General features: G+C 43.4%; 3 protein-coding genes across 4 annotated transcripts; 2 read left to right on the forward strand and 1 right to left on the reverse strand.

Annotated features, from left to right (window-relative positions):
• Positions 1–8,264: 8,264 nt before the first annotated feature.
• ears2 (glutamyl-tRNA synthetase 2, mitochondrial) lies at positions 8,265–23,099 on the forward strand. Its single transcript, XM_079553545.1, has 10 exons — positions 8,265–8,549; positions 10,983–11,138; positions 11,719–11,908; positions 12,002–12,152; positions 15,851–16,172; positions 17,952–18,060; positions 18,147–18,300; positions 19,661–19,791; positions 20,375–20,507; positions 22,933–23,099. The coding sequence occupies exons 1-10, from the start codon at positions 8,438–8,440 to the stop codon at positions 23,032–23,034; spliced, it is 1,560 nt and encodes a 519-aa protein (XP_079409671.1). The 5' UTR covers positions 8,265–8,437; the 3' UTR covers positions 23,035–23,099.
• Positions 23,100–26,242: 3,143 nt separating this feature from the next.
• LOC306961364 (ADP-ribosylation factor-binding protein GGA2-like) lies at positions 26,243–61,171 on the forward strand. Of its 2 annotated transcripts, none has more exons than XM_079554073.1 (15): positions 26,243–26,361; positions 35,441–35,525; positions 36,689–36,764; positions 40,210–40,308; positions 42,235–42,358; positions 47,985–48,085; positions 48,144–48,224; positions 50,998–51,135; positions 53,440–53,668; positions 54,811–54,986; positions 55,073–55,161; positions 57,701–57,798; positions 58,282–58,451; positions 60,407–60,517; positions 61,035–61,171. In XM_079554073.1, the coding sequence occupies exons 1-15, from the start codon at positions 26,316–26,318 to the stop codon at positions 61,143–61,145; spliced, it is 1,734 nt and encodes a 577-aa protein (XP_079410199.1). In that variant the 5' UTR covers positions 26,243–26,315; the 3' UTR covers positions 61,146–61,171. The 2 variants fall into 2 exon arrangements, with proteins under 2 accessions (XP_079410199.1, XP_079410200.1); XM_079554074.1 differs by having other exon boundaries at positions 61,039–61,171.
• A 5,454-nt stretch (positions 61,172–66,625) lies between these two features.
• LOC306961006 (3',5'-cyclic-AMP phosphodiesterase 4C-like) lies at positions 66,626–116,289 on the reverse strand (the record flags this gene model as incomplete). Its single annotated transcript, XM_079553615.1, has 17 exons — positions 116,152–116,289; positions 112,778–113,454; positions 111,100–111,258; positions 99,925–100,052; positions 82,325–82,504; positions 81,863–81,902; positions 80,296–80,366; positions 80,052–80,208; positions 73,732–73,825; positions 73,503–73,660; positions 73,226–73,324; positions 72,429–72,593; positions 72,259–72,358; positions 70,484–70,638; positions 69,270–69,392; positions 68,685–68,867; positions 66,626–67,261 (listed from the first exon to the last, which is right to left on the reverse strand). Coding segments are annotated over exons 2-17 (2,490 nt in total), but the record flags the coding sequence as incomplete, so codon positions are not given.
• Positions 116,290–133,625: the final 17,336 nt, after the last annotated feature.

Below are 133,625 nucleotides of genomic sequence, written 5' to 3' on the forward strand. Positions count from 1 at the left end.
TGTGAGTGTCAGAGGGGCAGTGACTCTGACATGTGAGTGTCAGAGGGGCAGTGACTCTGACATGTGAGTGTCAGAGAGTCAGTGACTCTGACATGTGAGTGTCTGAGAGTCAGTGACTCCGACATGTGAGTGTCAGAGGGGCAGTGACTCTGACATGTGAGTGTCAGAGGGGCAGTGACTCCGACATGTGAGTGTCTGAGAGTCAGTGACTCTGACATGTGAGTGTCCGAGAGTCAGTGACTCTGACATGTGAGTGTCAGAGGGGCAGTGACTCTGACATGTGAGTGTCAGAGGGGCAGTGACTCCGACATGTGAGTGTCAGAGGGGCAGTGACTCTGACATGTGAGTGTCAGAGGGCAGTGACTCCGACATGTGAGTGTCTGAGAGTCAGTGACTCTGACATTTGAGTGTCAGAGAGTCAGTGACTCTGACATGTGAGTGTCAGAGGGGCAGTGACTCCGACATGTGAGTGTCAGAGAGTCAGTGACTCTGACATGTGAGTGTCAGAGGGGCAGTGACTCTGACATGTGAGTGTCAGAGGGGCAGTGACTCCGACATGTGAGTGTCTGAGAGTCAGTGACTCTGACATGTGAGTGTCCGAGAGTCAGTGACTCTGACATGTGAGTGTCAGAGGGGCAGTGACTCCGACATGTGAGTGTCAGAGGGGCAGTGACTCTGACATGTGAGTGTCAGAGGGGCAGTGACTCCGACATGTGAGTGTCAGAGAGTCAGTGACTCTGACATGTGAGTGTCTGAGGGGCAACAACTCGGACATTTGAGTGTCTGAGAGTCAGTGACTCCGACATGTGAGTGTCTGAGAGTCAGTGACTCCGACGTGTGAGTGTCTGAGAGTCAGTGACTCCGACGTGTGAGTGTCTGAGAGTCAGTGACTCCGACGTGTGAGTGTCTGAGAGTCAGTGACTCCGACATGTGAGTGTCAGAGAGTCAGTGACTTCGATATGTGAGTGTCAGAGACTCTGACATGTGAGTGTCAGAGGGGCAGTGACTCCGACATGTGAGTGTCTGAGGGGCAGTGACTCTGACATGTGAGTGTCAGAGGGGCAGTGAAACTGACATGTGAGTGTCAGAGGGGCAGTGACTCTGACATGTGAGTGTCTGAGAGTCAGTGACTCCGACATGTGAGTGTCAGAGGGGCAGTGACTCTGACATGTGAGTGTCAGAGGGGCAGTGACTCCGACATGTGAGTGTCTGAGAGTCAGTGACTCTGACATGTGAGTGTCTGAGAGTCAGTGACTCTGACATGTGAGTGTCAGAGGGGCAGTGACTCCGACATGTGAGTGTCAGAGGGGCAGTGACTCTGACATGTGAGTGTCAGAGGGCAGTGACTCCGACATGTGAGTGTCTGAGAGTCAGTGACTCTGACATGTGAGTGTCAGAGAGTCAGTGACTCTGACATGTGAGTGTCAGAGGGGCAGTGACTCCGACATGTGAGTGTCAGAGAGTCAGTGACTCTGACATGTGAGTGTCAGAGGGGCAGTGACTCTGACATGTGAGTGTCAGAGGGGCAGTGACTCTGACATGTGAGTGTCAGAGGGGCAGTGACTCCGACATGTGAGTGTCTGAGAGTCAGTGACTCTGACATGTGAGTGTCCGAGAGTCAGTGACTCTGACATGTGAGTGTCAGAGGGGCAGTGACTCCGACATGTGAGTGTCAGAGGGGCAGTGACTCTGACATGTGAGTGTCAGAGGGGCAGTGACTCCGACATGTGAGTGTCAGAGAGTCAGTGACTCTGACATGTGAGTGTCAGAGGGGCAGTGACTCTGACATGTGAGTGTCAGAGGGGCAGTGACTCTGACATGTGAGTGTCAGAGGAGCAGTGACTCTGACATGTGAGTGTCAGAGAGTCAGTGACTCTGACATGTGAGTGTCAGAGGGGCAGTGACTCCGACATGAGAGTCAGTGACTCCGACATGTGAGTGTCTGAGAGTCAGTGACTCCGACGTGTGAGTGTCTGAGAGTCAGTGACTCCGACATGTGAGTGTCAGAGGGGCAGTGACTCTGACATGTGAGTGTCTGAGAGTCAGTGACTCTGACATGTGAGTGTCAGAGGGGCAGTGACTCCGACATGAGAGTCAGTGACTCCGACATGTGAGTGTCTGAGAGTCAGTGACTCCGACGTGTGAGTGTCTGAGAGTCAGTGACTCCGACATGTGAGTGTCAGAGAGTCAGTGACTTTGATATGTGAGTGTCAGAGACTCTGACATGTGAGTGTCAGAGAGTCAGTGACTCTGACATGTGAGTGTCAGAGGGGCAGTGACTCCGACATGTGAGTGTCAGAGGGGCAGTGACTCTGACATGTGAGTGTCAGAGGGCAGTGACTCCGACATGTGAGTGTCTGAGAGTCAGTGACTCTGACATGTGAGTGTCAGAGAGTCAGTGACTCTGACATGTGAGTGTCAGAGGGGCAGTGACTCCGATATGTGAGTGTCAGAGAGTCAGTGACTCTGACATGTGAGTGTCAGAGGGGCAGTGACTCTGACATGTGAGTGTCAGAGGGGCAGTGACTCTGACATGTGAGTGTCAGAGGGGCAATGACTCCGACATGCGAGTGTCTGAGAGTCAGTGACTCTGACATGTGAGTGTCCGAGAGTCAGTGACTCTGACATGTGAGTGTCAGAGGGGCAGTGACTCCGACATGTGAGTGTCAGAGGGGCAGTGACTCTGACATGTGAGTGTCAGAGGGGCAGTGACTCCGACATGTGAGTGTCAGAGAGTCAGTGACTCTGACATGTGAGTGTCAGAGGGGCAGTGACTCTGACATGTGAGTGTCAGAGGGGCAGTGACTCTGACATGTGAGTGTCAGAGGAGCAGTGACTCTGACATGTGAGTGTCAGAGAGTCAGTGACTCTGACATGTGAGTGTCAGAGGGGCAGTGACTCCGACATGAGAGTCAGTGACTCCGACATGTGAGTGTCTGAGAGTCAGTGACTCCGACGTGTGAGTGTCTGAGAGTCAGTGACTCCGACATGTGAGTGTCAGAGAGTCAGTGACTTCGATATGTGAGTGTCAGAGAGTCAGTGACTCTGACATGTGAGTGTCAGAGGGGCAGTGACTCTGACATGTGAGTGTCAGAGGGGCAGTGACTCCGACATGAGAGTCAGTGACTCCGACATGTGAGTGTCTGAGAGTCAGTGACTCCGACGTGTGAGTGTCTGAGAGTCAGTGACTCCGACATGTGAGTGTCAGAGAGTCAGTGACTTTGATATGTGAGTGTCAGAGACTCTGACATGTGAGTGTCAGAGAGTCAGTGACTCTGACATGTGAGTGTCAGAGGGGCAGTGACTCTGACATGTGAGAGTCAGAGGGGCAGTGACTCTGACATGTGAGTGTCAGAGGGGCAGTGACTCTGACATGTGAGTGGGCCCTTCAAACAAAGCGAAGTACAGCATGGTTCTAAATAGGTCACCCCTCTTAGGGTTGTCACAGGAGGAAACACTATTTTTGGAAAAAATTAAATTCTTTGGAGCCAGGCTTGTTTTTGAGTGATGCAAAGTCTGCCTATGATTTAGTTTTACCTATGGCCAGTAGGCGGTGGTTTTGGAGCAATGTCAACACCCTGACAGGAGGACCAAAGAGAAGTGTTACATGTTACTACAATTGAACAATGATGTGTAGAAGAGAGAAGGCTGTGTAAGTAATGATTCTAAATGAACCCATGTATGTATGTATCATGCTGGTAGTTAGAGAGCCAATGGGGCATTCAAACTTAAAAAAGGGAGACAAAATAATTATATATTTCTCAAACATATGCAAATGAAAGAAAGCACATCTCCGGGAATGTTTCTGACGAGAGAGACATGCAAAGCTACTGAAACTTTAGCTTAGCGTACTAAAAACCCATGAAGTGGTTCCCATGCCCCCTCTTCATTATCTGATAACATTATTTCTCCAGGCACTTGAAGCATGTGCCCATTGCTCCACAGCGGGCCCTTTGCCTTTGCTTTTGTCTGTGCATATTTGAAAGAAAGTACACAATAGAAGGTTGTAGTACTGTAACACAACATGTGTCTCAGAGGGTTTGGAATCTCAGCAGCAGAAGCCCTAAGGAAACACTGGCAACATCATGATATTCAAAGCTCTATGTTCAGATACGGATGCTTCAGTGGCTAAAACAACAGGGTGCATCTCGAGGCGAGTAGGACTTTTCACTCTACTATCAATAAAAACGTTCCCACTGTCAGTCACAAAACATTTAGCTTATAACAAAAGGCAAAGGTTGCGTTCCTTGCTCCTATGAGGAATGTTTCTTTGAAATATGGTGAATTCTGAATTAGTGTCACAATTACACCACTAGGACATAAATCAACTTTACGCTCGGGTACTCAACAGTTAAGCAGTACTTTCACCAAATACGTTTTAGTAATAAAGAGAAGTCACAGTTTGTTGAGTAAGTATTTTGGACACTTGTTTATGTATAAGCTCAGTTGTACAGGAGTTTTCCATCATGTGTACCAATTATAGATGGTGGTTTAGCAACCTTGTCTCTAACAAACATTTGTTTGTAATATTGAACATTCACAGACTGTTTTTTCACAGCCCGAGCGCCTATAACACCAAGGTGAGTATTTACTTTACGGCTGTGCTTCAGATATATCAAAAATAAAGGGCTGACCGTGGCTCAGTAGTGGAGCAGTGAGGCATAACTCGACAGCCAGAAGCAGATTCACGTTACTATCCCATAGCCCAAAGCAAGTGTGGCTAAAGAAGGAACTTTCCATCACTGAGGAAAGTATGAATCATAGCGCACTTTGGGACTATTATTACGGGGTTATTATTATTGCGTGGAAGTAAAGTCATCCAATAGTAAAAGTAAAAACATGATCTGTCCAAAAATAATAATTTCAATTTAACTTTTCAACTTATATTGTAAAGTTGGATTTAAATTTTGTATAAAACAGAAACAAAGATGACGGTGAGCGTGTCATGTGGGTTAGTTAAATGTCAAAACAGCAGAAACCACGTCATCATCATAATCTTCTAGTGAAATAACTTGAAATGAACGACCAAACATTTATTCATTACAACCAAACTATTTCTCCAGACAAACAGAGCAATGTAATCATACTAAGCCTTCATTGAGCAAGCGGTAAAATTAATTTATGTTTGAAAAGCACTGGTCGGGAAAGTTTCTGTGCGATCAGATGTTTGAAAACAGCATTGTGCAAGGGTTTGTGGGCGGTTAAAATCATCAAAGCTCAAGATTGAAATGAATCCACATTTGTCATGACGGCTGGCGTTTCCAACCTTTTCCAACAATGGCAACCAAAGTCACAATTCAAGAAGCAAAAAAGAAGTTGTCATCCCACTAATTATGGCTGTTTCTGAGCGTGAAAGTCTGATTTAATGGACTGACCGAATGAAACCTAACATTCTGATGTTTAAAAAGAATTCACTCAAGTTGAAATAAATAAAACATAATGTAAGGTATAATATAACAAACACAAACTACATTGTTTTCCTAGGTCCGCATAAGGCTTTTGCCACTTGCATTTAGTGAGACATCAAAGATACATCAAAAAGTGACTTCCAAGTACATGTCCAACAGTAAATCCCTCCCAGCATTTTCCTGGTTAAGATACAGCACAAAGTGACAGCGTAGTCAACGTTACCTGTGTGGAAAACAGATTGGAGCAGTGATTCGCGAGAGGCTCTGAGCTGGTGTGCCGGTGCCGCCGCAGGTGGAGAGTGAGTCTACCTACAGCTCCAGGGCGAGGTGTGGCTGCGCTCCCGGGGGACGGCTCTGTACTCCTGCTGGGGCCAATGAGGGCAGGGGCTGGGCTGGAGCTCAGCCTGAGAGACGAGAGCGACAGTGTTAGAGAGCCAAGGCTTCACACTGAACCCCCCGGGGGAAACCATTGCTGAAGAACAATTTCACTTCGACTTGAAACAACTGCACGCTCCTACTTTGGTAGAAACATGTTGTCCTCTTTCCTGTGTGTGAGCGGCAAAAACTTTGTGTCTGTCTGCTCTGTTACATCAACACTATCAACACCAAAACTTAAATCACACTTTTACACTGAAGTGCAGGGTGAGTATGAGTGTTACTGTCTGCTTGACTGATGGATCGTATATTTTCACCAACTACTTCTTTGCCTTTATTTAATTACACAAAGCTATTCCCAAATTGTCATTATTTTACAGGTAGAATTACATAGACAGCAACATTTAGCCATAACTGAACTGTTCCGAGGCCCCCCAAGCCTGCTTGGAACTCCACATCACAAGTGGTTTGGAGAGTTTTTTTGTTTTGTTTTGTTATGTCTGTTTTTGTGAGAGAATAACACTAGAACATAGCGAAAAGTTTATTATATGCTTAACATGGAACAGTCCAAAGAGAAAGCTTGATTGATTGAAATTCAAACTCACAAAGCCAAACTGAAATTTCCATGATACAACAATGTGTGTAACAGATGCTAAGTCATTCTTCAGAAAAGCAGCCAAGTGACAATTGGATTATGTTTTGACTAGCTACACGTGGGCGGACCCAGGACTTAAAAGAAGATGTAGTCAGACCTGTTTTTCTTGTTATTACATATACCCATTACCTACAAAACATTCCACTTATGTGATATGATGAAATAAACCTATTTCACACGGGTAATACATTTATTTATCCAAGTAAATGACATCAAACTAAAATACATAATTTTAAACAGGTTTTAAATGTTTTGACTGTTGACATGAGGACACACCACACTTATATTGTGTTCTAGTATCACTTTAAGGTTCGTTTTGTCAGACACTAAGGTAAGAGATGTTAAAGATCTTTTACCTTTACGTCACCAACGTGGTGCCCGCGGGCACCCAGGGGCCCTTGGGACTTTTTCTAAAGTGTAAAACACTTCATTTTCTTGAATCTAATTCTTAAAATACAGTTATATATTTAAAATAAAGCTATTTTAATATAATATGGGGTCAATATCCTATAAGTGAACAGTGTACGTTTAAGTCTTTAGGATTTGTTTTTAACTGGTAGCCCTCGAACAACTTAATGCTCTTAAAGTAGCCCTCAGCTGAAATAAGGTTGGTGACCCCTGCTTTACATGTTTCAGCCGCCATCTGCAGGCCGTCATCAGAAGTATCACCGGCGTGCGGTGACGTGGTGATACTTCTGATGACGGCCTGCAGATGGCGGCTGAAACATGTAAAGGTAAAAGATCTTTAACATCTCTAACCTTAGTGTCTGACAAAACGAACCTAAAAAGTGATACTAGAACACAAGTAGACACAATGAACGTTACGAGGTTTCTTATATTGTGTATTGTGTCCTCAGTCCTCAGCAAGGAAATGAATTTGGACCATTAAACATGGATCCTTGAATATTTACAACTCCCTCTTTCCTCGTTTGTCAACAAAAAAAATAAAAGATTGCAAAACAATAGAGCAAACAACTATAGTTCCTTTCCACTAGATGGCAGCATGGGTCGGCTTGACTGCATTTTCTAACCCCCAGCCTTCACTGAGCGCATTTGGGCTCATTTGAAAGCTAAGACCTACAAAACTGACTTTTGGGACTGTGACTTTATTGTTACTTTGACCACTGCATTTTTGTCACATTTTTTAAGCATTTGGTTGTCATGTTTTTTTTTGTTTCACTTTTGTCACTTTTTTGTTGTGTTATCGTCACTTGTTTGCTGCCTTTTTGTTGCATTTTTTATGCTTTATTGTCACCTTTTGTTGCACTTTTGTCACGTTTGTATCACTCTATGATCGTATTTTTTGTCGCTTTTCCTTTGTGTTATTGTTGCTTTTCTGGCCCGTTTTTGCCGCTCTTTCGTCGTTTTTTTCGTTGCATTTTCAGCTGTGTTTTCATCGCTATTTTGACACTTCTTTTTAAAGAAGCTTTTAAATTTGGTTAAAGCCAAACTACAGAAAATGTGCTCGGTTCAGGTGGGAGTTCAGAGTTGAATAAAAAAGATTGCAAACTCTAGCTACAGTTCTCTTCCACCAGATGGCAGCATGAGTCGACTTGACTGCAGTTTCTAAGATGATATAAACGAGTTTCTTGATCTAAATACATTTACGTGGCGTTATTATAAGTATTAGTGTGTAGTATTATTATTAATGTGATGTACGTACCTTACGGAAATTAAAATAAATAAACTATTTGATGAAGTATTTTTAAAGGAGCGTAAATGATGACAATTGTCCCTTTGCAGTTACCGTAGTCATAATGGCGGCCCCGTGGAGGCATGGGTGACGCAAATCTGGTTGTCTCACTGACAGGAGCTGTTCAACGTGAAACAAGAATAGAGTAACTTTATTACATCGCTGGTTTATTCGAAAGGCGCACTTTTTACCGGACTACCAAATATAATGGCAGCTCCTTGACCAGCATGTCGGAATATCGTGCAGAAGCTGTGTCCGTGAAGGTTGTGCTGTTAGCCCGCCACAGCTGAGTCGGTTCCCGGGAACATGTCCTCCTGTATGAGGGTCTGTGTTCGCTGGGGACAGTGGGGGGTCGCCCTCAGGAGATGCTCCAGCTCAGACGCGGGGGTCCGAGTGAGGTTTGCCCCGAGCCCCACAGGTGAGGGAGCCGAGGCTGAACAGCTGCGTGTGCTGCACTACTACACCAGCACATGAAGACTTCATGTGTTATGACATGCTTAGTCTTCAGGCTTGTGTCAAATGTTGTTTCTACATACATGTATTATGTATGTTTGTTTTATTAATAAATAAGGCTATAAACACTCGGGCTTGGCGAATGGACCAAAAGTCATACCCGATATATTTCGGTTTAATAATATTCAACCGAAAAATATCGGGATTATATTGTACTTAGGCTAATTAAAGTACAATAAGTAATATAAAGTACAGCCCTCCTCTCAAGTACCAGTGTTTTTTAGTTTTAATCAAAATGTGCCCAATATTTCTGCAGAGGTAAAATTATGACAAAATATTATAGTTGACAAAATTAACTCTAGTGCCAGATCAAATCAGGTCTAAACCTGAAAAGGGTCCAAACATAAAATCTAAATTGGACTAATGTCTAAACTGCGGGTAAACCATATCTAAACCAGAGAAGCGCTGACCTTGTGCATTATTAAAGCATCATTAAAATGATCTCTAATTTGTATAGCACTTTACAACAACACCAAGGAAACCAAAGTGCTTCACAGAAAGATAAAAACAGTTTAAAAACACAAAATTATGTCATCCTAGACCAGAGGTGCCCAAACTTTTTGTCTCCGAGGGCCAACATGGAAAAGTGCCTGTGGGTAGCAGGCCAAACACGGCGACGTGAAGCGTGAAGCACATATAACTGCCAATAATAATAGTTTCGGATGCATTTGATTCTATCTATGCAAATAACATGCTATATTAAAACAAATGTTAACTATGGAAAAAGCTTTGTTTTAGTAATAGAAAATCAACTGTAGCAATTTAGTGCAAAATGTAAAAAACAACACCTACATCTACAGGACTTGTAGTGACTTTACCTCACGTCACTATGACCACTATAGGTAATTTGTTAACTCAAAGAAAATGCCACATTAGATCATTTTGAAACCATTTTGAAACAACCTTTCCAATAAAAGAAAACTGGAAAAGTTGATACTACAATGTGATTGATAAACATCAAGACACCACAACAGTGTTTCCTTAAATTTGCGAAAGGAGTGAAACAGCACCCCCAATTAGACAATGGTGGGTGCCCAAACAGTGTACTGCATCCATATTTACCATTGAGAATGAATGCGTCCGAAATGAGCAGATTGGTAAGAGCTCTTACGCCAAACCGGATGTGTGTCAGCGTCCGCCATGACAAGATGCTTCTGAATTGTGCTGTCAGTTAGGAAGGAGTTAGGAAAAGGAGCCTCAATGCTAACTATCATGGCCATTTTAGCATAGGGACCTCTGGTGCTAACTAACCGTTGTTGAGATAAAATAACACTAAAGGGAAATGTATGGCTCATTTGGATTTTATTTCTCCTTAAAGGGACTATACGGAGATTAAAAATGTTAAAATTAAGTATTTTCCTCCCCCTACATGTTCCAACAATGTCCTAATGTGTAGAATGAGCCCAGACCTATTCACCACAACTGCCTCTAAAATCCTGCACTGTCACTAAAAACGGTGTTGCTTAGGCCCGGAGTGCCGTCATGCACGAGCTTAATATAGAAGGTGCAGTTACACATATGACCTGAGGTGGAGGAGTATAAAATGGCTAACTTGCGTCTAGCCCCTTTAAATGTCTTTGTTTGGACACTATGTTGTTGTTGTTGTTGGACACTGTACAGTAGGGGGCGAAATGCGCTTTTGTTTGCCCTGCACTCCACCAATAACTTTAAAGAAAAAGAAAAATAGCTGTTGGTGATGTCACTTCTTCTGGGTAGGACGTACAGATTGTGCAAAATAGCTCTGAAGCTCTAGTTCACTAACTGCATAGATCTAACAGTTGACCCCATGAAAGGTTAAGGATTAGTTGCTAGTGTTCATGTTTAGAGGCTACAATTTGATGGTTTCGGACGCAGCCTTTGTATAAACCACACTCAGCGCAAAAGGAGGCCAACAGAATTGTTTCGGTGGGCCAAATTTGGCCCGGGGGCCCCACTTTGAGCACCCCTGCCCTATACATTGTTTAGTGCATTCTAAGTTTAAAGGCCAGTTTGAAAAGATGAGTCTTTAATCTGGACTTAAAAAGTGACAGATCTGTGAGAACATGCAAACTGAGGGGCAGGGGTGGTGCGACCACCACAGAGGAACGATCGCCACACTGTTTGTACCGGGATCTGGTCACGACAAGAACCATTTGCTTGGAGGACCGAAGAACTCTGCTGGGGCGATGTACGGTCAACTTGGTATAATGTAAATGTAATCAATAATTAAAGCAGGCAAATTACATTAAATAAAGTAATGTCAAATTGGCCTGTTAAAATCTCAGAGAGTCTCATCTTCGAAAATACTTCCAGCTTTACTTTGTGCCACCATAGCCCTATTTTCTCGTTTGTGTTGCAGGGTTCTTGCACCTGGGCGGCCTGCGCACAGCTCTCTACAACTATCTGTTCGCCAAGAAGTACGGAGGCACCTTCATCCTGCGCCTGGAGGACACTGACCAGAACCGGCTGGTGCTTGGAGCTGCGCAGGCCATAGAGGACATGCTGGACTGGGCAGGTAAGGACCATGTGAGGGCTATAACCAGGTCATAGAGGACATGCTGGACTGGGCAGGTAAGGACCATGTAAGGGCTATAACCAGGTCATAGAGGACATACTGGACTGGGCAGGTAAGGACCATGTGAGGGCTATAACCAGGTCATAGAGGACATGCTGGAGTGGGCAGGTAAGGACCATGTAAGTGCTATAACCAGGTCATAGAGGACATGCTGGACTGGGCAGGTAAGGACCATGTGAGGGCTATAACCAGGTCATAGAGGACATGCTGGACTGGGCAGGTAAGGACCATGTAAGGGCTATAACCAGGTCATAGAGGACATGCTGTACGGGGCAGGTAAGGACCATGTGAGGGCTATAACCAGGTCATAGAGGACATGCTGGACTGGGCAGGTAAGGACCGTGTCAGGGCCATAACCGGGCCAAATACAAATCCACACATACATTGCTGTGATGTCACGTGAACACAACCTGTTGGCTAAAGTTGTCATGAAAGGTTGAACCCTAAGTAATAAATTACATTTACTGTTGTGCACCTCCGTTGTGTCGGTCCCTACATAAAGCCTGTCTGTCTGACCCAGGTATCCCCCCAGACGAAAGCCCCCTACGCGGAGGGCCGGTGGGGCCATACCTCCAGTCCCAGAGACTGGAGCTCTACTCCTCCACTGCCCAGCAGCTGGTCCAGTCTGGACATGCGTACCACTGCTTCTGCACCCCCCAGAGGCTCCAGCTGCTCAAGAAGGAGGCCTTACGTAGCGGACAGACTCCCAGGTACTCCGCAATCCCACTGCTCCAGTATCTCGGGCAGCCCCCATTGAGCGGCTCATCATGATCGTCCTGGATGTGTGTGTGCTGTATGTGCAGGTATGACAACAGGTGTCGCCACCTACCTGCCGCACAGGTGGAGCAGCGGCTGGCCCAGGGGCTCAGTCATGTCATTCGCTTCCGTCTACAGGAGGGAGCAGAGCCTTTCCACGACCTGGTGTTTGGCTGGACCCGACATGAAGTGGCGCAGGTACGACCCAGGTCACTTGAGTTGATATTTTGGTACATTTTGGATCAAATTTACACGAAACATTTACACACTACGCAGCAACAGAGTAATGTCCAAATTATAGCAGAATTAGGTAATGATAAAAAACGTTTTTGAAGTCTCGGCTAATATTTACTATAGATTAAAAAAGAAATATCAAGCATGGGTTTAAATTACTTGCATTGAGAATATCAATCTTGTTTTGAGAGGACATTTTCCACTGGTTCTGAGTACATCACGCTTGAAATAAGAAAGTAAAACAACAAGTGCAATCCCCCACACTTTTGAATGGCCTTTTCCTGAAAATCCTCTCCAGACAGCGCTCATCCCTGCGGCTTGTGCACCTTTTTATTCCACAATTTCCCTTCCACTTAACTTTCTGCTTTGATGCATCACTTTGAGAACATCCAAATTCTTTTACTATTACCTTTTGAGGCTTTTGTCAATGATGGTTTTCTGCACACCTGTCAGATCAGAAGTCTTCCCCATGATTGTGAATTCTAGTGAATCACTGAGACCATTTAAAGTCTCAGGGACCGTTTGCAGGTGTTATTTAGCTGATGAAAGGGTAACACTTTGAGACGACAATATAGTACCTTTTCACAATATTCTAGTTTTCTGAGATTTTCAATTTGTGTTTTTTACAAGCTGTAAGCCTAAATCATCATGCAAAGTGAGATATATCAAGCCTTAAATAAATAAATCAAACATTTCAGAAAATTTGAATATTTTGAAAATCGACTGTAAGCCATAATCATCACAATTACAACAAAGGCTTAACATATCTCACTTTGCATGTCATGAGTCTATATCATATATTAACCTCACATTTGAAGTTGTATTACAGAAATAAATGTTTTTCACGATATTCTAATTTTCCGAGTTAATCTGTACTCCTGAAACCCAGTACCACCAGGAACACTAGACAGAAGCTTGTAAAAACATCTTTTCTGTGAGCACATCAGCAATTAATTCAATATAAAGTCATTCACAGGTTTTTTTAGTTTTTTTTTTAGTTTAAGTGTGCAGAAGTGCACAAATTTATTTGAGCAATTTTACATTCATCTTATCTTTCAAAATTCATACAGTGTGGATACTCAAAATGGAGTCGGCTGAAGCAATAAGCTTATAAGTGCCGACCCCATGTTCAATTCAATGTACATTTACATAACATAATCAATTATTAGGTCTAGATCACATTGACTTTTGATGCAAGTCCTTCCTGAGCTAAACAGATACAGATTTTTAACGATACAATCGTCAGTTTTAAGCTTCACACAAAATTTGCCATGAAGAGCATAACACAGCATGAAGTACATAACACAGCAGTTTTGTACATTTGTTACAGATGTTTGTAGAATGAACCAAAATAAACAGAACAACGAAGTATGTCTGAAAAGAATTACTACGTCATTAATCTTACTTAATTCGAGATTAATCACAGGTATACACTGTAGTTCTTTCTGATATTGGTTCCAATAGTAATCTTGTGTTGTTTCTAATTATAAAGTTCAAAATTATTAACATTTTTATCACGCATTTGACTTGCAGCAACAACAGCCGGGTAATTTAAGTTTGGTCTAGTTCGTTTTGTTAAGCTTCAGGCTGAGGCTTTGCTTTTGCCTTCCCTTTTCACAAACTACAGTGTTCACACTGAGGCACCAAGTGAATGTACTTTAGGGATTCACATTACCCAAGAACACGAAAAGAAAAAAGAAAAAATATGTATATATTTATATATATACACACACAATTCCACAAAGATGATTTACCATTTCTTCTCTATATAAGAGTTAATTTTAGCTTTAAGCTCTCTTTTAAACAGACATATTGATGTACTGGACACTTAAGCTCATCCTCCAGACAGTTCCACACATTCACACCTTGAAACGAGTGACATCTTAGTTTTGCATCTGTTTGCGCTTGCGGTTTGGTAAACGATAAATATATAAATAAATAATAAATAACATTAACCATCCTCTAAGTTCGAACGGAGTGCGTTTTATTTCAAACAATTTCTGGACACAGTCTGGTCACACATCACACAACACAGCATGCATGAGGTGGGGGCTATGGGGGCCACTGTTACTTACTTACATGCACTTTGGGATTGCACTCCTGTACAGACTTTCTGGAACACTATCACACAAAAACTCTCACACATCCTGAGCTGCGAGTCCCGTTACTCCCCTCGCTTTGTTTACAGAGTCTCACTTTAACAATAACAATACCGCCTAGACTTAAGAACAGTCTACTCACATCTTAAACTATCGGGAAGAAAATAATTCTCCAAAACTGGAAAACAAAACATGCAATCAACATCAATCATTGGACCAACTCTTTTACTCGATACATAACATCCTCACAAATAGCAGCTTACCATGATGATGACGTCACTCCCTCCACATACTCCTGGTCACCATTCATTAGCCATTTTGATATCAACTGATGATATCAAACGCACGTATGACACACACGCACACACACACACACACGTGCGCGCACACGAAACGAAATAATGTTCAGGTGTCAGTCCTGAGCTGCTGTGGCTGAGCCTCCCTGCCACTGTAGCTCCCTCAGCTCCAGAGTTGTCTTTTACCATCTCCTGGTTTGTCCCTGTTTGTTTCCTGTTGCTCCTCTTGTGACACCTTCACTGTGGTGCAGGTGTGGGGGCTCTTGGTGCCTCCTCAGTGTCTCAGAAGAGGAAATGTGTAGGTCTCAAATGGGTTTAGCTGATAAGCTCGCTTTTTGTTTACCTTTTAAAAGCTGCTTCTTCAGGACCATTTTGAACTCTCAAAATAAAAATATCCACCAAACCTCCACAAAAACATGGCAAAGATGCACAAAAGTATCCAGAAAAACAATGTGTAACAGAAACCACAAATGCAGCTCGCAGAAAAAGGTAAAAAAAAATTGAGCTGTACTAGGAGAGAGGGAAGTTGCTTCCTGTTTTTACATCGCCCTGACTACACTCGGGACCAACACTCAGCAAAACAATAATTCATAATGATCATGAGAAATAAGGTTTATCTATTAAACACTGCAGGAAAAAATCATAGGACTCCCCACACTAAACCTCAAAGATCTAAAAAAATGGACCATTGGACGCTTTGCACTAGCAATAGAACAGGACACCCCCTACACGCTCAGCCATCGAACAGGCCCCGCTGAGTCTACTCCATGCTGTTTGTTCTCTGTTGTCCTGTCTGCCCTTTGTCAAACATGCACTGTGTACGTGAAAAAGAAGTTCCCCTTGGGGACAATAAAGTCTAAAGTCAATTATGTTTCTCTTCTTTTTTCCCTCATTATTTATGACATTGTTTTTTTAATTTAATTTAATTTGAAATTGTTTCATATATTACCCCTGCCTTGCATGCTCTCATGCACGCACACAGAAACTCCACAAACCAAGGCAGAACTGAAACAATAAAAAACACAACCTAAATGTATTAAATTAATAAATAGAAAAAAAAAAAAAAAAAAAACGCAACCTGAAAAGCTTCTGATTACACCCTGACCCCCCTCTCCCCCAACCCAACCCAACCACCCTTAACATCTACTGTATTTGTATACTTTACATTTTATATTTGGAATATTTTCCTTCTTTTATGTTTCTGTCATAGTAATTGCATTTCTTTAAATCAAAAATGAGAGTATGTGGTGTTTTCCTGTGTCTGCAGGTGGAGGGAGACCCGGTCATTCTGAAGGCAGATGGTTTCCCCACGTACCACCTGGCTAACATTGTGGATGACCACCACATGGGGGTGTCCCATGTGCTGCGGGGGTCCGAGTGGCTCATCTCCACCTCCAAACATCTGCTTATGTACCGCGCCCTGGGCTGGACCCCCCCAACCTTCGCTCACATGCCCCTGCTCATGAACAAGGACGGATCCAAACTGTCCAAACGCCAGGGCGACATCTTCATTCAGAGGTTCAGGACCGAGGGTGTCCTGCCTGAGGCGCTGCTGGACATAACCACCAACTGCGGCTCAGGCTTTGACAGTGAGTCCAGACCTTGTAATCATCCCGTACAGTCCAGACAATTGCTTTCCTCTATTGCGCTCCTGTGGGTGATCCCACACATGTGCACTGCGCTGGAGGGCCTAAGGCTCGCTTCCACAATCAACACAGCCCACTCAAAACCTCATTAATATCTCTAACATCATTTTAAGACATCCACCGGCAATACAGTCACTTAACAGACCATCTGACAATGGTCAAATGGCCCTCCTAGGTTAGTGGCCCTTATCCTAGTTCACTACCCTTGTTCTTTAAATGTTTTTATTTATCACATTGTACAAGTCTGCACTTGGTTGGTTCAGGATCACGTGCGCGTGACATCACTCGTCAACATGCATAGAGAGAGGCAGGGGTTAAAGTGGGCTGGAACTGTCCGGTACAGAGTTCCGCCACCTGGAGCGACAGTGGCGCCGATTGTAGAGCGGGTCGTCTCATGATCGGAAGGTTGGGGGTTCGAATCCCGGCTCAAGACACTTCACCCAGTGCCTATGTGTGAGTGGTTGGTGGTGGTCGGAGGGACCGTTGGCGCAGATGTGAGCAGCCTCGCTTCTGTCAGTCTGCCCCAGAGGAAACTGTGGCTACAAATGTTTCAGCATGGAGTGAATGAACCCCCCTTTCATAAGTGGGTGTGACTTGTGTCATATGAGATTCCCTTTCCCCTTTCGGGTAAAAAAAAATTTAAAAGCGTGTCTGACAGACAATCACCAACACCAAATAAATAAAGAAGAAGGAGATCATTGTTAATTTGCTGAAGCTGCGCTGGACAGAAGTCGACAGAAACTGGAGGAATAAGCACGTAAGCAACTCCGCTGCCCGTGTTCACGAGTTTAATACGCCTCAATATAACAGCATTTATCCTGAAATCATGAACTCCTTATATACTCCTGCCCAAACTATTCAACATTGGGTCCATCAATTCCCTGAATATTTAGCCAGTAGTGTCATGGAGCATCCAAGAGCTCTTTCGCCAACCACAGTTTGGGAGGAACACACAACGTCATGTTGGAGGAAAAATGGAACAGCACCAACATCAAAACCCTATCCTCACTGTGAAGTCTGGAGCAGGAGAATCATGGTGTCGGGCTATTTTGTTGCCTCAAGGCCTGGACAAAGTGTTATCAATGCTAGCAGTAACTGCTTTTCTGTAGTTGCAGATTAGACGCTCACAACGATCAGGATGAGTCTTTGACCATTACTCATTACAAAACTGCTGCGCTTCAATGAGATTCAGGGGTGTACTTACTTATTCCAGGCTTTCCTGTGAATGTTTACATGTTATGGCCAATAAAAATATGATAAAATGTAAATGTTTGTGTGGTATTAGTTAAAGCACACACTGTTTAATCATTCTTGTGATTTTAATGAAGATAAGACAAATTTAGGCAGAAATGTAAGAAATTCCAAATGGTGACAGTGCACTCACTTTTTCCTCCCACTGTATTGCACTTTTATTTATACTTTAGCCCCACACTGTAATTGCACAGTATGTAATTGCAAAATCACCTCTTACTATCACAATTTGTAATTGTGAAATATTTAATCTCACACGACAGGCTTGTTTCAGGGGGGATGTCCTCTGTCTCCTCTGGCAAATTAGTATCAGCCCAGGTGCTTTGCCTGAGATGGAAAAATGCACCCTGGTCAGCCCTGGTCAGCCATGGTCAGCCATAGTCAGCCATGCCAGCGCCAAGTTGACAGCGTCGAAGTGTTATTGAAAGGCTTCATTTGTTTGGCTTTGGTGGTAATACTGTGTGTCTTTAGGTAATGGAATGGGCCGGAGTCTACAGGAGCTGATCAGTGACTTTAACCCCTCGAAGATCACCACTCACTCTGCCCTCCTGGACCTGGACAAGCTGCCTGAGTTCAACAGGTCAGTGTATCGTCAGTCCTGCTGCTCACGATGGCCTGTGTCTGTTTGAATGGCCGTAACAGTGGCCGTGTGGTGTGTACCTGCAGGATCCACCTGCAGCGGCGTGTGGAGGACCCTCAGCTCTGCTCCTCTCTGGTCTGTGAGCTCCAGACCCAGCTCTTACAGCAGTACTCTGAGCTCAGCCTGGACCGGGACATCCTACAAAGCAACTCCATCAAACGGGTGCTCCACCACAGGAAGGTCAGACCGTATCACACACAGACTTGCATTTACTTCTCAAAAAACAATACATTTCCAGGGCCTCTTTTAGAAAGAGTGATCAAGCAGATTTTTTTTTTTCATAAAAGAGTATTATGGCGGGCCTTTGTCAGCAAATATATAAGGGTTACCGCATATCGTCTCATTACATAAAAGCTGCTGCTATCTATGGCTATCTATGCTATCTATCAGTGGTTCCCAACCTGAGGGGAAGAGCCCCCCCAGGGGGGGTGCCTGGGATTGCAGCTTTGTCTGGTCAGAGGGTCAGGTTGTTAAAAACAAAAAGGTTTTCAATGAAACTCATTGATGGTATTGTGTCTCAGGGCTCTTTGTATCACTGACATCAATCTCAGACACCTGTAATAATTAGTTGTCAGGAAATCCCAGTTAAGGGAAAAAACTACTGAAAAAGGACGTTCTACATTAGTAAGCAAACCACCATTGTCAAGCAAAGTGAGAAAGAAAAAGGATCTCTGCTGATGAAAAGCGTGGAACAGTTGAATGCCTTGGACTAGGTATGAAAACCTTTGATATTTCACAAAAGATGAAGTGTAATCTTTGTACTGTTATGAGATTTGTGGCTGATTCAGAGCACACTTGGGCAGATCAAGGCACAATGAGGACGGTTTCTGCCAGAGAAATACAAGCGAACCATGTGTTTACATACACTTCATAAAAAGACACAGTAGCAATTTTTTCTCACTGCCTGACATGAAACCAGAATTAACTTTTATGTTTTTAGGTAAAGGGGAATTTTAAAAAATATATTTATATTTGTCAAATTCCAGAATTTTTTAGAAATGTTTTTGTTTTTACAAAACCAAAAGTTTACATACATTTAATTACTATTTGGTATCATTGCCTTTAAACTGTATGTTTTGGGTCAAACGTTTTGGATTTCCTTCCACAACTTCTCACAATAGTTTGGAATTTTGATCCATTCATCCAAACAGAACTGGTGAAGCTGAGACAAATTTGTAGGCCACCTTGTCTGCCACCTTGACTTTATGATGACCCCTTCAAAACACTGACTTTGTTATCCTTAAGCCACTTTGCAACCAGTTTGGCAGTTTGCTTTGGGAATTGTCCATTTGAAGACCCATCTGCGCTGAAGCTTTAACTTCCTGGCTGATGTCTTGAGATGTCGCTCCAATATTTCCACACAGAGTTATTTGTTCATTATGTCATCTATTTTGTGCACCGGTCCCTCCCGCAGCAAAACAACCCCACAGCATGATACTGCCAGCCCCCTATCAAAAACATTTTAAAACAATTCTATCTCTAATTTTTCTGGCATTTAGATAAAATAAAGTTCACCATGCATCTTCTCTGTCCCCTGTAGGGCCACATCTCCTATGTGAAGGATCTGCTCAGTCCACAGTACTCGTACCTCTGGATCCGCCCTTCATTCTCCCCCCAGCAGGTGGCAGCAGTCACTCTGGAGGCCCCTCACATCGCAGCTCTAGTCATCAGGTACAGTGTGTGTAGACTGTAAATAATAAGTGTGGGATCCGCCCCTGAATATCGTGATACGTATCAGATCGTGACAAAAGCCCTATTTTTACATGTATGAGTCTCGTGCGTTTATTTACATGTACTGTCCCGACCAAATCAACAACAAATAATCCAAAACTGAAGTAATGATTTCACACTAAATTTAATCACAATACGAGGAAAAATTGTAATAAGATAAATAAAACAGAACTGCTGTCATCTTCAGAGTCCAGGATTTCACACTAACATGTACTTTGTACTTTTTTGCTGAAGTATTTCACTTCATTTATGCCGTTTTGATCCTGTTTATTCTGAAATTAGTTCTTTATCCATTTAGCAGCATTATTTAGATTATGAACCACTTTCAGGAGTTGTGAAACTAGATGAGACTATTCTACTTTTATTCTTATGATCAAAAGGCGTAGACTTTGAAAGTTAATATTATGTGATGATAATTAGATAAACATGTGAAGAGAGGCCAAATGTATTGATCAAATGTGTGGAATTTAACTTTAAACTAACATTAAAGTACAGAGTGTGTGTTGTCTCCTGTCTCCCTCAGACTGGTGGAGCAGAGCCGGGAGCTGACGGTGGACTGGCTGAACACGGAGCTGAAGGCTGTGGTCAAACAAACCCATAGCACCAAGTACAGAGAGATGATGAAGCTGCTGAGGCTGGCTCTGAGTGGACTGCATGTAGGTCACCAACAGCAGTCTGTCCTTCCCCACGATGAGCCCTATCCGAAACACCTAAAACACATGTTATTATGTTCCCTAATGACAAACAGAGCTACAGGTGTGCTGCTATCCTTTGCAAGTTTCAGTCTTTATCCACAGCCCCTGACAGTGGACAGGCTGTCAGACTCACATATAGGCTATTTCAGTGTATGGCCAACACCCCGCCAAAGACACAGAGCAGCCCCTCATACAGTGGAGCTTTCCATCGCACCGGTGTGGGAGAGGCACCATGTTTAATTCAACCAAAGCATTTCACTGTTAACTCACACATCACCACTGTCAATAAACCTCAGACAGATCTGTTTTTAGAATGAAGAATTGAAGAAAAGATTGAAGTGCTACAAGCCTCTGGTGTTATGTAAATTTAGATGATCTTTATTGATACAAAAAAACATGGGTTTAGTCGACCATTAAAAATTGGGGTCGACTTAAGCTGTGTACAGACCAAACGCTTTTCGGGCATCAAAAACGCGCCTAAAGCCCGTAGTTAGACGCTTGTGCTTACCTGAAGGCAGACGCTTGTCACAAATGTCACCGAGCGTCAAGATGCTCTGGCCGCATGTCAGCGTGTGTTCGTAGCTACAACAGGCATCCTCGAGGCCCAAACACATTCCCAGCGCAGATGAAAGCCACTGAAATTTTCTTGTCGCCGCCTTTAAGCCTGGGTGTTTAGGTAAAGAAACACTGAAGTGTGTCTTTGTAAAAGTCCCAGAGCTGCTGTAGCTCTGGTTCACAATGAAGCTAAACCTCCGTGACTTGTTGACATCTGTGGGCCGGCAGAGCATCTGCCCCGGTGGCTCAGCTACAACGTACATCACTGTTTATTTTATGGTTTTTATTTGGTAGGGACAGTGCAAGTTAATGAACAAGCCACACCGGATTGTAGCCTTAGGCTAATTTTCATCTGTCGTCCCCCATGTGCACTCTCAAACACACACTCTCATACATCCTGGCCTATTGTACATGTTTTTAGTGGTAGGGGAAACCGGAGTACCCGGAGGAAATCTACGCAGACATGGGGAGAACATGCAAACCCGGACTTTCTAGCTGTGAAGCACAAGCACTAACCGCTGTTGGGGAAAGCTCCTGATTGGTTGACGCTCGCAAATTTCTTCAAAAAGTTCAACATTTCCCAACTCTAGCGTGGGCCGCGCTGGACGCCCTGGAGGCGCGTCAAAAGCTTAGCATGCGCTGACATCTGAAGAAGGCCCAGATACAGTATTGAATTGAATAAAGTCCCCAAACAGGTCACATGAGTGTTTTGGGCAGGTATCATCAGCGTTGTACAGAGCGGAGTTATAAACTGAATCAGCGCTGCTTTGGAGGACTACAGAAGAAGGAGACCACTTCCTCTGTTCTCCTGTGCTGATACTAACCAGCTAACATTTTTAACAAAGATCTTAAACAAAACTCTAGATAGGACGCTCGTCAACTTAACAAACGTGGTAGCCATCTTGTGAATAGCAAGGCCTAAAAATGGGAACACGTTTTTTGCTGATAAAACGCCAGAATTTGCGAATTTTGATTTGTTGTTTTACTGTCAGTCTAGGTCAGTGGTTCTCAACCTGGGGGTCGGGACCCCCAAGGGGGTTGCTTGACAAATAATGAGTGCCATTATATGTTCGCAATTTGATGAATTTAATTTTAGCCTTTTGTTTTTTTAAGAATTATGTAGGCTAATGTTCCGATTTCTCACGGTGTGACCCGGGCGGGGGTTCATGAACCCCTTTAACTTTTATAATGGGGGTCACGGCTAGGTCTAGGTAATAATAATAATAATTACTACTTTTAAGGACTGTCTTAGGACTATTTTCACCATTCACTCTACAGTTGGTGTACTTAATGCCTCAAGTTCACGAGCTAAATATTGTTTGTGAAGGGGAGTATCAAAAGGACAGTCACAATATGATTGAGCCTGCCATTCGCTCCAATGTGTTATTATGGCGTTCTGACAAACTGTAACCTGTTCTGGGGAAAGCCAGTGAGTAACGTTTGTATCAGCCGTCGAAATGAAAGGCTAAAATGCAACTAAATTAGGAAATGAGTGACTGAAAGTGCATTTTTGCTTTAGGTTTTGTTGCCAAAAATGTGTAACTCTCAGTCACCTCACGCCCTATTCTGATGGTATTCACTAAAAAAGCTGCTAATCCTGTAGTTTCCACTTCACCTAATTGTATTTGGCATTTCATATTTCTGTCCTCTCTCAAATGTTAAAGCTTCTGACTTTTTTTTTTTTTAATTAACACCGTGAACAAATTTTTTATTTTAAAACATAAATCACAAATCTAATCACAGTACTTTAAATTTAAATTCAAAATCACATCATTTCCCCTTACAGTAACACAAAAGTAACCAAGGACTTTCTTTTTTTTTGTCTCCACAGCAAGGCCCCAGTGTGGCAGAGATGATGGTGTGTTTAGGAGCGTCCGAAACGACACTTCGACTGCACAAACTGCTGCTGCCTTCACTGACCCACTCAGAGTAATTCACACACCACCCAAGAGACTGTTAACCGTGTGACACGCTCCCAGCTCATCTGGATTCATTTTTAATAGAAAAATAAATGTTATCAAATGGTTCTTGTGTGTATTGTCCTCACCTCTTACCAGAGCTTCAGAGTGGATAGTCATCAACATTTCGTACTTTTGCACAAAACACATTTAAAAGGCCTTACAATTCATTCAGTTGGATTCCAATAGCGTTCAATTGGATTCAAACTAATTAAATTTCTGTAAAAACTTAGAGACAGAACCCACTCACAACATTTCTCAGCTACTTTTACTGCATACATTTGTCAAAAACACAAAAGCGTGGTCTAAAGCTAACTGAACTGCAGTTTTCCCTTGCTCAAAAGTTGCCCGTTGTGTCCAATTTGGTTTAGAATTTCAGTTTACAAATGAAAATGTAGCATTTAGGCATTAAAATGGCATTAAAAGCATTACATTTTGATTTGCTGCTACCTGTAGAATCCCTGTCAGAGCTCCCTTGAGTCTTGTTATTGCTTAAAGATTTTGATTGTTTTGCCCAGTAAGTAAAAAAAAGAAAATCTGTAATCACCGCTTTCTAACATCAGGGAAAGGTAACATTACTATGAACTAACAGGAAATTGATTTGTTTTGAATCCTTGATTTGATAGATTTGTTGGGTTTGAGGCCCAGATCAAACGTGCTGCGGTCCATGTGGAAAGAGAACGTGTCATGAAGTGGAACTGTTCCTACAATGTTCTAAGGTTTTAACTTATTTATAAGGGACGATGCCATGAACATTCTATGATACAAGATGCAAACTTTTGGAAGAATCAATGGGTAGTGATGGAGAATTATAGAGGTAATTCGGCCTTCAGATCTGAACATGATCTGAATGTATGACATTCAGTACTAACTAGTATTTTTTTTTTAAATTTTGGGCAACATCTATGGCTTTATTTCTAGGACACAGAATGATCAGCTTTTAGAGACTCTGGATTACAAAGTTACACTCTTAACATTGCAATTTCCCAATGCATACTTAGTTGGCAGTGACTTACACATAGTTAAATATGTAGGGGGATGAAAATACTTAGTTTTAACATTGTAAACTCTGTATAGTCCCTTTAAAAAAAAAAAACGTTAAACCCCCCCCCCCACAAAAAAAAAAGAAAATGATGCCATGAACATAGTTACAGTTCAGGTCTGCAGGTTAGCTTCTAGCTAATGCTAATTCACAAGTAAGTCAGTCAAATAAGGCAGTAAGTAAGCTTTATTTGTTTTTATACAATGAAATAGTGTTCAGGTGTTAGTCCTGAGCCTAAGCAGCATATTTTTGTAGATCGGGGAAACCGGAGCACCCTGAGGAAACCTGGCTGGCTGCCTTCAGTCTCCTCTGATCCTCTGAAACGGTGCAGCGCCTCCTGAGCTCCCTGTCTCAGAGCGTGGTGTCCTGCACTGGTGTCCTACATTCAGCTGCACCTCCACCTTTCTCTTCCTCCTGCGCAGCTCCCTCCGCTCCACAACTGTCTTTCACCATCTTCTGGGAAGAGTTTAGCAGTTAATCAGTTTTATTCTGCAGTGAAGTCATGCACAGCCGGTGACGGGCGACGACAGGTGTACACTGTAATCTACGCGCTGGCGATGTCACCGCTCAAGCGAACATCTGATGGACTGAACAGCTCTGGCCTTTGAAGAAGAGAATTGGATGATTCTCCAAAATTTTGAGAATCAACCAATTTTTAAAAAAAAATCCAGATGGAGATGTGTTGTGTATCTATTTTCCTGGATGATTGAGGACAATCTTTATTGTTTATTTATGAAGAAAAGTATTTATTTATTTTCATTTTATAATTATATATATTTTAGTAGTACTATGGTATGCTCACAGACCACTAAAGTAGTACTCACTTGTACTTTGAATAAATCAATTAATGAATTTAATGAATTCAAACTGACATCCTTCTGACGGTTTATTCCTTGAAAATGTTTTTATGATTGTGTGTTTCGTCTGCTCTTGGTCACTTGGTCACACAGTAGAATAAATATACACACTCTTGTATAAATATTATGGCTGCACTACCTGCCACATTTTTAATTGTTTCCAGTTTGATTGGATTTGTTTTTACTAGAGGATAATAAAATTCTAAATAGATTTTTAAACAGCTTAAGTTGTTTTTTGTTTTTACCCATAATGATGATGAGGTGAATCAAAAGTGAAATGAACGAACCATGTAAAATGAATGCACGCCCTTCATTAACCTCTTATCTCCGCCTTAAAGGGGGGGTATTATGCAAAATCGATTTCGAAATTCACGTATATTTGAGTAATCTGTAAAAACTCTGATGGCAGCCGTTTTAGGGATAGGTTTGCCTGAGTCCTCCTAGGAACGCCCCCACCTCCTGGAGACGCCTCCCAGCTTTCATCACCAGCCGAGTAACCAACCACTGCTCCTCAGCAGAACCCCCTCCCCACTGATGCCACAGACAGGTGTGGAGGGGGCGTGTCAGAAAGGGTCAGAGGTTCTTAAAGAGACAGAGGCCTATTTCAAGACATTCACTACAGCCATTTTGAGAGAGCAATTTTATACAAGGCAGTTATTCTAATTTACTGCATTTACAGACCGACAGAAGGTTTTGTCATCATTGTAGTGTGCTCTAGACTGGTGCTATGTGATTGAAAAAAGCATAATACCCCCTCTTTAAACCAGTGCATTTTCTCCAGTTCGGTTTTACCCAAATCTATAAGTTTCTCAACTGGAGCTTACAGCCTAGGCCAGTGTAACGCCTTATTTGAAAGCTAAGACCCACAACACTGATCAAAATGGATTTCCTTGTGTTGTTGCCTTGTTGTCGATGCTTTTTTTCTACGTTCTTTTTCATCTAATTTTTGCCGTTTTTTTGTGTTGCTTTTTTTATTGCGTTTTCATCACATTTGTCACTTTTTTGCTGCTTTTTATGGCTCTTTTGTGGCTTTTTTTGTTTAGGTCACAATGTTGACGCTTTTCCTTCCAATAAGTTTCAGGTGTGGGTAAAGCCGAACTGGAGGATACGCGCTCGGTTAAGGCGGGGGTTTAGAGGTTAATGACTGCAGACAAAGAAAGTCAGGAACCGTCGGCATCTTGAGTCTATGGTGTGCATATTTGGTTGCGCGTAATTAGCACGTGACTGTGACGGGACGTGACTGTCACATGTCCCAGAGGCAGTTTGACACTTCAGCCCCTCCCGCCTCCGCCTCGGCTGCCTCTTAAAAAAACCAAGCCAGACACTCGAGACGCACTGAAGAGTCGGGTCCACGGCCATGGCGAGCGCGGACCATCCGGCTTCCTCCCTGGAGAGCCTGCTCAGTAAGTGCACGGACACATGTTCTGCTCCAGCGGTGAGGAAAGCGCAGGGATACAAGAGCTGTACTGGTCTTTAGTCATTATTAGTTTCCTGTGACTTGCATTTGGTACGTGCGTTAACGTGCAGTAAAGAGTTGTAACCAACAGGAAGTTGTGGGACGGTTGCGCGTTCTTTTGGTGTGAGATTGACGCTTATCTTTAAGAAGATCTCCATACGTGTTATAAGTTAAACAGTTTGTGCCAACACGCTATTATGTATGTACTTGTGTTCAGTCTTGAAGTGGGTCAGACCCGTGTTATGTCCGTGACCCAAACACTGTTCTCCAACCGTATGTATTTTCATGAAAAACAGTTATTTATGTGTGTGTGTGAGTGTGTGTGTAATATATATATATATATATATATATATATATATATATATATATATTACAGATAATGAAACAATACAGATTTGAACATATTCTTTTCTCAGAAGTTCTGGGAGTGTTGGTGTCACTGCACAGAATTTGTGCAGGTTTGATGGACTTGTAGTTGTGATTGATATGTTCAGAGGTGGGGAGTATTCAACTAAATTTACTCAAGTACAGGTGAAACTCAGAAAATTAGGATATTGTTCAAAAGGGTCATTTATTTCTGTAATTCAACTTAAAAAGTGAAACTAATGTATGATATAGACTCATTGCCTGCAAAGTGACATAGGGGAGACTGGGTATGGTTGTAACACTGTTTGCTTCAGCTCCTGTAACTCACTGAATTTTTGAGCTAGAGCTCTCAAACCTTTATACAAAGTACCACATTTGTTACTATGGATTCCACCAATTCAAGCCTCTGCAAGAATATCACAGACCTCGTGAGTTGATGTCAAATACATGGTGTTCCTGTGTTACAACCTACCCCACTACCGGATGTAACGCATGCTGGGGTAAGTTGTAACAGTTAAACTTTATCCGGGGCCGGGTCGCAGAGGCAGCAGTCTCAGCAGTCTCAGCAGTCTCAGTAGAGATGCCCAGACTTCCCGATCCACGCACACCTCCTCCAGCTGTTCTGGCCGAGGCAACACCAGGCCAGCTCGGCATGCCCTGGGCCTTTGTCCCAATAGGACATGTCTGGAACACCAACCGCGGGAGGCGACCAGGAGGCATCCGGAACAGATGCCCATGCCACAGTTGATCAAAAGAAGCAAAAACACACCATGTGATATGCTTCAAATAGAGGTTTATTTAAATAAAAGACCGATCCAGAACTATGTCTCTCCCTCTCTGACCTGTCACATGCTTAACCTCATGTTAGAGTCAGTCCATAATACAGGTCTGTCTGAGTCAAATGGTCAGTCAACACTTCCTCCTGCACCTCAGAGAAAACTCTGTTGATGCTTCAGTGACCGACACTGGGATGACCACTGGACCCCGGTCTCTCAGCTTCAGCTGTCCTCTGCAGTGTCTGCTCAGTTTTACATGGCAGATCCCATGAGCCTTTGCAACTGATCTGACCCTTTCCCTACCCTTCTTTCTGACCACATCAGATGATTTTTTTAAACATTAGCTGACACAAATATGCCAGTATTTCTTTTCCACGGCCGAGGCATTCTGTAAAAGTATTCAAATCCAGTAAGTGTAATTAGTAGTGTCATATGTAAGGGGATGACTGTGTTACGACCATCCCCACCCCCATCAGCCATTGTTCAGCTGTATCAGCAGAATGGTTTCAGATTATTAGGGGAAATGTGCATCACATTTTTGAAACTACAATTTAATCTGATGTAAATCAAGTGGTTTTATAGTTTAAGCACTAAAAAAAAGATGGTCTTGGTTCAAAAATGTACTTTCCTACCTCAAAATATTTTTTTTCTCTATAGAATCTGCATGAACTGTTTAACCCTCGAAAACCACCATGTGGGGTCAGGGAGGAAGTGGGTAAACACTGATATGATCAAATGACTCCTGTCTTATCCCTGATTGGTGGAATTGGTGACGTTACAACTCTCCCCATGTTACAAACATACCCGGGCTCCCCTATGTCAACCCTTTAATTTGTTATAATTTTGATGATTTTGGTTTACAGTCTATTTTCAAAATATTGTTATTTTATGAGATTTTTAATTTGGGGTTTTTACAAGCTGAGCCATAATAAGCAAAATTATAACAAATAAAGGCTATACATACCTGACCAGTGCAGGACACCACGCTCTGAAATGGACAAACCCACGAGGCGCTGCACCGTTTCAGAGGATCAGAGGAGACAGGGCAGACAGCCAGGTTCTTCTGAGAGCTACAGTTTCCCTGTCCTCTAAAGGTCATGTGGGTCAGGCTGAGAGACAGGGGCAGCCACAGCAGCTCAGGACTGACACCTGAACACTATTTTGTTGTACGCTTGTACGATGACAATAAAGCACTTACTTACTTACATATCTCACTGTGCATGTAATGAGTCCATCATATATTAGTTTCACAGTTTAAGTTGAAAAACAGAAATGACTGCACTTTTTAACAATATTGTTATTTTACGAGTTTCACCTGTAAATACAGGTGATGGTCATATAATTAGAATATCATGAAAAAGTTGATGTATTTCAATAATTCCATTCAAAAAGTTATATTTTACATCCACACACAGACTGATATAGTTCAAGTGTTTCTTTTATGTTATGTTATGTTTGTTTATAGCTGAAAACTAATGAAAATCCCAAATTCAGTATCTATGAAAATTACTTGAGACAGAGAATACAAACAAAGTTTTTTTTTTTAACAATGTTGGCCAACTGAAAGTATGAGCATGTACAGCCCTCAATACTTAGTTGGGGCTCCTTTTACCTGAATTCCTGCAGCAATGTGGCGTGGCATGGATTGGATCAGTCTGTGGCACTGCTCAGGCGTTATGAGAGCCCAGGTTGCTCTGATAGTGGCCTTCAGCTCTTCTGCATTGTTGGGTCTGGCGTATCACATCTTTCTCTTCACAATACCCCATAGATTTACTATGGGGTTAAGGTCAGGCAAGTTTGCGGGCCAATCAAGAACAGAGATACCATGATCCTTGAACCAGGTTCTGGTAGCTTTGGCCCTGTGTGCAGGTGCCAAGTCCTGTTGGAAAAGGAAATCTGCATCTCCATAAAGTTGGTCAGCAGCAGGAAGCATGAAGTCCTCTAAAACGTCCCGGTAGACGGCTGTATTGACCCTGGACTTCAGAAAATACAGTGGACCAACACCAGTAGATGACATAGCACCCCAAACCATCACTGACTGTGGAAACTTTACACTGGACTTAGAGCAACGTGGATTCTGTGCCTCTCCGCTCTTCCTCCAAACTCTGGGACCTTCATTTCCAAAGGAAATGCAAAATGTACTTTCACCAGAGAACAGAACTTTGGACCAACTTTGGACCCCCTCGCAAACGAGATGGAACATCTCAAGGGGCATTCCATAAATAAACTTCCATAAACCACTCAGCAGCAGTCCAGTCCTTTTAGTCTTTAGTCCAGGCGAGACGCTTCTGACGCTGTCTCTCATTCAAGAGTGGCTCGACACATGGAATGCGACAACTGACAGCCATGTCTTGCATACGTGTGTGAATGGTGGTTATTGAAGCACTGACTCCAGTCCACTCTTTGTCAATCTCCGCCACATTTTTGGGTTTTGTTTCACAGTCCTCTCCAGGGTGCGGATATCCCTTTGGCTTGTCATGTTTTTCAACCACATCTTTTCCTTCTCTTCGCCTATCTCTCTGTGAACAGCCAGCCTCTTTAGCAATGACCTTTTGTGTCATGCCCTCCTTGTGCAAGGTGTCAATGGTCGTCTTTTGGACAACTGTCAAGTCAGCGGTCTTTCCCATGATTGTGTAGCCTACAGAACTACTGAGAGACCATTTAAAGGAACAGGCCAGCGTTCTTCCATACTGAGATATGTTCTTACCTGAGCTTAGACGAGTTGATACGTACCTGTCTGGTCTTTGTGCCCGTTTGGAGCTATAGGAATATACTGGGAGAGGCCAAATGCTAACAGACAGGTACACATCAACTCCAAACTCGGGTAAGAACATATCTCAGTATGCAAAAACTGTGTGCCCTAAAATAAATGTTATGTAGAATGGAGAAAGTAAGGGCACACTCACGGTCCATCCGAACCGTGGCCAAGCACTGAAAACCCCAAGTACTGCTCTGTTGTGTCCCTGTCTTCTTTTGTACAGTTCAGTGTCTGCTAATGTTGTTGTCATGCCCTTTTAACATGTTGTGTACCTTATAACTGTGTTTGTAAGCCATCAGACTTATCTTACAGTTTGTCTATGTTTTTGTATCTGTCCCTATCAAATAAAACCAATCCAAAACAAAATAAGCTCCTTCGGCGCGGTTCGTTTGTGCAATCAAACCGTGCCCAGGTCCAGCTCGGACACGCACGGATACAAGCAGCTGTCATGTGAGCGGCTGCATTTGTTATGGTAAAACAATTTACAACACGTGTCAATGCCTCCTGATGAACAAACCTAGCAGCCCCGGGCGTCTCGCACTCGTCTCCCCCGAGCGTCTCGCGCTCGTCTCCCCCGGGCATTGGGGGTGTGGGGCTTGAACCGGCGACCCTGAATCTGGAGCAGCAGCTTCGCAACCCTCTCGGCCACAGTGTCGCCGACGATGGTTGTATTTTATCCATGGAGGAAAGGCTCAGAGCGACAGGTGTCTACTTCAGTAACCTACACTGGGCGACAGGTGTCGTTTGTGCTGTAAACATTTTCATTTTTGAGATATTCATGATTCTTTTTTGCATACAGTGTGTGTTGCCAGGCAAAGTGTGGACGCCTCATGGCTCTAAAGTTTGTAATAATTTAATAACCGAACCAGCACAAAACTATCATTAATATCTCAACGATAACAGCACAAAGATTTTTACAGCACAAAACAGCACAAACGTAGCGCAAACGACCAACATAGTTTTTATTTAGGTGCTAAGTTCACGGTGATTAGGGAGATTTATCAGCTTTGTCAAAGCAACTATTTTATTCTCCACAGCCCCCTGGGTTGAGTGCGGGCCATCCGGGGCATCCAAACCCAAGTGTGCATGCCTCCTGAAAAACAAGAAAGAGGACAAGACGGGAAGGTTTATGTGCTTGGTGCAATAAACTACCGGAGCCTGGAGTTTGGTTTCGCATAGTTTGTCTGCTACAAAAAGCTTCACTATGCCACGAGCGGGAAAAAAACACTCCGTCATGATGGAGGTCAGTCTACAGCATACGACCACGTTACCTGAAGCAGAAACTACGGCGACTTCTCTGATTTCTTTCAACAATAGTTGAATTACAATAGTAATAGTAAGCCTACTGCAAAAGTTTAAATTATTTTGGCACTATAGTTGTGAATGAGTTGAAAATAGGACTGTGCTGTTCCTCATAGAATTGATTCATAGTAAGGTTGAGGCACAGAAAGGTCAGGCTTTTGTTCACTTTAAGCCCTGATAACAGTTCAATTAGTTTAATTTATTTAATGTTTAAAAGAATGTAATAACCAAATAAACTACTACTACTATGATTTCTTGATTCTTGGAGTTAAAAATAGTTATTTGTGCATTTCAACCTTTGGACCCGACACTTTTCACATTTAGCTCATTTCACTTGCTGGAAACATTCTAGATTTGTTCATAATTTAGTGGTGGGACTCGATAAATTTTAATTTAATTTATTATTTAATTAATTACAGGGTTGTTGTATATAGTCATATAAAGCAAAAGGAGGAGTTTGAAGAGTTTAGTTTTGCTGTACACAACAGTCAGTGTTGGGGAGAATACTTTGAAATTATAGTTACAGAATACTGAATACTTACTGCCTTAAAATGTACTCTGTCGAGTGCAGACGTGTTTTCTCACTGCTCCTGGCTTTCGTGCTTTTTTCCTGCCTCTGTGAGTGTCTTTGTCTGACTTTTGTTTCTCTTGGACCACCTGCTCTCCTCCCAAAGCACTAAATTGATTAACTGGTCTCTCAGCACAATTGATAAGGTTTTTAAACAAAGTGAGGCAATGGAGGAGGTCGTCTTCCCTGACTGGATTGTTACAGCTCGGTTTGCGATGAATACGTGGAGTACGAGTATGATATGTACCTATTTGGACTCTTGATAACAGGGTACCTGTTATTGGATGGACTATTATTGGATGGACTGCCCTGGTTTATCGGAAAAATGGAAAGACAGCAGTTTGCAGTGGGACTGAGTTACCGAGTGATGGAATTACACCGGAAAGTAACGCACAGTGATGGACTGTTGTATTCGACCTGGCAGCTCACTGTGGACACGGACAATAGGTGAACTAAATTTTGGGAGGGAATGGGATGAACTGTGAAGGGAACTGCCTGCTCTGGAGAACTGAACTAATTCTGAGACCAAGTAAAAAGCTCATTCATTATAAATGTAATTTAATCTCGTCCTCCTGAGAGAGCAGATTGCAGCTGGACCTCTTATCTCTCCTACGCCGTCAACACTTCCCTTCAAGGCCAAGCCATGGAGCTAAACCAGACAAGGACTGAGCTCCATGGCTCATATTTTGCATAATACTGACTTTCAGATTGTAAACAACTGCACACACATACCCCTCCCTCCCTAACCACGCCCCCGTCGTTCTGAGTCTGCCTCAGCACATTTTCTCAGCCCCGCCCCTGGTCACTGGCCGGTCGTCCTTCCAGTCCCCAAGGTGTACTGTGTATTTCCCATGTTGTGATGTTTTTATGTATGTGCTTTGCCTTTTTGTAGGTAAAATTATTTTTGCCCCATAAAAGTATCTTGTATAAGTAGTGATTTGTGAAAAAATCAGCCTGATACGTGACATTTGCGCCATGTTTTGATTCGTTGACGTAGTGTATGGTCAATCCAAGTACCTTTACCTTTATCGTTACATAGTGGACAGCCATGACGGTAAAAATACCAATTTCGTCACAATTTGACGAAAAAGGTTGAAAATTAGGTATAGTCCCTTTAAGGTATAGGGCCTAGATGCAAGTTTGCCATTTTATACTACTACTGCCACCTCAGGTCATATGTGTAACTGCACCTTCTATAGTGACAGTGCAGGATTTTAGAGGCAGTTGTGGTGAACAGGTCTGAGCTCATTCTACACATTAGGACATGGCTGGAACATAGTCCCTTTAACCTGATTGTTTTTTCGCATATCTTCTTTTGTAAGGCGCCTTGAGTAGCCTTGTGTGCGAAATGCGCGGTATAAATAAACATGCATTGCCTATTCCGTTACTTTGTCCAGTGAGAGTACTGTATTCTGAATACTTAAAATACTTTCACGTTGATTTGCATAATATTGAAGCATAAAAGCGGCGTTTGATTAAGAAGATGTTTTGGCTGCACATGCCTGTTATGAACTTATTTACCACTAATTTTGAATGCAACAAAGCACTTTGCAAACACCCACAGTCCAGAAGGACAGAGCTAAACCTTTCCGCGGGGGTTTTGATCCTTTCTTACTTATTAATGTTATGAATATGAAACTGAAATTTAATGATTGAGTTCTGTGATGCTTTCCTTTCATTCTGAATAACTATATTCAGGTACAGTTACTCTTTCATTTGAAGGAGTAACTGTACCTGACTATAGTTACTCAGAATGAGTATTCTGAATACGTATTCTAAATACATGTGTTCAGTTACTACCCAACACTGACAACAGCAGTCTTTTCTCCCGTCCCATCAGGATGTTTTGTAAATCAAAAATGAGTCGGCGTTGTGAGCGGATGTAGCGTGTGAGTCAAAGCTACAGGCGTACAAGAAACACGGTGATGGAAAGGTTCCGGCTCGGTACTTTTGTATTGGGGAAAATGGGATTAATTGCGTTAAATTTTAATGCATTACAATTTTTAGTCCCAGTCCCTCATAATAATAACAATGGCTTACACGTGTATTTACAAGCCTGTATTACCAAGTTTCTGAAAGCGCTACACTGTTGTCATCATTCATTCACGCCATACTCGGTGGTGGCACGCTTCTATTGTAGCCACAGCTGCCCTGGAGTAGACAGACGGAAACGAGGCAACCAGTCCTTGCAAACCAGGACCTTCTTACTGTGAGCATGAGTACTAACCGCTGTACCACTGTGCTGCTTTAGTACATATTGATTTCCATGTTCCTATATTTGATACAGTTTGTCCATGATACAGAGTCTTGAATGAACAATGGATTTTTATTAAGGCTTTTGACCATTTTAACGTTAGATCCAGACCTGCCGTGGGATTTTTTTTCATTCCTCAATCCTCAGCCCACATCCCCCCCCCTTCTATCTAACCGCTGAATATGTGCTGCATTTTTGGTACTTTACCGACCTGAAGGACTGGAGGTGTTTCATTTCCTCTTTTCTGTCATGAAAGTATCACCAGGAGAGTCTGGTGCAGAATGAATCAATGTGAGCCATACCACCACAGTCGCATTCTTGAGAAGTACAACCTTCAAAACTTTGAACATTTTAAATGCTTTAAATTTGCTTGTATGGTTTACAAACTACCGCCATTAAGGGAATTCATACAATTTAAATCCTCTTCTGGCAGAGCCACTCGGTCTATGGTTAGAGGAGACTGTGGGCAGACTCTTCTTTCAGTTAGGGGCTGTAACATCTGGAACATCAGCCCTCTCACAATAAGCCGTTGAACACATTTAGGACTCAATTAAAAAACTGGTTGAAATAATCAGCGATGTGCTCAATAGACCCTGTACAGATCTCCCGGTGCAGGACTGAGCCGAGTGTCAGGATCCTCTGCACAGGGGCTGCTTTGTAAATAATAATTGTACATTTTTATCCTTATAATGTCCTATGTTTGATCTGTGTGACCTGCCCTTGCACCAAAATCTCCATTCTATTGTGCAAGTCACAGAACGAACATTCAGATATCATCAATGTATGAATTGTATCAACATTTGTTTTGTTAGTATGTAGCCTCAACTTTGAAATCGTTTTATAATTGTTGTTGGCATTATACACCTTCCCCAGGAGCAACAGCTGAGAACTAGCTTTGCCGCTAATGCTGACACATTTACAGAAATGTTAATTAATGTATACTGTCCCTGTCAACAAAAACAAGAAACAAGAAACAGACCTGACTGTCCTGTGTGTGTTCAGACCTGGCCACAGACCCACAGAACCCCGAGGAGAGATGGGAGAGCATTCAGGGCTTCTACCAGAGGGTCAACCAGCAGACAGACGGGTAACTACCAACATCATAATTTTTCCCAACCACCAGTTTTCAGTTAACATGCAGTTATAATCTGTAATGTGTGAAAGTCACTGGAGGACTGCCGTATTTTCGGACTATAAGTCGCGCCGGAGTATAAGACGCACTAGCCAAAACATGCCTAATGAATAATAAAACAACAGGCTGAATAGGCGTACGGTATGCTAGCGTAGCACATTGATGGTTAGCTACATGAAGCAAAAACAACAAACTGAAAACGTGTCTGGTAAGCCAACTTCAGATAACTATAGCATAAAGAACAAACCAAACTCTCCATCTCACTCCAAATCACTAAATCCATTAAAATCTTCATCCTCTGTGTCACTTCTGAACAATCGCCACCTAGACACAGAGGTGTAACTGCACCGTTGACAAGCCTCTCCCAACAGCACGTTGTTCGAGCTCTCATTTGTGAACTCGTTCCTCTGGCTGTGGCCAGTGAGCTTTTAGCCCCTGATTGGCTTTGTTTTGTTTTCGTCTCTAAGTGTAACCTCCGCTTCTCACTCACTCCAAACTTTCTTTCTGCTGCTCGATTAGCCTGCAGTGTGCTATAGCGGCATGTGAAATTATATATTTGAATAAAAAACGAAATTAAAAAAAATCACATATTAGTCGCTCTGGAGTATAAGACTTGCCAAACTATGAAAAAAAAGTGTGACTTATTGTCCGAAAAATACAGTAAGCGAAACTGCAGTATGTCTTCTTACAATATGAATATTGCTTTAGTTGTTTTTTAATCCATACTGATCTTTTGGCTGTGTTCTGTGCTATGCTAACCAGGACTTCGACATCTAAGAAGATTAATATATCTCACCATTTCTCCAGAAAAGAGACTACAGAAACTTCAGAGTAAATGTGATATTTCTGTGTCGATGTTTAAAAGAGCCTTGCAGTTGGATCTACAGCAGATCATCATCAGCTAAATCGCATTAAAGTGAATTGGGCTAAAGCTCCATTGGATCCGGAAGTAGAGCGATGACATAATCAGTTAACAATCCCATTCTTAAGTGTCTTGTGATGAGTTGAAGGCGAGTCCTGAAGCTGCACAAAGGCACATTTCACCAACATGATGGCTCTCGTCCTCGTGTCTGGGGGTGGGTTCAGGCCAGCCTTCTAACCTCCCTCTCTATGTGCAGTCCACAGGTGGCCCTGCGTCTCCTGGCCCATAAGATCCAGTCCCCGCAGGAGAGAGAGGCGCTGCAGGCCCTCACTGTGAGTCAAACACTTGCACTGAGATAACCAGGGAAATGAGGACCTCCAGAAGTATGGAGACATTTTAGAGACAATAAACACATGAAAACAAGACACAGACCAGTAAAGTACGCTCTGGATTACAAACAGGATCAAATCCTGACATAACAGTGGACACTGGTATTGCACACTCTAAACACACTGTATTGAGTAAAGCTAAGGAAACCGTGTTAGGAGCAGGGGCTTGTGGGCTGCTTTCACTCCTCTGGAGTGTAAACGAGGGAAAAGTCCTCACAGCCAGAGGATACAAACTTGTGTGGTGCCTCATTGAGTGAAGAAAGGCAGAAAGCTGGACAAAGCATGCGTAAAATGCTAGAGGCAGATAGCAAAACTGTTAGGCTTTCACAAAAGCAAAATCTAATTCGCACCTTTAAATTAAAAAGACAGAGATATCAGCTGCTAAACTAATACAACAATCGCATATACAGTGCCTCTCGAAAGTATTCATACACCTTGAACTTTTGCACATTTTGTCATATTTACAACCCTAAACATAAAGATTTTATTTTGATTTTTTTACTGAACGTTCACACACAAGTAACCGACAACTGTGAAGTGAAAGCTAAATGATACATGATTCCGTTATTTTTCAAAAAATAGAAAAGTAAAAAGTGGGCCGTGCATAAGTATTCATACAGCATGAATGAATGCTTTGTGGAACCCCCTTTTGCTGTAATAACAGCACAAGTCTTTTGGGGTATGACTCTACAAGATTTGCACATGTAGAGACTGACATTTTAGCCCATTCCTCTTTACAAAACAACTCAAGCTCTGTCAAATTAGAAGGAGAGCGTTTGTGAACAGCAGTTTTCAGACCTTTCCACAGATTTTCAATAGGATTTAGGTCAGGACTTTGACTGGGCCATTCTAACACATTCATGTGTTTTTATTGAACCATTCCATTGTAGATTTAGCTTTGTGCTTTGGGTTATTGTCCTGCTGAAGGTGAATCTCCGCCCCAGCCTCAGTTCTCTTGCTGACTCCAGCAGGTTTTCCTCCAAAATGTTCCCATATTTGGCTCCATCCATGTTCCCAACTATTCTTACAATCTCCCCAGTCCCCCTGAGGAAAAGCATCCCCACAGCATGATGCTCCCCCCCGTATATTTGACACTGGGGATGGTGCACTCAGGACCCTGAGCAGTGTTAGGTTTGCTCCATACATAACGTTTTGCATTTGGGCCAAAAAGTTCAATTTTTGTCTCATCTGACCAAAGCTCCTTCGTACACATGGAGCTGTGTCCTCCATATGACTTCTAGCAAACTTCAAACAGGATTTCTTATGGCCTCCTTTCAATAATGGCTTTTTTCTTCCACTCGTCCATGAAGGCCAGATTTGTGTAGATACGACTTATAGTTGTCCCATGTACAGATTCCCCCACCTCAGCGGCAGGACTTGCTCCGGCTGATGTTTAAATCTTGGGAAATCTTTGTATAACTTAACGCTGCTTTAAACTTCTCCATAACTTTGTCCCTGACCTCTCTGGTGCTCCTTGACCTTCATGATGTTGTTTAGTGACCAATACACTCCGACCACAGCTCTGAGGGCCTAAAAGAACAGCTGAAATTATACTGAGAGTAGATTACACACAGGTGGCCTCTATTTAACTGTTAGGCCAAGGTGTGAACATTCTGGAGTCATGAGGAATGTTATAAAGGCAATTTAATGCACTCAGAAAATGCTGTATGAATACTTATGCACGCCCCACTTTTCACTTTTCTATTTTTTGAAAAATAACGGAATCATGTATCATTTTGCTTTCACTTCACAGTTGTCTGTTACTTGTGTTTGAACGTTCAGTAAAAAAATCAAAATAAAATCTTTATGTTTAGGGTTGTAAACATGACAAAATGTGCAAAGGTTCAAGGTGTATGAATACTTACGAGAGGCACTGTATATCCAAATATAGATAGATATAGCTCTAACCCTGGGGTTCCCTAGCGGTTTTGTCCACAACCTCAAATATACAACTATAGGGCAGCGACGAACATTTAAAACCAATATGTAATCAATTAATTGTTTTTGTATGCCACTGGAAGAAGTGTGAAACAGCATCAAGAATGATGCTGTTTCACACTAAAAATGTGTGAAATGAGACCTATTCGCTTGTGATAAACCCTGCTGCCCCAGTGTCAAACGGCTGATCACGTGTGTGGCTAACTCCTGTCACACGGCTCCACAGACACGCTGCTTCAGGAGGAGCCTCTGCCATTATTGACTGAGATGGAGCGTGTCCAATCAGACTCTGGTCATGTGCCGCTCAGCCCCTCTTGTTCTTTTCTCTAACCTTTATGCACAGAGGAAACATGTGGAGCACATTGTTTTTCTTTTCATACTGCTTGATCAAAACAGAACTTAAAATACACTAAATCAGGACCAACACAAAGAAAATCATCACTAAACAAGACTTTTCCACATTTTTGTGTTTTAGTTTTTATGACCGTGGTTCTTAAAGCTCCCAGCAGGGGAACTATTAGAGCTGAGCTAAAATGATCAATGCATGTTTGGTCACGTCTTAGTTTCTCATAGAAAAGAGCTATTAACTGCTTTTCAACTTTGTTTTGTGTAATATTACAAAACTAAAATATTTTGTCAGCAACTTTTATAACAACTGACACGTACCCCCATTGCTGAATGTGGTTCTTCACCTGCACAGCTTGTATCCACAGTTCACCTGTTGAGGCTGAAGAAACAATGCACAGTGTTAAATCCACCCCAGAGTCCCAAAAGAATCATGTGCAGCTGCCTTTAGTAGTTGTAGTTCAGCGGTTTATCGACGACTTTCTCGTTATTGGCTCTCACAGGTCAAACTAAAAAGTTTAAATATCCCATTGTGAATTAAATAATGTCCGTGTCCCATGAGAAAGAAATGTTGCCTACAGCCGGTCCGGCTGTGGGTCGGCACTCGCTCAGCCGTAATTCTTTAACGTGACCCGAACAAAAGCACATGTTCACAACCCTTCTCCCTTGACATAACATTGCCATTGGCCGTGGGTGTTTCTCCACTCTACTACTTCCCACTTATATGTGCTTAGTCTGAAGTGGCAAGATCTCAAAGTGCTCCCACTGAGCGTTGTTGTGACAAGCTTAGTTAGTTAGCTGGTTACCAGACGAAAGCAAGCTGTTGTAGTAAGAATACACAGACTAGCTTCTGCCGTCTGGCGTCCTGCTGGGCTTTTAATCACTGCCCAGAAGACCGGCTTCCTCCTTCCTCCCCTCTCATGACCTTCCTAAGGGTGACTTCTATATATTGTGCTGCCCTACTAAAATAGAAAATAGAAAACAATATACTTAGCAAACTGGTTTTATGTGCAAAAGCTGCTAACCCTGTAGTTTAGACCTTTACTGTAGTACTGTACTGAAGTACATGGAATTCTTAGACCTTAACCTGCTGTGTTTTCTGTAGGTCCTCGAAGCGTGCATGAACGAATGCGGGAAGAAGTTCCACAGTGAGGTGGCCAAGTTCAGGTTCCTCAATGAACTCATCAAAGTGCTGTCTCCAAAGGTACAACAGACTGAACACACGCAACATTGACTGTGGGTCAGAGTCGTTTTGATAATCGACTTTTATCATATTATACTGTAGCTCCGGTCATGAATAGGTGATTTCACACAACTTAACCAAACTTTGTTTTTTAGACCCAATTCCAGCTCTGTTGTAATCAATAATAATTTTATGGATCTTAAAATAAAGTCCATTGCTGTCATGTTGGTCTTAACAGCTTCAGTTTCCTCCTGTGGCTTCACAGTGACAGCAGCTAATGCTAATGCTAATACTGTTTTCTCAGACCATAGACTGTATATATAATGGACAGCTTCTGCTCACTCCTCCCCATTTACCATAATGACCATGTTCGTGGGGGAAATCATGGCGGATTTACACACTCCCCCTCCCCAGCTCTGACGAAGCATGTTCCTAAAAAGGGCATAAGGGTGGGATCTTCACTGTAGTCTCGGCCCTTGCGTGACGTGTAGCTCGTGCAGCTCCAATGCTAACAGTCCGACCCTCATTAAGTATGAGATTTCAAAACATTTTCTTACGAAAACCAGCCTGGTCCCCTTAATTGTAACTAACCCAGCGTTATCTCAGCAGGAATATCTAGCTCTAGATAGTTCCAAAAAAATTGGGACCAAAGTTAAACTGTCTAAAGTCCAATGCTTTTCATGGGGGACTAGAGGTGATAAGGAGGTACTACAGCAATGGCGGCCCCTAGTGTTGTGGCCAAAAAGCAGAGCAGCCAGCGGCCATTGTCTCAGACATAGAGCAGGAGCATCAGGAGGAGGAGCTTATTTTACCTTTTTTTGCGGAGGCAGCCAATCAGCATTCAGCTGATGGGCTACAACACTGTCCTTTGCTTTGAAGTCAAGCTTCATAGCTAGCACAGTTGGCCACAGTTGAAAAGGGATTTCCCATCGAGCTTCAGCTGCTCTGTGGGATTTGGAGACGGCAGGGAAGACCACACTGAAACACCTGACTCACAATTTAACACACTCTAATGCAGTGGTTCCCAAAGTGGGGTACGGGGCCTCAGAGCCTCTACAGTGGGGGCCCCCAAAGTGAAGCACTTTGAATTGCCTTTTGTATGAATTGTGCTCTACAAATAAACTTGCCTTGCCTTGTCTACAATACAAGTACATTGGGGAAAATTAGGAAATTGTACATTTATTTGCTACAACCAATAATTAATCTACAGTTGTTACTAGATGTTGCTTTTAATGTCAACTGAAAGCTGACTAGAAGGGAGGGCAGCTGAACTCCCTCCCTTCCCTGTGCTTCCACCCATCACCCACCACCCCCTGTCCCACACCTTTTGAGAGAAACAAAAATTTCAATTCATATGAATTGAATTAAATTATTTTTTGGGTTACATTTTTGCAAGGGTTCAGCTTCCCTTATAGTCAATGAGGAACTGTCGCTGAGATGATCTGGTGCTGTAAACTGGGCTTAAATAAAACGTAATACTGCTGTATCGACCCTCTAGTGCAGCATTATTCTGGAGAGAGGATTTAGATTTGGGAATAACACCTGTATCACTGTTACAGCGTGGCTAAGTTATGCAGACCTAAACCTATTTTCTTCCATCCAGCCCCACAGTAAGCAAGCTGCTGTCCTGCTGTTGTGACCGCTAACCTCCAACTTCTCCTGCCTCTTAAGGACTGGTTAACCACGTGTTGTCATCCTCAGCAGGTCTGGTCCTGTGCAACGCCTGCTGTCATTCTAACCAACTGTTGCATGGCTTTCCTTTGGGGCAGGCTGACAGACGCTCCCTTCTGCAACAATGTGCACGCAACAAGCAACATTTCAGAAGCAAAGCTGCTGCTGGACGAAATAGATCACTCTAATATAGGAGACGCCACAGGTCACACAATCTGATGAGGCACAATTGGAGAGGGGCAACCTTAACCTTACAGTCCTGCCTTGTGTGTGCAGTACTTTGGCGCTTGGTCTCCCCAGAAGGTGAAGGAGCGAGTGGTGGAGGTGCTGTACGGATGGACGCTGTGGCTCCGAGACCAACCCAAGATCCAGGAGGCCTACGACATGCTGAAGAAACAGGGTCAGGACCTCACACTGAGAACCTAGTTTAATAATGCAATAATAATAATAATAAAAATAATAATGCATTGGTTTTATATAGCGCTTTTCTGGACACTCAAAGACGCTTTACATTGCATTATTCATTCACTCCATACTTGGTGGTGGTAAGTTTAGCTTATATACGTATAGGGAGACGCTGCAGGTGCAAAACTGTCCAGGGATTCCTTCGCCTAAGCCCCATATCATGTCTCCTTTTCCTGAGGTGGGTAGAGAACACAAAATAATTACTCATGACAGATTAATGTTGCTTTAAGATAATTTCACTCGAGTACAGGTTGAAAGTAGTGGCTCAAATAACTTCTCGGTAGTGAAAGGTGTTATATGGTAAATATCACCTCCAAAACTGAAAATCATAGTAAAACCTTGAATGTCCTAAACAGCACACCACAAAAATAGATCTTTTATTTAAATATATGTAAGATACAAGTAACAATGCACCGTGCCATGGTGCACCGCGGTTCAACAATCTGACGATACGAAATATATGCATATTTTATATACTATACCCAATATATCCATATCTCAATAATCTTGTCAAAAGGAGTAGAGTAATGTCTTTCTCAAACTGAGCATGAAAAGTTAAAGAAATTTGGTTTTAATAATATTTTTCAAAGCTCGTTTAAAACCGGTCATAAAAGAGGAGTGGCAGTGTTAACACACAACTCTTTGCATTTTTAATGCAAGTAAGTAAAGGACAGTGAAAGCAGATATGTCCTGGTACAATGTAAAAATATAGTGTAAACTTGCATCCCCTCTTTCTGTCTACCTTCCTCCAGATTATAGCTCACATTGTTTGAAAAAAAAAAAATCTAGAAATAATGTCCTCTGAAACACAGGAAGTATTAATATGTGCAGGTAATTTTAATACAGTCATTCATAAGAATGATACATCGAACAATCTCTCTCTCCCTTTCTGCTCCCCTTTATTTTTAATTTTCATGAATTATATGTCCCCAAGGTTATGCAGTGCTTATAATGTATTTTTTTGGGGGGGAATATATATATGTATATATATATATATATATATATATATATATAGGGTGGATACACCAAAAATACTGCTTGATCAAGTGAGCAGACTCTCTCCTCATCAGGTCAGAGGGTTGCTCTAAAGCAGACCTGGGCAAAGTACGGCCCGCGGGCCACATCCGGCCCGCGAGATGATTCAGTCCGGCCCATAACTTGTAGGGCATAAATTCATAAGCATGTCAAAAAAAAAAGTAAGTCTCTAGCTCATTCCTGTGCGGAGTTGTGATTTTTTATTTTTATTACCAGAGTGCTCACTCCAGCCACTAGGGGGCAGATTAAATAAGAATAAAAGTAAAGAATTCCACAGGTGTCCAGCAAAGGGCACTGGCATAATAAGATATAAAGATATAAACAACACATTGTGTGACTTGCAAGTGGGAAATGGACAGTCTGCCCCTGGGCAGCTGTGGCTACAATAGTAGCTTACTACCACGGAGTGCGGAGTGAATGAATATTGACTACAATGTAGCAGAGACTTGTGACACAGGCTTGTAAAGTGTAAGCCGTTGTTATGAGGCTACAGTCCTGCCAGGCTCATCATTATAGATTATATAGATATAATCTATAGATATTGAAATAATTTATAGATATTGAAAAAAATTCCTCAATGTATTTTCCCAATCAAAACATTTTTTTTTATTTTGGAGCTTTTGTTCATGGACCCCAGCGATACACTCCCGATATATTATACTTATATCCCGATATAAGTTTGAGTTATTGTTGGTGCGGCCCTCCGACTCAATTCAGGCTCCTCATGTGGCCCCTTATGAAAATGAATTGCCCACCCCTGCTCTAAAGTGATGGAGCGGTTGCTGCTCTTTAGAATTTAAGCACCATGGTCTTACCCCACCTCAAAATTAAAGAATGAAAAAAAAAAAAAAAAAAAAAAAAAAAGAGAATTAACGACTAATGTAGAAGTGGATGTTAGCCAGGTAAAAACACTTCTCGATCAAGTGAGCAGACCCTCTCCTCATCTGGTCAGTGGGTTGCTCTGAGGTGATGGAGTAGTCCTTGCTCTGCGAGCTGCCTCCCCAGGGTCGGGCAGCAGCAGAGTTTAAGCCCCTGGTTTTACATCCACTTCAAAAAGGGTATTGAACTTATATAAGTAAAAATGATTAATAAATAAATTAAATAAAATTATAAGCATTGTATAACTGAAGAGAAATGTCTTCTATTTGATTGATTTTACTATTATATATTTTAGTTGTATGACTATTACTATTATTATTATTATTAGTAGTATTTTTCTGCTCCTTTCTATACTGCCAAAACTCTCCTTCTCTTGTGTTTCCCCTATAAACATATCCAAGTCGCACTTAGCATTTCATACAGGCACGCACACACATGCACACACGCGCACGCACACACGCACACACACACACACACACACACACACACACACACACACACACACACACACACACACACACACACACACACACGCACACACGCATACACATGTAAATAGAATTTAAGGTAGCACTTCTAACTTGTGCCTTCTTTTGTTGTTGTATAGAATTTATGGTTATTACACCTCAGTGGACTTGTCTACTGTTTAAAAAGAGAAAGAAAAAAAAAAAGAATGATACATCGAACAATAAAAGGATAATCACGCCACAGAGGGTTTGAATGACTTGGGCTTGCTTGACGTTTGGCGAGAGGTACATCCGACTGAGAGAGATAATACATACTTTTCTCCCCCACATACAGTATACTCAAGAATTGATTTTTTTTGTTGTTGTTGTTGTTAAATGACAGGCACAGAATTAATTAAGAATTAAGAAAATAAGGATTCAAATTTCAAATGTACATAAATAAGAAGATAAAAAATACAAGTTCTTAAAGGAATAGGCCACCGTTTTTACATACTAAAATATGTTCTTACCTCACTTTAGACGTGTTAATATATCCCCGTCTGGTCTTTGTCCGTGCGCTCTGCCAGGCAAACGGAGCACATACGCAGCCTCTCCCACACGTCACATAGCTCCGAAAAAGCTCACGATAGAAGCTACCAAGCTCTTCCACGTGTTCCCTATTTAAATAAAGTTACGTGAAGTGTTTTCATGCGAAGTATATTTACACAGAAATGTAACATGTCGATTTTATAAGCAAATAAAAAGGGGGACTATATTGTGAGGCGTAATGATACGAGGAGCACAGCGTCCGCGTAGTAACTCCTAAAGACTTCCCCCGCTCACTTCCGTCAATAACCTTTAGGAGTTACTGCGCGGACGTTTTACTCCTCGTATCATTACGCCTCACAATATAGTCCCCCTTTTTATTTGCTTATAAAATCGACATGTTACATTTCTGTGTAAATATACTTCGCATGAAAACACTTCAGGTAACTTTATTTAAATAGGGAACACGTGGAAGAGCTTGGTAGCTTCTATCGTGAGCTTTTTTGGAGCTATGTGACATGTGGGAGAGGCTGCGTATGTGCTCCGTTTGCGTGACAGAGCGCACGGACAAAGACCAGACGGGGATATATTAACACGTCTAAAGTGAGGTAAGAACATATTTCAGTATGTAAAAACGGTGGCCTATTCCTTTAAAACAGTCATATTATTAAACTGGGCCAAAAGCTACAAAATTACTTGCTCTGAAAATCAACAAAATCAACATTCAGTCTGTTCAGTAATGAATCCACAAACTGGGTCACTTGAAAAAGATTTGGATGGAATTGATAATGTGTTTCCGACTTACTATGAGACACTATATACACAGCCTGAACAAACTAATGCAGAAAACAAGAAATTCTTAATTCATCAATAGGGACACAACAGAATGAACTCTTAACTAAACAAATTGACATAAAAGAATCAGAAACAACTTTGGAAAAATTTAAAAATGACATTTGAAGTGTTATCTCCAGTTCTCTTAAAATCACTTAATTGGACTTAATTGGACTTAATTTTCACTCAAGAATTGAAGTCATAAAAATGTCCGTGTTGCCCAGATTGTTATATTTGTTTATGTCACTTAGTCTCAACGTCTAAGTTTCACGACATATTAAACATATTTCCCGATTTATTTAGAAAGGACAAAAACCTCGAGTTAAATTATTAACAGTGGAAGGTTCTCGACAGTGGGATAATTATGAGATAATATTTGTGAGACAGTTTATTCTTCGTCGACTTCAGCATTTTGCTTGAAAAACATGATACGTTTCTTTGTGACCCCTAAACAACAAATGGGTATTAACTCACGCAGTTCATCATGCTGGAGGCGCTGTGGAGAGGAAGAAGCCCATCACATTTTTTGGACTTGCACAAAATTAAGACCTTTTTGGACTGAAGTTAGCCATAAAATAGAAGAAATTGTGTGTTTTACGATTCCTCAAGCAATGTTAGTGTTATACTTTGGAGAGATTCCAATTGACAACCAAGGATAAATATTTTATAAAAAATTTAATTGTCACAGCAAAAAAGGCAATCACAAGGAAATGGCTTCATATTAATCCACCAAAGGTCGAAGACTGACTGAAGGTGGTTGAAGAGATTGACTTTCACGCTGAGGCTACAAGCTTTATTTCTCATGGTGGGACAAATGGACAAAAGATTTCCATAATGTTTAGTGTGCAAATTGTACCTCTGTTAAAGGAATAGGCCACCGTTTTTACATACTGAGATATATTCTTAACTTAGCTTAGACAAGTTCATTTGTACCTGTCTGGTCTTCATGCGTGCCCTCAGTCACGTAAACACAGCACAGACGGCGTTAGCATTTAGCCTCTCCCTCTCTCCTCTATAGCTCCAAAACAGGTCAAGATAGAAGCTACCAAGCTCTTCCACGTTTTCCCTATTTAAATATGGTTACATACAAGTGTTACTCTACAAAAGTATAATTACACAAAATTAAACAATGTGGATTTTCTAAGCGGATAAAAGGGGGAACTATATTGTAATAATACCAGGAGTAGCTCGAAATGTATGCAGTAATATCTTTACTTTATTGTGCGGACTCCGGACAACCCCTGTCTGTGAGGTAGGATGTAAACCATTTGAGAACAGCACCAGCCTAAGGACCCATTTGAGCTTGACTCACGGTTAGAATCACTAAACTGGAACTACACGTTTTGGGACCCAGTCAGACAGTGGGAGACCATGCACTCCACACTTCAAGGGTCACATGACCTGGGAATCAAACCTGGAACCTTCCTTTGCTATGAGGCTAAGGTCTGAGCCACTGAGCCGGACAAATCTGTAATGAACTAAATATAAAATCTAATCTCATTATTAGATGTGGAAAGATATTATTTATAGACATATAGACGACGGTGGCGCAGGTGGTAGAGCGGGTCGTCTCATGATTGGAAGATCGTGGGTTCGAATCTCAGCACAAATGCACACTTTCGTTGTGTCCTTGGGCAAGACACTTCACCCTATTTGCCTGAAGTGTCTGTGTACATTGGTGTATGAACGAGAGAGTGAATGGGTGACTGGTTCCTTATTGTAAAGTACTTTGGGCCTGATAAAGGTAGAAAAGCGCTATGTAAGTTGAGTCCATTTGTTCCTTTTATTGTATGTATCTTAAAGTGTCCTGCTGTTGTTCAGATATCGTGAAGAAAGATCCCAAACTGTCGAGCACTCTGATGGTGCGCTGCGCCCCACAGAGGAGCCCCGCCTCCATATTCCACCAGGACGACACAGCCAAGGTAAGAGCTCCCGGCTTAATTTGAAGATTACTCTAACGTACTAATGTTTTTATACTAGCTGCTGGACAGACTACTAAAGAGTGGGCGCCCTGAGGACCTCCACACGGCCAACCACCTCATCAAGAGCGCCATGCAGGCAGTGAGTACAGGGTTAAGGAATACAATGGAAATGTCTTACCCTCTTCTGCACAGGAGGATCATTTTAAGGTATTATTTGTTGCTTCTTGACAACATTGTGCGCTGACGGGCAAAAAAATGGACCTAGAAAATTATGAATTTACACAATAATTAAACAGTGACAGCTAGAATATTGATAACAATACAGATACATTTGTTTGGGCTGCATAAGCTGCAAAAAAACATGGATGCTCTCTTCATATTCAAAATATAATGACATAAAACCAAGGAAAACCTTCATTGCTACATGGGGAATGCTGTATAACAGTGGTTCACAAGAGCTGTGAGTCTGCCTAGAGAGGTGCATAAGAACGTTTATAATCGTAATTAATAATAATGAAAAAGACATTGTGAAACTAAAGTACTTTCAAATCTCTCACCGCAACAGGGTTATACACACTTATATTCTCTTATATCTTATATCTGAAAACTTTTTTAAAGAATTTATTCAGTTGCAAAGGCTATTGTCACTAACGACTTGATGCAAATGCATTTAAAGGTAAATGAAGTTGAATTTAGTGTGAAATAGATAACTGTATGCACCGCTCCAGGAGATTCAGCTAGTTCCAAAAGCTTTTAAAAGCAAAGGTGTCTTAGATTTAGTTAGATTTAGAAAAAAACACTTTTTTAGCTTATAAACTGCGTAATTATGTTTATTATAGTGCTCTCTACATTGATTGATTTGTGTAAAATGGCCAATGTTCATTTGCACCAACAAGTCAACACTGCACCGTTTCTCAGCACGGCCGAACGGCTTTGTTTTCATGTAGTAACTGATTTTATGTGGACTTCTCCAGCCCCATGTTAACTGATAGGAGAAAAGGGGCGGGCACAATTCATGGCGGCGCACACACGTTGTTCCGGAATAAGGTGAATAGGCTGCTTGCTATCGCTGGAGCTTGCTGTTAACGGCTAACTGCGAATAGCTTGTTTGCTCCGGGAGAAAACCGCTCTGCTACGACCCATTGTAAATAAAATGTCAGGAACAAACCACAAAATCAACAAGCCAGACTCCGTGTCAGGGCTGCCAACTCTCACGCTTTCACCGTGAGACACACGCATTTGAGTGCCTTCACACGCTCTCACGCCACACTCCTCATATCACACGCTCTCACGCCACACTCCTCATATCACACGCTCTCACGCCACACTCCTCATATCACACGCTCTCACGCCACACTCCTCATATCACACGCTCTCACGCCACACTCCTCATATCACACGCTCTCACGCCACACTCCTCATATCACACGCTCAACCAAAAAATATCCCTGACTTTTTGCAGTGAGTGGCTGCAGACGCTTTATTTTGTCTGTGTGCCGGTACGGCTCCTCTGGCGTGTGTGCGTGTGCGTGCGTGCGTGTGCGTGCGTGTGCGTGTGTGTGCGTGTGTGTCTGTGTCTGTCGCCGGCTCTAGTGATTTGTCGTCGTGAACGAACAGCTCATTTTTTGTAGCCTATTACTATTTTATTCCTTTTCGGAGGAGGGGCGTCACTTAAGTTGTGCTTATTTTCTGCGGGGAAAGGGTTTTAGAGCGCGGCTCCGGGGAAACAGCGAGAGAGAGTGCCCGAACACTCCCAGCGCCAGCTCTCCAGGGTCATGAGAGAGAAAAAGGCGCGTGGGTTCCGTGAGTGACGAGGCGGCTCCAGGAGCCCCGATACAAACATCTTCCACCTGTTCACTCAGCTCACTCGCCTCTGAAGCGACATCACCGCCAACTGCCTCCTCCTCCGCCCCGGTCATCTCCGCCGCTGCTGCTGCTGCCCCATGAGGAGCTCAAAGTGAGCACGCATAAAGCAACGAGTTTGAGAAATAAAAGTCCTAATTAAGTAATAAACAACGCTTACAGCGGAGATCACGTTGAAGCTAGTTCAAGCAAGCTCACTTTTTTTTTCCCTTTTGCACGAGGGAGAAAAAGTAATTATTAGGCTACATTGAATAATCATATTCAAAGTTTAATCATCAAACATGCTCTAACATACTGCAAAATACAGGGATCAAATTTTCATATTTTCTAAAGCTTGTGCTACTTGTTTTTGTTGGTAATAATTGGAATGACTGATGCAGAGAAACAGAGACATTGTGTCATTGTACCTTTTGGCAGAGCTGTAACGATGAAGGGGCCTCTGGGCATTTGCTGAGAGGCCCCAATTTGAAAAGAAACACCAGTAAATAGACCAGCTAAATTGATTTTTTATGATCGAAAATGCACCAGATTGCAGGAAATCATATCTGAATTATAAAAAGATTCTTGGGGGAGGACCCTCAAACCCCCCCTTCAGAGTGCCCTCCCACACTTTCAATAGGTTCTGATGGTCATGTGGGTGGTGCCAAACCCCCTCTGATCCATTATGCAGCTCCTGATGTGCTCAGTCATGTAAAACGTGTACTTGTTTTAGGCTTAGAATTTAATACGATTACGAGACACTATCGCCATGAAAATGGCCCCCCAGCTCGGGACCGACCAAAGTCTCACTCCAAGGTTTGGTGAAAAGTTGGCAGCCCTGCCGATGTCAATCACAGCCCAGACTCACAGCCCCCCTGCTCCTCGCCTGCTCCGCCGAGCAACCCTTTCCGATAGAATTTTCACATTTTTCTTGTGGGCGGAGTAAGGCTGGGCACTGGTGTTTAGTTTATCTTTAACCGTATACACTCACTTTTGTGCTCATTTTCTGGTGGAAAGAAGCTTCCATTCACAATAATCCTACTTCCCGACGTCTCCATGTTTGTGCACAGGAGCAGGAGCGAGCAGCCCGGGTGCAGAGGCGAGAGGACACGCTGAAGGACGTCCACAGCAGCAGCTCACAACTCCAGGAACTGCTGCAGAGACAAGCAGAGAGCAGGAGCAACCAGCAGCCCAGTGAGGAGATGAAGGTGAGGAACATCTCCACACACACACAGCTCAGTGAGGAGATGAAAGTGAGGATCATCTCCACACACTCAGTCCAGTGAGGAGATGAAGGTGAGGAACATCTCCACACACACAGCCCAGTGAGGAGATGAAAGTGAGGATCATCTCCACACACTCAGTCCAGTGAGGAGATGAATGTGAGGAACATCTCCACACACACACAGCTTAGTGACGAGATGAAGGTGAGGACCACCTCCACAAACTCAGTCCAGTGAGGAGATGAAGGTGAGGACCACCTCCACACACTTAGCCCAGTGAGGAGATGAAGGCAAGGAACATCACAACACAGCCCAGTGAGGAGATGATGGTGAGGAGCATCTCTACACACACAGCCCAGTGAGGAGATGAAGGTGAGGAACATCTCCACACACTCAGTCCAGTGAGGAGATGAAGGTGAGGACCACCTCCACAAACTCAGTCCAGTGAGGAGATGAAGGTGAGGAACATCTCCACAAACTCAGTCCAGAGAGGAGATGAAGGTGAGAACCACCTCCACACACTCAGTCCAGTGAGAAGATGAAGGTGAGGAACATCTCCACACACTCAGTCCAGTGAGGAGATGAAAGTGAGGATCATCTCCACACACTCAGCCCAGTGAGGAGATGAAGGTGAGGAACATCTCCACACACAGTCCAGTGAGGAGATGAAGGTGAGGAACATCTCCACACACTCAGCCCAGTGAGGAGATGAAAGTGAGGATCATCTCCACACACTCAGCCCAGTGAGGAGATGAAGGTGAGGAACATCTCCACACACAGTCCAGTGAGGAGATGAAAGTGAGGATCATCTCCACACACTCAGTCCAGTGAGGAGATGATTGTGAGGAACACCTCCACACACTCAGCCCAGTGAGGAGATGAAGGCAAGGAACATCTCAACACAGCCCAGTGAGGAGATGATGGTGAGGAGCATCTCTACACACACAGCCCAGTGAGGAGATGAAGGTGAGGAACATCTCCACACACTCAGTCCAGTGAGGAGATGAAGGTGAGGACCACCTCCACAAACTCAGTCCAGTGAGGAGATGAAGGTGAGGAACATCTCCACAAACTCAGTCCAGAGAGGAGATGAAGGTGAGAACCACCTCCACACACTCAGTCCAGTGAGAAGATGAAGGTGAGGAACATCTCCACAAACTCAGTCCAGTGAGAAGATGAAGGTGAGGAACATCTCCACAAACTCAGTCCAGTGAGGAGATGAAAGTGAGGAACATCTCCACTAGGGATGGGAATTTTTGGTCTCTGTCCGACACGATTCATATTTCGCTACACCTGCTTTAAGATACACCTGGTGACACCAGAGATCCGATGCGATTCGAATTATCACCATGATCACAATGCATCTCGATACGATTTGATTTAGGCCAATTATCACGATGCATATCGATGTAATGCGATCCATGCTATGCTTGATGCAATGATTCGATGGACAAGCTAACAGGGGTAACACGCTTGTGCAGTCGATCTGCAAGCCTTGCCCGGATACCTCCTCATTTGTCCCTTTTTTGTTTCCTGTAGCGCCTCTTGTGTCACCTCCACTGTGCAGGTGCGGGGCTCCTCGGTGACTTGTCAGCGCTTCAGATGATGAAATCTCTGGAGCTCTTCAGCTTTTAAAACAGATCTTTTGTTGATAACTAGCAAAAACTCTGCTGAACTCCACAAAAACATGGCAAAGATGTAGAAAAACATCTTGTAAAATGTGAATCACAAAAACTGCAAATGAGAGTGTGTTTGAGAGTGCGAGTGGGGGACAGATAAATACACTTTTATTGACAATTAGTTCAACTACATGCCTGCTGCATGTGAGCCCAATGTGCCTCAGACGACATCGCTCTGTGTCACGTGTAGCTCAAGCCCCGGTTGCAAACATCTGAGGCCGGCGAATCTCTTTCTCAAATTTAACGTCTCGTCATGTTTGATAAGTCACCAAAGAGCTGTTATTAACTGATCATCGTCATGGTCATCATAATGACCCACACACTCTTGTTTAGAGGCCAGAGAGCAGCCGTTAGATTGGACTCTACTAACTTGAACTTGTGGTGAGGATGTTACACACAAAACGGTACAGTATCTATCTGTTGCCGATGAGGTAGAGATTTTTTATTTTATTTCAATACCTCAGTCATGATTTGGTACATTTACATCACCTGGCAAGTCCTCTGTATGTTTTATACATATCAGTGTGGACTGGCCTTACTAGTTCACTGCTCGAGCCAAACAAACTCAAACAGCCTTGTGGTTGTTTTTGACCGTGGTCTGTCTGTGCAGGGTTTGTTTGAGCGCTGCGACCGGCTCCGCCCTACTCTGTTCCGATTGGCCAGTGAGACGGTGGAGGATGACGTGGCCCTGTCTCGCATCCTGCAAGCTAACGACGTGCTAACCTTGGCCATTAACGCCTACAGAGCAGGGGTTAGTGACTCGGCGGGGGAGCAGACACACGTGAGCAGACTGGAGAGCACCACAGCGGGGCATGAGGGGACTGCAGACAAGAGCCCAGGTCAGTTCACTCTTCATGAAAAATATATTCAGAAAGTAGCACTGGGACTTATACATTCATTTTGATTTCTGAATTACAGGAAATTAGTGCTATTTAAAATTATTACGCAATTAGTCGCACTTTACTCTGTGAGGGGAAGCATATCCTGGATGGTAGGATCTCAGGAGGAGGAAGAATAGCCTCTGGGGAAGATTCAAAGATTACTCAAAGAGACGCTAGTGGCTCGAAATACCGCTCCTATTCTGATTTTGATGAGAGAACTTTGTGCTGTGGTAAAAAGCTCTTATAAGTCGTTTTTGCGTATTGCCCCTCTCTTTAGCTGAGCACGCACTATGCCATTTTTTTCAGTCTTTAATTTTGTGAAGAATGGACTGGATTTATTGCAATTATAGAACAATTGGGGGTTCACATAACGAGTTAGAATCGCGAGAGCGGCTGCAATACACCAGTCTGTTAGAGCTGATGCTGATGTGTGTGTTTGTCCTCTCTCCAGCTTCATTTCTCTCTTTGGAGGGGATAACCTGACCCCAGATCAACAAAGATGTGTTTGTGAGCATGGAAACATGTCAGTGTCCCATTTAGGCAACACTGTCATGTGATCACCGTCGGCACAAACAGTGCTGCAAGTTCGAGTCCTTTACTTGTTTATAGTTCTCTCAAATCAAAATTAAGTCGGTGACACAAAAAAGCGGGACATATTTCCAGTGGATTAAAAGAGAAAAGGAGGTGGACATCAGCTCTGGGACGGAGGAGACAGTAGAGAGAAGCAGCTAATAGAGTGATTGTTTGCACTCAGTGGTTTAAATGAATCTGGAAAAAGTTCATGTTCTTATGAAATTTTGTTCTTCTTCTTGTTTGGCGTGGCTGTATTTCACAAATAAAAATGAAAAGGGAGGAGCTACAGTGTTTTTGTTGGCTGCTGCTTTCTGTGTGTTCACTTCTGAGATGGTAAACCCACACGTCTCCTGTGCGTTCAAAATCGGACTTAACATTGAAACCTGTTACTGCGACTGAGGTCTTTCTGCCATCCACATTACACGAGTGTGTGCTCAGCTTTTGAGAGTACAGTAAAGTTAAAACAAGTCAGTGCCAGATACTGATTATGTACAGGACGAGTCACGGTGTCATGTGGATGTGTGCAGTGTCCAGCCCCAGGGAAGTGCGCTCGTATCACCTGATAGACTTCTCCTCTCTGGACCCCGAGCTGAGCGGCAGAGCATCCTCACCTGAGGAGGGGCAGGCCAGAAGTCACACAGAGGGGCGTGGCCCGACAGACTGCCCCACGCAGAAGATGTCCTACCTGGAGGAGCTCATCCAGGTGAGGCTCAGAGGCTTGTAAAAAGTCCTAAACCCAGTGGGAGGACAGAGCGAGCTCAGCTGGTTGTCTTTTGTGTTGTGTGGCAGCTGGATGAGGAGATGCTCTTTGGTCCGGAGGAGTCCTGGGAGGGGAGGTCCTTCCAGAGTGAGTCTGAGGCCAGCCCCACACACTCCTGGTAAATATTCACCCGCTTGCACATTCTAGTCTAGTCATTTGAAAGATAAATGTAATACTTTTTACTCACAACATTTACTTCACAACATTTCGATAAAAGCTCCAAAGTAAAAAAAATGTAACGCTGGCCATGTGTTTCACTCGATTTAAAGTATTTTTGACACACTCCAGAAAAATAGGTGGCGCTGTGCAGATGTACTGTCACTGCTACTGACTCATGAAGAAGTTTTGTTCCCGTACAGGCGGGTAATTCCAAAGACATCATATAATAAGGCTAGATGTCTCGTACACACTGCTGGCCATCTTGACACAAGGAGCTTGCTCACACGTAACATTGTGTTTTATGGTACTTTTAAATAACCATAACTTGCTCAATTTTATACCAATTTTCAAACGGTTTGGTTTGTCAGAGATGTAGGTATGACACTGCATACATATGAACATGAACATAATCAACATGTTCCAGCATTCAGAATTAGAGCCACATTAATAACGTTTGTAAGAAACCAAACCGTTTGTAAATCTGTCCAGATTTCATTGAGATAAGAGGATTTGTGTTCATGCTGATCACTCACTTACTTCAGCTCGCCAGAAAGCTTCCCTTTGACAAGATGGCCGCCAGTTATGACATCTAGCCTTTATTATATGATATCTATGGGTAATTCTTCCGCAGTTTTCATGTGTTTGAAGTAGGGCTGGGCGATAGATCTTAGATATTAGCTCTAGCCTCACTGTGTTTAGTCCTGACTCTGGGGACCATCAGGAGACCCCTCTCTGATGTGAAGCCATAAAGTAAATATTCACAGTGCTAATTTAAGTACTGTGACCAGGTGCGTAGCACCCATTCACCCATTCTGGGCCCTGGGTACAAACTATCTTGGTGGACCCCCCATATGAAATTCACATTTCATATTCTATGTTCTTTGACCACATAACAGTGGTTTAGTGGTTTGACAGTACAGTTCATTTATATTCTATTAGAACTTTATTATATATACCTTAACGAAGTGACAAAATGGGTTTGCCAAAAAAGTGATTCATATACAAACACATCCAATGGGTACTGAGGTCATGGTTTATTTGTTTTTGTTTGTTTGTTTGTTTGCTACAAGTCAATGTTTGACTTGAAATGGCATCTGATTTGGCTTCAGTTACGGAAATGGAAAAACCTTTAATGGGATATTCTACTTTCATTGGGCCAATCGAAATGGCTAGTTTTAGGTAGAGCATAATGATTGTTAGCAGACCACATTAAATAGGAGGGCTGCACCAGGGACATAGGATATTTGTGCTGAGAATAACACATGTGTGACTTTTAAAATGCTATTTTACATAAAATGATGATACTATATGATGTTTCTGTGGCCCACAGGCCTGAACAAAAAACTCAAGGGCTTCAGTCTGATTTAGTCTCACCATATTTGAAGCCTATACCTTTAAGTGTATTGTCAGTAAATTGTTGTTGTAAAAAGTTACGTCCACCTTTAACTAGAACCATGTTGACTCGTCTCCAAAGCTGCGCATTTATAATGCATGAATCCAAATGCGCGCGGCTAATTAGCATCAAATCGGCGACCTGTGGCTTTTGTCACTGTATTGGCCTGATGGCTCAATTATAATAAATATGAGGAAAGAGAAACTTTAGAGGTTAAAACGAGGAGAGGAGCTCTGTCTCTGACTCTGCACCATCCTCAGAGCAGGCAGAGGCAGGACTCGCCTCACCTCATGTTTAACTGTCATTTTTGAAAGTTTCCTCTCAGGTCCGCTAGAACAGGCTAGTGTTAAAGAAAAGCACATTCGAGCGAGGCCAGACTAATATCTGTCTTTCCTCATAGCTCTGTGTCATTACATTACAGAGTCCACCTCATGAAGTCACTGTTGAGTTGAAGCGCGCGGTGCTGAACACTGGTGTGTGGGCTGAACCATTTGGCACATTTTTAAAGGGGTGTCAGGGCCCTGAGATAATAACAATCATTATTGTTTGTGCAAAATTCTGTGTAGCAACCCTTGTATTTTAGCCTGGTTGTTCAGTATCAATTATGAGGAGACTTAGAAAGTACAATACAGAACGCTTTTTGCAGCATTTTTGAGGGCCCCTACCCTGCTCTGGGCCCTGGGTACTCAGTACCCTTTACCCCCCCGTCCGACGCCCCTGACTGTGACCATAAAAGGATGATTAGGCCTGGTGTTCTCACTAATAGTGATCTGTGTTCTAGGTGAATAGAGGTTTAGGAAGACCGTACATTTGGAAAGACCCAGTGTATGGCTCAGTCTTTCTGCTTTCTGGTTGGATAAGCATATTGAGAGCCAAAACAGCAAATGTGAATGTAAGCAACTTGTACGTCATGTCAAATGTTTTTGTAACTGTGAATAAATTAAGATTACCGTAGTTATCTGTAAAACCCTTTCGGGATCCTGAGAAAGGTTTGTGAAAAGTACTCTCCAAACAGGCTGTAGCACTGATGTATAACGGAACATGACCCGGTGACCCGCTGTTGCCGTAAGTCCCAGTAAACTGCCCTCTGCTCTCTGCTCTCCAGGTCACAGTCCCACACTCGGCCCTATCTGGAGCTGGAGACCAGGGCCGACAAGTCTGAGCTGCACAACGTCTCCGTGCCCGTCCACTCCATACGAGCCAGTGCGTAATTACTGTATACTGGAATATGTCCTGCTGAACAGGCTTTGGGAGCATGTTTGAATGGTTTTCAAGTAAGAGTGGAATAATTACTTGGGAGACGCAGCTACATGAGTACTGTGAGAACTGCATTTAGGCATAAAGTCTGATTTTTATCTCATAAATGATGTGACACAAACATGAAAAATATATTAAAAGTGATCATGTGATGTATAGGTATTGAAAAGCAAGTATCATTAAAGTACTGGTAATTAACAACATTTTAGAAATAGATGATGATTATCACAAAATGCCATGAAAAGCGTAATATGCCTCCTTTAACATCCACACACCTTTTTTTGGTCAGCACTGAAATGTCCTCAATGACTAATAATAAGAGACATTTACACTGCTTCACCACCACCTCATGACATCATCCGGTGGACCTGAGTGTTTTGTCCTGATGAGAAGGGATGCAGGGTTGTCATGTGTGATGGTGTTGTGCAGGTGAGCTGGAGCCCATCCCACTGCTGGACCGGGGTGGGGTACGGGTGTCCCTCCACTTCTCCAGAGACCCCCCGATGGGACGTCCTGCTGTGGCCGTGCTGGTCCTATCCACGGTCAACACCTCCACGCTTAGGATCAGTAACTTCTGCTTCAAGGCGGCTGTACCCAAGGTGAGTGAGTGTACGTATGTGGGACCTGTAAGGCGAAGATTTTATTTGAAGGAGCCTCCAGCGCACTGTGAGAGCAGCGGAGAAGATCTGCGGAGCCCCTCTCTCCTCCATTAAGGACATGTACTCCACCCGTCTCATCCACAAAGGGGACCCTGCGCAACACTCACAGTCTCTTCAAGGTGCCTTCAGGGAGGAGACTGCGGATTCCACGGGCCAGCTCCAGTCGACTGAGGAACAGTTTCATACACCAGGCTATCAGGAAGCTGAACTCCCTCCCTTCCCTTCCACACCTTACTCCCCACCCCCCGCTCCACAACAAGGAGGAGAGAATGAAGTATTTCGATTCATGTCAAATAAATCGACAAATAAAATGAGATCAAATGTGACCTGATGGTTTCCAACGTTACTGTCATCACAAGCAGATGTTTTCTACGAGCCACAGAGTGGGGGCGCCATAATGACCTTCAGCGAAACAATGGAGGTTCATGTGATGCAGGGCAAAGGTCATACGGGCTTCTGTGCAGATGCTCGTCTGTGTGGGAACCACCGGGTTTTTCAACAGGACAATGTGCTGTTAAAAAGTCACTGCCCGCAGGACAAAGGACTTCAGGACAATAACTAATCACTCTTGTGGGCCATCCTGCGTGTTCTCCTGATCTAAATCTAATCTTGAGAACTTTTGGGGATGGAGGGCAAGGGAAGAAAAGGATGGAAATGTTCCAGCCAATAGTTTTTTTTTCTTGTCCCACTCCAGTTTGTTGTACAATTGTATAATGACAATACAAGTTTGTCTTCATAAAGAAGAACAAAGTAACTTGTTTACCTTAATTAATCCTTACCTAGTCCCTCTGGGGGTAATACAAGTGTTGATGGGATGATTGGGGGGTCTTTCATCTCCCACTGGTGTCTCTGTCTAGCAACTTCCCTGCCTCCGGGTTGGAATCACAAAGAAGAAGCTAACAGGCTAATGGGCAAAGCTAGCTGCAGTGTTTACAGCCAAGTTTGAGTGGAAAAAAAAATCTCCATTGTGTCATTAACTTGTGGCACAATGTACAATATCCCTCTCTCCCTTTGTCTTTTCTGTCAGTGTAGTATTTACTCTCAAAGTGCAACATGCTACGGCACCTGCAGTGGCACTTATGGCCTCTAGGGGCATCACTAGAGGAGTTACTTAGTTCTGCTTTAAGATCTAAACATGCAAAATGTGAATTTTATACGTTTTTCAACTGGTCTTAAACGGGACTGCATCGAGGGATTACTGGTTTGCACTATGTGGTTTAGTTAGAGCGCCCGAGTTGGCAGCTGTGGGGATTGTCTGTTTTAAAGCAGTACTAAGTAGTAAGTGTTTACCTTAATAAATCCGTTTCGTAGTCCCTGTGGGGGTAATACAAGTGTTTATGGGATGATTGGAGGGTCTTTCATCTCCGCCTGGTGTCTCTGGACAGAAAACCATGTTTGCAACTTGACTGCCACCGGTCTGGAGAAAGCAATACACACTAATGGAACCACAAAGAAGAAGCTAGCATGCTAATGGGCAAAGCTAACTGCGGGCTAGCGTCACTTTAAACAGTATTTGCAGCCAAGTTTGAGTGAAAAAAAATATTTCCATCGTATAACTGGATGCACAGTAACCCTCTCTCCCTTCGCCTTTCCTGTCAGCGTAGTATTTACTCCCCAAGACAATTAATAAGTTAAAAAATCGTAACTTGCTACTACACCTGCAGTTGCGCTTATGGCCTCTAGGGGGAAGAGGAAGTACTGCTTTAAGTGAAAAATAGAAGATTTGAGTGATGGTTTATGGAGTTTGAAAATGAAGTAAATACAAATTGGTTACTCAAACGTGTGTGAATAAAGCACGTTAAAAAAAGTTGCCTGTTTTGTCCCTTTAAACCGCTTCAGGAAAAGCACTTCTTGGTTTTCTATCCTCCTGTGAACCTGTGTGTTGTCGTCCTCAGAGCATGTGTGTGAAGCTGCAGCCCGCCTCTGGCTCGGAGCTGCCCCCCTACAGCCCTCTGCTGCCCCCTGCTGCCCTCTCCCAGGTCCTGCTGCTGGACAACCCACAACAGGTGATCAGAGACACGAATACACCAAACTGACTTTGTTTTTGATTAGAGAACTACATTTCAAGATCAGACCTGGAGTCGTGTGCCATTTCATTGAGTCTTTCGCTTTCTCTACACAAAGGCCCCACCTACTGATGTCACGGGGTGGCGCTCACGTGCAGTAGTTAGTTGAAGCAGTAGTAGTTTTGTCGCATGGAGCTTTTTCCCTTCTACAGTACGCTTACTTGAGGGAAATATTTGCCACTGTGTGAGAAAAAAATCCATGTGGCATACAAAAAGAAAAAGAAAATGAAGATAAATAGTTATTATTGCACAGTCTTTTGACAATATTCAAATGTCCTCCTTGTTTTCCATTGTACGTCCTCTCACGTCGATTTTCACCAAATACTTTTTTTTGCATTTAGACCACTTTAGTGGTCTAAATGCCCTCACCACAGACTTCACCTTACTTACTGCTGTCCACAAACGCAGTGTAATGTGTCCTTTCATTGCCCGAATGTGTGTTTCTCTCTTCTGTCAGAAAGCGGTGCGTCTGCGGTACAAGCTGAGCCTGACACACGGAGAGCAGCGGGTGGACGAGAGCGGAGAGGTCAGCGCCTTCCCCGAGTGGAGCCGCATGATTGGTCAATGAGCCTGTCAATCAAACGCATCCTGGCCAATTCTGACTTCTCAGTCTTGTATTATTATCTGCTGACATCCATGGAGAGTTCTAGAATTAATGCCCCCCACCAAAAAAAAATCTCTTCTATGTACAGCTGCATTTGAGTGTTCAAGTGACTGAGCTTTGACTGCTGGAGCCTACACGAGAATTAATTAGAACCTGATGTTTATGTTTAGCAGTAGGGCTGAGCCATTTATTTCCTGATATTGATTGATTTTTTTTACTGAATGCGACAAAATTAGACAATTCTCCTGTCGACTAAAACGCTCCACACAAAAAAGCCGAATGCCCATCTCGACTGTGCATGTGTGGGTCAATCAGGCTCCTAATTTTGGCCCAAACAAACCACTCCGCCATTGAAATGTGTCTGAGTTCAGGTAGCAGCCCTGCATGTAAAAGTAGACTTCAAGCTAATATTGTAACAAGCTCCACAGCAACGATAAAAACACAAATCATCAACTTTCCAGTGGTTAAAACGGTCCAAATCAGAGCTTTCTTCGTTGCTTTACGCAAAAGACATTCCATTACCCATAATGCAACGGGCGACCCAAGATGGGCATTTAGCTTATTATTGCGATTGACCTTTATTCGAATCGTAAATAAATTGAAAAAGAAAAAGTAAGATATGGGTTGCCAGATAACAAGGCGAAAACCACTTCCTTTCCCCAACCAGGTCCTAATCAGTCCTAGTGCTACCTCCAGTTAAAGCTCAGTGGTTCTGAGAGCTTTCAAATGAGGAATGGCATGTTCATACTGTACATGTGAAACGTTTACACCTTTAACACGTCCATTTGAAAGCCACTAAGCCGTACCCAGAGGAACGATGGTTTGGAATCAGGGGAGCAGGGCTTTGGTAACGCAAATACTGTGCGGCCCTTCCCTTCAGGACTGGCCAGAGTTTACATAGACCTCTTCTTACTTACAACTACAATTCTTTTACAATGGAACTACGAGAGTGAGAAGAAGCTTCTGAAGATCGAAGCAAAACGTCCTCAACACCAAGACGGTATTTGAAGACCACGCGTGTCCACTTCTGAGCACATCCTTTGTGTGCCTTATGACAGACATGACATGAATAGTTGTATATTTATTGTTGTTTATAAGTTAAGTTTGATGTTAGTTTCTTTTGTACGTGTTTTCGCTGTGACCTGAGCCTATGTACTGAGAGAATAAACCTATGTTTTCTTTCTTTTGTGTTCCTTCCAGTGGGCAAAAAAAAAAAAAATATATATATATATATATATATATATATACATATCATTATTATTCTTATAATTATTATAATCTATAATATAAAACGCAATCGGCGAGTAGGGCGGGGCTAAGCTCCATAAGGGCGCCGCCATGTTTATTTCCCAGAAATCCGCGGGTGGCCCCCAGTGGCGGTCCCTCCGCTCGCGGGCATTGGCCAGGGGCCACCACGTGACCGTCATCCGACAAAAATAAAGGAGAAACATCACGTGTTTCCGTCGGACAGTAATAAGGCTCCGTAAACCAATCAATAAACCAATCAAAAAGTGTTGCGACGCCGATCGTCTTCTCCCAAGCCTAAAGTGCCACATCTGAGTCAAGTCTTTGTGAAAGATAGCACAATGTGAAGATCTCCACATGAAGTTGGGGGGGACAACTTGGCCATCCTGAAATATTGGTGGGGGACATGTCCCCACGCAAACCTACACCCATGAAAGTGGGACATTCTCACTCACAGATACACAGGGGATGGACCCCTCACACTGATGACGTCACACAGGCTCTAAAAAACTACTAAATTTGATGTGAATAATATGGTATGTTAAAAAGGTTGCATATTTTTATTATACTAATTATACTAATAATCCATGGCCAAGTTAGAGGTGTGGCACGTACGTTAACGTGCACTGTCCCTATGAAATATACCAACCATCAGTCAAAATTCAGTTTATCAATTTCATGATGATTCTTATGCTGTTCACACAGCACTCTGTAACTTATCTGGGAAAAGTGCTCTATAAATAAACTTTACTTTGTCAACGTTATTATTGCACGTCTGCACGCCCTCTGCTGGCAGTTTGTGAGCACATAATGAACAAACAATACAACTGTTTTCAAAAAGACTGAGCAATGCATGACCCTTCACTACTCCTCAGTCATATGTCCTCCTGACTTATTTTGGACGTTGTGTTCTTAAAGGTGAGGGGGAAAAGAAAATGTTTTATAAGTGTGTATATGGCCTTTGAGAGACCCAGCGACTGTAGCACGGTGCCTTTACTTTCCATGACACCACCAATTGCTTTTAAAGTTTCTGGTAGGTTTGCACTGCTGACGAGCCATCTCAAGTGTTGAAGAGGCCCCGGTGATGGAAAGTAAAGGCACCATGCTAATGATGGTAGGATGAGGCCCCATTTGCTCTACTGCCCCCTCATGTGTACAAAAATATACATGCAATGCGTTTAACTGAAATTGTTCCTCTGGAAGAACTAGTCCCAGGATCATTCATTAGGACTTTATACAGTATTTAACAACATCTGCAGTTTAACAAAAATAATCTGGTAAAGGCACATTCTTCCTTATGAAAAAGCCCTTTTGGATATCTGTTAAACGTGGCCTATAAGAGGACATGGAAGAGTCCCGGGTTTGATTCCCACCTGGAAAGGTGAATCTTCCAGCCATACTGACCATCTCCACAGCTCCTTATAGAGTGCTTCATTGAAGGATGGGTCAATGCAGAGAACAAATTTCCCTGAAGGGACAATAAAGTATTCCTTACCTATTGGCCGCACAAGCCAGTATTAATATCGTAGACTTAATTATTAGAGGAAGTACGATTTTTGCTGACTAAAACTAAATTAAAGCTTGTTTATCAGACAAAAGTGAGGCCCGTCATAATTTGAACTTGTATTAAGGCAGGAAAACAAACTCACGATAAATAATATTTTGAAGATCATTTGGTGCCACAAAAACAAAATATGACAGTAAAGCTTTCTTCGTAAAGTACTTAAGTTATACAATGAAACGCAAGAAAAAAAAAAGTGTGAAATAAATAAATAAATGTCCAGCCCATATATACGCTGTAAATATTGTTTGTGTCATTTATAGATGGACATGTTGCTCATTATTGTGACTGGCACTAATGGTTTTACACCAGGTTCACACAGGACGACGGTCAAGTGTCTTGCTCAAGGACACAACGACTGTCAGCACCAGCGGGGAATAGCTTCACAGTGCTTTGAACTAGCCTCACAGTGCTTTTTTCTTGTTTTTTCTTAGAAATGAATAGTTTAATGTCGTTTTTTTATTTGAAATTTTGTGTTTTATTGGGATTGGGGTCCAGAAGAAAGCCGTCCTCCTGCGCTCAGTGGCAGTTACAAACGTTTTTTTTTTTTTTTTGGAGGTTATTCGGAGCTGCGCGCTCAGACCTGCCCCTAAGTAAGAAACAGCTGCTGGGACATTATTACGGTGTTTATTGTGACATCAGTAAAATACAGTCCGATATGTACATGTATGTCACGGGGGTTAAAGTGCCAAAGGACCATTTACAAAACAGACAGCGGACATGGGGCGTGTGGAAGACCCTTGCTGTGGCCGGGCCCTGGAGGTCATTGTCCCCCTCTCGTCGCCCGGGACTGACTGCTGTGTCCAACCCACAGACACAAATATGGACAGGGACACACACAGGACGAGAGGACAGATTTGTCAGGGGGCAGACCCGAGCCCCGCCCACAGGAAGAAGAAGTTGTCCATAGAGGTCTTAATAAAACACACTCTTCAGACTTTTTTTGTTTGTTTTTTGCTCGTTTGGACAGATACAGGTGGACGACGTTCTTGGACAGAGGCAGTAACAGACGCTTGAGGGACAGGACAAGGAGGAGAGGGAGAGGACAGGCGAGGACACATCCAAAACGGCGTCACACGGAGACAGGACACGCAGGACCGCGATGATTTGTAGCCTGACCCTCGTCTCTGTTCCCACAAATAGTACAGCGTTGGAGCGTTGTTGTCAAAGCTAGGGCCAGAGTGACGCTGATCCAGTGGTGGACAGTCACAGCTTCAAAAGGCATTTGGACATAATGTGGTCCAAACTCGCTCCCAATTTTTCTAGGCAAGTTGCTAACGTCTCTTTTCTTCACAGGGCTGTCACTGAGTAAGTACAATCAAATACAAGCACAAATTGGATCATGGGAGTCCTCACTGTGAGTGCCTCTCCTCAGATGTGGGAGCGGGACATCCCTAACTTGTCTCTGTGGAGATGTGGCCCACTTTGACCACAGGAGGTTTAAATACTCTTCTAAATACTGTGTTTGGATAACAAAAAACAGCACCGTGATCGAGCTGATCATTAGGAGCACGTTTGGTAGGTAGTTTTAAATCTACAGCTGCAGTAAAGTCGCTGTGGCCCCTGAAAAGTCAGCTCTCAGCTCAGTCTCTGTTTAACCTGGACCAAGACTATTCTTAAACACACTTTTGACTCATCATTGCTTTCTCATTACTTTTCTCAAACGTTTGTAGATAAAGTACATTTGAAAGTGGGTTAGTTTTATATTTCAGTGAAATATTCATCTGCCACATTTACTTGTGTCCTTTGTATGCGAAGTTTACTTAAGTCCACCACCGCATGGTTCACTTTGGCCCAAAGACACGCAGCTCCACTCAGAAGAGACCAGGACATTACTCTGACATCAAACAGCCCTAATTTGCCAACTCAGTGTTTCAGTACAATTCTTATTCCCAAAGGAGTCCTGAGTTCGAGCGGTTATTGCATTAGTCTGTGTGGAGGCCATGACAGCCGTACACTTAACACTGCGGACGACATACAGCCACATGACGTCAGTGTGACAACGAGGCCCGGGACAGCTCTGCTACTGTACCACTTGGTTTAGACCAGCTTAAGTCTGCTCTTCCTCTCTCCTCTCTTTCCCCTCCTCATCCTCCTCGCTCTCCTCTTCTGCCTCCTCTCGCCTCTCTCTTCCCTCCTCTTCCTCCTCTCTCCCCTCTTCTTCCACCTCTCTCCCTTCCTCTTCCTCCTCTCTTCTCTCCTCTTCCCCCTCTCTCCCTTGCTCTTCCTCCTCTGTCTCTTCCTCCTCTCTCCCCTCTTCTTCCACCTCTCTCCCTTCCTCTTGCTCCTCTCTTCTCTCCTCTTCCCCCTCTCTCCCTTTCTCTTCCTCCTCTCTCTCTTCCTCCTCTCTTCCCTCCTCTTCCTCCTCTCTTGCCTCCTCTTCCTCCTCCCTTCCCTCTTCTTCCCCCTCTCTCCCTTTATCTTCCTCCTCCTCTCTTCCCTCCTCTTCCTCCTCTCTTGCCTCCTCTTCCTCCTCCCTTCCCTCTTCTTCCCCCTCTCTCCCTTTATCTTCCTCCTCTCTTCCCTCCTCTTCCTCCTCTCTCCCCTCCTCTTCCTCTCTTCCCTCCTCTTCCTCCTCTCTCCCCTCCTCTTCCTCTTTTCTCCCTTCTTCCTCTCTTCCCTCCTCTTCCTCCTTTCTCTCTTCCTCTTTCTCCTCTCTTCCCTCTTCTTCTCCCTCTCTCCTGTCCTCTTCCTCCTCTGCCCCCTCCTCATCCCCCTCTCTCCGGTCCTCTTCCTCCTCTCTGCCAGCCTCTTCTTCCATCTCAGCCTGAGTCCCTTGTGTGTTCCCTTCCTCCTCTTCAGTCTCTTCGGTTTCCCCTTCAACATCCTCTCCCTCCTTTTGCTGCTCCCCCTCTTCATGTAGCCCGTCGCTCTCTGCGTCTAGCTTCCTCCACTTTTCTGTTATCCCCTCCTCCTCCTGTAGTCCGTTGTGTTGGCTGTTGTGGTTTTCGTCCTGGCTGGTCCCTCCACCCGCAGGCTCGGTGACGGTCTGTCCGTTGCCGTCGGGGCCATCACAGATGGCCCTGTGGCCCCGGGGCCTCCTCAAGGGTGCGTGGTTGTGGTTGTTATGTTGTAGGTCCTCCAGAATGAGTTCGAATTGGAAGCGGTCATGCTGGAGGTGCCTGTCCGGCGGAGGGGAGGGCGACTGGGGCATGGTGTTGAGGTACCAGTCCCTGTTCTCCTCCAGAGTGTCCAGCAGCTCCTGGGCATCTGGGTGCACCAGGTCAGCCCATGTCTCCCACAGCGGGTGCACAATGTAGTCGATGAAACCCACCTGAAAAGACAACAACAACAGCATAATTTCTGTTGTTCAAACCAAACCAAAATTCTCCACGTGTGAGGGTATAGTGTAGGGTGGTGTACCTGGTTCTTCTCCACATGTGTGAGGGTATAGTGTAGGGTGGTGTACCTGGTTCTTCTCCACATGTGTGAGGATGTAGTGTAGGGTGGTGTACCTGGCTCTTCTCTACAGATGTGAGGGTATAGTGTAGGCTGGTGTACCTGGTTCTTCTCCACAGGTGTGAGGGTGTAGTGTAGGGTGGTGTACCTGGTTCTTCTCCACAGATGTGAGGGTATAGTGCAGGGTGGTGTACCTGGCTCTTCTCCACAGATGTGAGGGTATAGTGTAGGGTGGTGTACCTGGTTCTTCTCCACAGGTGTGAGGGTGTAGTGTAGGGTGGTGTACCTGGTTCTTCTCCACAGATGTGAGGGTATAGTGCAGGGTGGTGTACCTGGCTCTTCTCCACATGTGTGAGGGTATAGTGTAGGGTGGTGTACCTGGTTCTTCTCCACATATGTTTGTTTGTTTGTTTGTTAACTTTATTGTCCCCGTAGGGAAATTTGTTCTCTGCATTTAACCCATCCTTCGATGCCGCTGGGGCAACCCGTAAGGAGCAGTGGTCGACGGCAGTGCCGCGCCCGGGGAGGGTATAAGTGGAGGGTGGTGAACCTGGCTCTTCTCCACAGGTGTGAGGGTATAGTGAGGGTATAAGTGGAGGGTGGTGAACCTGGCTCTTCTCCACAGGTGTGAGGGTATAGTGTAGGGTGGTGTACCTGGCTCTTCTCCACATGTGTGAGGGTATAGTGTAGGGTGGTGTACCTGGCTCTTCTCCACATGTGTGAGGGTATAGTGGAGGGTTGTGAACCTGGTTCTTCTCCACAGATGTGAGGGAATAGTGTAGGATGGTGTACCTGGCTCTTCTCCACATGTGTGAGGGTATAGTGTAGGGTGGTGTAGCTGGCTCTTCTCCACATGTGTGAGGGTATAGTGTAGGGTGGTGAACCTGGCTCTTCTCCACATGTGTGAGGGTATAGTGGAGGGTGGTGTACCTGGCTCTTCTCCACATGTGTGAGGGTATAGTGGAGGGTGGTGCACCTGGCTCTTCTCCACATGTGTGAGGGTATAGTGGAGGGTGGTGTACCTGGCTCTTCTCCACATGTGTGAGGGTATAGTGTAGGGTGGTGTACCTGGCTCTTCTCCACATGTGTGAGGGTATAGTGGAGGGTGGTGTACCTGGCTCTTCTCCACATGTGTGAGGGTATAGTGGAGGGTGGTGTACCTGGCTCTTCTCCACATGTGTGAGGGTATAGTGGAGGGTGGTGTACCTGGCTCTTCTCCATATGTGTGAGGGTATAGTGGAGGGTGGTGTACCTGGCTCTTCTCCACATGTGTGAGGGTATAGTGGAGGGTGGTGTACCTGGCTCTTCTCCACGGAGGCTGTGTGTTTGTCACACATGGCGCTTATCTCCATGCCCCTCTCTCTCTCCTTGTCTCCCTGTCTGAAGAACTCCTGCATGATCCTCTCGGTCCACTGGCGATAAACGGGGAGGGGCTTGGTGGGGTTACTCAGGTCGGCACAGTGCACCATGTTCCGCAGCACCTGGAGAACAGTTACATCTACATCAGGGTCATTTTCAAGAACAGGCCTTTTCCACAGCATGGAGTGAATTATTAAGATTGTACATGTTTGAAACCCATCTAAACACACCTTCTTGCTGTGAGACTAGACGACATCTCAACACAAAAACACACACATTCCAGTCTCAGAAAGTGTGCTGGATCAGAAACAATAGATGAAGATGATCAAGAAAATGTGCGCGTTAAGTAGTTTTATTGTTACTTACAGCACCTTGTCTGATGAAGGGCGGTTGCTGAAATGTCCCTACTCGTGGTGTTGGTAACAATAAAACTTTTGGGAGCTATTTAGTGGTGCAGACATTTTATTGATCATCACTAGAAAACATCTCAGCCAATGTGCCAGAAACTTTTGGGTTGACAGTACCTGCATGCGCTCATTGTATTGGTCAAGCAGCAGCACTCCAGAGCTGGTCACTTTCTTGGTCTCCACCATGGTCTTCAGGTCCCCCAGCAGGGTCATGTGTTTGGACATGTCTGTGGCCAGCACCTGCAATACCAGCACAGCAGCCCCCCTTCAGACGGACACATCAATAAATATATATTGATGTGAGGGTGGAGCCCTGTGAAGCATAGAGGCTTTCTTTGCCAGTTTGGCACATGCGCATTTGGAGCAAGTGACGGTAGAGCGGTTCAGCCCTCACAGGTACAGACTGTCGTTGTGTCCTTGAGCAAGATACTTCACGCTTCTTGGGGGCTGGGTAGTAATAAGTTTTAATCTGTTGTTTGGGCCTAGGCTTCTGTTTCTTTAAAGGAATAGGCCACTGTTTTTTAATACTGAGATATGTTCTTACCTTAGCTTAGACGAGTTGATGCGTGCTGTCTGGTCTTTACGCATGCCCTCAGTCTCGTAAACACGTAAACAGAGCACAGACGGCGTTAGCATAAAGCCTCTCCTCCTCTCCTCAATGGCCCCAAACGGGAGTGAAGTTAGAAGCAACCAAGCTCTTCCACATATTTGCACACCTATACTACTATATTGCAAGGCGTAGTAATATTACTAGTTTACCTTTTTATCTGCTTAGAAAATCAACATGTTTAATTTTGTTTAGCTATACTTGGATTGTGTAAAGGCTCAAGCAACCATATTTAAATAGGGAAAAGTGGAAGAGCTTGGCCGCTTCTATCTTCACCTCATTTGGAGTTAAAGAGGAGAGGAGGAGAGGCTTTTGCTAACGCTGTTTGTGCTCTGTTTACGTGACTGAGGGCACGCATGAAGACCAGACAAGGCATCAACTCGTCTAAGCTAAGCTACATATCTCAGTATTTAAAGCAGTGGCCTATTCCTTTAAGAATCCCATGTATACCAGTAGAGGGCACGTTTGGACTATACACTTGTAAAGGGTAATATAAGCTCATTATGTGTCGCTTTGTAGGACGGCGAAGTGAATCAGGGTGGACCACTAAAGCAATACGCTCATTTAGGCTATTACTCTTCTTTTTATCAAATTGCAATGGATACAGTGTATGCCTATGGTGACAATAGAAATGTACCCCACCACATGAAATAGGCGAGGTAACCCAGCTTCCGCAGTATTTATCCATGCAGAGAGATGGCTGAGTGCTGTGTAGTGGTCTCACCACGTCGATGACCAGCTTGCGCAGGTTCTGTCGCTGCCTCTTGCTGAGGTTCTGGAAGATGTCACAGTTGTCCTGGTGCAGCAGTTTGAAGCCCACAGCCAAGTGATGGTTCTCCAGCACAGACTCATCGTTGTACATGAGGGCCAGCTCTGAGTCTGCAGACGGCACAGGTCAGTGACGACTAACTGTTTTTTTTACATTCTTCCTGTCAATTTCCAAGTCTGACCTGCCAAAGTGCCTGCCTCTAGTTCAGTTAACTGCCTCTAGTTCAATTAATAATCATGATGCAGTTTGTAACTCACTTTCCAACTTTATGTATCTACTGGGAATTCCTGTTTAACGTATTAGAGCAAAACAAATGGTTGTGATCCCTTTGTGAGTGACACAGCAAATTTTTTTTCCTTCATTTCATATCACTTTCCCAGGTCATATTTCTGAGCTCCGTGGGCACATTTGAAAGAAAATAATGTGTATAAAGCATTAAAATTTTCTCTTCAAGTAAGACCACTCCAATCAATCTAATCAAGCACGGGCATGACTGGATTCAAGGATATTTGATCTTAGGCCATTCCGCCTTTTCGATCTCCAATCCCGTCAGATCTCGGAGGGTTAAGCAGGACGGGCCTGGCTGGTTTTTGGATTGGAGACCGTTTGGGAAACACCTGGAAGCCTGGGTGAATGTAGTGAGTGAGTGGTTGGTGGTGGTCGGAGGGGCTGATGGTGCCACAAACTGGTTGCCTCGCTTCCGTCAGTCTACCCCAGGGCAGCAAGGGCTAAAATAGTACCACCACCAAGTGTGGAGTGAATTAATCATGCAATGTATTAAAGTGGCTTTGAGTGTCAAGAAAAACGCTAAAGAAAACCAATGCATTATTATTACTAGTTCGAGTCATTCTGACTTGCCAAGTAAAAGAAAATCTGCCAATGGAGTTGGATTTTTTTAATTATTATTATTATTTCAAGTAGAATGAGACCATGTCTTATGTGTAGTGGTGGGCATAGATTCATTTTTTAAATCAAGATTACTCTCACTGTAATCTTGGAATTAATCTATATTAAAATTACTCATTTGAATTCTGCCGTAGGCATTCAGAATATGTGTGCTACCCAAATAATTACTAAAAGTAAGTCTTTTGAGAACGTGTTTCTCAACAGGCTGTGCATTAGACCAGGGGCTCATCTCCTGTTTTCAAAATGCATCACAAACTGCTTAAGAACATTCTACTATGATAATTGGTGATGAAAATAATTCATGTTCAATAAGATGCACTTGTGTTTACTAACTGTTTATTCAGTTAAACATGAATGCTGAACTGTAGGCCTACATAAGAGGTTGTGATGAGCTGTGTACAGTAGCTTTGTGTCAATCAGTTTCTCCTTCTTCCACCGGTCACTCAGGCTGACCAGCTTGTTCACATTTTCTGGTGACAAACTAGATCTCCTCTTCTGCACAATATGGCGGCTAAAGAAAAAAGTCGATCGCATGTGAGTCCCCAAGTGTTTCCGGGCAAGACAAGAGGAGACAACAGTGCCTTTCACGCATCAGCACCAGTGAACACTGACCAACCGGACTTACAGCTGAACTACATTAAAACCCACCGTTATTTCCTATGCAGGTCAAATCAATACTTGTCAAAACATCCCTCAGTTCATGCACTGAATTTGGATAAACCATAAAAGGTTATTTGCTCAACAGCCTGGTTAATAAAAAAAAAAAAAAAAACATTCAGTGGTCAGAGAGTGACTTGTGTGCATATTGAGGGTTTGGTGCTCACTGGTGTTGATGAGGAACTGGTTGGAAACTCCGGGATGGTCCACATCATGGATGGCAGCAGCGAACAGAGCCGCCAGGATCTCTAGGTCTGTGAACACCGCCTGCAGTCACACAAACTGGTCAGAAGGAAGGCAGGGCCGAGGCCCTCACATGATCCCCTGTATGACTCACGTCCAGTGCAGGTGTGGAAAGGAGCACATGCGCGGACTGAGTCACATCGGCAGCGTGCAGACTGTTGTGGTAGGCTACATTCCCGTGGTAGTGGTCCTCCAGGGTCATCACATACGTCACAAATGTGTCCACGGGGATCCGGAAGGTCTTCAGCAGCTCTCTCTCCTGAGGACACAGGCAAACACAATTCATTCTCTTCAATGTCAAGAGACACAAGTGTGTAATTCATGAAGAAAAAAAAATCTCGAGTTCAAGTTCAAGTTTATCATATGCATCAAGTACAAGGTACACAAATCAATGACATTAGTTTTGTCCTGGTGCTCTCTCTGCTGAACAAGAAAACAAATCTACATATACAAACATGTATATAATACAAACAAAGCATTCCAGCAATAAAACGCAAATAACGTCAGCTCTTCTTTAGGCTAATGTTCATGAGCCTCTCCGCCTGAGGATAAAAACTCTCTCTGAAAATAGATTTCTGAGTTTTGAGGCTCCGCAGACGTCTCCTTTTTCAGCTGTGGGGCACCCCGACACGTGCTTCCCCCAGTCCATTGGTGCCCCAACATATTGTTTTGTTATAGACCTAATGTCTAATATGATAAAGTGTCTCACATCAAAAGAGCTGTTTCAGTTCTAATTCAGCAACATTGATAGAATGTTGATAGCCACAATAACCTTTTAAAAGAAGTCACTTTTAATTAAAAATCCATATAAGCTGCAGCTGGCTTAGGGCCAGGTCAAAGCATTTGCAATGCAGCTTTGTCATTGGACAACAGTAGAAGTCTGAGTTTTACCTGGAAAATACCGTACATAATGCAGCTGAGCGGTCGGTTGTTGGTCAGGTCTGCCACTCTGAAGATGTTGAAGTTCCACCTGTCCAGGCTCTCCAGCTCCTGTGAGGCACCCAGAGAGGAGGAGTTTAGATGTTCTGAGCCGACACAAACACAACCTGACATTAGGCCCAAGAAATACAATGTCATCTTCAGAGATGACAGATCTAAACTCTTCTGTCGAAGGCTCCTACAGGACAGTATGTGCATGTGTGCGTGTGCATGTGTGTTGGGGCGGTACCTTGGCCAGCTCGTCCTCCTGGTCCGTGCTGACCCCGAAGCGGGGCATGGAGGTGCTGGACAGGCTGGAGCTGTGTGACAGTTTCCTCACTCCACTGATGGAGCTCATGGGCTTGTCTTTTAGTGTGGGGGAGGGGATCTCCACCTCCACCTGCTTGTCTGTACACACACGCATTATTCATAATTATACCATGCCATACTGTGGTATGGTAGGCAGATGACCTTCTCACCTAGGAAGGTGCTGGAGATGTACTCAGACACTTGGTTCCCCGAGCGGCTCATCTCAGACAGGTGTGACAGCTCTCTGTTCAGCATCCGCTTGAACTGCAACACAAGGAGAACATCAGGACTTTCAAGTATCACAGTGTCTTTAAGTTTGCAAAGTTACCAAAAACATACTTATAGCCATTATTGTACATGAAAATGTAGTATTTGTTTATGAGACAGGCCCACAAGCACTGTTTGAATTGACTGCATGAAAACTCATTCATTTCAGCATAAACAGTTGTGCTCAAAAGTTTTACATACCCTGGCAGAATCGTTGATTGTTTGACTATTTTTCAGAATATGAAAGATAACACAAAAAGATTTTTTTCACTCATTGTTAGTGGTTGTGTTTTTAATACTGTGTATTGGCCCCTTTAGCATCAACGACAGCTTGGAGGCTTTTTTTGGCAAAAAGCCTCCGGTTCCTGTAAGTTCCTAGGCTGTTTTGCATGAACTGCACGTTTGGGCTCTCCCCTCAGTGGTTCAATGACACCGAAGCCAGCAGACTGAGATGGACACTAACGGGATCTTCACTTTATTCTGCTGGAGCCAGTGGCATCAGCGAACCAGCTCCAGATTTCACAGTAGGTATGGTGAACATTTTTGTTCTTAACAAGGCCAATGGCCTATGAAAAAACTGTTCCGAGAAAAGACAAAGTCTCGGTGACATTGCTGTCAGTTGTGCACTCAGACCATGGAGCTGTAGGCTCAGACTAACTGGCTAACGCCATGCTGCTGTGTGCGCTCGAATCATTTCGAACTGCACAGCAGCCTGGGGACCATGGCCGAAATCACAGAACGAGGAGGGACGGCAAAACGATGACGAGCAATTCTATATACAGAAGCTTGTAGTTTATTTACGGATTAAAAAAAACAACGTTTATTTACGGATCCAACATGACAGCAGCAGACGCGATGGTATTTTTCTTCTAAATAGTTTAGCTCAAAAGTTTACAGCGGGTACGTCATACGTCATCTCATACGATGATACGATTGGCAGTGGCTACGTGCAGACGCATGATACCCTTTTTTTTTTTTCCGTATCGCCCAATAAGCGACTATGGACGATCGTAAACCACACTTCTCCTACGAGAAAATGAATTGGTGGTCCCCAGACTAAATATCACTGACTGTAGCGCGAGGGAGAGAGGGGGGTGCAGCCTGCCGCACGTGAGGCAGGTTATACCCGTAATTGTTACGTTGTTGTCATTCAACAGAATAATCTCATTATATTTTTGTTGAGAAAAACAACACTGGCATACAGCCTCGAGTTTCTCTGCCAAGTGGAAAGTGCTAATGTCATGCTAGTCTGATGCTGTTTGGATGCACTGCTGAATGCCCACACTTCCTACTCTACCTCCAGTGGTCCGTGTTGGGAAGAGTACTTTGAAAATATTTCAATATTATATATATACAAATATTTTAGAAAATTTGCCTTCAAATTCCATTGTAATGCATTCTATTAGTTTATAATATATTAGTATAATTAAAAACATGTTACACTTGTTACAGCCTGTTATGAACTTATTTACCATTAATCAAGCACTAATTAAACTCTCTTTCTCATCTGTTTAATATAAAGCTAAATTTGATCAAATACCGATGTATTGGCAAGGCAAGGCAAATTTATTTATCCAGCACATTTCATGCACAAGGGAACTCAATGTGCCTCACAGCAACACCAAAAAACCCACACGATAAAAAACAATAAATCAGATCAATCGATACAGTTCAAAAAGGGATAAAAGATATAGAATTTCAATATTTACATATTTGAATTTTTATATCAAAATTGGGTAAAATACAGTCAAGTGGCATAGGCAGCAGTAAATAACCATGCTTCCAGCCTGGACTTAAACATTGTAAGAGTTGAGGCCTGCTATACACGTCCTCACGGAGGCTGTTCAAGACCTTTGCTGCATGAAATTGAAACGCAGCCTCACCATGTTCAGTCGCAACTCTGGGAACCACCAGGAGACCCCTCCCTGAGGATCTCTGGGCCTGCAATGGTTCATATGGCTGTAACATGTCAGAGATGTACTTTGGTGCCTGACCATGAAGAGACTTGTACACAAGCAGAGCTACTTTGAATTAGTCTCCCCAAGTCTGTTTTTTTTTTTTTTTTTTTAGCAATGTTTAGATGATAATAGGCCGCTGATTGACTTAATATGACTGTTAAAATTCAGGTCTGAGTCCATGATTTATCCGGGATTTCTAACTTGACTTTTCGGTTCCATTGAAAGCGGGGGCCAAAGAGAATTATCTCAGTTTTATCTGTATTTAGCTGGAGAAAGTTGTTTTGCATCCTCACACTAATCTGTTTGATACAGTGACACAGTGAATCTACAGGCCAATTTTCACTCTCTGTCAGTGAAACATAGATCTGAGTATCGTCTGTGTAATTGTGATAGGATACATTGCAACTTGGATATTAATTGACCCAATAGAAGCATGTACAGATTGAACAAGAGGGGCCCCTGAATTGACCCCTGGGGAACCCCACAGGTCAATGCCATTCTGTCCGAGACACAGCTATTAATCCAGACACAGTCTTGAAGATAGGACAGAAACAGCTCAGCAGCCTTTTCCGAGATTTCCATCCAGGTTTTAACCTCTCTAGTAAGATCTCATGGTCCACTGTGCCAAATGCAGCGCTAAGGTCCAGCAGAACTAAAACTGTGACCTTGCCTACCTGATGTCGTGTTTAGCCTGATGTCATTAGTCACCTTGATCAAGGCCATCTCAGTACTGTGAAAGGTATAAAGCCCGACTCAAAGACATCAAAAACATTATTTGCAAGAAGAAATTCTGTAAACTGGTCACACACAGCTTTCTCCCTAAAATGTCAGATTAGATATAGGCCGATAATTATTCATTTCTGTGGCATCAAGACCACTCTTCTTTAGCAGAGGCTTAATGACAGCTGTTTTTAGGGCCTTTGGGAAAACTCCAGTCTGGAGTGAGGTGTCAACTACGTTAGTGAGTGGTGGTAACAAACTGCTCAGCACAAACTTTAAAAATCTAGTTCGTAGTTCATCAAGGCTACATATACTAAATTTAGTCTAGAAATAAAACCGTCAACTATTTTGTTAGTGACCAGTGTAAAATGTGTCGCAATGTTACCATTTGTACTTAAGCATTTATTGTATTTTTCATGGCTTGGACCTTGTCATGATAAAATATAGCAAACTCATTGCACTTCGTTATGAAAATGAATTCTTGGGGCAATGGAACAGGGGGGTTTGTGAGTCTGTTACTGTGGCAAACCGAACACGAGAGTTACCATGGCAATTTGCAATAATTTCTGAAATTTCTCCCTTGCTCTACTCAGAATCTGGTTGAACACATGTAGCTTTTCTTTATGAACTTCATAATGAACCTGGAGCTTTGATTTGCGGCATGTTCATTCAGCTCTCCGGCACTCCCTTTTATGTTCCCTGCCCGAATCTTCATTTCCCCATGGCGCCTTTTGCTTATTTTTAACCATCCTAACTCTAACAGGGGCTATTTTGTCCAAGACATGTAAAACACTTGATGTATAAAAATTCAACAGATCATCAACATTTGAACAGGGAGAATCTGCAAATGTAATCGTTTCTATAAACTGCTTGTTTTGTCATTCTCCTATCAATTTTGCAAATAAAATACAAAAGTTTTAAGTTTAGCAAAATCATAACTTTCTTATGTACAGGTGTTTTTTTACACTGGCGTGAGGGGGAGCGGAGGTGAAGGAGCGTGTCATTTTGTCTGCCTGGTTCATCTTGTGCTGTAACTGCTGTCACAGCATCATAAATGTGTAGCTTTGTGCTCGGGGCGGCGAGGAACAGCGCCCCAAGCATCTAACCAATGGCGCTCTACTATGGTATAAAAACGTCACTGTATATCATTAATTCAACCAATCAGAGACGCGCAATAATAAATCTCCGATGGGCGCTGAGGCCAAGCGCCCATCGGAGATTTAACAGGTGAAAGACGAGGAAGCTCTACTGTAAACAAACACAAGTAGCTCGTTGTTGGAGCGGCTCTGAGCTCACGGACGATCGGAGGAAAAACTTCTCTAAGAGACCGGAGAAGCTTCGTGTTGTTTCCTGAGAGGAGGTGAAAGGATTTAGTCAAACTAATGGACTTGGGACAACTTTCTTCCGTCAGATGTCACGTCTAAACGGACTTTCCTGGAGGTAGCATGACGATGCTAACTAGCTCGTCTGCTTTAGCTGCTGCTTGTTTATCTCACACTTTGGGACAAACCCTCGCTGACTTGGACACTCATGTCCCAGGACGTGGACATTTGATGGAGAGAAGATTCAGGACCATGAGGAGGAGCTACGACAGGAGAGGGGAACGTCATTCATTCACTGAGGGAAACAGAGGTGGAGCTCCAGGTGCTACAGGAGGAGGAGGACTCTCTTCACAACGTAAGCTGCACATTATTTCTGAGCGGATCATTTGTCTGACGGTTTATACAGGTTTAAACCTGTGGCTCTGAGGCTCATAATGAAATCACAGCAGGTCTGGGACTAAAACTGTACATGAAATCAAAGAGGAAACACCTCCCGCCTTTGTTCTGGTTCTGTTGGTACAAAACACAAATCAGTGGTGCAAAACACAAATATGTATAATAATGTGTAATGTATGACTATCATTACACTTTAGTCAGAAATTATTTATTTTTTTGTTGAATAAAACTAAACAATAAGTTTTTAATATATTCTACTACATAAAATAATATTAAATGCCCCAAAGATAACTTTCTTTTTTAAGTTAAAAACAATGTTTATAAGTATCTTCTAAAATATAATTGAAGGTAGGTAGAGGCAACAGCCCCCCCTGGTTTTCACATCACCAGCCGCCACTGCTTTCAACTATTCCGAAATACAGTTACTCAAAAGGAGTATTCTGAACACATATTTTAAATGCATGGATTCTGTTACTCACTCACTGGGGTGTGGTATGAAAATGCTGAGTCAGACTGAAGTGGGGTCATCATGATGTCACCTTTCTGGTTACCACCAGTTTATCAGAGCCACTCAACAAAAATCCTAATTGCACTTGTTATTTATGTCAGATGAAAAGAGCAAATTACATGAGTTTACACTAAAGTGGCCTATAATGGATTGGCAACAGTAAATACAGTATACAGTTTATCAGCAGAAAACCACTGGTCGAAGTGTTTTGTTCCATGTTGAACAGGATTACTCGAATAGAGTGATGGCCAAAAATAGTGGAGCTCCGGAGCTTGTATTACTCTTCCTGAAGCAGATTGCTTTGAAGAACTGCAACGGCCTGACCAGCCATACTTACTTCTTTCTGTTCTTTATATTCCAGAGTGGGAATGGCAACAATTATTTATTTTTGTTGTTATCTGGCATGCGAGGCAGCTGCGCCCACGTGACTAAGTGTCACTGTCTCAAAAAGCAATGAAAAAAGCAAAAACATCTCTCTTAAGCTCAATTCCCCCCTACGTCCCCTTAAAGTTGACTGTCACTGTGAACTTTACAGACTTCCATCTGGTGCAGAGTGCTGCAGTGGAGTGACATGTTTCATTCATATCACTGAAACTGTGATTTATTTCACGGCGCATGCAACACTTTCTTCCTCTGTCAGCGTTCAGTGCATGTTGTGAACAACATGGAGACACCTGACAGTCACCGCACACACCAATGGAAGACACAGAGGAGCATGATATTAGCTCTTTGCTTTGCCGTGTCATTACAGCAGCCACAGTGCAGCGGAAGTCATCAGACATTTTTATGGAGGAACAGGGAATTTTCTTGCTTCGACTAAACTATTTTAATGCATTCATTTTGATCGTTTTACTGCATTTTAATGCATTTATTGCGTTAATGCAATGAATTCCCCACCAATGTTCTGATCATTCAAACCACAATATCAGACTATTACATTTTTGATGATCAATATCAGGTTGTTTGAGCAAATAATCTACCTGCTACACACATCGAGTTGGTCGGGTTGCAGTCGTGTTAATGAGAAGTCGCAATGATAAAGTCTTGTCTACGGTGGCGCAGTGGTTAGCTCTCGTGCCTCACAGCTCGAAGGTCCCGGGTTCGATTCCCACCTGGTATGTTCTAATGCTGTGCTCTCCATTTGGTCTGTTTTGAACAGAACTATGGTAGAGATTGAAAGTGTTCTATTGTGTCTGCAATAGTGTCTGCAATTGTTTGCATGTTCTCCCCGTGTCTGTCTCTGTCTCCTGTGAAATGGGGCAGCGCCTCCTGTATCTGTGCTACTTTATGCCATGCACCATGATCTCGTGTACTTGTACCTTTGTAGAGGCCATCTCACTGACGGAGCGGTGGGTTTGGATGGTCTCCAGCTGGTCCAGGCACCAGTCCAGCTCCTCCAACGTGTCCAGGGCCAACTGCTGGTACTGCTGCTCCGAGAGGGACACGCGTGGGGAAACCCCGCCCAGAGGGGAGCGCCTGGGATAGACACAATAGAACACTTTCAATCTCTACCATAGTTCTGTTCAAAACAGACCAAATGGAGAGCACAGCATTAGAACATACTTGAGAGTCGTTGTGGAGACATTGGCGAGGATGGTGAAGTTACTGCGGACTGAGCGGAGACTGGCCAAAACCTACAGTGCAACAGAGGAAGGTATCAGTCAAGGCAAACAATGCAGATAGATGCTAAATGTGTCTGGTATCTGGTAAATCTGTGCTGACGTGTTTTCCAGATGGCACAGCTCAATTTCACACACACAGTAGTACCCAGAAGTGCTGTGTGGTACTCATGGGTGTAAGATCTAGATACAAGGTACGTCCTGAATGAAAACAAAATGAAAACAAAGTGCTTATGTTTGACTGACAGGGACCTACAGCTTTCAAAAAGGTCAGATTGTGTGGGGATTAGCATCTATTTTAGCCTAACTTGTGCATTACTTCAGCAGTGATTCATGTTCTAAGCCAGTACTCCATTGCAAAGCAAGTAATATTAACACTATAATATTGGTATGGAAGGGCTCCGGTTTAAATCAAAATGTATTTGTGAAGCGTCATTATTTATTAATGGATCAGAGATTGAAAGGGCACATAGGTATTATGATTGACGAACACCTGACCTATTGCATTGAAGTGTTGGGGAAGTGCCTGCAAAACTTATATTAATCCAATTTTCCATTTACAGAAAAGAGTCGTCAGTGGAAGTGGATACAGAGACCCTACTAATCCTATATATAATTGAAAACAAATGTCATGAATTCGTATAGTACAAACTTCTAAAAACGTGTAAAAAAGCTCATCTGGAAAGTTTACTAGACAATTTGCAAAACAGGTTTACCAAGAGAGAAAGTATATATGAACTAAAAGGAACCTGTTAATTTTGTGTTGATTGGGGGCAGACATTATAAGTGGAGGATCTTTATTTATATAGCGCCTTTCACAGACATGGCCACAAAGCGATTGAGAGACAATTGTACATTCACTCCATACTCGGTGGTGGAAAGCTACGTTTGTAGCTTCAGTTTCCCCTGGGGGAGACTGTCCAAGTTAATAATTCTTTCTGCTTCTGTTTCCAGCACATGTTAAATGCTGTTGGCGCACTTGAATTTTTAAATGAATGAAATAAATGATCAAATTAAACGAAAAATGAACTCAGTGATGTATCGTAGGTTTGCTGGACGCTTGAGCCCTAGGACAGCAAATGAATGGCCTCCAAACTTTTTGCATTTGGAAATGGGGACACCCAAGAGTTCTGATGGGTTGGTAGACTGTTACTAATTCGACGAGGTGAGTGGGGAAAGACCATTGATAGCCTTGAACATTAGGACCTTAAGCTCCACCCTGAACCACACCAGGAGCCAGTGGAGAGAGCGGAGTACTGGGGTGATGTGCGAGTGCTCGGGGTAGTGTTAAAACAAGACCCTGTCGAACCCATGTCTAATGCAGGACTAAACCACAACTGTCCCCTTTGTTTTATCTGGGATTTTCACAGTGTGCCTCTATGAAAGAATCACTCTGGAGCATGAAGGGTTAGTGAAACAGTAAGAGTTTGAACCCTCCAAGTGAATTTTGTGTAGACAGACATCTACAGACAGACATCTGTATCTGACCTTGATGAAAGTAAAATACTTACTTGAGCAAAAGGTGTGACGATAAAGTCCTCCGCTGTGTGTCTGAGGAAAACAGGAGCAAATAGTGACTCATATGGACTAGTGCTGCAGTCTACTTGTATTGGACTTTTCACAGCACAGGCATTATTATTATTGGTTTTATTTAGTAGGGACAGTGCAAGTTAATGAACAAGCCACACCGGGTTGTAGCCTTAGGCTAATTTCCATCCACTCTCATTCATCCTGGCCTATTGTACATGTTTTTAGTGGTAAAAGGAAACATACACAGACACGGGAAGAACATGCAAACTCCACACAGAAAGGTCCTGTCCTTGGTGGGAATTGAACCCGGACCTTCTAGCTGTGAAGCACAAGCACTAACCGCTGTGCTACCGTGCCGCATCTCTTCATGTAAACCTTACATGAGCTCTCCTGTAGCTTTACATTGTAAAGCACAACACATTAAAGTTTTGTGAAGAACTTACCCTTCGCTGGCGAGGGAGGAGTTACGGGAGGTCTTGGGAGACATGTCATAGTCGGAGTCGGAGCGGTACAGGAAGGACTCCCTTCTCTGGCCCTGGGGGAACGAGGTCTGCAGGGAGAGCCCAGGACTCTGACTGCGAACAGGGGTGTGGCCTGGGGAAACGCCGTTCTCTGTGTCATAACTGCGACAAAACATGCAGGACATGATTCATCAGAGTGTAGATCACGCAATAAGACTAAGAAGAAAATCACACAGGCAAACACCTTCTGAATCAAATAAGCAATATTGCAATATTTATGGGGAAAAATGGTTCTGAAATGGTTCAGCTCTCTCAAGATTGTAATACCAAGAGCTTGTTTTGACCGTGCCCTCATAAAAGCTTCAGAACCAAGAGGTTTACATTTTTAGTGAATGTACTTTCTTGAGTCATCTTCTGTAGTTGAAGTGTCGAGTGTTTTCGACACTTCATCCAGAAAGTTTCGTCAGTGCACTAAGGTTCAGCTCTGCCCGCAGCCCAGATATAGACCAGGAGGAGGAGTTCAGCTTGGCTACGTCCCTCCCGTCTATTAAGAGCCGTTCTTCCCTGAAGGTACTGTACATCTTTGTAATTGAAGTCTTTGTAATTCTGTGTCCTAATGACCTAGCTCACCCCTAAATTTCAGTCTGAACCACCCTAATCTCACTAATTATGCCTATTGACTGTCCTGGGCTGAGTTTCAGCCTCATCAACATGACAGAGCCCTCGAGATATGGGCTGTAAGAGATTTCTGTACACTGGAGAAAGATGAAATCGAAGTCCATCCATCCATCCATCAATCCATCCATCCATCCATCCATTTTCTTCCGCTTTATCCCGGGCCAGGTCGCGGGGGCAGCAGTCTCAGCAGAGATCCTCAGACTTCCCGAGGTGACACCAGGCCAGCTCGGAGACATAGTCCCATCAGCGTGCCCTGGGCCTTCCACAAGGCCTTGTCCCACTAGGACATGCCTGGAACACCTCCCGCGGGAGGCGACCAAGAGGCATCCGGAACAGATGCCCTAGCCACCTCAGCTGGCTCCTTTCGACATGAAGGAGCAGCGACTTTACTCCGAGCTCCTCTCGGGTAACTGAGCTCCTCACCCGATCTCGAAGGGTGCGCCCAGCCACCCTGCGAAGGAAACTCATTTCGGCCGCTTGTATTCGCGATCTTGTCCTTTCGGTCATTACCCAAATCTCATGACCATAGGTGAGAGTGGGAACATAGATCGATCGGTAAATCGAGATCTTTGCCCCCCAACTCAGAAATCGAAATCCTCCATTTGTTACACTTGTCATCAAAGAAGAAGCAACTTGTCGATTTTGAGTTGGTTTATTGTCTACAGACAACAGCAGGCATCGCTTTTCGGTCACGTTCACACAGTGCATTATTCAATGTACAACTTCTCTTGCTCGTGAGACTTCTACCACCCATATTGAACGACGAGCGCCCACTGGTGGCGCAAAAGTGCTATTGCTACTAGATTTACTTGCAACATACTTTTATAATTATGTATGCTATTCACAAGAAATTTGATGTATAATTTTACTCGTTCCTACACTCTCCCCTCAAAAATGTAATGTCGACCCGACATTATAAAACTTCTTCCCAAAGGCACTTGAATTTCAACAGTCCACAGTTAGTATCTCTGCATTACATGTGAGTAGGATATTACTAAGTAGGAGTCAGATTTTTTAGTCCATAAAGATGCAAAACTGGAAATAGTCCATAGTACATCATGTATCTCCTATTCTATGCAGAAGAGGTCTTTGTGCAAGATAACCGTCAACTGCGTCATCCACTGTAGTGAGTCTCTGCATCTTTCCTGAGAGTAAGGTACATATGTGGTCATACCGCCTTTGCTATGCCCAATCCCGTCAGACCTTGGAAGCTAAGCAGGAAGGGCCTGGTCGGTACTTGGATGGGAGACCGTTTGGTAACACCAGGAAGCCTAGCGAATGTAGTGAGTGAGTGAGTGAGTGGTTGGTGGTGGTCGGAGGGGCCGATGGCGCAGACTGGTTGCCTCGCTTCCGTCATAGTTATAGCCTACTACATTAACCAGTATGTGGATTATTTGCCTGTGTTAACCACTGAAAATCTTTTTTTTTAAATATATGAAGAGTTCATTTGCAAAAGCAGATATCTCCGTTTTGAATTTTTTTCAAAATCGTTTTGTATATTTGTTATTGCACGCAACAGATGCCACTTCTGAAGCTAAAGTTGAACAAGAACAAGTGACTTCATATTTTTATGGCACTGAAACATATCGGGTAATGAAAAACACTGCTATGTTAAGAGAAATGTTGAAGCATACGTTGAGTTTTTTCAATGGCACTTATCTGTTTTTGCAAATGAACTCTTCATATATATATATAACAAAGCAAGGGTAACTTGCTAATGAGTTTAACACAACTACTCATTCACCTTTTAAATCTTTTACCTCAGAACAATAACTTTTTCTAGTTATTACAAATCTTTGACTTATTCTTTAAACATGTGAAGAGCTAGGCTGGCCTAAGTAAAAATCAATCTCTGCTTTCTTATTCTGGAAGAATACCATGTTGTCGGCCTCTGGTGCCAGCTGCGCTTGTGTGTCGTCATCTGAGTCTTGGTCCTCATCCTCTATAGTTCTGTCATTATCAGGGTAAAACTCAGGTGCATCAGCTCTCAGTGGACTGTGACCTTGATTCCTTCTTGCTTGCAGTCCAACTATGGCGCTCCAGCTATCTTCATCCTCATCAGCAGTGCTGTTTCGTGTGTCCACTTGTCTTTGCTTTTTATTGTCTCTTTTCTCTCTTGGCTCTTTTGAGGAAGGCTCTACTGTTTCCACGAGGAGAAAGTCACAAGGTAGCAATAGGTTTCTGTGCATAATCCAAATGCGTCCTTTGCCATTTTCAAGTTTGATTTCTGGGCTGTCTGGATATTTCTTTTGAGTCACTACATGCACTTTATCTTCCCAGAAAGATCTTAGTTTTCCTGGTCCACCTTTCTCTGTTAGATTTCTCACAAGTAATCTGGATCCAGGAAGTAACTCAGCTACACCGTAGGTCTTTCTGTCATAAAGAGCTTTACCTCTCACTCCTTCTTTGTTAGCAGCATTTGAGGCCAGTTTGTAAGCTTCGGTCATTTTAGCCCTCCACTTTTCAGCATAGTCCTGGTGAGATGGGCTCTGCTCTTTTGTTGTGAGGCCGAACATTTAATCGATAGGCAGCTTCGGACTACGGCCAAATAGAAAAAATTTGGCGCATACCCCGTAGCCTCACTGCGCGTGCAGTTGTAGGCATTAACCACTTTCGCCAGAGAAGATTTCCAGTCTGCCTTGGCTGCTTCGTGCAAGTTTCTGAGCATTGCCAACAGGGTACGATTGAACCGTTCCACCTGCCCATTCTCTTGTGGATGGTAGGGCGTTGTTCGGGACCCTTGCACCCCACTGTACTTCTGTAGCTTGGCAAACAGTTTATTTTGAAACTCCTTACCCTGGTCATGGTGGAGACGTGTGGGAAAATCAAATTTGAGGGCAAAATCCCAAAATATCTTCTCGGCAGCAGTGTGCGACAGGGATAAGCGAGTGAAGTGGTTCATTATCACCAGGATATACTCATATCCTCCTTTGCATCGCTCCAAGTGTAGGAAATCAATGGACACTAGTTCAAATGGATAAGTGGTGACGATGTTAGTCAGAGGTGCTCTTGTAGGTCGGTTAGGACGTTTATTTTTCAAACAGCTGCAAACTTTGGTGATGTAGTGCTCAACATCTCTTTGCATGTGAGCCCAGACTCATCACTCGCTCTACCCCTAAATGGCCCATGTCTTCGTGTAGCTCTTTATACACCAACTTGTGAAACTTGTGGGGCAGGAGTAGCTGGTCATGGGATGCTGTACAAAAGTTTGTCATCACCAATGTATAGTTTGTGTTTTTGTCTGACCAGAGCTGCAATTTTGCTGTTCAGCTGTTTTCCACCTTTTGGCCATTGCTTTGACACCACATAACGCAACACCTCTCCAATCACAGTGTCTTCTTCTTGAGCTGCTTTTAGCACAGTCTTTGGTATTTCAACTACAGAGCTCACTTCCTGATCTGCTTCAGTAATGAGAGTGGAAATGGTGACTGGGCAGAACCATGGCTCATTCTCTTGTGACTTTACATGAACAGCCTGTGCCATACAGTGCATTACGCCAGGTTCAACGTCACATGTGCATTTGTTCATGTACTGCTCCATATATAGGGGCATGCGTGAGAGACCGTCTGCGTCTCCATTGGCTTTCCCAGGGCGGTACTTAATCACAAACTGGAAGTCAGCTTGCTCTGCTACCCACCTCTGTGTGGTGGCATTTAACTTTGCAGTGGTGAGCACATATGTGAGGGGGTTATTGTCTGTATAGATGGTGAATGACGGGGAATAGTAAAGATAATCCCGAAACCTCTCACATATGCCCCACTTCAGGGCAAGGAACTCCAGCTTCCCTGAATGAAGGTGGTAGTTTTTCTCTGGATTTGTGAGTGTCCTGGAGCCATAAGCTATCACCACCAGTTTTCCTTGTTGCCACTGGTATAGCACTGCCCCAAGTCCCTCTTGTGAAGCGTCACAGTGCAGAATGAACGGCTCTTCATAGTTGGGGTAACCTAGCACTGGGGGCTGTGATCTGCGATTAGGTGAAAGTAGACTGACACTGACTGTTTCTTTTTCCTGAGGCCCCTCTGCTTTAACTGCTAGCCTTGCCTCCAACTTCTGAATACTGTCAGTGACCAGCTTGTACAGGTCTTGTGGGTTTGCGTGTTTGGGCGTAGTTGTGACCGTACTGGCAGCCATGTCTACTTGTCCAGTCTTTTTAGCAGGTCTCTTCCCAGTCTGGCAATCTCTTGACATGTGGCCACTCCTCCCGCATTTAAAGCAGTGGTCACACTGATCTCCATTGTTGGCGGACTGACAGCTTTTGCAGCCTCGTTTCCTGTTGCCATGCGGGGTGTAGGTGGCTTTGGGAGACTCACGTATGGCCTTCTTAATTTCCTCCATTTCACCCTTCAGTTGTGTGACAATGTCTAGGAGCTCAGATTCAGTACGGGAAACTGTGTTTGAGGTTTAGTGGCTTTACCTTTTGTTGAAGGACGTTCTTGGCCTCCCACACTTCCCACCGTCGCCTCTGAGCCGGCCTGAATTTCTACTTGGAGTTCGCAGACTTTGGGTTCTTTTGTGTGCTTTTTGAACTTTTGTTGTCGTTCCCACTCAAGGCTGGCTGCTGCATTTGTTTTAGCTATTAGTAGCTCATCTGTGACTGCAGAATCCTCCAGGCAGCGCTTAAGTTGGGACTTGACATCAGCACTCATCAGTCCCGTTTCTACAGCCCTCAGAAACTTCCTCTGAATTAGTTCAGGGCTGTATTGCTCCTCAGCTCCAGGCTCTCTCGATGCCACCAAAAGTATTTCTTTTAAAGGAATAGGCCACCGTTTTTACATACTGAGATATGTTCTTACTCCTGGTATTACTACGCCTTACAATATAGTTCCCCCTTTTATCCGCTTAGAAAATCCACATTGTTTAATTTTGTGTAATTATACTTTGTAGTGTAACACTTCACGTAACCATATTTAAATAGGGAAAACGTGGAAGAGCTTGGTAGCTTCTATCTTAACCTGTTTTGGAGCTATAGTGGAGAGAGGGAGAGGCTAAATGCTAACGCCGTCTGCGCTGTGTTTACGTGATTGAAGGCACGGGGGAAGACCAGACAGGTCCTAAAGAACTCGTCAAAGCTAAGGTAAGAACATATCTCAGTATGTAAAAACGGTGGCCTATTCCTTTTACTCCATGGCACGAAACAGGAAATTCTGAGGTGACTCGTTACTTTCTTGTGTGAGGTTTATCAGGCGATTGTACAAGTCTGTGGAACTGTCCTCTTTGTAATGCCCTCGCAGGATTGTGCGCAACTGTGACAGGGTGAGATATGACTTATCTCAACCTCACTGTGATTTTTCTTTAGACTCATAGGGCCGGGTACCGTTAAACGGTACCTACTTGGTACCGACCGAAAAGCTCCGGTAGGGGGCGGTATCGAAAAACCTTTTTTTTTCGGCGCTAATTTTCGGTACTTTTTCTCTCCAAACGTCAATAAATGATCCGCAGTGAGTCTAAAAAAGCCTTAACTCATGAGCAGCTTCAGCGCGAATGCGGAAGCGAAGCAAAGCTGTAACTTACTAACACTTCAGTCATTATCAGAGATGGCAGAGCCGTGGTCTGAGCCAGGACTAAGCCAGGACTAAACCAGGACTTACAGTAAACTGGTTAAAAACCAGGACTAAACCTGGACTGAATAAGAATCTAGAGCTCTTAGACATATAGAAAAGCAGTGACAACACGGTAGTGACAACAAGAAACACATTGGCTTTACCTTTAGCTTTAGCCCCGCAGAGCCTGAAGTTACGCGCTGTTGTTTACAACTCCAGCTGCACCAAATGGCAGTACCGGAGCATTTGGAATCAAAGATTGTTTCTGGAATAGGTGAGCGCTCACTCTGCATTAGCCATTTTTGGAACAGTTATGGTGCATTTTCAGTGACAGAGTGAGCGCTCTCACTATGTAACAGATCTTTGACGTGTGAGGCGCTTTCACTGTCGAACAGCGCAGTGTGTTTAGAAAGGTTTAGCTGAAAGAAAACGGTGCCTGATGTGGATCTGGTCTGTTCCTGCAGCTCAGAAGGTAAAACATGTCCTTTCTCTCTTTTTATCACTGCTTTAGTGGGAATTATGCTCAAATTAAGCTACAGGTGACGCTGCTGCTCCTGTTTTCTGATGTGCCGTGTTTGTGTCGCTGTGCTGTTTGTTCTCCTGAACGATACTTTTTATACACATTATTCTAATTTAACTAAAATAACACAGGTATCGAAAAAAGTACCGTTAAGGCACCGGTGCCGAAAAGCAGGTATCATTAAAGTAGTGGTATCGAAAAAAAACGAACGGTACCCAACCCTAGGTCCATGTCAATCTGGTGAATGAGGTTGGAATAGGACAATTTATCCTTTTGACCCCTCTCTCCTATCTGACCATCCTAAACTCTCGTTTAATGGTCACTTCAGGTAGCCGGGGTGTTGGGGGGACAACGGGCTGTGCCAGAGTGGGGGGACTTTGTAGCTGATTTGTCACTTTTGTGGTAAGTTTTGCCATTTCCTCTTCCAGCTTTTTAGTAGAATCCAGGAAACTTTCTTGCAGGGCCGCATATTGCTTTTGTAAACTTGCGAGCGCCTCCGCATCCCGATTTGCCGCTGCCTGTGACGATTCACTTTGTTTTGAAATAGCTTCGGTAGCACATGTGATTAACTTTTGCAGAAACGTGCGTGCTACATCCACTTCTTCATTTACAATGACATCATCAATCTTTTCATCTATCTTTCCTATCAGTGTGTACTTTTTGGACGGCTTGACTGTGTCTATTTTTGCAACCAAACAGACCTCTTGTAGCTCTTCAGGCAGTAGCTGCACCAGCGCCTCACCTAGCTTGTCTTGCAGTAGCTCGAGCTCCAACATGTTTGCTTGTTTTTCTTTCACGCTCACCATCTTCTGAAGCACAGCTGAACCATCCTCTGCTACCAAATTTTGTTACACTTGTCATCAAAGAAGAAGCAACTTGTCGATTTTGAGTTGGTTTACTGTCTACAGACAACAGAAGGCATCGCTTTTCGGTCACGTTCACACAGTGCATCATTCAATGTACAACTTCTCTTGCTCGCGAGACTTCTACCACCCATATTGAACAACGAGCGCCCACTGGTGGCGCAAAAGCGCTAATGCTTCTACCGGTTACTAGATTTACTTGCAACATACTTTTATAATTATGTATGCTATTCACAAAAATTTTATGGGGGTGTATAATTTTACTCATTCCTACACATTCCTATTCATGGAGGGGTTCTCCTTTATAAAAAATGCTTCTTTGGCTCCTTGTTCAAATCAATGTTTTTTTTAAGCTAAAATGTTGATATCTCTGTAGCTGTAAAAAAAAATATATATATATATATTTCAAGCTTTACCCGGCAGAGGCAATTCCATGTATTTATGGTTTTCCTCTCAGACCTATTGTAAGCAGCATAGACTCCATCACCTATAATCTGGCAAAATACCTCAAAACCATCTTATCCCCGTTAGTTGGCAACACAGAACACCATGTGGAAAACACAAAGGAGTTTGTGGATAAGATCAAACACTTCCAGCTTGAAACAGATATGGTTTCTTACAATGTGACAGCCCTATTCACATTTGTCCCAACCTCAGCAGTTGGGAACCCCCAACCCCCAGGTTGAGAACCACTGGTGTAGGCTCTCAGTCCTACAGGTGTCCAGTCATCTTCTGTACTCTGTAGTTGTGTCGAATGCTTTGTCTGTCATCTAAAAGGTAAAATATACATACTTTTTTTAGCGTATATTATAATATTTTATTGTCACATGTGTTATTTTACCAGAGTGCCATTATATGTTCGTAATTTGATTAATTTTATTTTAACCATTTGTTTTTTCTTTGTTTTTTAAGAATTATGTAGGCTAATATTCCGATTTCTCACGGTGTGACCCGGGCGGGGGGTCACGAACCCCTTTAACTGTTATAGTGGGGGTCGTAGCTCCAAAAGGTTGAGAACCACTGGCCTACACAGACATTTCACATTTTCAAATTCAGTAATTCTTGCAATGTATTTTAAACTGATTTTATTTTAGTAGTATATTCTTTATGTGTTGCTTTACTGTTTTATCTTGTATAACGTTGGACAAGCTGTTTTCAAACTGCTGCTTTGGCTGGGGCAACAGTTTATTCAAATGTGCTGAAGTAAGCTTTGGCTCCTAAAAATAAGGAAACTCCAGCAGAGACTCCCAAGAAAAAGTATTTAGAAGGTGTATTGGAGTGTCTAGTTTGGCACTCTATGCATGGGAGCGAAAAAACAAGTTTTTCCGTTTTTGGCACTCCATGTGTTAAAGTGACATGATGCTCTTATTCTTGCACTTCCATAAGCTTCATACAGACTTGTTCTCAGAGAGGCCCTTCAGATTTGTTGAAGTTAAAACAAGGAATTTATGCTACATGTTTAAAGTATCATCTTTCGAAAAATATTTTACGTACAACAAATAGCAGCATAGGCCCAGAGCCACAGAGACTCTCTAAAACAGGCTGAATAGCTGTGGTCTGCAAACATTGCTCACCCCTTATGGAGTTTGTGATCATGGTGTGTCGGCCTTTCTACCTGCCCAGGGTTTGTGGCTGTCTACATCCTGGCCATCTCCAACATTAAAAACAGGAAAGAGGCACTGAATGAACTGTAGAGCGTTCATTCAGTGAACGCGCAGATGCCTTTCTGCGCGGGTTCAAATGCGGGGATTTGAACCGCATTTTCAACAAAATCTATCAACACACTGACTTTCCAACAAGGGGAAACAACATCCATGGTCTGGTTTGCACCACCAAAAAAGGAGCGTACAAGGTTCTGTTACTGCCATTATAAAGGCCACTGGTTAGAGTCACTAAACCAGTTCGGAAACAGATTAAAGTGTGGAGTAAAGACTCTTTAGAGAAACTCAAGGACTGCTTCCACACAACGGATTGGGATATGTTCAAGCAGGCTGCCACTCATAACAATATCGCTGATCTCCAGGAGTATACAGAGACTGTTGCTGCCAACATCACCAAGTGCACTGATGATGATGCAGACTCTAAGACAAGTGAATTCCTCAGGCTCCGGGATGCTGCCTTCAAATCTGGTGACAAGGAGAAACTGCGGACAACTAGAGCCAACTTGTCCCGCGGCATCAAAAAAGCCAAGAAGCAGTACTCTTAAAAGATAATGGATCACTTCAGTGACAGCAGAGAAACTCCGAGTGTGTGGGAAGTGATAAAGACCATCACAGACTATAAACCTCCTCGACAAACCTGTGACAGTGACACTGCTCTGTTGAACGCGCTGAATGAATTCCTTGCTCGCTTCAAGGCACTCAACAGAACCCCGGAACAAAAGTCAAAACCCCCTCCAGAAGACCAAGTGCTGAAGCCATCTCCAGAGAGTGTGAGAAGATCTCTGAGCAGTATCAACATACGCAAAGCCCCGGGTCCGAATATACCAGATGCCGCAGGCATTTGTTCAACGTGCCTCAAAGCAATAACCATCATTCCGGTACCAAATAAGTCACCACCCTCCTGCTTTAATGAAGCTCAGACCCTCTTGGGCCTTCCCGAGCTTGGCCTCCTGCTTCTCTGCTTCTTCCTTTTTCGAAGTGGGGCTCCCTGATTCCCACAATCCTACTTTCTTGTAAATAGGTCAGAGACAGAGCCACAGCCGAAGAGTTGTTCAAAATGCTGGACAGCTTCCTGACTGAGAATGGGTTAAAGTGGGAGAACTGCATTGGTGTTAGTAGTGATGGTGCATAGGCCATGGCAGGGATGAGAAATGGACTGGGCACTCATCAAGAAGGTCTCGCCTAAAGCTGAGTGGACACACTGTGTGATAAAGAGAGAAGCACTGGCATCAAGGCACCTTTGAATTAAGTGAAGTTATGACTGACATTATGGGTGCTGTCAACTTTAGTTGTCAACTTTAGTTGACAACACCGATAATGCACCCATCTACAGAGTAGACCACTAAAAACAAGAGTCTTCTCTGCTAACTGTGAGGAGATGGGAGCTGAACATCAAGCTGTGCTGTTTCACAGTGAAGCAAGGTGGCTGTCATGAGGAAAAGTCTTGTCCCAAGTTTTTGAGTTAAGAGAAGAGATAAGAGTGTCTTTGGAGCAGAAGCACAAGTCTGAAGTCGCAGCAAAATTTACTGATGAGAACTTTCTGGTGAAACTGGCCTACTTGAGTGACACATTTGGGAAGCTAAATGAACTAAATCTGCAGCTTCAAGGAAAAGATAAACATCTCCCTCAGGTCACAGACAAGATTAATTCTTTCACCCGAAAGCTTACAATGTGGGACAGGAAACTTGATGAAGGTAATACTGATTAATTCGAGAAGCTGCATTAATTTTTTGGCACTATTGGCTTTGATGCCACCTCAGTGATTCCATGTATTAAGCAGCATATTTCATCACTGATGGGATGCTATAAAAGTACTTCCCTGAGAACAGTTCTCAGCATGACTGGGTGTTGTGTTTACATGTAAGCCTTGTAATAACATAGTCATGCTTGACCTACAGAGGGAGATAGCGGTACAAGAGGCGGGACCACATTACACCGGTTTTAGAATCGCTGCATTGGCTCCCCGTGTGTTTCAGGATCGATTTTAAAGTTCTTTTAATGTTTTTTAAATGTCTTAATGGTCTTGGTCCTTCTTATCTTTCAGAACTGCTTTTACCTTACGAACCTTCACAGCCCCTCAAAGACTCATGGTGCGGCGTCTTTCCAATATTACGGCCCTCTCCTCTGGAACGACCTGCCGGAGGAGAACTGTGCCAGCAACTTTCTACATTGTGGAAGCCGGATCTCCTCTGCTGGGTTGGATCTGATTAAAGCCCTGGGTGTCAGCATCATTGATGGCAAAGTGATCCTCAACAAAGACTGTGTAAACACGCCAACCGCTGGTGAGCCCAAAGGTACAGTGCACCACATTGACTCCACTCCGGCTCAAACACTCGGATGTGTCAAAGGATTAATTCACAAAGTACAAGTCAACAATGCAGTGCGTCCAATGTGGCAAAAACTACAACGTTTACCACTTAGCATACGCAAAGCAGTATCTACAGAACTTACCCGACTAACTCCAAGCAGGCATCATTGAAAGAATTGATGCATCTGAATGGGTGAGTCCCCTTGTGGTGGGGAGAAAATGCCAAGGGTGTCTGCGCCAATGTGTCGACTTGCGTGAACCAAATAAAAGTGTCGTCATGGACTGTTACCCGCTTCCTCACATGGAGGACCTGTTCGCTGAACTGTCTGGTGCTACATACTACAGCCAGATCGATTTAAGCTCAGCCTACCACCAGTTGCCTATACACCCTGAGAGACGCAAACTGACTGTCTAATAATAATAATAATAATAATAATAACTAGAAATGCAATGGCTGCGCCATTGCGATTGACTGCGGAAGTGCGGGAAGCGAATGCAGAAATTGCATACATTGTTCAAATTGCATAATCTAATTTGCATAAACTGATAAAATGCATAAAATGTCATGTTGCATAAACTGCATAAACTGCATAAAGTGGTAAAATGCATGAATGGGTTAATTTGCATAAATTATGTAAATTGCATAAACTCTTTAAAATTCAAAAGTCCTAAATGGCATAAACTCTTAAGTTGCATAAACGGTTTAAAATGCATTAACTGGTTAAATCCCATAAAGTGGTTACTTTGCATAAATTATTAATGTTGCATAAACTTATATATTCCATAAACTGGTCAAACTGTTGAAAGTGCTTGATTGGCAGAAGCTGCACAAATGGCTGAAAGTCCTGGAGTCTCCCGATTGGCTGGATTCACCCCATACACACCAATGCAAAAATTTCAAACTCCCGTTTAAAAAAACTGGAAAACTGCAGAAGGAAAAATTTTTCTCAAAACCCACAAGTTGCATAAGCTGAACATGCACAAAGTGCAGAAATTGCATAAAATGCAGAAAAAAGTGCAGAAAAGCATGGATTTGCGGCAGCCCCATTATAAGTCAATGGGAAAAATCTCCGTCATTTTGGCCGATTGCGGAAAAAACGTAAGTTGCAGAAGTCCCAAAAGTAATAGCACCCTTCTCCTCAACATGCGGAACGTTTTGATGCATAACTTGCATAAATTGCACAAAGCATGAAGCTGCTGAAAGCTCTAGAAAATCGGGAAAAAGATGGAAGAGGAATAATAATAAAGAACATGAAAACCAATAATTGACTGCGGAAGAATTCCGCAGTCAATCAATAATAATAATAATAATATATTGAATAATTTTGTAATTTGGGTAAACTTCCCTGGCCACCCAAAGATTTGTTGAGAGGGTGTGCCAGCCGTGCAGCACCCTCGATATTGAAGCAATGTTGGGTTGTGACCAGTACGAGGAACACACAGAGAGAACTCTGTGAAGAACTCTGACAGAGGCCAACATGCTGCCATGCTAAGAACTCTGGCTATTTTCACGGAGGATGTGCGGGCCACTTACAAGCCACCTAAAAGGCCACTTGAAATGCAAAATGGTGCTCCAATTCAGTTTTTGATTTGTCCTGACGTCCCCTTTCACTGTCCCGAAGGGTTTGGGCCTACGCCCAAAAACGCGTGTTTTTATTTGAATAGGGGTCAACATTGAGGGGGTGCTGTAGAGCCATTTTGTTTTGGGCGTGGCCAATTCGTCCATTTTCATAAATCTTTACATGTAGCGGGTGAAAAATGTGATTGTTTACGGAGAAAAGTTGTAGAAAACCAAAAACAATAGTCCCCTGCAAGGGACTATTGTTTTTGGTTTTCTACAACTATTCTACAACTATTGTTTTCGGGCCTACAAATGAAGAGAAAAAAGCGAGATAGAGGCATGTTGTAACATATTTTTTCTTTGTTTTAATGTGTAGAACATACCTGCAACGTTTCAATTAAATCCCAATGAAATTTCAAAATGGCCGACTTCCTGTGCGTCTTTGTCACACCCAACATCTCTTTTACAACAGTGCCCTGAGTGCCTCTCAGTGAGGAATGGATGGAGTGTTCCTACCCTCACATATGGTCATGAGATTTGGGTAATGACTGAGAGGACAAGCTCACGGATACAGACGGTCAAAATTAGTTTCCTTTGCAGGGTGGCAGGGCGCACCCTTAGAAAGAGGGTGAGGAGCTCGGAGTAGGACCACTACTCCTTCATGTTGAGAGGGGCAGCTGAGGCATCTGTTTTGGATGCCTCCTGATTGCACCCCTCGGGAGGTGTTCCGGACTTGTCCCATTGGGAGGAGGCCCCAGGGAAGACTTAGGACATGCTGGAGGGACCATGTCTCTGAGCTGGCCTGTGTGATCACCCCAGAACAGCTGGTCAGCAGGAGGAGAAAATGGATGGATGGATGGATGGATGGATGGATGGATGGAACTTACACCATTATTTCTCTACCTGGGCATAATAACAAAAGATGCAATGAAAAATGCCATCTAAAGGCCTATTCATACTCCACAAGACGCAAGAACTTTGTTCTTGTTCTTGAGGCAAAAAGAACGAGAACAAACTTCGTCTGGCTCTGACATTTCATACCCCACAAGACGTGCGGTTGCCGAATTGCCACGCCCCCTTTTTCCGCAGCCAAAACAAACAAGGAATGACCGAAATAAAATTAGCCATTTGAGTTCAAACTATTATGAAATGTAACAGGCACGATATTGCAAACATTGTGAAGATTGACTTCATGTTTAGCCACATCCCCCGCTGGTAAATTATGTTAGAAAACGTTAGCGTTAACATTAAAAGCAGCTTACCTCCCTGTCACTCAGTAAATCCAAGAATCCAAGATTCTTCACCGAACATGTTGGTGACGTTTCCCGGTGTTTGATGAAAGTATAAGATGTACAAGCCTGGTGTCCCTCCATCCTCGAGCCTCAACCACTTCTTTTTTTTTTTAACTCTCGCCTCTTACACGCAGGTAGCGCCAGGCTCTTCTATTTCCTCTTCGTCCTTGCCCAGAACATCCGCATGTTTCTCCCCAGGACTTTTTTGCCATTTGCGTGTCCTTGTAATCCTTCAGAGAAGTATTTTACTGCCGCGAGCGGTGCTTCAAAACTATCCATGTTGTCTCCCGTTTGGAACATTGGATTCTCGCTTCCCGCCAAAAATAGCCCCGCCCACTAAAAATCCAGCCAATCACAGCCAGAGTTCTCACAGCCTTGCTGAAAAACGTTCTGCTGGACCGAGGTGTCCGCAAGAGCTGCTGAACAGGAGCCGCGAGAACAAAATGACGTCATTTTGTTCTCGCAGCTCAGGGTGCGAGAACAAAGTTCTCGCGTCTTGTGGAGTATGAATAGGCCTTAAGCTAAAGCTGGGCGATTTCCCCCCCCCAAAAAGTCGATTCACGATTTGATCACCCCCCCCCCCCCCCCCCCGGTTTGCCCTGTCGGTGCTTATTTTCCCGATAATGACCAGCGTTCTATACTTTATCCCGCTTATTATACGGCCATTTGCCAACTGAACACACACAACATAAACTTCGTACACTTTTATGAAGGTCGAAAGGTTTATTTAATTACTTCCGCGACAAATAGTTCCCAAAAGTTTGCGCGTTGCTCGGCAACGTTTTGCTAGGCTAGAAGCAGCAAGGCTAGTAGCTAGCCTAGCTACTTAGTTGAAGGCGCAGTTGGAGAGGAGGAATGGTGGTGAATCTCTGGGTAAATTGAAAGTCAGACTCACGCTAACTTCACGAGCGATTCCCCCAACTTCTCTCGCAGTGACGGGGACAGATAGTGTCCGCTACTACGTACGTGTGGAGTGATATGAAAGCACGAACTTCGTTGCCATTGGCAGCGGTCATTATTTTTTTTCAGAGGTCCTTTATCAGAAAATAATGACCGGTAGAACGTTGGGAAATCCCATTTAAATCAACGGAGCGTTCTACTTACGTTGTGAAGAGCCGTATAATGAAACAAAATAACTGTGAACTTTAAATATATATATTTTTTTAAATAGCCAAGTTTTAGTAGAACAAAATCAATAATTGTAGCAATATAGTGCAAACTGTAAACAACAACATCACCTATATCTGCAGTACCTACAGTGACTTAACATCATTCATTTGTTAACTCAAAGAAAATGCCACATTAGATCATTTTGAAAGTGTCAGTTCAGCATACATTCTTTTAACACATTGAGTGCTGCACGTTTTTTGGGGATTTAGCTGTTGAGTGCCAACAATCCAGACCATTCTTCACGCTATTTCTAGCACCACAGCATATTCTATGTTATGGCCATGGACACTTGGTACGGCTCATTTTTAAGACGAGAATCTAAGCTCTCCGTAGGTGAAAACAGTTTAATTCTACATACCTCGGTTCCCGAGAAATCAAAAGCTAAACAGAATTTAGTTTAATCAAACTCACGGCTTTTTTTCTAGATTCTGAGATAGTTAGGGTTTTACGCAACTCTCTCCTTTCTGATTAAATCCTCTCCAACTCTCACCACTATCCTCTCTGGACGGACACTAACGTTATGGGAAGAGGCAAGTGCCTGAATATATTTGTTTCAAGTCAATTTTCAACAATAACATTGTTGACACGTTTTGAAACAGAGCGTGTTGCCGCAGATCGATTGCCTTTTATGGCGTGTGCATTTAAACAGACTGGTTCTGGATTACAGACTTACCCCGGATGCTACTCCGCCGTCCTTTGACCGATTTTGACCATTTAAAAACTGAAAGAAGCGTTCAAATCTCAACTGTTTCAATATGTACACCGAAAGCTGCTCTGCCTTGTCAAAAGTGCACCAGAGAGCGAGAGAGAAATGTCGGGTTTACAGCTGTTAGCTACGCAACACCACGCCCCCGCGGAGAAAAAAAAAAAGGATAGAAAAGCTATAATATGTATAAAATGTCCAGATCCTGACTCTTCACAGGTTTTTGATCGTCATCTATTTCACTTCTGTTCATCACAGAGCTACCAAAATCACACATAAGGTGTATTAGAGTGTCTAGTTTCGTAAATAACAAAAAATTTGGCACTCAACACATGGGAGCAAAACATTTTTAACATGTACCTTTGTTGATGTCAACGACCTTTGTAATAAATGTTGGAAAAATGGGATAGTTGATACTACAACGCTCTGTGATTGATAAACACTAAGACAGCACCCCCAATTTGACGCCGGTGGCCTAACAGTGTACTGCATCCCTATTTACCATTGAGTGAACGGGAGAGAGTTAGTAATAACAAAAGTAGGTCACTCTCTGGCGAGCCACTTTGGGCGCCCCTAAGGGCAGAGGGCTAAAAAAATAATAATAATAATATTAATAATAATAATAATAATAATAATCTAAAAAATCTAAATCTAATCTAAAAAAATATGAATATATCTAAAAATATGAATCAATTTGACCTACCAACTCGATTTTAAAATCAAATCGATTTTTTTCCTAGCCCTAATCTAACATTTCCATACTATATGACTGGTACCCTAATGCGTGTATGGCCATGAATATCAATTTTGTCCTATGGATATCAGATTTCAAAAAGGTTGTAAAATGTGTAAATACTGTACCTAGAAATGTTGTATACAGAAATATATGCATCATGTGACTGCCTTGTATAATAAAGCACACTACAAAAACAGGTGTGTCAAATGCTGGCCTGAAATGTCACGTTTTTGGTGAGAACAACATTGAATTCAAGAGTTAATCACGCATTTGTTGGCTTTTTTTTAATTCACCACACTGCTTAAAAAGGGGATGTGCATGTTTTTTGGATTGTGCTATCTGATGACAAAAGGCAAATCATTTTCTTTATTGGAGATGTAAGAGGTGTGTACCGGTGTGTGTGTGGTGGGAGTTACCTGTCGATGTCGGCCTGGGTGATGGAGATGTGAGGGTTGTATACAGGCGTGTGTGGTGGGAGTTACCTGTCGGTGTCGGCCTGGGTGATGGAGATGTGAGGGTTGCATACAGGTGTGTGTGTGGTGGGAGTTACCTGTCGATGTCGGCCTGGGTGATGGAGATGCGAGGTGGTATGTGCAGGGGCAGAGTGGTGGGCCGCGACACATCACTCAGAGCTTCGGGGGAGCGAGTGCGGTCCCGGGGGCGGAGCCAGCAGGGCACCTGCGGAACACAATAGTGAGTATGTGGGAAGGCAGAGAGGCACAAACAAACAGTGTTTAACCATTATTTAACGGGGAAGTCCATTTGGCATTCAGAATCTCTCTTTCTGCGGAGTCCTGGCCCCAGAGGGGACCCTATTGTACATGTACAGGGTGTAATGGCTACTATCTGGTTGCCTGGCACGATACCATTTATTAGATTCTCGGGAAATCAGTCTGGGACCCCTTGGTTGAGCTGCATAGGCTAGAGCTGGGATGAACAAGCGGAGTGAAGTGCAGAGAACCAATAAGAGAAACACGAATGTGACGTAGATGTTATTAGTTTTTATTTATTTTTCTCTTTAACACATTTCTGTACTCCCTGATATGAATGTGATGAACAGAGGGACAAAACTATGGGTCTAAAACAAATTCAACTAAATCAAGACGAACGCTAAACCATTGAGTCTGAACCAGAACTAATCCATCTAAGAGAGGCCTGCAGAACGGAAGGTTTAACTTAACTTAATTTGATATGAGGAACACAACCCAGCGCACTTACAACAACACTATAACCACAGAAGCCCCAAAACAGCAGTGCGCTGTTTCCACAGTGAGAATCAGACACAACTCTCAACAAATGCATCTGTGCATTACATTTTGGCACAGAGTTAAACTGCTGCATAACATTAATTAAATCAGGCACACTGCGATCCTGTCAGTATTGCACAGTCAAAGATGTGAAGCTGCTCCTTTAGCATCTGCACAGGTTTCCTACAAAAAATACAATCCGCAAAAAGACAGTCCAACTTTTCCCACATCTGTTGCAATGTTTAATATCCATTTGGAAAAGAGTAATCAAGCTTCTTTTAATGGTTTTTAAATGTCTTAATGGTCTTTCAGAACTGCTTTTACCTTATGGACCTTCACGGCCCCTTCGCTCCTCCGGCAGGGGTCTCCTAGTTATTCCTAAGGTCAACAAAGAGACTCATGGTGAGGCGTCTTTCCAATATTACGGCCCTCGCCTCTGGAACCACCTGAGGAGGAGCTCAGGGCTGTAGAGAATGATCATGTTTTTAAGAGCAGGCTCAACACCCACCTTTTTAGTTTAGCTTTTTTTTTTGTTGTTGCTTTTTTTAGCTTATTTATTCAGTTTTTTTATTATTATTTATGTTTGTAATTATCTTATTATACTAGTTTTTAGTTAGTTTTGTATATATATGTTTTTATTATCATAATGTTGTTATTTGCATATTGCATTTTTGCATTTTTAGAATTTCCAGTGTTTCCTCTGAGGGAGCCCTCTGCCCCGGGAGCGGTGGTTGGCTGTAGCTGTGTGGGCACTGTCCTCTGGGTGCCCGGATGGAGGTGTGATGTTTCTGATGCACCTCCGTTGGGTGTCCGGTGGTGGTGCCCTGCGGCTGTGGCTGATGTACCGCTCCCTGATGGCATTTCCTTACCTGGTTCATCTGTACCCAGACCCAGCACTACGTCCATTATCTCATCGTGTGCGTCTGTCCGGGAATGTGCGTGTGTGTGTGCGTGTGCGTGTGTGGCTATGGGGAGGGGGGTGGGGTGAGCAGTGTTGTTGTCTGTTTGGAAGAGTGGGTGGTTGGGTGGGCGGGAACTGCTTTTAATCTGTAAAGCAATTTGTGTTACAACCTTGTATGAAAAGTGCTTTATAAATAAAGTTTTGATTGATTGATTGATTGATTGATTGATTGATTGATTGATAACGTATGACTGCACAAACATAAGTGCTCTGGGTGCACATGTCGCAGCAAACCAATGAACCAGGCCCACACGTGGCTGCAGCTTGAGTGATGCTTCACTCAAGCTTCAGGTCACTCCCGCCATGTCACTCCCGCCTCCCACACTGTGGTTGGACCGGACAAATCTGACCAAAGATTAGATCCCAAATGGGTCCCAGATCCTTCACTTGTATCTAATACATGGAGGAAGACAGGTGAGCGTGGCCAGGAGGGTTTTCATGTATTTTCATGAATTATCATTAATGTGCCTCAGTTGTTCAAATTCCTGGCTACATCACTTGGATTTGTCTGATCATTTCAGTGCTCAAATTGTTTTAACAAAAATAGCTTCTTATGCTCTATGTAGGCAGAGGAGTCAGGTTACTTCAAAAGAGGTTAAAGGCATCTCACAAAGTCTAGTTGGAGACTCGAGTTGCCGTTGGTCTTGGAGTAGGGCTGGGTGATATGAACCAAAAGTCATATTACGATATATTTAGGTTGAATATCGATATAGAATATATACACTGCGTTCCAAATTATTATGCAAATGACATTTTTCTAAGATTTTCTAAATTGTCAATTCTAATAAGAGTCAGCATAATTTTCAAGTCTTTAACTGGTAGAGGATTATTTAAATGTGGTGGAAAAAATGTCCTAGTGATAACAGTATTTTTTTCAAAAATAAATATAGTAAAAACCTCAAAATCCACTGTTCCATATTATTATGCAACTCATCGTTTCAATACATTTTAAAGCTTGTAATTAACTGAAAATGGTCATTTGTTGAATTTGTAGCATTAGGAGGCCATATTTACTGAAATCAAAAGCTATTTCAATCAAAAAAATATTAACAGGTCAAGTTATATTTTACCATAGGAGCCCTTGTGTGATAGCAGCTTCAAAATTCTTAAATCCATTAAACTTGTGCGTTTTTGTAGAGTTTCTGCTTGGATTTCTTTGCAGGATGTTAGAATAGCCTCCCAGAGCTGCCGTTTGGATGAAAACTGCCTCCCACCCTCATAGAAGTTTTTTTTGTTGAGGCTCCAAAGGTTCTCAATAGGGTTGAAGTGAGGGGAGGAGGGGGTCCACATCATGAGTTTCTCTCCTTTTATGCCCATAGCAGCCAGTGATGCAGAGGTATTCTTTACAGCAGGACATGGTGCGTTGTCATGCATGAAGAGTATCTTGTTAGGGAAAGCACGGCTCTTCATTTTGTAGCATAGAAGACAGTGGTCAGTCAGAAACTCCACATATTTTTCAAAGATCATTTTCACACCTTCAGGGAGCCTAAAAGGGCCTAAAGGGGCCGACCAGCTCTCTCCCTTATGATTTTGGTCCAAAACATGACTCCACCTCCTTGTTGACGTCGCAGCCTTGTTGGGACATTGTGGCCATTCACCAACTATCCACTACTCCATTGATCTGACCATCCAGGGCTACACGGCACTCATCAGTGAACAAGACTGTTTGAAAATGAGTCCTCATTTATTTCTGAGCCCGTTGCAGCCGTTTCTGTTCATGAACATTCAATTAACAGTTTAGGGGAGGCCCGGATAGAAGGTTTATGCACAACTGCAGCCTCTGGAGGGTCCTACACCTTGATGTTCGGGAGACTCCAGAGGCACCAGCAGCTTCAAATACCTGTATGCTGCTTTGTAGCATCTGTTCTCTTAATCTGATGTGTTTGTCTGGCAGAAACCGTCCATATTGTGCCATTATCTGCACAAACCGGAGTGTGCTCTGAATCATTCACAAATCTCTTATCAGTATGATGATTATGCTTAATCTTTCATGAAATATCGAAGGTTTTCATACCTAGACCAAGGCATTCAACTATTTCACGCTTTTCGTCAGCAGAAAGACCCTTTTTCTTTACCATATTGCTTGAAAATGATGATCTGCTTAATAAAGTGGAACACCCTTTTTCAGTAGCTTTTCCCTTAACTGGGCTTAACCTGAAAACTAATCATCCCAGGTCTCAGATTAATGTCAGTGATTTATAGAGCCACAAGACACAACACCATCCATGAGTTTCATCAATATTGTTTTTTTTTTTACCTTTTTGACACAAAAATCCAATTTGCATAATAATTTGGAACGCAGTGTATCCCAATATTTTTTCCGCAAAGTGAGAGCTGTGAAATGAAATGTTAAGTCAAAGTCAAATATGAGTAGTTTTATTGAAAACTCACTATAAAATGTAAACATAAACACTGTATAACAAAGCTCCATAAGGTGAACATTTAATTAAAAATATATATCTTGGATAAAAATAGCCTATAAAATAAAAAAGGTCAATCTTTTTCTGAGGGCAGCATTTATATATAAAGAGAAACAAATAAAGTGCTCAGTTTAAGATAAACTTTTTTTTAAAATTAGCTTGAGATTACCTGTTTCTTTATTGTAACTGTCTCTCACATTAAGTGTTATTTTGTCCATACCTTTCGCTCCTACGCCCTCTAGTGGTAAAGTAGAAGGAACAATTATTAAATTTTTTGGTTCCGCCCGACCTTAATTGCTTGCGCACTCAGCCAAGCCATGCTACAGCAGCAGCTACGTTTCAGCTCGTTCCCTGAATTAAAGGTGAAAGAAAAACCAAAGAAAACCAAAGAAACAACAAGGAGAAAGATATTGGAGATTTGTTTGTTTATTTAGTTAATAAATCACCAATTCGTATTTTAATATTTATTTTATATTTTTTAGAAGACAAATTAAGAGCTCATCGACATTTAGCCCCACGTGGAGGTCAGCTCACGAGGTTTGTCTTAAGTTTAACATGTTTATTTTATGGATTGTCAATTTTATGTTAATATTTGTTTGTTTTCTCATTTGTGCCCAGTTCTCACGGGTTGCCAAGGTTGTCAAGCCAATAAACCCTGTTTTTAACTACCTCGTGCCTATGCTAAATCCTTGAGGGTGCTACAGTGAGAACTCTTCTGCTGCGCATGGGTAGACGAGAAGGACGGTGTCGTGCCAGGGATGAGGGAGACCACAGCGCCTCCATGCACCATCCACTAGGCCTGATGCACATCGCCAAAGGACACAACTGCGGGAAGGCCAGGTTCCCCAAAAATGAATGTTGCTTCAAATAAAGGACTCATTAAGATAAATTCATGAAAAATCAGAGTCAGTTAAAGAGACTGCAATTTAGAAGAAGATTTTTAGGCCCGAGCCGGACGCAGTCTCGGCAAGGGACTATTGTTTTTGGGTGGTTTCTTCTTATTATTTTTTTTCTCCGGAAATGATCGCGTTTTTGACCCGCTGTACGTGGGCGAAAACTCACCAAAATTGGCGGAGGCATTGGGGCGGCGAAAAAATTTAGGGGAATGGACAAATTGGCCACGCCCACAACAAAATGGCTCTACAGCACCCCCTGGAAGCAGACCCCAATTTAAAAAAAACGTGCATTTTTGGGCGTAGGCCCGAATCCTTGGGCACAGTGAGAGGGGACATCAGGACAACCCCAAAACTCAATTGGAGCGCCACGCCCGCACGCACAGGGAGCCATTTTGGCTTGAAACCCGGACATCGTCTGAACTAATTTTACGTTTTAACGAACTAGTCCCTGGTTTTTCGTCGGATTTAGCTCACATTTGGCACAGTGCGTCTAGACATATTGAACTTCAATAATTGCCCAGCGTTTCTCATAACTGTTTCACCGTCTCCTCGTAACGGCGCGGCGAAAAACGCGTAGATTTCGCGTTGTTTTGAAGAAGGCTCACGCTCACAGGCATAAACCCACAGACCTCATATTCATGTCACTAATGCGCCACCTGAAACTGAACAGAATGCAGCCATTAATGTGTAGCCTGCTCCCAGGATAGCGCCCCCTAGCCATACCTTGAAAACTGCACTTTTGATTTTTTTTCATACAATGATGCCAGTATGTTCTAATCACTTTCACAAACCAATAAATATATTACATGTGTATGATATTTTCTAAGATGTGGGCGTGGCTTTGACTTTTATTTGGGACTCCATCTGGACCTGGCTTATGTTTCAACAAACTGGTCCCTGGTTTTTCAGCAGAATAAGCTCACACCTGGTTTAACAAACTCTCCAGACATGGGGCTCCAAAAAACATCCAGCTTTTTTTCACTCAGCCCCCCCCCTTTTCAAATGGCGCCCCCACATAAACACGTTTTTCCCTGTACATTTGACAACACCTCGCAGGCACGCGCTCTATCCAACCTGGATCATACTTGGCTGACAGAAGGCCACTTACGGTCTGATTCCATAGGGATCAAAAACTGCACAGTGCTCACCACTATAGCGCCCCTACCTATACCTTGAAAAATTTACTTTGTCCGATTTCCACGAAACTTTGCAGATGGATTCTACTCATTAAAACGAACCAAAAAATATATTACACCATGCCTCTATCTCGCTCCGTTCTCCGAGCCGGACGCAGTCTCGGCAAGGGACTATTGTTTTTGGGTGGTTTCTTATTAGGCCCGAGCCGGACGCAGTCTCGGCAAGGGACTATTGTTTTTTGGTGGTTTCTTATTATTATTTTTTTTCTCCGGAAATGATCACTTTTTGACCCGCTGAACGTGGGCGAAAACTCACCAAATTTGGCGGAGCCATTGGGGCAGCGAAAAAAATTTATGATCATGGACGAATTGGCCACGCCCACAACAAGATGGCTCCACAGCGCCCCCTGGAAGCGGACCCCAATTAAAAAAAACAGGTGCGTTTCTGGGCGTAGGCCCGAATCCTTGGGCACGGTGCAAGGGGACATCAGGACAACCCCAAAACTCAATTGGAGCGCCACGCACGCACAGGGAGGCGGCCATTTTGGCTTTGAATTGTCTTGTGTGGCTTGTAAGTGGCCCACCCATCCTCCGTGAAAATCGGCAGAGGTCTTGGCCTAGCAGCATGCTGGCCTCTGTCAGAGTTTCTCCTGAAATTCCCCAATTTTCCAAATTTCCCCCTTTCTTCACAAAAGCCACACTTTTGGACTCGTATGTATTTATACTACGCCTCTGTCACAGACAGAAGCTTTAATTTGGACGTTTTTGCCTCCAAATTCCATTTTTTCTCAACTGTACAATCACAGGAAGTTCAAATTGGCTGTTTCTTGTCCGTCTCTGTGTGTTCCTCGTACTACATGGGTCTCACCAAAATATTGCTTCTATATCGAGGGTGCTGCAGGGCTGGAACACCCTCTCAACCAATCTTTGGGCAGCCAGGAATTAACCCTAATTAAAAAATGATATATTATTTTCTAAACTGTAAATCCGTTTCCTGCAAACACACAAGTGCGGCTTCTCTCATGAGATTAATTTCGCATCCGCTGTATTGTTCACTCAGCCCAAGTAGCTTCATTGGTAGAACGCTGGATTAGTGTACAGGAGGTTGCTGGATCAAATCCCAACCTTGATTATCTTTTATTTCCTTTTTCTTTTGGACTCATCAGCTTCCGGGAAGAACATGAATCATGGCCTATGGTCCCACACTCATTAAAAACAGGGAAATAACCTCTCCTCCAGTGTGTTGCTGGAACCAAGTTTCAGCCTGAAATTATTTTTATTTTAACCGCACCTATGGTCCCACTCTCATGAAAAACGCTTTCAAAATATGCATCATGAAAGAGATAGACATGGGGGGATCGTAGGGCACATTAAAGACGAAAGACAAGAAGCAGACATTGCACAAAAACAAAGAGAGCTAGAAGCTAAGCGCAGAGAAGTACAGCGACTAGAAACAGTCAAGAAGCTTAAGGCAGCTATAGCACAGCAGCAAGTTTATGAACAAGACGAATGTTCAAGTCAAGAAATTTATGGCTTACTTCACAGTTCTGACAAGGAAAATGAAGTCAAGCACAAAAAATATGACACACCCATCAAACGGGGCTCCTCACCACAAAATGTGAGACCTCAAGAAGTAAACACAATCGACCTGGTCAAGGCATTTGCAGAGACTCTTAATGCAAGTGAAGCAACGTCTAACAGAGTTATGCAGAACAGTAAGGACACTCGCACATCCTCCATCACTCCAGTATGGGTGTCAGCTGAAAACAAGCCAGAGCATGAAGTTCTTGTGTACGCACTCCTTGATACACAGAGCGACACAACATTCATACTTGAAGAAACAGCAAAGGCTCTGCACACCACAAGTGAACCTGTTAAGCTAAAGCTTACTACAATGTCCTCAAGAAATCATGTAGTGTCCTGTCGCAAGCTCGCTGGTTTACAAGTACGAGGATTTCACTCAAACAATATCATTTCTCTACCAGTGACATACGCAAGAGAATTTATACCTGCCAATGTAGATCATATTCCAACCTCTGAAACTGCCACGGTATGGCCCCATCTCGAACACATCGCAAATGAGATTGCTCCACTGCAAAGTTGTGATGTTGGCCTTCTGATTGGCTACAACTGCCCTCAAGCACTTGCTCCACGTCAAGTTGTGCTTGGCAAAGGAAACGACACATTTGCACAAAAAACGGATCTGGGATGGAGTATAGTGGGATTCGGCAATCTAAGTCCTGATTACGGAGGTGCCTTTGGTACAAGTCACCAAGTCATTGTGAAGCAAGTTGTACCAGGCATTCCGCACTCTTCAAGCCTCACCAGCGAAGTTCATCATGTCTCCAAAACAGAGATAAAGGAAGTGGTTTCACCTGCGGATGTTATAAAAATGTCAAAGCCTGATCTGGTCCTGAAGGCTTCCAAGGATGTTGAGGTTTGCCAAGAAGATCTCAGATTTCTGACAAGCATGGAAGAAGACTTTAAGCACAAAAGAGATGGTCATTATCAGATATTCAAGAGTGGAAAGCCTAACCTACCAAATAACAAAGAAAGCCCCAATCCGCCTCTCAAACGCTTAAAAAGAAAGCTCAAAAAACCTAAACTTGCAGCCTTGATCTGGTTCAAGGATACTGATCTTCTCTCGCAAGGAAGTTGTGACCAGTGGTGAAACCAAGGTGGGAGAGCTCTCAAGCAGTGACTTGGGAGTTAAAAAGGTCCTAAAGACACAGGCTAAAGACCGAAGGTCATTTTTAGATCGCCTACACAACTTCTCTGACTGGTCACGGAGGATCCAACCCATTGCCAGATTCAAGCGCTTTATGAAAGGAGGAAATACTTACAAGCAAAGATCCTCTGGAGTAAGAAATCCACAAGAGAAAAGGGATGCAAGAATGAGGAAAGTGAAAATGAAGAGTGATCCAACCATGGATGAAAAGGGAAAACTCTACAAACTGGTCCATCAGGAGAGACCCATTCATGAGACAGTGGTCCTCTTGGAAGCAGGTTGATAATGCCCAACCTCACTCTGCCCAAAATATTAATAAATAGTTCATAAGTTGTTAAATAAAAAGTTGCATAAAAAGTAATTCATAAGCCATTCATTAGTTCATAAGCAAAGGTTGTTCTTTAAAAATCACAAGTGATTGGTGGGAGTATAACTGTCTCTCACATTAAGTGTTATTTTGTCCATATCTTTCGCTCCTACGCCCTAGTGGTAAAGTAGACGGAACAATTATTTAATTTTTTGGTTCCGTCCGACCTTAATTGCTTGCGCACACAGCTACGTTTCAGCTCGTTCCCTGAATTAAAGGTGAAAGAAAAACCAAAGAAAACCAAAGAAACAACAAGGAGAAAGATATTGGAAGTTTCTTTAGTTTGTTTACTTAGTTAATAAATCGCCAATTCGTATTTTAATATTTATTTTATATTTTTTAGAAGACAATTTAAGAGCTCATGGACATTTAGCCCCTCGTGGAGGTCAGCTCACGAGGTTTGTCTTAAGTTTAACATGTTTATTTTATGGATTGTCAATTTTATGTTAATATTTGTTTGTTTTCTTATTTGTTCTCACGGGTTGCCAAGGTTGTCAAGCCAATAAACCCTGTTTTTAACTACCTCGTGCCTATGCTATATCCTTGAGGGTGCTACATTTATGTTAACTTAATAGCATATCTGAATTTGAAATATCCCGATAAACGTGATATGGTTTAATCCCATATCTCACTTAAAAATATATCAATATATCTTAAATATCGATATGTCGCCCAGCCTTATCTTGGAGATGTTTTCCGATACGTCCCCTGGAGACTGCGCGAATACCATTTGTTGTCCTCAACCAGTGAGATCCCTGCAATGTCTCCGAGACATGTTGAAGATCTCAAAGAGACATAACGGTGACGGTGCAGAGAAGTCCTGCATGGCTCTAACAACTGTCTTATGAATAAGACAGATGTTTTCAGCCTGGACACTGCTGTGGGAAATGGAATTGATGCTGATCGCTGCTACAGCGGTGAGTCTGGTTTCCAGGCAAAGAATAAACCTCATCAGTGACTCGTATGGAGAGGCTTCCGCTCATGCAAAGGTAAGCATTCACATTACGTATTATTAAGTATTAAAGCTACTGCATTTTGTGGGGAATCATTACATTTGGGGATGTTTGGATTCACTTGTGTTGCTTATTTTGGGATAATTTATTAGTTTGGGTGATTAATAGCAATAAGCTACATCCACTTCTTCTTACAATGTCAAGTAATAGCCAAGCTACGTGATACTGAATATGTTGAATACATAAATATGCACTGGGGCGCTGGTTAGTTATGAATCGGTAGAGCAGGGGTAGGCAACGTCAGGCCCACGGGCCAAATCCGGCCCTCCTGCACAGAACCTCTGGCCCTCAAGATTATTTTGAGAAACATTATGCAAATAAGAGATCAAATTCCTTTTACAGTACTCTAACAATGCAAGAAATAGTGTCAGTATTTTAAAAATGCCCTGGCAGAATATCCCACTTGGTCCTACAGTACGTAACGTAAAACAGTGATTTTCAACTGGTGGGTCGGGACCCAAAAGTGGGTCGCGGAACCTTTTTCAGTGGGTTGCGAGTCTATAGGAAACTTTTTTTTCAATATTTTCCCTCTGAAACTGCATGGAATTTCAGATTTAAAGGCATATCTACTGCTTGCTCAATAAAAACACAATATTTTGTACGATATATGACAAATAAAGGTTTTATTTGGGTTATTTGGGCTCCAGGGGACGTCTCAAAAACATCTTTGTAGCCAGCAGCAACTCGAGTCTCCAACTAATCTCCAGCTAGTCTCTAGGCCGGTGAGATAGGTTCTTTCTATGCGCACAATCAATCCAAGTTGCGGAGACGTTGCGGGGACTGCCAGTTGCTGCAATCTCCGGAACATCTCTGCAATTCTCCTCCAGTGAGAGGAGCCCTATAGATTGCCTCTACTGGTTTTTCATGCATACATTATTTGAAGTTCAAAAACCTAAAATGTCAGTGCTTAAAAGAGCTTGGACAAAATTGTGTTACACATCTCAGTGTGACAGATACCTGCAGACTGGAGGAAAGCCTCCTGCTCCTCCCAAGCCGCAGCTCGGCCCCCAGTGTGGCCCCCAGTATGGGCCCCACGTTGGCCCCAGGAGCGTACGATCGGCTGTAGCCAGATGACTCGGCCTTCTCCCCGGCTCTGGGCATGTCTGTGTCACTGCCCTGGAGAGCACAGGTGATAAGAGCACAATGAGGTCGGGAATATGACCAACATGACACTCGGAGCTAATAAGGTCTATACTACTACTAACATGATGATATCAATGTTACATTTCTTTTTTTTTATTTTCATTAATTCATTTATTACAGGCAGCGACACAGAGGAGTACATGGTAGACAATAATCCACATAATTACATAGTATGAATAACAAGGCACTACGTGGTGTGGATATGAACTGAATTGTTTAAATTAACTTCAGTTGTGCTAAGCAGGCAAGTGTAGAGAGCAACTAACACATAGTCTGTTAGCCGCTCAGTAAAAGAATGACACTTTCGTAACAAATAATGAGTAAAAGTGTCTTCCATAACAATATTACTACAATATTATTGTAAAACAAAAAGCTGTTTCAGAGCAAGACTTCACAAAAATCACATTGGGATCACACCGACACTAAATTAGAACTAAATGAGAGTAAACCCAACCTTTTAACTGCTTAATTGTAATGTATTTTTTGTCTTGGACTTCAGCAACATTATTTTGGTTTCTTGCAATATTGCGTAGGCTAATACAGTAGTAAAAAAACAATTTGGCGATATATTGTGTGACCCTAACTGGCACAGGCAGCGTCTTTGACATGTAGAAGGCGCAAAACCAGCAAAAATGCACCCAACACTTCCTCCGCATGAACCTGACTGGATGTTGGTCCCTCTGTGCGCCCATGCCTCCCATGTGTTGACCACTCTGTACACTCACATGTGTCTGGACAGGCCTCCACTGAGCACACTCAGATCTGCACTGCAGTACCGTAGCAACAAAACACTTGGGGATGGCTGCAGTTGCTAGGCAACAGTGCTGTGTTGCTTCCAAGTGTGATTTGGTCGTTTAGAGGCAGATGTGAAAAGACCCAAATCTAACATTACCCAAAAACAAGGCAATACAGGCTCGTGCATAGACACATGTAAGTGAGGCCAGGTGACACTGTGCTCATATGGAGGACACTTAGGGACGTCACATGACCTGTCTCGTGTCCTCTATCCGACGTGCTTTGTGTTAAACTATATCAATGCAACAGCAGCACGCAGGCTGATAAGTCGGTGCTGCAAACTCCCAAGTATGTGCCCTTGGCCAAGATGGATATGCAGTATGTGACTGTATGGAACAGGAAGGGCATCATGCTTTTATTTTATTATTACAACTAGTGTAAACCCCTTAGCCTTTTGGTAGTATAACTCAAACTAAAGGTGGTGTGTATAACTCACCTTTATGTTTGATGCAGTTTTACTAAAGGCCAGCAGAGTTAAGTGCGTAATAGATCACAGAGGAACATCACGGAAATGTCCGTATAACGCATGTTGGAGTGTGGGCTGATGTTTTGAGGGAAGGTAACATGAACATGCAGGATTACTGAGATATATCCTGGTCTGGGTTATATACATGGTGGTTCACATGTTTTGCATCTACACGAATGGTTTATCTTTGGCCACACTGTGGAGCAGAGCAACAACAGCAACAGTTCTCACCTCATCTCCAGTCACCGACAGCACGCTGCGGCTCTTCTTCATCCTGATTGGCTCGTTCTGGGCCCCAGGGCGGAGCGTTCCGGAACCCAGGCAGCAAAGCAGATGGAGAGCCAGGACCGGAGAGGTCAAAGGTCGCAGCAAGGTCAAACTGGGGTCAGACCGGCTCTGGACCGGCCCCCATGGGTGCACACAGAGATCCCGGGTCCCTGCTCTCGACCCCAGAGGCCCCCAGTTAGCCTACTGTTAGCCTCATGTGCTTCACGCGGAAGAGGAAAGACAGGTTAAATCCATGTCAGAGCGCTGACGTCTCGCACTCAGAGGCCGCTACATGGTGTCGGCGAGTTAGCCAGACAGGCAAACGGTCGCTGCCAGTAGCCAACGCTCATCACTGTCCCAGGGCCTTGCTCCTTATCCAGCCTGGAGAGGAGAGCCCATGGTGCTGTCCCAATATCCAGCCCGTCCAGGGGGAGCGCCCAGGGAGCCCTCACATGTCCACAGCTATGTCCAAAACAAGATCCACACTGATCCACACAGGTCCTCGAAATGTCCACAGAAAGAGCCAGAGTTTGGTATGATCCACGAACAGCAGGTGGGCCTAGGCCTCTATCATGTTTGCAAAGTTCATGAATCCACAGATTAGTGACTGCAGGAGTCTCTTTCTTCAGCTGCTCTCAATCCTGTAACCAGACAAAGCAAAAGAGTTATTAAACTTCAAAACCACTGATCGTATTGATGATATTAGTGAAAACTTGAACTGAACACAAGTTACCAGGTTCAAGGTCAGCAGGAGAATCTAGAGAAAGAACAACTACACTTTCTCTGGGAAGTTGGGCTATCCATTCTACTACAAGGAAATACTTTTGGTAAGAGGTAAGAGCCTTCAATCGGGTATTTACTGCATGCTCAGCAACGTTGGTCCTTTGTAACTTGAAACAATGTATAGATTTAGAAAAGGACATATGATGTTACAAAATGTAGTTACACAAAATGCTGGTAGAGGGCGTATATTCCACTCCAATTTACGTGCTGAAGTGGTGTAGGCTTGCACTTTGCATTTAGACGGATGAAATATGTGAGAAAATATGAGTTTAAAAGTGTGACTTTATCTTGAATCTTGAATATTGTGATAACTACAGTATATCAAGGCAATATTTGACTAAAGTGTCATGGTAATGCTTGCTTGAAGAGCGTGAGAATAATTTTGTAAAATTAAACAAAGGTCTGGGGTTTGTCTTTACATATTTTCATCAGAAAGAGCTGACTTGGAAATACAGAATGACATATGAGCTAATGTGTCAAAATGTACAAGCTGGTGTTAGCTAACTGTAGCTTGTGCCTGTCACACTAGCCATTTCTGATGAAAAAGCAAAGACACAGGACACAGAGCCTTCTGTAAATCATACTTCCCACAAACAACCAAATCTTCAAAATAAGCTGTTTAAATATTGCACTGATTTATTTTCTCTTTACGGCGATATCTTCATATGCAGAAAGTATCTCTTACAGACACAAAATTTTCCTATCGAGTAACTAACAATATTACAAAAAATCTCATCTAATTTCTTGAACCCTAATTTCTTGGGGAGTTTTCCGATTTCTTTCACCACAAATAATATAATATAAAGAAGAAACCAATCTGAAAATTCTTATATCTACAGTAAAATGTAAAAAAAAAAAAAAAAAAAAAAAGCCCATAGCAAAAAAATGTATTAGATTTCTCTCATTTTATGTTTTCATCTAAAAATAAGTCCTTTTATGACAAAATATAACATAAAAAAATGTATGGCTTTATTTTGTTGACATATGATTTACAAAGACTTTTGCAGAGGGAATGTTGAATATCTTTTTTAGTTTGACAATACGCTGTTTATTTGTGGAAAAATCGTAAATATTATTAAAATATTATTTATATTTTATTTTATTTATAAAAAAAAAAAAAAAAAAAAAATCAGTCCGAAAAAATCTTACATACATGTATATTGTATGGACTTTTTTCTCAAAAAATGCATTTTGAGAAAACAGCTCTTGAAATGACAATTTCCCAAATAAATCTATGGAAAAACATTGAATCAGTGCAAAAATGTTATTGTGAAGATTTGACATTTGTTTGTTTCCAGGTGAAAGTTTATATGTTAAGAGACCATCCATCCATCCATTTTCTTTCGCTTTATCCAGGACCGGGTCGCGGGGGCAGCAGTCTCAGCAAAAATGCCCAGACTTCCCGATCCACGCACACCTCCTCCAGCTGTTCTGGGGGGACCCCGAGGCGACATCAGGCCAACTCGGAGACATAGTCCCACCAGCGTGCCCTGGGCCTTCCACGAGGCCTTGTCCCAATAGGACATGCCTGAACACCTCCCGCGGGAGGCGACCAGGAAGCATCCGAAACAGATGCCCGAGCCACCTCAGCTGCTCCTTTCAACGTGAAGGAGCAGCGACTCTACTCCAAGCTCCTCCCGGGTAACTGAGCTCCCCAAATTGGCCCAAAACCTGGAAATAAAAATAAAAAAGGGATATCGCTGAAAACTATAGGCTCTCTGTACCAGGAGGGTTCCAGGGTTAGGCTTGTGCCGTCAGCTTGGGGTGACAGTGGCTCAGTGGTTAGGGCATTTGTCCTTGAGTCCAAAAGTTTGGCAGTTCGACTCAAGCTCCGACAGGTGCATATTACCATTGTGTCCTTTGGCAAGACAGTTCACTTACATTGCTTCTGGCTATTGGGCAGCTGTGTGGCTAAGTAGCCCACCACCACCACCTGAAGCTGGATGAATATACAGTAAATAAATGGATAGATGGATGAATTGCTTTATAAATTCACCACAACTCAGCTCAAAGTGGCTACAGGTAATTTCCCTTTCCCCTTGTGTCAGGTGATTTGGTGGAATCCCAGCTGCAGCCTCTTTGCTTCCTGCTGTCCTGTAGGCTAAAATAGCCTGCAAAGGGGCATCATGAGAATACTGTAGGTACCTGCTGGAGTGGATTCATGCACTGCCATTGACAGTGTTTTTGCCGAAGTCTTGCAAAAATACATTAACAGCTAACATTTGTACAGTCTATCAGTCTATTCAATGTCTGCTGTGTAGATTTTTAAGCTAGTGCCTTTGAACTAATTATTCACCAGCTACAAAAACCTTAATGAAGCACTTCTTTTTGATTACCCCTGTTGTTGTAGCCGATCTGGAACCTTGTGGCCACATCTTGGTCAATTAGGCTCGCCCCCCTGCCAGCCGCAAATCCAATGCGTCTCCCTCCTGTGTGCGATCATGGGAGGAGGCACGACGCGCGGACACATGCCTGCTGCGGGGACACCTGCAGAGGACCGTCCGCTGCAACCTGTCGGAGAGGCCGCACAGATGAGCAGACGAGGGGGGACTCACCTTGAGGGGGACTGAGGTTGGCCCGCTTCTCTGCCGTCTCACCCTGTGTCCAGTGCCGGAGCAGACCGTGGAGACGAAGCTATATGCGCGTCGACCGAGCGCACACACACACGCACAAACAAACACACCTACACACACTCACACGGCGGATACCCCAGCCCAGTGCCTCCGTCTCCCTTCTGTCTGCCGTGCGCCCCCTGCCCAGCCACCGTGGTCTCCCCCGGGCCGCCTAGCCCCGCCCTCCCTCCCGTCCGCGTGCGTGCGTTCGTTCGTTCGCTGCGTGTCCTCTCTGCCATTCAAGGACACGGACCGTCCCCTCTCCTCTCCTCTCCTAGGCTCGTTCGAGATGAGCCAGACGAACGCAGTTTTGACAGCCGACTGCGGACACACGGTGCATGCTGGTTAGATTTCTGTCCGACTTGCTCCAGACAAGCTCTGATGTCACGGGCACGTGGGGCACGGAAAGATCGTGAGACCCCAACGAGACCAGCCGACTTGATCAGCCGCTGCATCTCTCTACAGGCTACTGCAGCGGCTCCATGGCCTCGTGCATGACGTGAAAACGGCACGCCCACCTGTTAGGCTCACACCAAGCGGGGAAAAAAACGCTTTCCTTAGCTCAGCTTGCTCTACTTCCTTTGCCAGCCCCCCTGCAAAACTATTTTTCCTAGGATAGTTGGTAAACGGTGGACATTCATTATCCAATCAGAGACTAATTTAAGACTAGGCACCAGCCCACTATCCTTAAGGTTAGTGGCTAGGGCAGGGTCAGGTTTGAGGTGAGGTTGATATATGTGTGACGTTTCACTCTCATGACTTGTGACTGGTTGATCTACCAACTATCCTAGGAAATATATACTCTCTTGAGTAGCACGTGGAGGTGGGGTTGGAGACGCAGCTGAAGCGCATGAGCCAATTTCGCACAGGTGTCTGTCAGATCTTGTTCTATGGTTGGTGGTCGCTGCCGGAAATGCCTCTGTAGTGCGCATAGCGCTGAAATTTTAACGCTAGTTGCTGCTCCGGCCGCCGGTATCTCGCCGCTCTCCTGTGTATTTCCGGAGGCTTCTTTCCGGTCGCCAGGTAGCATAGGGAATGAATGGAAGCTCGCTGCTCTCTTCTCTTCCACCGCTGTGAGTGTGAGCTCGGTGTCACACTGACAGCCCAGCGGCTGGATGTGAGTCTGCTGTGATCACAAACGTGCTCATGACCTCCCAAGACTTAAGATCTGAACAAATATGACTGAAACTATTTAAGTTGTGTATTGCCCCGACAATAGAGCTCATGTTTGAGGCTTTTTTATAAATGATTTGCCACTCATCTGTCCCGGTGTAAATTGCCAACTTTATGCGGACGATGCTGTTTTTTATGCACCCGCCAAGTCACCGGAACAGTCAGCGGAGATTCTGTCCAAATGTATGGCTGAGGTCTGTCAATGGCTCATTTAAAATCAGTTGGTGCTAAATTTAACAAAAACTGTATCAATGTGTTTTTCTATTAAAAGACAAAATGTAAAGCAACATTTTCTGATTAATTTGCAAAACAAAATTATAAAATCGGTAACAAATTTTAAATACCTTGGATTGGTCCTTGACCCCCAATTAAAATTTGACATCATCTAAAGAAAATATCGAAAACTATACAAAGCAACTTAAATTGTTTCAGACTTATTAGACACTATATTCCAAACCAGGCCGCTCTTTTGTACATGCATGCTATGATATTCTCACATATATCATACTGTATGACAGCATGGGCACAGGCCACGCCCTCAGCCACTAAACATATCAGGTCATTTATACAATCAAACTCTAAAGATCATGGACAAGAAGCCAATCCGCTTTCATCACTGCAATATTCTCAAGAATGATATATTGTTAAGCTTTGAAAGCTTTAGCGATTTATGTTTTCTCAAACTAACTTTCAAATGTCTAAATAATCTTGCACCTGAGTAGAGTGCGGATCGGGCCGTGTTTTTCTGTCCGAGCCCGGCCCTCGTCCGACAGAGCAGTGATCAAATCCGAACCGAGCCCGACAAGCATTAAGATATTTGTGTCCGAGTCCGACCGAGCCCGACACATTTAAAATCACAATATTTCCATAAGCTTAATGACACAGTAGGATACGATATTGTTTGTGTGGAAAAAGTCAGATTTTATCCATCAAAAGGCATTCGGAACTTCAACACAGATGAGCGGAGCACGCGCGGCCGCACGCACGCACGTACGCGGAGCAACAGTTTTACCTGTGCGGTCACTACACGTGTTTAGTTGTCACAGCAGTTCACAACTTCTTAAAAGCATTACTGCGTGCGCACTGCGCAGTGCATAAGCGGGTTTAAATGCCGCATCTTCTATGTATTTATTTATTTCGTTTTTTGACAAATGAACGCTTGCAATGCATGAAATGAAACAGACCCATTTTATTTTATTTTTTTATTATCGTTCTGATGTGTCCGAGTCCGACCCGTGCCCGAAAATAAGTTCTAAATATTTGTCCGAGTCCGACCGAGCCCGTCGGGTTCCGACGGGTCCCGTCGGACGTCGGACGGGTTGCAGCACTCTACACCTGAGCCACTCAGTTCATTTGTACAGAGACAAAACAGCAACAGAGTCACCAGAGGCTCCATCAATAATAACTGCATAGTTCCTTACCGCAAGACTGCATTTGGTCAGTCAGCCTTTACATATAAAACTGCAAAGTTATGGAACTCATTACCCACTGAACTTAAAACCATGACTGAGTTTAAAATGTTCACCTCTAGAGTTAAGTCTTGGCTGAAATCGAAACAGAATTGTACCCATTTGTAAATTTGTAAATAGCACTGAGTTTGTGTGTGTAAATGATTATATTTATTTATATATATTTTATATAGTGTATATAGGTAAGTTTTTAAGAAAAAAATGAAAATGTTAATTTTGTGTAGAAAGGCCCAACCAGGGACTGGAGTTGGAAATTAGCACTAGCTATACACTCTTTTTGCATCGCATCAGTAACAAGCTTGTTTCGTACTCTGTTGACTTGCAATGTCCCTGTCAAATAAATAAATAAATAAAGTACATTTTCAGAACAAACTCATGATTTAAAAGGAAACATTTTATTTCACAAACTTGAACAAACAAATAAATGGGAAAGTTTTCTCTAATGAAGAATGATGTCTCTGGAGTAAAGGAAACGGAGCAGGAGGTCAATAACTTTAATTTAGGATAAACTTGAAATGAACACACGATATCTGAACGAGACACTGGTGATCTGAGGCCAGTCTCGTTCTCTGCCTGTGGAGCAGTCGGCTGGACTTCAGACTTTTTTCTCTGCCTCCGTTGTGTCTCTCGCCGATCATCCAGGCGAGCCGCATATCACATGTGATCCGTTATTCATGTGATCGCAGTGATCTTGGCGCTTCGCCCGGCCATAGGAAGGTTGTCGGTTTGATCACCATATGGTTAATGTGCCATTGGGCAAGGTAGGCCAAGGCTAGGCCAGCTCATGATTGGATTACTGCAATGCACTGTATATTGGACTCAATCAGACCTCCATACACAGATTACAGCTTGCGCAAAATGCAGCTGCCCGGCTCCTCACCAACTCTTGCAAACATAACCATATCACACCTGTCCTTTACTCCCTGCATTGGCCACCGGTTCGTTTCAGAATCCAGTACAAACTTTTGCTTTTGGTTATCAGTTCCATCCATGGCCTCGCACCTGCTCAAGGTGGGCTGTAGCAGGTCCAAAACTCTGGAACTCATTGCCGATTGAGTTAAAATAAAGACTCACCTGTTTAGAAAGGCATTTCACAAGAAAGGCATATTATATGACTCTTTAAAATTGTATTTTTGTTGTGTAAAGTACTTTGGTACTAGAAATAAAACTTGATTGAATAGGTTGCGTTCACGATGATGTCATACTCTCAGATGGAGCATATGCCAACAGAACTCTATGGGAGACAAACAGATTTTGAAAGAAATCTCCAAAAAGAAAATGAACAAATATTGAAATGCATCATCCCCACCAGGAACCGCCACTTTAACGTGGGTTTGAGTGCCCGAATGATTGGAGCGCTGTTGTCGGGGGCTTCGTGCCCCCTGGTATGGTCTCCCACGGGAAACAGGTCGTAGGTGACGGGTTAGACATAGAGCGGTTCAGAAGCCTCTTATGAGAGACCAACAGGCCCAGTTAGAACCATGGGGCCGCCCTCCCGTGGACCCACCACCTGCAGGAGGAGCCAAAGGGGGCTGGTGCAATGTGTTCTGGGCAGCTCCAAGGGCTGTCCCCACGACCCGGCAACGGAAAAGTGGAAGAAAATGAATGGATGGATGGATGGATGGATGGATGGATGGATGAAATGCATCAATATTTTGGCCGTGATTGGATTCACAAAAGCCCTTTCTTATGTTTTATGAATATCATCACCACTTTTGGACACCTGTGAGAAAATAATTGGACCTTAGTTCATATGTGCTGAGAGCGAAGACGCTGACCATTGTGACCGTTTTTGTTTCATGTGGTTTGTACCAGAGATATTGGTCAAAAAACATGACAAACAATCAGCATTTTGACCGTTTCCAGTTACCATTATAGAAATCTTAGAACAACATTCTAAAGAACCTGTAGGAGCCTAAATTATGTTTTGTTCTGTAAATAGTTTATCAGTTTAAGTTATAATTATTTTGTCTGGCAATTTTTGGTAATTTCCTTATGGGTTTTTGGTTTATTTTCAAAATCATAATTTTGGTATTTGGTAAATTGTTTTTTGTCATATTTTGTTTGGTTATGACGCTATATCATGACGCTGCGCACAGTGTCGCATTTGTGGGGAGCGCAGCTCACAGAATGGAGCCAAACAGTTTTTTGACCTCTGCTACCCCCTTTTTGTAATCCCCTGTCTGTCATTTAAAGTATGTTTTTTACTCACTAAAGAGTTTTTAACTGCACATCTTGACTCCCTGGATTTTATTATTGACGGAGTTTTGGATTACTAACATTGGACATGCTAAGGGCGCAGCGAGTCATGCTGGCTTCATTTCATTTTAGAACCTACAGAATCCATTGATTGTTTTCAGGTTCTTGAATATGATGTCACACTACCATGTGGAGGGCAGAAGCCAGTTGTTCCTACTAACTACATTACACTTTCACAAGTAGCATAAAAAAAAGATGATTAATGTCAGAAAATACAGAGTAAATTTGACGTTTCTGTGTGATCAGAAAAACTGCCTTGTATTCGGCTCTACAGCAGATTGAAATCAGCTGAATTCCATTATAGTGAACTGGGCCCGGAAGTGGAGTGATGACATCATCACATGGGCAGCTGAAAATTCCATTGTGGTAACTATGGTAACCATGATGCTATTACTAGAACAATCCACATGAAACAAAAACGGTCATAAAGTTCAAGTGTGTTTGAACAAAAGTGAAATTGTTTTCTTGCCAAAAAGTGGTGACAATACTGTATATGTAAAGCATGTTGCTGATGTTGTTCCAGAGAAATGAGGGTTTGTGAATCGAATCACTGCCAAATAATGATCAAGTGCAATTTCTCTTTTGGAGATTTCATAAAAAATCAGTTCTCTCCCATTCATCAGCCCCTGGCCTCCATCTGACATTATGACATCATCACATTCTAGAACGGGAACATAACCCAGTCTTTCACAGAGCGATACTATTTACACTAAACATCAATTAAAATCAACGTGAGTAGGACTGACTATTATAAACCTACATTAAAACGCATATAGTCGCCATGCAACGGTTTCATGGACCACCAAATAGATTTATCCAATTAGACTCTTCATCAAAACAAGGAACTGCAAATGGTCACACAGCAAAACAGAATTAGAGGAAAGGGCTGTTTCATATGGCACGGTAGTACAGCAGTTAGTGCTCGTGCTTCCTAGTGAAAAGGTCCGGGTTCGATTCCCACCCATAGATATATTATTAATAGACTGTCATTACTCACTCCTCTATTCATGGGGGAAATCATGGTGGATTTACATACTCCTCCTCCCCATCTCTGACAAAGCATGTTCCTAAAAAGTGTATAACGGTGGGATCTTCACTGCAGACTCGGCCCTTGCGTGACATGTAGGCCAAACCGGATGTGCGTCAGCGTCCACCATGACAAGAAGCTTCTGAATTGGTCTGTCAGTTAGGTAGGAATTAGGAAAAGGAGCCTCAATGCTAACTATCATAGCCACTTTAGCATAGGGACCTCTGATGCTAACTAACCGGTGATTAGGAGCTATGTGCCATCCCATAAGCCACGGCGCCAATCCCCCCCACCCCCCTCGGCCCCATCCTGAGTGATTCATGCGCAACACCTGTTGATTGACAGGCGCACATTAAATAAAAAATATATATACAGGATGATATATGTACAGGATAAGATTGTGCACAAGCCAAACTTTATAAAAGTGACAAAATACATGTTGTTGTCTCCACAGCTCAGTCACATGTCAGTGTTGAAAAGAGCCGCCTCAGTAAATGGCTTAAATGAAGGCAGTTTGTGCTTTTGCAGGTTGTGAATCTCTGCTACAAGCGGCCATTGTTCCTACCAGGGATGGGGCCTTTCTGTGTGGCGTTTGCATATTCTGCCTGTGTGGGCGTAGGTTTCCGTCCGGGTACACCGGTTTCCCCTACCATTAAAAATATGTACAATAGGCCAGGATGGATGAGAGTGTGTTCGAGAGTGCGCATGGGGGACGACGAATCACTGTCACAACCAAATAAACTAATAGACTCAAAAATCCAAATTACCTATTATTTATTTACATTTTGGTATCATTAGAAATAATAAAATATACAACACAAATTAGCTTTAATGCAGTGATTATTTCGAAAGGAGTATCTGGCATGTTTTGTGGTGGACTCTTCTTCCACACTTTGAACTTCAATGTCAATTTGGAACATCATGCGGGAAGCCTGGGGACCAACAAAAATCACTCAGACGACCAACTATGGAGCCATAGTTTGGTCTGGAGGCTGAGAGCTGTATTTTCCTATCTTAGAATAGATTATGACCAAAAAGGAGCAAGCAACCATTTCTTACATAATATGCTAATGTGTGTCTGAACTGCCTACTTTGCACCTTAGAGGAAAGACTTTGCCCAGGGAATCGCTGTAAATGAGCGATGCGCGGATTGTCCATCTGGAGTGTTTTTTTGGAAGAGCTAGCTGGGGCTAGTGTGGTGACGGAGGGTGCAGCTGCACTGCCTTGACCACAGGGGGTCTTTCAGTAGAAGAGCAGAAGGAAATACAAAAATCACGAGACTGGCTCACTACTGAAGTAACCACAATATCAACTCAACAGAAGCTTATAATGGAGCTAATAGCTGAAAAAAAGAGTTAAAAACACAGAACCCTGAGAAAGACCACAGGATTGCCTTATTGGAGAGTCATCTGAAAGACTCTCTTGGCTCCTCTGTCAAACCCAGCCTCTGAAACCTCGGGGTTGTGTTTGATCAGGCCATGTCTTTGGAGACACACTCTAATGAAATATTAGAGTGTGTCCTTCTTTAACAAAATATTGTCAAAGAAGGACCTAGAAAATTATCATTCATGCTTTCAAATCAACAAGGCTTGACTACTGCAATTCTGTCCTTACTGGTCTGTTTAAGTCTGATTTGAACAAACTGCAAATTGTTCAAAATTCTGCTGCTAAACTGTGAACAGGTGTCGCTCGAAGGCCTCATAGAGTTCCTTTCTTATCGGCTCTCCATTAGCTCCCTGTAAAATCCAGTATTAATTTTTATGCTGACTTTCAGAGCCTTAAATGGTCACACCCCACAGAACTTCCAGGACCCTCCTCTGGTTGCACTTTTTGGTCCTCTGGCCAGAACCTGCTTGTAGTCCCCATACTCATTAGAAGACCCGAAGGGACCAGTCTTTTCAGACTGTGGAACGCACTGTCCCCTGTCTCTGTGCATGGACTCTGTGGACTTTTTAAAAAAGGATCTGAATTATTTTATTCAAAGAAGTTATTTACCTGGAGCAGTTTTCCCGTATAAACAATGTCACTGTAAGCAGGATCATGGAGGTACTACCCTGACACCAGCCCCGCGGTAAACGGGAGGGAACTGACCAAGGCTGAGACGGCGTCAGTGGAGCAACAAGTCATCGATTTCTTTAACAAGGGAATCTTCATCAGCTGCGCCTAAGCCTGTCACCCTCTTTCCCGGAGGAATATGGGAAAAAGGTAGCCTGGTTTGACCATACCCTCGTACTTTCTACATTTCGTACAAGGGTCTGGAACTTCTCAATTTAGCCCCGTTATCAGGTGGGAGGGATACACTCCTTTGAAACGATTGGATCTGATTTTCGTTAGCGTTTGGTCGTGATGTATATAATGTGCCCGAGTGAGTGAAGCAGCTATCATAACTCTATCATAACTCTTGGGGGCATTCCTTGTGCATTCCAAGGCGTCAGTTTTAATTTCTGGATATTTGGGAACCGAGCCAGAACAGATTGAAGATCTTCCATTTCTTTTGTATCCGCCGCCATTGCCAAAGTACAACCCGCAAATCGGCGCAAATGCTTGACGTCACCTACAAGCCCCGCCTCCCCCGCTCGCTGAATGGTAGGTAGAAAGTCAACCGATGTAACGCGGCCAATGAGATCTAGCCCAAACGTACATGTAGGGAAATGATAATTGACCGGAGTTTACGGATGGCTAAAGCCAGGCTAGGAAAAAGGCAGCGACAGTGTCATATTACGCTTTGTGAACAGGAAAAAAAAAAGCTTGTCTCAAACAAGGAAGAAAGTTGAGCTGAACCAATAAATGAACATCTTACAAAGAAAGATGTGGACATTGCCAAATGGGCACGAATCCTGAGAAAGTAAGGTGTAGCCTTACAAGAAAGTGTAACCTGAAGGTGGTCATGAAGATTCAGTGTGATCGGACACATTGTTACATAATAACAGTGGCTTACACTATGTTGACAAGTTTCTCAAACCAATACACAGTAGTCATTGTTCATTCTCTCCACACTCATTGGTGATAAGCTATTGTTGTAGCCACAGCCGCTCTGGGGCAGACTGATGGAAGTGATAGGCCATTGGCTAGTTTTTCTAGTGTGAAGTTTCGTTCCAGGAAATCCAAAATACAATTTCTTTGCATATTCTGAAACTATATAAAACCAAAGGAGTCAAATAAAGTTTCCACACGCAGAAACCCTGCAGTTTTTGAGAAATACGAGCGTGAAATGGGAACTATTTTCTTCTGGCGCGTATGATTTTAGGGTCACCTGACTAATCGGCGCATCGTGTTGACACCGCAACCCGGAAGTAAACACGCAGCCCAGAGGAGCGCCTTCACTGACAGCGCAGCTGTTAGCTGCTATTGTAAAGAAAATCCTGCTTTCTGAAGGAAAACTTTAGATCCTCTGCAGCGAGAACAACTTGAGCAGAGTGGGCAACACTCACGAAGATCGCAAACGAGTGGATATCGACTAGGGATGGCCGATATATCGGCGCTGCCGATATTTGCCATTTTTTCACATATCGGTATCAGTCCAATATGGGTAAATATCGGCCGATATTTTTTTTTTCCTTTGAATTATTTACTGCATCATGATGTCGTAGCGCACCTGAATGCAGCAGCAATGTAGACGGGCTGCACTGACCTGACTGGGGCAACAATTTATTCAAATGATCTAAAATAAACAGTGGCTCCTAAAAATAACGAACCTCCAGCAGAAATTCACACGTCTCCAAAAGAGAATATGTTTTTACTAAGATTAAACAAAGTGGAGCGGACACTTGGACACCACAGAGATGCAGAGCCACAAGTTGCTGCTGTAACAAACTGGACAAAGGTGCCTCCATGAACATCATTCTGAGTCAGGATTAACAGGAATCATTTTCTGATGGATTATTTGTCGCTACATCTGAGGTGAGTGTTGCGAAAGTTTCTTCGTCCTGACGCCAGATTTATAACTTTGTTTGTTAGCGCTAGCATAGCTGCTAACAGGCTAAAGGCTACAACACGTAAACATGACCTTTCTGTGATCATGTAGGTCTAACTACAGTGATGATAATGTCTGTATTCACGTTTACTCTGCCCACTTTTGTCATGTTAATGACCCGTGAAAATGAGGCGTTATGTTAGCCTGGCTAACACCAGACTAAAATCACAAGTGATATTTAGTCTGGGGACCACCAATTCATTTTCTCGTAGGAGAGATGTGGTTTACGATCGTCCATACTCGTTTATTGGGCGATACGAAAAAAAAAAAAAAGTCTATCATGCGTCTGCACGTAGCCATGGCCAATCGTATCATCGTATGAGATGACGTATGACGTACCCGCTGTAAACTTTTGAGCTAAATTATTTAGAACAAGGTCTAAAGCTTGATCGAAAAATACCATCGTGTCTGCTGCTGTCATGTTGGATCCGTAAATAAACTTTTTTTTTTAATCCGTAAATAAACTACAAGCTTCCGTATATCGAATAGTGCGTCATCGTCTTGCCGTCCCTCCTCGCTCTGTGATTGGTTCCCAAATCCACCGGAAAATTTGGGCCATGGTCCCCAGGCTGTTGTGCAGTTCGAAATAATTTGAGCGCACACAGCAGCATGGCGTTAGCCAGGTTAGCGTTATGTCGCATTTTCGCGCATATTTAATTAGACGCATTTGCGATCGTTAGCGCATTTATCGTTGAAAACAATGCAGTTCAAAGCTCATGCTAATCTTGTAAATCAACTGTTTGCCTTTTGCCTGCTCTAAACCAACTCTAAATCTTCAGTCTGGCCTCATAAGTTCAGTATAAGGTTCTGTTAAAGTGACATGATGATATTTTTTGCAATTCCAAAGCCTAGCATATTCCCAGTGTCAGTGTTTCCCATTAATAGAGGACATGAGTGAAAGTATAATAATAAGTAGGTCTGAGTAACTATTTAGCCAAAAACAAAATGCCATTTCACTCCAACATTGCATTTGGTCTTTTTAATATTTTTCTAATAAAAAGGATTGTTTCATCCTGGTGTGTGAGATGTGTCCCAGGCATAAGCTAAGACATTCCAATAATGGAACAATTTACAAACTTTACCACATTTGAGTAAGTCTTTCTATTGATTTTTAACGTCAAAATAAATATCGGATATCGGCCACAGCAGCAAGGCAAATATCGGATATTTTCATATGGGACCATCCCTAATATCGACCATAGACCTGTTATAATCCCTGGACAGCGAGTAAAATGAACTGCAAACTTCCTGCAAACTCTTCAAAGACATCGTCAGGCAAAGACTCCAAAAACGGCAGCCAGGTGGTTGTCCTACTCGTGAGTACAGTCTTTTTTATTGTGTAGTATAATGTCGACACAAATAATGCCTGAGGGAGCTACACACGTGTTGTGCCTCACGTTTTAGTGTTTCACGTTGCATATTTGACCCGAAGAAAATTTGTAGTTTGTTTTGATTCTGGATGTAGTTCCCCATTTGTGTGATTTGTCTTGAAATGATGATATCAAATAACTTTACCAGTTAGCCACACCAAAAAGGTGTTAAAGCATGTAGACATTTGAATGTATCAAAGTTGATCAAATGTTGTTGCAATAATAAAGTACAAACAATCAAAAAAGTAAATTAAAGAGTGCCACTTTTTACAGTCTGTGGTTGTTCACAGCAGTAAACTGTGGTTTATATTTTATTATTGGTGGAATAAGTATCTTCGGTGTGAGTTGGAATCACTGACCCTTTCAGTCTCTTATTCCACTCAAAAGTCCAATAAAGTCCATGATAAAACACGTTTTGAAGACTATCTGACTGACAATTCTAATAAATATTATATTAATCTAAGCTCTGAATTCTCAGTTTCTGTCCTTATATCCCAATATCTGAGGAGCCAATTCTCAGATATTGCTTTGATTCTTGACTGTGTACTTTTTGTTAAAAACTTAAAATGTGCTTTGTCTGTATTTTTACAGTGGGAGAACATGCCATCTGTTTGCCACATACAAGATCTCCTGTGATTGTCTGGAGGACTTTGGACAACAGAGAAATGATTCTGATGAGCACTCTACTAAAGATCATCAATAAACTGCAGAGTCGTCAGAGGCCTTAGATTAGAGGTATGTAATGTATTTTTCTGTTTATCACTGTCTTATAATCAAGTCATGCATTTAGATTTACAGGGATTTATTGGGTTGGCCTAAATTAATATCAGAGAAGTAAGATTTTTTTTGTTTCATCAAATTCTAACTTGGGCCTAGAAGAAAATGTGTCTGACTCTGTGGCATCTGACCTTGGCCCTTTCTGAAACCGCCTCCTTCCTTTTGCTTCCCACTTACACTAATTCTTTGAACTGAACATTAATTTCCTCTTAGAGTTTCAGATTCAGATTGTTCATATGTACACTATATTTTAGTTTCTGAAAACTTGCCAGTATTAGGTCTCAATTCTGCTTTCTTTTTCATTATCAAATATCTATATGACATGATGTAAAATTTGACTCTTCTAAATAAACATGGAACAGAAATAGTTTGGTGCATGAGGCTGCTCTCTGGTGTAACACACACACCTGTGAGTCTGCATCGATGCTTATAAACCACTTCTCTTCGCTGCGTGTTCTGCTTAGGACAAACCTTTCCTTCGAGGGAACATGCCTTTCGAGTGTTAGTGAGTAGGAAAAGGAAGGAGGACGCTGTTTCAGAAAAAGCACGAAAAAGCACGGCTGTGCCCGGCCGGGCACAGCCCGAAGGGACGACGTGGGCCCGCCCTCCTGTGGACCCACCACCCGCAGAGGGATCCGTAGGGGTTGGGTGCAGAGAGGATTGGGTGGCAGTCGAGGCCGGGTGCCTCGACGACCTGGTCCGCATGCGCAGCTTCTGGCGTTCGGGACATGGAACGTCACTTCGCGGACCCTGTTCTCCTCCTCCATTGTCGATGCGGCTGCTCGTAGTTTTGGCCGTAAGGTCTCTGGTGGCGGCAATCCCCGAACCCGGTGGTGGCGCCCGGAAGCAAGGGATGCCGTCAAGCTGAAGAAGGAGTCCTACCTGGCCTTGTTGGCTTGTGGGACTCCGGAGGCAGCTGAGAGGTACCGGCAGGCCAAGCGTGCTGCAGCTCGTGCGGTCACAGAGCCAAAAACTCGTGTCTGGGAGGAGTTCGGAGAAGCCATGGAGGAAGACTATTGGTCGGCCTTGAAGAGATTCTGGCAAACCGTCCGGCGCCTCAGGAGGGGGAAGCAGTGCTCCACCAACACTGTTTACGGTGCGGGTGGGGAGCTGCTGACCTCGACTGGGGATGTTGTCGGACGGTGGAAGGAGTACTTCGAGGACCTCCTCAATCCCGTCGTCACGTCTTCCAATGAGGAAGCAGAGGCTGGGGACTCGGAGGTGGGCTCGCCCATCACCGGGGCTGAAGTCACCGAGGTGGTGAGATTCGCCCTGAGTACCTTAAGTCTCTGGATGTTGTAGGACTGTCTTGGCTGACACGTCTCTGCAACATCGCGTGGCGGTCGGGGACAGGATTGGCAGACCGGGGTGGTGGTCCCTCTCTTTAAGAAGGGGGATTGGAGGGTGTGTTCCAATTACAGAGGGATCACCCTCCTTAGCCTCCCCGGTAAGGTCTACTCCAGGGTGCTGGAGAGGAGGATCCGGCCGATAGTCGAACCTTGGATCCAGGAGGAACAATGCAGTTTTCGTCCTGGTCGTGGCACATTGGACCAGCTCTATACCCTCCGCCGGGTGCTTGAGGGTTCGTGGGAGTTCGCCCAACCAGTCCACATGTGTTTTGTGGACTTGGAGAAAGCGTTCGACCGTGTCCCTCGTGGTGCCCTGTGGGGGGTGCTCCGGGAGTATGGGGTCCGGGGCCCTCTGCTAAGGGCTGTCCGTTCCCTGTATGACCGCAGCAGGAGCTTGGTTCGCATTGCCGGCAGTAAGTCAGACCTGTTCCCGGTGCATGTTGGTCTCCGCCAGGGCTGCCCTTTGTCACCGGTTCTGTTCATTACCTTTATGGACAGAATTTCTAGGCGCAGCCAGGGGCCGGAGGGTGTCCGGTTTGGGAGCCTCAGGATTTCATCTCTGCTGTTTGCGGATGATGTTGTTCTGTTGGCTTCAACAAACCAGGACCTTCAGCGCGCTCTGGGGCGGTTTGCAGCCGAGTGTATAGCGGCCGGGATGAAAATCAGCACCTCCAAATCCGAGGCCATGGTTCTCCACCGGAAAAAGGTGGCTTCCCCTCTACAGGTCGGTGGGGAGTCCTTACCTCAAGTGGAGGAGTTCAAGTATCTCGGGGTCTTGTTCACGAGTGAGGGGCGGATGGAGCGTGAGATCGACAGACGGTTCGGTGCGGCATCAGCAGTGATGCTGTCGCTGTATCGGTCTGTCGTGGTGAAGAGGGAGCTGAGTCGGGGGGCAAAGCTCTCGATTTACCGATCGATCTACGTTCCCACTCTCACCTATGGTCATGAGATTTGGGTAATGACCGAAAGGACAAGATCGCGAATACAAGCGGCCGAAATGAGTTTCCTTCGCAGGGTGGCTGGGCGCACCCTCCGAGATCGGGTGAGGAGCTCAGTTACCCGGGAGGAGCTGCTCCTTCATGTTGAAAGGAGCCAGCTGAGGTGGCTCGGGCATCTGTTCCGGATGCCTCCTGGTTGCCTCCCGCGGGAGGTGTTCCAGGCATGTCCTAGTGGGACAAGGCCTCGTGGAAGACCCAGGACACGGTGGTGGGACTATGTCTCCGAGCTGGCCTGGTGTCGCCTCGGGGTCCCCCCAGAACAGCTGGAGGAGATGTGTGGACCGGGAAGTTTGGGCATCTCTGCTGAGACTGCTGCACCCACGACCCGGCCCCGGATAAAGCGGAAGAAAATGGATGGATGGACTAATTGGAATATGAAGTATTTACCATCAACATACAATAAAGTAGTTGTAAATTAAACTTAACGGTACTTTTTGATTTCAGATCTGACCGGCTGATGTCAAGGATTCAAGCTGATTTTCTATGTTCTATTGTCTAATCTGAGAAATAATAGTGAACTTTTTAAACACTGAACAAGGACAGTAATTCAGGAGTCACACTTTACATCAGAAAGAGCCTTTAAAGGACCCTAACTACAAAAACTTTTCAGCCTCCTTGCCTCGATAGAGAGTGGGTTAGAGCAGTGGTTCCCAACTTGGGGAGCGGGGTTTCCTATCGGGGGCTCCTGGGACGGCAGGTGGGGCCCAGAGCTTTGTCTGGTCAGAGGGTCAGGTCATACATTTGCACAAATTAAAATGGTTACAAATCACGACAGGTGCATAAAACAATCTAATTTCAGAAAATGTGTTTAAAATGCATGGTAAATATTTTCAAGTTTTGATTTTTTTAATGTATTTTTTTGACTGAGGGAGCGCAGCCTGACTACAGCATGCGCAGGAGGGGAATCAAGAAAAAAGGTTGGGAACGACTGCTTTAGAAGGTCTTATATTGAATGAATGATCTAACAGGAAAGACTGAAGTCAAGCTTTCGTCCATATGCCAAGATACACTTGATCTGCTTCTGATGGTTAAAAACCCAGAAATCACAATAAATAAAAGAATGTTTGAAACTTATCTGGAGCAATTTATGTTCATAAAATCTAATTGGAAAATGTCATGTGGAAATGGTAGTGTGCTTGTTTCAATAGGATGCATATTTCAAAAAAGGCATATTTTCAAAAGATATTTCTTTAAAACTAGCACTCCTATCCACCTTCTTTTTCCACATATATTTCCATATATTTTTAGTATTGTTTTTATTATTGTAAAATTTGAAGCCTGTGGCCTTTACACTTTTTTAAATAATTGGAGTCAAAAATGCCCGTAGAGGCTAAAATGTCAATTTTTTCACAATCTTCCCCACTTTAGGAGCCAATTTCTCATTAACTGCAGGGAGTCTGCATGTGGAACTTTTTGTGGAAGAAGTTTAACTCTTGTACTTGATAAAAATCAAAATCAAAAGTATTTCCTATTTCCTGGAACAAAAGTCAACTTCTAAGCCCTTTCTGAGAGCTAGCCGATGGCCTATGAGGCTGCCAATCTGCGCCCCTGGCCCCTCACACTTCGCCTGAGTGAATGTGGCGAGTAAGTAAGGATCATGTTATATTTCTTTCTTCTAAATTACATCAGTTTGTATGGAAACTCATTGCTGCCAGTGTGAGTGAAACATTTTTGACTGCGCTTTCTCGTTCGAACGTAATACCATCTCGTTCTAACGTGTTGCCAATGTCGTTTTAACGAGTTGCCAACTCGTTCTAACGTGTTGCCAATGTCGTTTTAGTTGCCAATGTCGTTTTAACGTGTTGCCAATGTCGTGTGAACGACTTTTTAAGCCCAACACAGACGCTTGACGGTGCGGCAAAAGAGCCTCCTCCTGTGATCCAGACGCGGTGCCGCAGGGTAAACACATAGGCCTACGTTTTTGACCTGCTGCAGAGGCACAGACGGGTCTTGGCTGTAACAAACAGGGAGACCGCCGTACACTTTGTTTAAGGGGATGATAGAAGCAGCGGAGACAGAACCATCATCAGGGCTCAGGTAGAACATGTTGAACTCGCCAGCCCCCTATTAACCTGCAAAAGAGAGCCACGTTTTCTCTCTCTCTCTCTCGCAACACGGACATACGTGTCTTATTTTATTAATGATAAATGTATGAATTACGCGTTTAAAGCACCACATGGTTTGAGGAAAAGCCTCTGAACTGAAGTGCCCTAACGCGCCGCCTGTGCCGAAATGGACACGCGTCAGATGATGTGCCGCTGCGCTCTGGTGTGCGTTGGGCTTTTGGCAACTCGTTAGAACGACAATGGCAACTCGCTAGAACGACATTGGCAATACGTGGGAACGAGTTGGTATTACGTTCGAACGAGAAAGCGCAGTCAAAAATGTTTCAATCACACTGGCAGCAATGAGTTGCCGTAAGTTTGACCATTTTGTAAATCATGAAGTCACTACGACCCCCAGACCTTAGAGCTGAGCAGAGAAGGGACGATCACATAATAACACAAAATCCCAGAAATAAATGACATTCTTGGCTATGTTTTTTCTGAAAACATTTATTTTTGGTTTGAATTTAGCACCTTTTGAAATGTTTGACACAAACTCCATAAAAACACAATTCACAGAAATCGACAGTCAACAATTAGCAACGACAAAACACTGAACTACTATGCAAATACTACTATGCAAATTATATTTTTTCACTCATATGAGCCAGCATAATTTTCAAGCCTTTAACTGTTAAATGTGATTGAAAAAACCTCCCACTGATTAAAAAATAAATATAATGAACAACTCAAAATCTACTGTTCCAAATTATTATGCTACGCATTGTTTCAATACATTTTATAGGTTGTAATTAACTGAAAATAGTTATTTGTTGAATTTGCAGCATTAGGAGGTCATATTTACTGAAATCAAAAGCTATTTCAATCAAAAACATCTTAACAGGTTAACCGTTACATTTTAACATAGGAGCCCTTCTTTGAGCAGCTTCAAAATTCTTAAATCCAATAAACTTGTG

This window comes from Gobius niger (assembly GCF_951799975.1).
Source record: "Gobius niger genome assembly, chromosome: 3".
Lineage (NCBI taxonomy): Eukaryota > Metazoa > Chordata > Actinopteri > Gobiiformes > Gobiidae > Gobius > Gobius niger.

Excerpts from the sequence above, each read along its gene's own strand:
- ears2 (XM_079553545.1), top strand. The coding sequence starts at position 8,438 with ATGTCCTCCTGTATGAGGGTCTGTGTTCGCTGGGGACAGTGGGGGGTC. Across the intron at positions 12,153-15,850 it reads CCCGACATGAAGTGGCGCAG|GTGGAGGGAGACCCGGTCAT; the intron begins GTACGACCCAGG and ends CTGTGTCTGCAG. Across the intron at positions 20,508-22,932 it reads TGGCTCTGAGTGGACTGCAT|CAAGGCCCCAGTGTGGCAGA; the intron begins GTAGGTCACCAA and ends TTGTCTCCACAG.
- LOC306961364 (XM_079554073.1), top strand. The coding sequence starts at position 26,316 with ATGGCGAGCGCGGACCATCCGGCTTCCTCCCTGGAGAGCCTGCTCA. Across the intron at positions 48,086-48,143 it reads ACCAGGACGACACAGCCAAG|CTGCTGGACAGACTACTAAA; the intron begins GTAAGAGCTCCC and ends TTTTTATACTAG. Across the intron at positions 60,518-61,034 it reads TGCTGGACAACCCACAACAG|AAAGCGGTGCGTCTGCGGTA; the intron begins GTGATCAGAGAC and ends CTCTTCTGTCAG.